Source organism: Sinocyclocheilus grahami, unplaced genomic scaffold (genome assembly GCF_001515645.1).
Source record: "Sinocyclocheilus grahami isolate Dianchi unplaced genomic scaffold, SAMN03320097.WGS_v1.1 scaffold718.1, whole genome shotgun sequence".
Taxonomy (NCBI): domain Eukaryota; kingdom Metazoa; phylum Chordata; class Actinopteri; order Cypriniformes; family Cyprinidae; genus Sinocyclocheilus; species Sinocyclocheilus grahami.
Window position 1 is genome coordinate 55,080 of NW_015505897.1, and position 144,179 is coordinate 199,258.

General features: G+C 37.6%; 3 protein-coding genes and 1 pseudogene across 3 annotated transcripts in view; all 4 read right to left on the minus strand.

The window, feature by feature from the left end:
• Positions 1–28, minus strand: part of LOC107560284 (claudin-7-A-like) — an 8,206-nt gene extending 8,178 nt beyond the window's left edge. The window contains exon 1 of the mRNA XM_016244424.1: positions 1–28. This exon is cut by the window's left edge and continues 438 nt beyond it. The gene's annotated coding sequence lies outside the window, so the exon portion shown is untranslated.
• A 3,246-nt stretch (positions 29–3,274) lies between these two features.
• Positions 3,275–14,026, minus strand: chrnb1l (cholinergic receptor, nicotinic, beta 1 (muscle) like). The gene is made up of 12 exons (XM_016244416.1): positions 13,975–14,026; positions 12,706–12,839; positions 12,259–12,303; positions 11,134–11,243; positions 10,823–10,931; positions 10,439–10,586; positions 10,001–10,186; positions 9,130–9,353; positions 8,853–9,011; positions 6,686–6,717; positions 3,694–3,835; positions 3,275–3,465 (listed from the first exon to the last, which is right to left on the minus strand). The coding sequence occupies exons 1-12, from the start codon at positions 14,024–14,026 to the stop codon at positions 3,325–3,327; spliced, it is 1,482 nt and encodes a 493-aa protein (XP_016099902.1). The 3' UTR covers positions 3,275–3,324.
• Positions 14,027–17,177: 3,151 nt separating this feature from the next.
• On the minus strand, positions 17,178–34,840 carry LOC107560285 (acetylcholine receptor subunit beta-like; annotated as a pseudogene).
• Positions 34,841–46,454: 11,614 nt separating this feature from the next.
• Positions 46,455–110,473, minus strand: fgf11a (fibroblast growth factor 11a). The gene is made up of 5 exons (XM_016244427.1): positions 108,707–110,473; positions 74,704–74,814; positions 64,559–64,662; positions 47,765–47,963; positions 46,455–47,003 (listed from the first exon to the last, which is right to left on the minus strand). Exons 1-5 carry the CDS (start codon positions 108,897–108,899, stop codon positions 46,867–46,869), a joined length of 744 nt encoding a protein of 247 aa, XP_016099913.1. The 5' UTR covers positions 108,900–110,473; the 3' UTR covers positions 46,455–46,866.
• Positions 110,474–144,179: the final 33,706 nt, after the last annotated feature.

The window sequence follows — 144,179 nt, forward strand, 5'->3', positions numbered from 1 at the left end:
AGCGAATGCGAGGGTAACGGCAGGCTGGCGCGCGATGCCCGTTGTGCCATGCCCGGTGTCGTGACGTCACGCCACCGTGCCACTCGCATCATCTTTGCTTAAGCTTTAAACTTTTGCTATCCTACAGAAAATATCGGGTATCAAGCTAGATAAAGTTGATGTTTTCTCTATAACATATTCTTCTAGCCAAGTGTCTTTAATAAGGAAACCACCAAAAACATGGTGTGGTAAAATCACAAGTAGGCTATGACATGAAAGTCTCAAATATGAAATAATAAAAAAATGAATTATGATTTCCTTTTGTATGTTGGCGGAAACGGGCTTCCATAAGATAAAACACTAGGCTATTGTTGTTTTTGTAGTTATTATTATAGAAATTATTATTAGTATTATTTTGCCTGCTTTAATTTACATTGATACATTTGAAAGCCTTCCATTTTCCTCCGTTTACTTGGGGCTTAAAACGTTTCACATACTATTGCCTATTCAGTCTCAGAACCTCCACTTACATCTTGTCCATTCTATGAGGACACGTTTGTCACGTCTAACCACTCCATCAGGTGACCTCTGCACTTCCAGTGAAGGGGGAAACAAGTCTGGGAAACACTTTACTTGAAGGGGTGTGCATAAGACTGACACGACTAAAATATAGTTTTATGAGGAGGTTTTATGCATGTTTATGACAACTGTTTCTTTGGGAATTCGCTCAGTTATGTCATTTTTTAATGCAAATATGACATTATTTGACCTAACCCTACCCCTACCCTTACCCCTAACCATAGCCCATAACAAAGACATCTCAAACAATGTCATCTTTGCATTAAAAATGACATAACTGAGTGAATGACACTTAATGACAGTTGTCATAAACATGCATAAAACTCCTGTCATGATTATGAAGGTGTCATGTCAGTCTTATGCACACCCCTTCAAGTAAAGTGTAATCAAAGTCTGGAACACTATCAACTATTGTCTGCGGTGCAGAGTTGGCGCCAATGTTACAATGATCTATAGTGTTCCAGACTTTGGTTACACTTTACTCGAAGGGGTGTGCATAAGACTTTCATGATAGAAATATCTATAACCTGAGAAAAATAGGGCGGAAGCAATAATGCTATTCGAAGAGGAAATTATTTTCACTCCAGAAGGTGTCTATGTCTGACACCCATGTTTTCGGTTGATAGTTTCTTTTAAAGGTAACAAACAGGATTTAAACGAATAGATAACCGAAAAGTCACAGTTTTGTTCTCAGAATTCTCAGAGAATGTGTAGGAGAGGTGGAATAACAGTTGGCAGATACAGTAGAAGGAACTTCTTTGCTTCAGTAACATCTTGAAATTAGCACACACCACCCTGGTCGCCCCTGGTAACGAGATTTATCTGTCACCCTAACATTGGCCGGTTCCTGAGCACTGGGCCAAGTAGCCTTGACACACAAAAGAAACTTTGACATTTTTTTTCAAAGCTTCTGTCCCCACCTAGTTCCAGTAAACAGACAACACTCAGTAAAGGGAGAGCAGCAGTGCTAAATCACCCCCAAGAAGAACAGAAACTCCCTTCATGGCTTTTCTTCTGGCTGGCTCCAGGGCTTTTTTTGAAGTTTACAGACAGTGAAAAAAAACAGTGATTAAACTGGTGTAAGCCTTCTTAGAAGCCCACTGAACCGTTAGCAATAAAACACACAGGCCTCTGGTTTCCCCTGAAAAGCAGTGACTCGGTTAATGCTTTTCTTATTTCATTATTTCTTACCTCTTTCTTTTACTTCTTATGCAACTAGGTGCCTTCACAGAAATGGAGGCACACAGGCCAAACTGATGTAATCTAGGAATTCCAAGGTCTCTTTTCTATTGATGACAACTCCACCCCCCCTCAAAAAAAACATTAATTTGTCATGTTTTTAAAATAGGTATTTTATGCTTACTAAGACTGCATTTATTAGATCAAAAATACTTAGTAATTTGTTTTGAGAATAATGTGCGCCAAGACCAGAAATGTACACTATGAAAAAAATATTAATTTTCATGTTGTTTTCATGCTGACTTTAAAGACTTGTAACATCCATGACTCAATAAAAGAAAATTATGACTTTGATTTCATGCTACAGAAATTGATCCAACACAAAATATTAGAAAACTAGCATAAAATTGGTCATGTAAGTCCAAATAATTTAATGTTAACCCAATAAAAGCTTCTGTAAGGTAATCATGAACAATATCATGTTGCTTTAGGAACTTAATATTCATTATTTCTTACCTCTTTCTTTTACTTCTTATGCAACTAGGTGCCTTCACAGAAATGGAGGCACACAGGCCAAACTGATGTAATCTAGGAATTCCAAGGTCTCTTTTCTATTGATGACAACTCCACCCCCCCCTCAAAAAAAACATTAATTTGTCATGTTTTTAAAATAGGTATTTTATGCTTACTAAGACTGCATTTATTAGATCAAAAATACTTAGTAATTTGTTTTGAGAATAATGTGCGCCAAGACCAGAAATGTACACTATGAAAAAAATATTAATTTTCATGTTGTTTTCATGCTGACTTTAAAGACTTGTAACATCCATGACTCAATAAAAGAAAATTATGACTTTGATTTCATGCTACAGAAATTGATCCAACACAAAATATTAGAAAACTAGCATAAAATTGGTCATGTAAGTCCAAATAATTTAATGTTAACCCAATAAAAGCTTCTGTAAGGTAATCATGAACAATATCATGTTGCTTTAGGAACTTAATCTAAACATGAGCCATGAGTTTGGCTCTGCCAGTATATTCAGATTTTAAAGTTTTAAATCTCAAATTATTTGAGAATTAGCCAAGAGTAAGTGGTTCATCACAATAATAATAAATGGACAACATAATGCAAGTTAACATTCAAATTACTGGCTGAAAAAGAGGTGTGTCAGCCAGAAAACCATCAGCTAATGTTATTTAGTATTGACTGCACATCAGTTCATTAACTTTACCGTAGCTAGATTGGCAAAGCATGGAGTTGTGGCATGCTTGTCAGACTTTATATCCTAGTGGTTTAGTGACGAGTCAGATCCAGGAAGGATTTAATAAACCACTGCTGACAGACAGAAAAGAGCTGCACACAAGGATATAAATACTGTATGACTGTTTAGATTATGCTGAATGCATGTGATTATAATTTTTATGATATATTCTCTAGGGCATTAGAGATCCCCAATTTCTCAAAGAAAGAAAGAAAGGCAAATAAATATGATTTTTGATGCCCCCTAGAGTCAGTCCACACCAACTACAGTTTTACTATGTTTTGTGTTCAGGAGCTGTGTGCCTGTCATTTAAGGGATGTGCTCATGGAAAAGGCTGGTCAGGAGTGCAGTTGAAACTGGCATCCAGAAACATGGCCGATGTGCCCAGGGTAGTAATGATGACAAAGAGCCAAAGGAAGAGCCGATCCAAAACCACAGCAATGTACTGCCAGTCATCTGTCATCTACACGGGCACACATCAAACACAGAAACAATGGGATATGTTGATCTCACTGACACAGGAGGATGTGTATTGTCAATTTATGAATAATCATGAGGATCAGGGACAGACCGAGAGGAAGAGCCTTAGATAAAGGTTTCTTTGTGTATCTGTGAGTTTGTGTGGAAAAACAGAGACGGAAAGTGAATGAGAATGTGTGTGGTTTGTGAGCATGTGTGTTCATAGACTCACGGTATCGTCCACATCCTGTTTCTTCAATTGTTCAGCCACGTACGTGACGGCGGCGATTGCAGATTTGAGATTCGGAGGCAGAATCAGACAAAAGTTGTCACTGTTTGAAAACCTCTGCAACTTCACAGTGCTCTCGTTATGACTGAAAAGCACAAATACACAAAAATAAAAGAATGATTAACCCTAAACAAAGGCTCATAAGTGTACTAACAAAACACAAATAGTTATGCTGCAGTGTTTCCATGTCCACTCACTGTAAGTTGATTATTAACATTATATAAAATTCTAACAATTATCATTAAACGAATAGTTCACCCTAAAATGCTAAAAATGCTAAAAATGTACTCACCCTCGGCCATCTCCTGCTAACCAATGGATTATCTGCAGTGAATGGGTGCCACCAAAATGAGAGTTCAAACAGCTGTCAAAATCACAATAATCCACATGTAATCCACACTACTCCAGTCCACCAAAACTGTGTGTAAAACAAATCCACCATTAATGCATTTGAACTTTAAACTTCTGTCATATAGTCCATAATCGATACCGATGTTCCTCCAGTGAAAAAGTCCATGCCCTGTTTTCCCTTTCTCATCAAAATCCACAGAAATATTTGTTTAGAACTGTTTTTTTTGTGCATGTAAACGATGCATGATCTGTGCATATTTCTCTCCTGATTCAGACAAGATAACCTTTTCACCGGAGAAAGCAATATTATGGATAAGGACTTTTGCTTCACAAGAGGTTAATTGATGGACTGGAGTTGTGTCAGTTACTTATGGATTATTGTGATGTTTTTTGTCAGCTGTTTGGACCTTGACGGCACCCATTCACTGCAGAGGATCCTTTGGTGAGCAAGTGATATAGTGCTACACTTCTCTAAATCTGTTCAGATGAACAAACAAACTCATCTACATCTTGGATGACCTGAGGGGTGAGTACATTTTCAACAAATTTTCATTTTTCATTCCTTTGAAAATTGCTTATAAGTATGAGCAGCAATTTTGGCCCTTTGATATTAATTAAGATATGGTGTTATATTGCTCACACTTTTTAAGCACTCAGCTTTCAATTTAGTCAATACTGAGAACAGAAAAAAAAAAGGAATATTGGAGACTAGGTGGTACTTGGCCTAAACGTTTGATACTGTATCGTATTGCATATTGGTTTAATGTGCTGCCTGCCCTTGTCTTCCTCTTTTATCCTGAAAAATATGACTTATCCCATGACCTGACTGGTCTGCAAGTGACAGCCGCACACTTTGAAACGTCAGGGCAACATTTAGACAACATGCACTTACACATTTTTAGAACAGCACTGCGTTATTCATGCATAGCTCACCATCGTCATACTAGGAGAAAATCATCTATTTCATCTACTACAAGTAACAGCATACTTCTCTGCAACAAGCCAGACAATATTGTGTTGCTCTGTGCTATAGTGGGAATGAGTCTGTCATACAGTGTAGAATGAATGAGAGCAGTGCTGTGTCTGGGACTGACCTCCCTCACATTCCCATTCTTTCAAGGGTGAGTTTTTTCCAACAGGGATTATACAGAGAGCACCACACGTCCAGCACATGATATGCACGGTCAATGAGATGCATACAGGTATAGACAACTCATACAAATGTTTGTTTCCAGATACTGTATGTGTGATGTATGCATTCACTTTCCTATGCACATGTTGCATACACACACTTAATATAAAAACCCATCCTCAAATGATTATCTGCACAGACACAACTCATGCACACAGACCTCTGCACAACATAAACAAACAATGCACATAAATACAACACAGATTCAAATCATGTTGCGCTTCATACTCTTTCACTTGTCTTTTCAGCCAGTTAAATAAACATATGCAGGACATCAGAGTAACATGCTGACTACAACTTTTACTAAGCATTGTAGGCTGTTTTCATTTTATTTCATTGCATTTTCTGTGGAATCAATGTTGAAACACTCTAAAATGGCTAGAAATTGAACATAATGTCTGAGAGTGTTTTCATGTGCAAAAGTTGTAATTTTATCAGCATGCTATTTAAACCACAACCACCACCAAAACAACAACAACAACAACAACAACAACAACAACAACAACAACAACAACAAACTAAACAACAACAACAACAACAACAAACTACAGCAACTACTAGCTGACCATTGTTACCCAACCCATGTTACAGGTTTCTTTTCACATCTTACTCTGGACCACAGTATATTTGCATTATTGACACAAGTACTACCTCGATTACCAGTGGCAGCTGTGTGGCACTTTTATTGTTATTGTTAAGTAAAATGAACTAAATTAATTACGTTTTCAATAATTAAAATAAAGCTGAAAAATTTAATTGAAACTTAAATTACTAAATAAAACTAAATTAAACTAATTAAGCTAAATAGAAATATAAAAAACAAAAAACAAAGTATATAAACAATACAAAAAGAACACTTTTAAGGACTTTTAAGGAGAAAAGGGAGTGTCAAATATCCAAAACTGTAAAATTTCTACTGACATTTCTGACAAGAATCAATGACAAATTAATCAATGACACTCTGCTTGCAAATTACCACAACAAAAACTCAAATTATGTAATTGTAATAATTAACTTCTAAAATGAGGCTTATTGCTTTCATACCAATTGTTTATTGGGTATCCAGACACCTGTTTTCAAGCAAGACCTGAGTTCATTACACGTTTCACACCAGCCAAACTCTGACATCAAACACATTTGGGACCACTCATCTGCTGTCAAACCACCATTAGATTTAGCAAGAAATTTAGGATATTTAGGCCTTTGGGTTGTTCCAAAGTTTGGATAGCAAGTACCACCTGCTAATAAAAATGGATCACATTCAACAAAATTAACTTTCCCTGAAATCACTTCTCTCATCCTGTAGCCCTCAAGACCGGCGCCATGTCTTGAAGGACTTGTGAGCTTAGCACTTTAATAAAGCTCTATAGCGGCATGCAGCCATCTTAAGACCACCTGTTAGACTGGCTAAAGACTGGCACACTCTGCGGCACCAGATTACAGGAGCAAGAATGACAGGCCACAGGTCACGAGCCAACAGATGAAGAGGAGGAAAATAGGCACCCCAGGCCCACCAAACAGTTCATTACTACTATTAAGGACAGATGGAGACCACACACTGTAGAATAAAGCAGAGTCATGTGCATGTTTTCAGAAAAAAACCCATCCATCTGTCCATCAAAATGTCCATTCATCCATTTATGTGCATCCTCCACCTTCGGCCCTCTCCTGCTGTTCTTGTGTGCATTACACGCTAATGCCTCAGCTCAACAAGGGCTCAGATTCTGGCAACTTTGGAGGGGTGACTGGGCTTAACTTGGCTGAGATCAAATGCGCTTAGATTGAGAGGAGGAACAGCCAGCACAGTGACTTTCATCATCCACTCACACTGATCCGAGTTTATGAGAGTTGTTTAAAAGCGAGCAATATTGTCAACACCAGCAGATTATGGTACAAGCTAGGGCTGCACGATAAATCGAAATCGCGATTCGAGAGAAGCTGCGATTGTCATGCGTATCTTTCAGTGAAGCACGGTTCTGTGATCAGCAGTGTGATCGCTGCAGCTGAATAAACAGAAGATTCAACTGCTTTCATTGATTCAATGTGACTAATAAACACACGACTCTGGTAATATACAGTTTATCTGAGTTCTTATTATTATAATTTTCATTAAAATAAAGTATATTTATAATGCAATGCCTTTATCACTGCTTAAATACTATGAAATATGTTGCGTGCCTTATTCTGTGTAAGAAGCCACATCATCTCACAGAAGGATTTATTTCAAACACTCGACCGACGTTATGAAGAGAGTTTGGAGTAAAAATATGTTATTAAATGTGGTATTTTCACATGCTTTCAGATGGAGCAGCATTTACTTCACAGAGCCGTAGTTCACTGAGAAGCTGTGCAAACAGCTGTCATTATCGCCAACGATTTCTGCGATTTCAGAATCGTGTAATAAAATCGTCTGCGATTTTTTTGCGTAACTTGTCAGTGAACTACGGCTATGTGTAGTAAATGCTGCTCCATCTGAAAGCACGTGATGATGATATACTGCTGATTACAGAACCGGCTTTTTTAACAAAATGCGCATGACAATCGCATTCGATTAACCGTGCAGCCCTAGCCAGCAAAGCGACTTTCATCATCTGCTCACCCTGATCCACGTTTATGAGTTGTTTAAAAGCGAGCAATATTGCCAACACCAGCAGATTATGGTACAAGCACATTAAAGTGCTGCATATTGATTTGGCATCTATGTGTGTTTTTGTCTGAGTGAGTGTTCATTAATTGTGTCTAACAAGAGTTGTACTTCGCATTTGCATTCAAACAGATTTGACAAGACCAATAAGCAAAAAGACATAACAAAACAGGCAAACTATTGTAAACTTCACTTTGTTGTTATAAACTTTAACCACAACCAAATCAGATGTTATTCTATACAACTCTATAGAACATGCATATAGTTCTATCATGACAACTCTTGGAAGATGTTAGCATGGTAATGGATATGACTGTATATTACTGTACTGCCAGTCTTGGCGGAATAGATCTTCTACGCTACTGTTGGTTATTGCTGTTTTTGTAGATTATTGCTGCTGCTGCAAAGCAAGAACAGTAACTTGCTACTGCCAATACATGAGCAGATACAGCTCGCTGAGTATTTAAGACATACTGCTGCTGCACAAATAGCATATGTAATAACCCGTAGCAGATCTATACAGGTGGAGCTGGGGAAGGTGGATGATTTCAGAGGAGCTCTGAAGGCGTGCTACGAAATGCTCTAGTGGATGCTAATCAGCCATTTAAATGTAAAGCAGAAAGCTCATTGGCTGTGTATGCAACATGAACCAATCAGTGCCAAGTCGTGTAATGTTGTGAATATCATTAGTTTGCATTAACAACCCATCAGCTTGCGCCATCTTAAAAGTTTCATGACAGAACTTTTATACGCTATTATCTCATATGCATGCAATTTATATCACATTTAATCTTAAAACGTTTTGGAAGACACACAAATTGTTATAAACAAAAGCACGGTTATTTTGTGATTGACTGAGACTGAGTAACTGATTTTTATTGCACACAATACCTACCTTCCTCTCCAAGGCAATACCAGATCTGGGTTGATCTTTCGGATAAAATATTCACCTCCAGGTTTAAGACCTTTGTCCAGAAAACTAAATGGGATGCTTTCTTTTGGCTCGTCCTCCACTGGTTCCTCAATTTGGGGCCTCAGCACACCCAAGTAACGCGGCAGTAAGTTGATGAAAACCTGTAGATTGTTAGATGACAGGAAATGCTTTCAGGTTTAAGTAAGTTTACTGAATAACATGAATAAACTGCTTTTTATATTAAGATTTTTTCTGAATGTGAATCTTTCTAAGGGTCACCTTGCGCACCCATAAGGGCATGTGGTGTGTGCTGGGAGTCCTGTGGTGAAGGTTCAGGACCACCACACTAAGGATTACTGAGAACATCACCAGGATCATGGTGAACATTACATAGTTAACGATGATAGGAATGCCAAGTGATGTTTCTGGGACTTTGCCAGCCAACAACAGCACAAAAACAGTGAGAGCAATGAGGACTGAGATGGACAGAGTCATCTTCTCACCTGAAGGAGATATCGGAAAACATGTCTTACATACAGACACATTGTGTTCCATTTCTCTTTCAGTATAAATAAAATGACAAGTGATTAGATAAATTAAAAATCGATCAAGACAAAGTTAAACAATGTCATCCACAGTTTGCATACAGCCAAATATAAATAATAAAAAAAACAAAGAACTACTGTTCATAAGTTTGGGGTCAACAAGATTTTTTTTAAAGAACTTTCTATTCATCAAATAATCCAGAAAAAAACATGTTTCCACAAAAATATTAAGCGGCACAACTGTTTTCAACACTGATAACAATAAGAAATGTTTCTTGTGCAGTAAATCACATCATGTGACATTGAAGACAGAAGTAATGGCTGCTGACAATTTAACTTTGCCATCACAGAAATAAATTACATTTTAAAATATATATACAATAGAAAACAGTTATTATAAATTGTAATAATATTTCACAATATTACTGTTTTTCTGCATTTTTGATCAAATAAATGCAGCCTTGGTAGGCATAAGGGACTCGACTTCAAACTTTTGAATGGTAGTGTATATTTAATTAGTCAGGATGTTTCATAAAACATCAAAGTTGAACATAACCTGCACAATTTACAGTCAACATATTGATTTTCTAATTAAAGATGGCCACCTGCACCAGGTGGTAGATAGAAGACAAATATGGCCAGCACACTGGTGAGGATGCAGGGCACGATGATGTTAATGATGTAAAACAGAGGCTTCCTCTCAATGATCAGGTAGAAGGTGCTGTCCTCATACAAGTCATCGTGGATGTTCTTTCTGCTGGGCTTGTGACAAATCTGCCACTCACCGTTCTCTTAGGGAAGAGAGAGGACTGATGAGAGAAAGAGCGATAGAAGGAAGAAGAGAGTGTGCCATGTGCCAAGTTGCTACATTGCTTGGCAACCATAAACAGACTACAGGTAATTTAACTATATTACTATGCTGAATATAATAACTTTGTACAAATATTATTTTCATAAATAAATACAAATAATCCCTATTGTAATATTCCACGGTTCCTGACCTTGGAGAGGAAGCTGCCACTTTTAGGATGAAGTACACTAACCAGTGAACGCATTCTCATCAATCACTATCTCATGGAGCTCGTTGCCATCTTCATCTAGACCGTACTGAAGGTCCACTTCTGAGGAATCATATGTGTAGGAACGAAACACCATTGTGCAGTTCTGCCAGTCAAATGGAAAGTACGCCACCTATAGGGATGGAGAACACAGATTTGAACATAATACAGTACAACACAATAATAGTAAGCAACTTTAAATCAGTAATATGGTTCAAATGATTTGTGGTTTAAGGTTCAACACAAATTAAACTCCAACAATAGTTTCTGTGATTCTGACAAAGGAATTTAATTTACTATAGAAGTCTATTTACTATGATCCAAGAATATTACTTTAACATGTAAGCATACTAACAAGTTCACATGTACCTCTATGGAACAGGAGCTGCGGTAGATGGCTGGTGGATACCAGGAGACGGTTCCATCGCTTCTCACTAGCACATTTACATACAGGGCAACATCAAACTGACCATCATTACTATGAAACAGAAAGAGAACATCTTATTCAAGTCCTAAATTCAGTGTCAATTTTTACAGTGTAAAGAGATCAAAAGGTTTTTAATTCAAGTATGATACTGTGGCAGGTGCCCTGCTGCTGCGGAGCAGTGCCGATCATGCACTTCTTAAAACAACATCTTTCAAATGCTTGTCAGTGTGGCATTGTTGGAGGATGATCTCACTTGTTGATTAGGTAGATGTCTGGACGCCACACTTTTAAGGGAGGAATTCGCACAGCATCAATATTGTCATAGTCCTCAGGATTCCAGGATAACCTGTAATCTGTCCATTCCTTGAAATGAGAGAGACAGAAAGAGAGAGTGTAGGGGGGAATGGAATTTCCATCAGATTCTACTGTTTTATTATACTGACACTTTATTAAAGGGGTCATATGATGCGATTTCAAGTTTTCCTTTTTCTTTGGAGTGTTACAAGCTGATTGTGCATAGATAAGATCCCTGAAGTTGCAAAGACTAAAGTCTCAAAACCAAAGAGATATTCTTTATCAAAGTTAAGACTCTGCTACGCCCCCCTAAAACGGCTCGTTCTAACACGCCCCCACATATCTACCTCACTATGTGGAAATATTTACACCAAATACACAAAATAATGATCTTTAAAAAAGCATCATATGACCCCTTTAAGCCATTTTGAACCTTTGGCTGGTCGTCATAATTTGACAGAAAACTTGACACTAACCCAGTCACTTACTGAGGTTAGAAATTATGTCTTTAAAGAACATTACATATATACACCAATGCTGCATGGTGTACTTAAAAAATACAGTAAAAACAGTAATATTGTGATACATTAGTACAATTTAAATGAACTGTTTAAAAGGTACTTTTAAAAATGATTTTAAAATGTACTTTTTTCCTGTCATGGCAAAGCTGAACTTTCAGCAATTACTACAGACTTCAGTGTCACATGATCCTTCAGACATTATTCTACTATGGCGATTTAGTGCTCAAGAAACATTTCTTTAAAACATTATTTAACAGTTTATCCAGATCAGGATATCATTAAGGAGACATTTTGACAAATCTATTGAGATCAAATTCATCCCCAATATTTATCCACAATTCCCTTAGTTAAGCAATCCAATTCTTTCTCTGCCACACACAGCATTATCCTACTGAGCACCATGAGCACACTTATTTGCTCTACATCTAAAGAAAGCCCACACGACAGTAAAAAAAAAAAAAAAGAAAAGCCAAAAATGACTTGCAGTTATAAAAAGTGACAGTCAATTTAAGCGGAGAATAAACAGCGGTTAGGAAGGATGAGATAAATGATCAGCCTCTCACCATATTCATGAACATGTTTGTTGTCATCTCTCCATTCTTCTCATTCTGTGAGAGAAGAGAGATAGTGACATTAGCGCGGCACTAACGCGTGTCGAGTGTGGCATGCTGTCACAGTCAGTCCTTCCGTATGAAAGCTAATGTTCTATGCATGGCTTGATGCTTCGTGGCTGGAAATGGCTTGCTGATAGGGGACTAAATGCTAATGTTTCTCTAATGTTAGGGAAATGTTGCTGAAGCGTTGGCCGCATGGCCCAGTGGGTACGAGAGAGGCAGCTGGGCCACTGATCTCCAACAGCCTGCTGGGAATGTCACGGAACACAAACTGTGTGAGTGATCACAAAGAGAGAAACGCTTTGGAAATAAACAATGAATAAAGAGAGGATCAGTAATTCCGCATAGGAAAATGTGTGTGGACGTGTTTATGCATGAGTGTTATGTGTATCATACCAAGCTGATGAGCTGTACTAAAGTCATTCCCACTCGGATCATCACTCGCTCAGTCCAGGTACGCGCTGGACGCACCTTCAGGTTGTAATCCAGAAACAAATCCTCCAGTAGCATGCGTTCAGCCTCGGATGCCACTGAAAACACACATGCAGACACACAAATGCTTGTTTTATTTCAGCAGGTCATTAACTTCTTCCCTCTCCTTGTTTCGTAATCAAAATAAGACTTGTCTATCTCGCTCTCAGTGTTTCTTCTGACTTGTAGTCATAAAAAGGGTTTTCTAAGAATGGGCTGACTCAGATCAACATTCAGAGGAGTTAATGGCCTCAGCACTGCTTTCTTTGTCTCCTTATTACAAGGTCAAATATGCTGTAGCATTCTAAACATTATATGGATTGTGTGTCAGACAGATGCAGTCCGTCACATGCAGTTTATGAAAGCACATAACTGACACACTGGTGACATATACACCTGTTACTATCTGTGATCACGTCTGTTCAGATATACAGACCATCTACTGATTCCGAATTTCAAACTAATTAATTAATAAGTTTCTTATTAATTAATATAGTAATTTATATATTACATGTATATATTTATATGCAATTTATATACACACACACACACACTCAATTAAATTATTCATGATGAATATATTTTAATATAAATATTATTGTACATACTGTAAATTATGCAGTACATTCACAAAATGTATTAACATAACATTTTATATAATAATGCATAAACTCTTAGAAACAAAAATATACATGCATACACACACATATATACATACATTTGGGGTAAGTTTTTTTTTTTTTAAGAAATGTATCTTTATTTAGCAAGAATGCATTACATTGATAAGAAGTGACAGTAAATAATTTAAATTGTCCTTTCGAACTTTTTATTCATCAAAAAATTCTGAAAATAAAAATGATCATGTTTTTCCACAGTAATATTAAGCAGCACAACATTGATAATGATAAGAAATGTTTATTGAGCACCAAATCAGAATATTAAAAAGATTCCCGAAGGATCATGTGGAGTAATGGCTGTTGAAAATTTATCTTTGACATTACAGGAATAAATTATATTTTAAAACATTAAAAATGGAAAAGTTTTACATTTTAAATAATATTTCACACTAATATTGTTTTTTTCTACTGTATTTGAGATGCAATAAACCTTTACAACCCCAAATGTTTTGAATGCTAGTGCAAATACGTCAATGCAAACACTCTTCCCACATCTAAACTGCCAGATCTGTATTACCTGTGAGAGTTAGAAGCCAGCAGCACCACAGGACCCCAAGCAGAGCCTTCATTTGAAGTACAATCTGTATATCCACAGTTTGGCACCTGCCGTCACCACTGGCACCACGTACAGACACACCTTAACAAGCTCTCACATGCACTCACACTAACTCGCATATCCCACAGACTCTGTCCTCTCTCTAACCAACAGCCCAGTGTGATTGTGCCAAACCTTCCCTACCGAACCCTGACGTGGTCAACTCATCACTTTTCTCCTCCCTGCAACCTGACTTTTGAAAAGCAGGTCTGTGATTGGTTGGGAGGAAAGAGAATTATGGGAGGGAGAAAGGAATGCGTGGACTCTGTGGCAGCCCTGGCAGGTGCCTGTTGATGGTTTGTGTAAGTGTGTGTGTGTGTGTGTGTGGATAATTTTGTGAGAGAACAAAGGGAAGAGGTGGGCACGACTGTTCCTTTCCGGAGGGTGAGAAAGGACAGGAGTGAACATACTCACATACACACACAATCACACTGCTCACATACTTGTGTGGGGACTTCCCTTCCTACTTGTTCTTAATATAACCCAATTATAATGACTGAAGACCAACTCGAAATGCTAATTTTACCATTATTAGATATGAATTCAAGTGTTTAGGACTTTTTTGCCTTGTGGTATTCATCTGATGCATCTGAATTGGCTTAGTACCATTCATCTGAGGACAACACGTGCATGCAACAAAGTGGCCAGCATGAAGGCATGAAGATTTCACCCCCTCAACATACCCATCTCTCTGTCTCTGTTCAATTTGTTCTGTCTGTCTTGTGGTAAAGGCATTTGCTATTGCTGCAAGGCGACAGCAGATATACAGTCTCTCAAATAAACACACACACACACACACACACACACACACACACACAGGTTTGTTTTTATGGTTTATGGGGACTCTCCATAGGCGTAATGGATTTTATACTGTACAAACCGTATTTTCTATTGCCCTACACCAACCCTACACCTAAACCTACCCCTCACAGGAAACTTTCTGCATTTTTAGATTTTCAAAAAAACTCATTCTGAATTATTTATAAGCCTTTTGAATTACGGGGACACTGAAAATGTCCTCATAAATCACCTTCTCGTTGTAATACCTATGTCATACCCATGTTATTATACAAATTTGTGTCCTCAAACCACATAAACATGCACACACACACACACACACACTTAGCATCTCACATTCTAGCTCAGAAATTATCAACCATGACAACTGAATATTACTTGCTGACAGTAAGCACAAACAGGCTGTAAATAAGCTTCAGACAAGCGTAATACAAGCCCCACAAAACTGGTCTTCTCAGGTCAATATCACAAAGCTCCACAGAGTTAGTGGGCAGAGTAACTACTGTGCTAGCTGAGTTTATTCAGCTTGTTCACTGTGTAATTTATTCACAGTTAGTCTTAAAGTGGGTTGATAAATCTCAAGGTTGTTACTTGTTACACTCTAAAAAATGCTAGGTTAAATACAACCCAGTGCTGGGTAAAATAGGGACAAACGCAGCGATTGGGTTGTTTTGACCCAGCAGTTGGGTTAAATGTTTAACCCAACCTTCTGGGTAGTAACCCAACCGCTGGGTCAAAACAGCCCAATTGCTGGATTTGTCCCTATTTTACCCAGCACTGGGCTGTATTTAACCCAGCATTTTTTAGAGTGTAGAGATACTTTTGTAAATCTTTTAAGCCTTATGTAAGTCATTCTGAATCTTCTGAAATCTCTTTTGTGAAAGGCACAGTTCACATTAGGCAATTGTCAACAGCAAACTCAAAGTGTTTTTATTTTTAAGGGCAGGGTGGCTTTGCCCACTGATCAGACTTCAGGTTGGATAGTTTCTAATTCCAGTTTCTAATTCTAATTCCAGGAATAAGCCATGCCTCTCTGATAGAGTCTACATAGGCAAGAGGACAGTAGCGTCCCGTGAAGATATCTGGAGTAATGAGAGGAAAGTGCAGCAGGTAAGCTGGTCTCTCAAAAGTGACCCGAATATGTATCTGATTTCCACCTGCCTCTCTCACTCTCCAAACCACCAGGTGCCTTTACACTCTGTTCACTCAAATTATGTTGATCATATCATTGGTAATTAAAATGGTGTATCAAATTAGCAAATAATATATACAAGCATATACTAGTTACAATAGTGATATATTGTACATAACTTCAGGCGAGCAGGCTCAAAAGTTGGGAATACGTGGAAAGTCACCACTCCTGAATGAGTTCGCGCGAGAGAAAGTAATCTTTTAGTTTTAAGTCGGTTTGAACAACCCGGATAAGCGCAAGTAAGTACCATTTTGATTAGCCGCCGTACCTACAATGACTGTGCACTGTGTAAACAATGAGTGACGTATACGCGTGAGAGATCACTTCCGGCGCTTTCGTAAACTACGCCAGAGCGCGTACACACCTCACGCACCGGATGCCTCCGCGCACTCAAAGCAGTTGGACATAGTGGTGTATTAGAGGTAAAATATGATATAAATACTGTTCGGTTTCTGGCACAAACCGATCGTTTCGTGTCTTAGGACAACAATGTGTCGTCACGAGCCGCAGAGTTTAATTTGGATTTGTCTGTGCATGTTTTTTTTACTCTCATAGATTTTGTTACCATTGCCATGCATTATACGACTGACAGACTGCAACGGCTGGAGTTAAAAATCTCCGTTTGTGTTCTACTGAAGAAACAAAGTCACCTACATCTTGGATGCCCTGGGGGTAAGCAGATAAACATCACATTTTCATTTTTGGGTGAACTATCCCTTTAAGTGATGTGTCCATACACACAGCAATCTTGTAGGCAAAAAAAACCATCCCAAGTCCATTTCCATTCCTTATATGGCAAACAGATTTAAAACTCAATCACTAATGAGTAAAACACAAAGTTAATGAGAAAGCCACTGTTGGACTGCTAATGGAAACATTTCCTTCTTTAAAATAGGAACTGCATAATTTCAAAATGGCAAAAGCAAATTTCAGCAAATTAAAAATGTATTATAATAACAAATCCCACTGAACTCTGTGATAGTAAAGCTGTTTTTATGCATCTGTCCATTGCATTAACAACAGAAATATTGTATGAATGAATTGCTGTGCTCTTTGTGTTGCAGTAAAAGAACATAGTTGTGCATTAAATACGCAGCAGTGTCTAACACATCTCATGCCAGTGTTTTTGAGGTGAAAAGTTCAGGGCTAGAGAGAACAACCGTCAGATTTAGGGAAAGGGGTCAGTAGGTGTGGCATTGAAGCTGGCATCAGCAAAAATGCCCAGTGTCCCAAGGGAGGTAAAAATCACAAAGATCCAGAGGAAGAGTCGATCAACCACCATGGCAACATACTGCCAGTCCTCCTTTAACTGAGGCAGATAGGAAGAGGAAAAGATAGTAGAGAAAGAAAAAAAAAGGGAAAATGAAAAGATGAAAGTGATGACAAACAATGAAAACTAGGGAAAATAAAGATTTAAAGAGCTCTGACACACAGACAGAAGCAGGAAAAGTAACTTATAATTCTGGCACAATTGGCTATTGTTATCTTTATAAATCACTTACAGCCTCGTAATCTTTCTCTGCCTGCAGCTGATCTGCGATGTAAGTGATGGCCTCCACAGGTGCCTTGAGATCTGGAGGAAGGGTGAGGTAATGACTGGGGCCGTCAATGAACTTCCTCAGGTCTGTGCATGGACCATCAGGCTGATACCTGCACCACAGGGAATGGAGGAGGAATATCACTGTACATTACAACACCTTTATTAAATTCAGAACAAGCATTATTTTGTATGTGCACTGCCCAGAAACATTCTCTATATAAACATGCAAATGCTTATGAGAATGCTTAGCCAATGCATTGCAAGCTGAAGTTGCCACTGAACATTCTTACGGTACATACTTAAAGGAATAGTTCACCTTCACTTGCTGGTCCCCATTGTCATCCATAGTATTAAATCAAAAAATGAATGATCAAATGATACTTGAATCCGTGTATCATTTGATCATTCATTTTTTGATTTAATATTGAAAGTAGAAAAATTAGAAAATGGCTCCTTTTGGCTGAAACGAGAATTCAGCTTAAGTTTAAATTTTTCGTTCATGGGTGGAAAAATCAATGAATAGCTTGACACAACTCACACTGGGGCAGAGTCTAGATAGGGCTTTCTTCTGTGTAGAAATAAATTATATTCTTTGCATCAGCTGGGCATAGCAGGTGTCATAGCCTACCCTGCTCACCCAGTAAGTCTGTTTGTTTGTTTAATTAAGAAATTAATTAATTAATTCGTTTCAAAATAAATATTTTAAACACGAAGACAAAAAGGAAAGAATAATAAATTGGCTTGGGTATATATAGGCAAGAACTGTCATTCTGACTGACAACCGGAGAACAACAGATATTAAATAGCCTACTGTTAGAGTTATATAATGTAGTCTTGTGTTTTATTAAAATTGATATCTCAAAAGGATATGCAGTTGTGTGCAGCATGAGCTGCAACGCAAGATTTTCATAAAATATAATAGCTTGCCATTTCGGTTTGTTTCTCACCAAACCCTCAGTATACATTCAGAATGCTTGGAATATATGCCACGAGATGGATAGGATTATTTTACGACAGATATGCATCCGCTTCAAAAAAAAAAAACTAAAGTCACCATTCTCTGACATTTGTGTTATTAAGTAACTCTAGTTCACAGTTCCAATAAATTGCGATGGGTTAAATAAACTCAATAAGCAGACAGACGTGACTACAGTCAAGCACAGACCAGTATTGAAGTGCACAAGAAATAAGCAGAAGTCATATTTAAAGCAGTTTAAATTAATATTGAGTACTGATTGATGTTCACTTGGATTTTTTTCCCCATTGAGGGGAAATAACTTAATACTCTGTCATTTATAGTCATATGGTAAAATGTATATTTTTAATTGTGTAACGTTGCATTCAAAATAACTACAAAATGTCATGCCTTTGAAAAATAAAGAGAACAACAGAATGCGCTGCTCATCTCAGTGTCCTTGAGCATCTTTCTGGCGCATGCCACAAACATCAACCACAGCGAATACTTGTCTTTTAAAAGGCTTCATTTAGATTATTTTACATTAAATGCATCATATAAGTCACTTTGGAATAAATTCTAGTAGGCCTATGTATCATGATAAAAAAAAAGCGACTTTACAGTCTGGAAATGCTTTAGGCTATAGCAAATTATTTCTCTGACCCCCTATCACTTTAAGAACCGCTGGTCTACACAGAAGAAGTTGTGTCGAGCTATTCAGTCTGTTTGATGAGAAAAATATGAAATTGATAAAATGGGTTATTAATCCGTACAACTGCAGCAGTGGAGGACTATTATTCTGCTGTGTGATACTGCAGAAGAACTGTTGACGGCACGGTTTGATCTTCAGCTGACCAATCAGCAGAAAGGGGCGTTTAATTCCCGCCCACTGTTCCCGCTGTTTATTCATTTTTCCACCCATGAACGAAAAATGAAAATTTAAGCTGAATTCTCGTTTTTCGTTTTTTTGTAGAAAAAGGAGGCGTTTTCTCATTTTTCTACTTTCAATATTAAATCAAAAATTGTAATTTTGGGGTGGACTATACCTTTAAATATCCTTTTTTCCCCCGAAGTTCAAAGTTATTGTGATGTATAGCTGAGTGAAACAGTTTATTGAATAAGAAAAAATTCAGGGCGGGATTTAATTTGGTCCACTGGGAATTAGCAAGATTGCTGGATCGTTGTCGTTTGCTATTGCTACATACCCATACATGAATGGATTTATTATTTTGCACTCCTGCCATAAATGAATACATTTCTGTCACTCTATCAGTTTTGTCAAAATAATGGTCAAATATCAAAGCTAGAGCCTTTAATCTTTCTAATGATGCACAGTTTGTTCATTTCAAGTAAGAGTGTGATGTTTTAACGTGCTGTGAAAGTGAAACAGTAATTTGAGGCCGCCAGCGATTTTTGCATTTTAAGAGGATAAAGATTATGAGGGCTCATTAATTAAAGGTGTGCACACCACAAACAATTTCTTTATGATAAACACTGCAATAATTCATAAAAACACTTTAAGAGTTAACCTCAGTAGATTTCTTGGACTGATCAGAAAGTTATGAACACAGGCTAAAACCTCAAACAGCAAGTCTAAATCCGTGGAGGATCACATTACTTTGTCCTTGAGAAAAGGGTGCAAGCGTTTAAAGCCTTAGAATGCATTGGGCTGTGTGCCTTTCCTGCTGTGCGTGCGCACCCACATAATCCCAAATCAGAAAAAAAAGCTTTCCAAAACTCCTGTGTCAAGGTGACCCACGCTAATGTATACCACAGACCATATTCACTCTCACTTATTTTAGAATTCACTCTTTCTTTAACTAACTCACTCAATCATTCAGTCACCCACTCACAGTCATTCTCTCTTTCTTTTCATTTCTCTTTTTTTTCCCCAAATCCCTGCTTTATGCTGATGGTGTCACCACCCACCCATGAAATCCTTTCAATGTGCTGATGAAATGCTTATCACCGCTGATGTGTTGCATTCCTCTTTTGTGAATCTGTTCGCTAACATCTGTTTCATTATGAATCCCCTCTCTTTCTTGCTCTCCCACTGCCACAGCTCGCTGAGAGAGAAATTCCCTGGTTAAGGTGATTTAAAGTGTATAAGAGAGAGAGTAAGGATTAATCAAACCCAAAGGCGTTTAACTGTGCTCACACACATACAGTGGGGTCCACGAGTGTGAGACCAGCAGTGAAAATGCCTCTATTTAGCATTTTTCTAATTAAACAGGCTACAGTATTTCATTACAAAATATATTATCAGCAAAACAATTCCAGTTAAATTTTTAATTAAAAAATTAACATGAATTTCAGAATATCTTAGCATTTGGTTTGTCCCCCTTTTGCTTTAAAGCAGCAGAACTTGCATGAACTCCACAAAAACCTAATCAAAACAAGACATTTTACCCTTTGTAAAAAAAAAATCGTATGTCACATGAACGATGCCACATAATTAGTTATGTGATTAGCAACCTAGAAACAGTGCGGAACCTAAAAGAGTTCATTTTTACACCCAACCATTCGTTTTTCCAAAGTCCTAAAACTTTGTCCAGATTTAGATTTTGAATTCCAGATTTTCAGTGTGGCCTTTGACATGACTGGGGTCTGTAAATGTGTCTCCAAAGTTCTCATGATAACATTACTGAATACTTATTATTGTGTACCTGTGCTCATGTGGCAACACTATTATCTTAAGAAATCAGTTCTCTTCTCCCTTCTGTTCGAATTGACCCCTATGACCCTACTGATCTGTGACCTTCAGATAACCTCAGGAGCTCACCTGTGGGGTTTGGGGAAGAGGAAGTTGGTGTTGTTGGGCTTGCGGATGAAGTACTCATCAGCCACTCTGCTGATGGCTTGGGTGTTCTCCTTTTTGGCAGGTTTCTCAAGAAAAAGAGGGGTCTCCTGTTTCGGTCGCAGCATCCCCAGGTATGGAGGCAACATGTGGATGAAGATCTAGAAGAAATGTAAATTTATACTGTATATAACAGATGTTGATTTACTCAGAATGAGTGTTGAGAAACGGTGTATGATTTTTCGAACTGTGCATGTTTGTTATTTGTCCATCCTCTATTCACAGCAAAATAATACTTATGTAAGCAAAACGATCATTTCTAGAACACTTTATTAATAGCATTACAGTGCTTCATAGTGTTGTGGAACAACAGTCGCCTAGAGATGGCTGAGTCCTCGCTTCATCTGCATGACTTCACAAAGGCTCTAAAAGAAAGAGACAGATTGCACTTGGCCAGCAAATAATCTTTCAGCCTTGCATCAGACGTCTGTTTTCACATGGCCTTGCTGTCATGAGTGAATGTACTGCGAAACTGTACTGAATGTGAATAAAGAAATGCTGCTTTTTTAAATTATAATCTTTAGAAATGTTGTCCACTTGTGATTGGGTAGCTTGAAACGGGTGTTAATAGAAGGTATAAATGGGTCACTGTGGTGTGATGAAGAGGCCACAGCTTTAATAAGTTTAAATAATGTAGAGCTCAAAGCCATTGATAAAGGTTAATAGGCTGCTTTTTTGAGAAATACTGTTATTTTGCTGTACACTCTCTTTGCTAAACTGAATTGTTGTCCATTTTGAACCATTATGTATTTTTTTGTCTATTTTTCATTTTTATCCTTTTTTCATAAGTTTGTAATCGGCAGATGGGGGTGTTTTGGAGTGTCCGGGAATAAAAGAAAATGCTAAATGGAAACATTTTCTGCATTGGTCATTTTAACAATGTAGCCGTCAATTTGTTGAAAGCAGCTGACTCCACATAATTTCCACAAAAGGACGTGTATCTCCTTACAAAAGCAGAGTGACTGTGTTTTGCTAATGCTAATTTATTCTCAACCCAAAAATAAAAAAAATATTCCATCCCACAATAAAGACTTACTGTAACTTCATCAAGCATAATTACAGTTTGTAGAAAGCAAGTTCATATGCTATATGAGATCTTCTGTACTGACCTTGCGCACACAGAGGGGCATTTGGTGTGTGTTGGAGGAGCGATGGTGAAGGTTGAGCACCACAACACTGAGGATGACAGAAAAGGTGACCAGGATCATGGTGAACATCAAGTAGTTGACAATAATGGGAACACCCAGAGATGTGTAGCGTCTGGACCACTCAAACACACAATATATATTTTGTTAGCTAGATTTCACAAATACTCTGTAACACCACAGGACGCCGAAGAGCTGGTTCGTTACAGATGTTTCTGGGACTTTGTTGGCAAGCAGAAGCAGGAAGACAGTTAAAGTCAACAGTATGTTGATGGAAAGACCCATCTTCTCCCCTGAAAAGAAAAGCGAGCTCCTCTTGATCTATTCATGCATACACTTACACAGATTCTTAATGTGTTTTTTGTGATTAGGTTAATTGTACAGTATATAATGGAATTAATAGACCAGACTGTATAAGCTGTGGAATTAGCTTGTACTGATGATCCCTTCATGATTTGTTGCTCTTTTAACTGGTAGAACTGCAAGACTGCAAGACTGTTTAACTGTGCAGGTATAAACTCTATTTATAATGGACAATAATAGGACATTCATAAATTCAAGGTCAATAAAACCCGAATATAATAAAATGGCCATTTGCATTGATGTTCTGATACTGATACGTCTTTAAAGTGGATTTGATTGATTTAACCATTTGTAATACATCCTGGCATCAGTTTTTACCTGCATCAGGTGGCAAGTAGAAGTTAAAAATGGCAATGATGGTGATGAGGATACAGGGCAGGATGATGTTAAACATGTAATACATGAGCTTCCTCTCGATGATCAGGTAGAAGGTGATGTCCTCATACAGGTCCTCTCACACATTCTTCCTAGAATCCTTGTGACGAATATGCCATTCTCCACTCTCTGGGATGAGAGACCAGAAAAGCAAAATCTTTTTTGTTTTCGTCTATAGTTGGATACGTGGTAGAGCATTACTATGACATAATACATCATTATCATTTTGAGGGAATTTAAGCAGGGTAAGCCAGTGGGCAATTTTTTGAAATGTAACAGTTTAATGTAAAATATCGCATTAAAAGTACTGCATTCCTTTAAAAAAATGTTTTAAAAAAAATGGAAAATCACAAAGGTTGAAATAATGTACAAAGGCTTTACAAAACTTTGTCTGAACATTTAAAAGATTGCTCAGCATTGCTAGAGGGTGTCTATGGTGTTGCTAGGTTGTTCTAGGTCAGGGGTGTCCAATACTTCTCCCAGAGGGCCAATGTCATGCACAAATTAGCTTGCCTGGAAGCTTTTAGTGAGTCTGAAGACTTTGATTAGCTGATTTAGGTGTGTTTAATTAGACCTCTGCAGGACAGTGGCCCTCCAGGAACAGGCTTGGACACCCCTGTTCTAGGTGGTTTCTTAACAGTTGCTAGAATGTTTTTTAGTGGTTGTTAGGGTGTTTAGGATGGCTGCTAGAGTATTTTTAAGCTGTTGTTTAGGTGTCATGGAAGGTTAATAGGGCATTTCTAGGTGTTTGATGTTGTAGTCTTAGATGCATTCTTTGAATGATCTTAATGCTCATGAATGTCAAGGGGTAGTGTTAGCGTGACATTACCACTAAAGCCTGTGTCGTAGACTATCTCTTGGATTTAATTTCCTCTTTTATCAAGGCCATGCTGCAGATCCACTTCTGAGGAATCATACATATATGAGCGGAAAACCATGGTGCAATTTTGCCAGTCGAAAGGAAAGTATGTCACCTGCAGATGGAGAAAAAGGTACCGAAACAGAGTTTGTGCATGTTGGTGTGTGCGCTTGTCTGATGAGCATCTTTCCTCTCAGATCTTCCTTTAATCATCTCTCTTTCTACTTTTCACACATGCAAAGATCAGATGGAACATCAAACACAGCCAAACTAGAGCGAGGCCAAACAAAAGCAGCAATACAAATGAGGAGGAGAAAAAGTGCACAAAACAAGTACAAAAGAATCAGACAGAACGAAAGAGATCCTCATTTATATGAGGTGAAGCAGACTTTTTCAACAAGAAATTCTCCCCAGCAGTGTCCTACAGTAATATATTCAGTGCAGTTGTGCGGAGTATAAACACTAGTGATTTAATGCGTCATTGAATCTCTTATGATTTTCCACTTCAATACAGTATTTAAAGGTCTCATCCATAACTTACTCTTATTACTACAGTATTTGCCGAAAGGTGCTGAACATTCATCAACAAGAACAATACCGAAAAAATGAGTGCTCAAAAGAAAACGTTAAAAGGGTCATATGATGCGATTTCAATTGTTCCTTTCTCTTTGGAGTGTTACAAGCTCTTGGTGCATAAAGAAGATCTGTAAAGTTGCAAAGACTAAAGTCTCAAATCCAAAGAGATATTCTTGATAAAAGTTAAGAGTCAACCACGCCTACCAAAAACGGCTCGTTCTAACACGCCCCCACATGTCTACGTCACAATGTGGGAAGATTTTCATTAACGCCGCCCAAATGTTCATGCAAAGAACATAACTTTTATTCTCGCTGTAGTATTGTTGTTGCCGCAGTCGCCATGTCGTGAAGGCACTGTGTTTCGTTGTGAAAGCGAAACTACTTTGTTTGACGATATCTGCTTCATCATGCCTAGAGCTGATCCGTGCTGGTCACTGAGGAAATACATCAACTTTACACTGTGGAGCGCTCCTTCGTTGAATCTGCTGGCTGCGCCGTTCTCAAGCCCGCCGGCCGTTCCTCACTCTAGTCCGCCGGCCGCCGCTCACTTTAGCTCACGATGCAACGCGTAAAAAGACAGTATAAGTCATTATAATCCGTAATTATGTCCCCACTGGATGCAACAAATGCCTCGTTTGTAATGGGTTTTAATGTTTTTATCTCGTCGCTCCGGCCGGACAGGGCATCACAGTATGGTGAGGGGCATAACATTTCCGTCACGCGCTTGAGGTATTCGGCCAATCACAACGCAGTGGATAGCTGGCCAATCAGAGCACACCTCGCTTTTCAGACCGATGAGCTTTGTAAAAATTGACAAGTTTCAGAAAGGCGGGGCATAGAGGAGCATTATTTAAAAAATAAGTTTTTTTAACCTTAAACCACATAAACACATTTCATTACACCAAATACACAAAATAATGTTCTTTTTAGCAACATCATATGACCCCTTTAAAGCACTGATGATAGTGGAACCTATTAGGTTTATACACATCTAGATTTTTTATGGCATATTGTTAATGTTTCGCAGCACTGATTTAAGAAATTAGAATATTATAGAGAACTTGATTTTTATTACTGCATCATGATCTAAACATTTCCTAACGTAATATTGAGTAATTCGCAATACAAAATGTCTGTTGCATTGCAGAATTTACCTTCACCCCACAGGAACTCTTGTAAAGTGCTGGTGGCGTCCACGTCACACGGCCGTTACTGTAGGCATGCATATGGACCTGTAGAGCTACACCAAACACGCCATCATTGCTGCACACACACAAAAAAAAGAGTTTTAATGCAGATAAACTTGTATATCATTACCAAAAATGTAAACATTAAAATTAAGGCAATTTAGATGGTTACACTATTGCTTTTTCCCCTGAAAGTCCAAAAGTGTCCACAATGACAGTATCAGATTCAGAATGAAAGTGAGGAGTTTGAATATATAAAAAAACAGACTTTATATGCATATGTGCTTTATAAGTACTAATAAACAGCCAATATGTTAATAGGCATGCTAATAAGCAACTACACTCTTAAAAATAAAGGTGCTTCACGATGCCGTAGAAGAACCTTTTTGTCTAAATGGTTCCATAAAGAACCTTTAACATCTGAAGAACCTTTCTGTTTCACAAAAGTTTCTTTGGGGCGAAAGAAGGTTCTTCAGATTATAAAAAGGTAAGAAAGAGGTGGTTCTTTGTGGAACCAAAAATGGTTCTTCTATGGCATCGCTTGAAGAACCTTTTGAAGCACCTTTATTTTTAAGAGTGTAGTTAAATAGTGAGAATTGGTCACTATACTAAAGTGTTACCATCATTTATAATGTAAAGATTTGTATTAAATTAAAAACATGCGTCATATTCCACTAGTACTCTGACTTTTGGACCCCACTCCATACTTTTCAAATGTTCATGCTCAAATGGAGTATGCTAGTGTAACAAGAATCAGTTCAGAGTTTGTAACTAAACTAAACATAAATTGCACATTCAACAATATTGCCATATTTTCTATCAGTATGAACAGTACAGACCGATTGGAATCACATAAAAAATAAATAAATAAATATTGAAACAGACTGCAGATTATAGCTGCATCATCACTGCTGAACCATTATTATTAGATATTGAACACTCATCATCACTGATTATTTGGCTCTAGTTAAATACACTCAGTAATGCTAAGACACATGGACTCTGCATTATGTCTCTGAGAACAGTATGAGCTTCTTAAGAAGCCTGTGAGGTGCTGAATGCATTGGAGGTTTCTCTGTGTGCTGATACTAGCCTGCAATTTTAAAGAACATTTCAGAGTAGACCAGAGTACTTAAAGGGATAGCTTGCCAAAAATTTTAAAATAAAGTCATTGTACTTGCACATATTCAAATTTGGTGTCTCAGTATGCTTTGTGCCAGGTGCTGGGAAATGCCATTGGCTCTTTATCATCTTGTAAAGTGTGTATGATTTACAATGAATAATGGTTTAAATTTCCAACCGTTCCTGACACAAAGCTATAATATGACTCGGGACACAGTGTACAAAGTGTATGGACTACTACTTTATTCTGTCCTTTCAGAAGCTTGACAGCCTCTGATCATTGTTAACTTGGAGTTACTGACATGACACTGTCAAATTGTTATTTTATGTTTGTTTCATAATAGGTAATACCTACAATTCAAATAGATCGACCATTTGAGCCCTAAACCATAGAGCACTGGTATATAATCCTCATAGGACACAAACCAGGCCTTTAAAACGTCCCATCTATTACGGTAATGGTGCTGTGGGACTTGAAGATGTCCCTCATTGAACAGTGTGTGGGATGCAGTTTGTGTGTTTGTGTGTTTGTGTGTGTGTGTGTGTGTGTGTGTGTGTGTGTGTGTGTCTGTGTAGGAGTGAATGCAGGACCAGCAAGGCTGCTAGCGGACAGCGGTGTTGTTTAATTGGCTATAAAGCAGAGATGAATGAAGGAGGGAGGATATTTACACCAGCAGTGATGGGGGTCTACCTGGACATTACAGTGAGAGTGTGTGAGAAAGGAACAGATAGAGAAAGTACACTTCTCTTGACAAGCTTCACAAAAGCTTTGATCATTTCTGTTATTTCTGCTGTTCTAGCAGAAACTCAGCAAAGGCTCTCTAAGATAATGTGCCCCACACTCATAGGTTCTTTGAGATAATATGCGAAGCAACACACACAGACACATACACAGCTCACTTATTGATGAGAACAATATCAGGAAGCCACACTTTTCCAGACGGGATACGCAACACATCAATCCCCCCATAATCCTTTGGGTTCCAGGAGAGGCGATAATCGTTCCACTCCTGCAAGAACACAAAAAGATGGGTGTGTGTGTGTGTTCATGTGCAGATAAATGAGGGTCATCGTAGAAATTATAAGTACAACCAGTTCATCATTTAATCAAATGATTTCAAGTGATCTGGCTTGTGTCATTAATTATGCCAAATGCAATATCTCTGCACATATGTCCATACGTATTATCAACAGCATTTGCATAATTTTTCATTTTGCATTCAAAGTTACTGTATATTGATCCTAGTTCTTATTGTTAGAGTTTGTCTTGTGTGGTAATTTTAGCACAGGAAATTATGATGATAGATGACAGATAACTTTTCCTCAATGCAAATAAAGCTTTATAAATTTGAATTGCGCTCAAGACGTTATTTCTCAAAATGACACACAGGAGCCAGAAGAAATTGTGCTGACTTACCAAGTTCATAATAACAATAGTGTTCATCTCCTCATCTTTCATGTTCGAGAACACAAAAAGCATGAAACAAAACAAAGTAAAAATAATTCATTAACTTAATTAGTGGATGCACATGTGTTTAGACATCAATCAGTGGTTTTACTATTAATCAATATTACACATTTAAGAGTGCATGTCTGTGATTTGGCCACCGGTACGAACAACAGCATGATTGCAAGTGTGATGTTGCTTTTCTACAACAGTTCAATAAATAAGAAGTTATATATTGAGTAACTCACATTTTAGACAGTATGGACAAATATTTAGTTTATATTTACTCCACCACTAAGAACAGTTTCAAAACATATCAGCAATCTGGAACTTACAGTACTATAAAATGAACTTCAGGATGCAATATCTTAAAGCAATTTCAGCACTATGCTATTTTGGGTAAGTTATATCATATTCAATATTTTAGAGGAATCTGCGAAATATTTAGGTTGAAAATGAAATTGCTCCACCTCCATAGCAGGAGCCATAATGAATCTAAACAACACAGTAAACACCAAACGCTATATTATACTAGGATTGTATCGTGTTATTTCTAAAACTGCCATTTTTCTTGACGGTTGATGAAAAAATGGGGGATTAGGAAGAAAAACAAGAGCATATCTATAAAGAAGGATCCCCAAATTCTCTGCCTCTGATGTTTGTTTAGAGTCAAGACAAATAATGGCTGCAATGGGAAAAGGGGGTGAAGGGATATGATTAGAAGACAAGGGAAAGACCTGGTAAGATCAGTACACAGTCCTGAATGCTATTTAAAACTAGTGTAGGAACGTCAGCTGTCCCAGTCTCAGTACAGAGCACAAACAGTTGGGGGACGGGTCAACACACACCGTACCGCTCATATAGACATTGTATATACACTTTATATTATTAATATACATGTAATGATTTCAGTGTGTGGATAGCTCCAGGCTGAATACAGTTATATGATACATTTCATATGTTATATGAATACAGTTGGGACGATACATTAATGCTATCTCAATATGCATCTTGTTTTGGACACACATTTGGCTGCTCAAGCAAAATTCATGTGGAATCACTTTTCATAAAGCCTGTAGAGAAGGTCATGTTCCTTTCTATTCAGAGCAATGAAAATACCTTGATTATAAACTTTAACTCTGAGACATTTGCGAAAATACAAATCTGCGTGTGCACTGTTACCCGAGACCTGGTTATTAAACCCGTTTTAGGAAGTGAAGGATACCATGACCTGATTCACATACCAAATTAACACACTGAACAGCTGAACCAATGTCAGACTTGGTTCAATCTAGCTTTTATTATGGGCTTACAAAGAACTGAAGCTTCTGCAAATTTACCCTAAATAATTAATAGCATTTCATAAAGGGTCATACTATAGTTTTTATGATTTCCTCCTCATCTTTCATGTTCGAGAACACAAAAAGCATGAAACAAGTAAAAATAAAAATAATTCATCAGTAACATTAGTGGATGCACATGTGTTTAGACATCAATCAGTGGTTTTACTATTAATCAATATTACACATTTAAGAGTGCATGTCTGTGATTTGGCCACCGGTACGAACAACAGCATGATTGCAAGTGTGATGTTGCTTTTCTACAACAGTTCAATAAATAAGAAGTTATATATTGAGTAACTCACATTTTAGACACAGTATGGACAAATATTTAGTTTATATTTACTCCACCAATAAGAACAGTTTCAAAACATATCAGCAATCTGGAACTTACAGTACTATAAAATGAACTTCAGGATGCAATATCTTAAAGCAATTTCAGCACTATGCTATTTTGGGTAAGTTATATCATATTCAATATTTTAGAGGAATCTGCGAAATATTTAGATTGAAAATGAAATTGCTCCACCTCCATAGCAGGAGCCATAATGAATCTAAACAACACAGTAAACACCAAACGCTATATTATACTAGGATTGTATCGTGTTATTTCTAAAACTGCCGTTTTTCTTGACGGTTGATGAAAAAATGGGGGATTAGGAAGAAAAACAAGAGCATATCTATAAAGAAGGATCCCCAAATTCTCTGCCTCTGATGTTTGTTTAGAGTCAAGACAAATAATGGCTGCAATGGGAAAAGGGGGTGAAGGGATATGATTAGAAGACAAGGGAAAGACCTGGTAAGATCAGTACACAGTCCTGAATGCTATTTAAAACTAGTGTAGGAACGTCAGCTGTCCCAGTCTCAGTACAGAGCACAAACAGTTGGGGGACGGGTCAACACACACCGTACCGCTCATATAGACATTGTATATACACTTTATATTATTAATATACATGTAATGATTTCAGTGTGTGGATAGCTCCAGGCTGAATACAGTTATATGATACATTTCATATGTTATATGAATACAGTTGGGACGATACATTAATGCTATCTCAATATGCATCTTGTTTTGGACACACATTTGGCTGCTCAAGCAAAATTCATGTGGAATCACTTTTCATAAAGCCTGTAGAGAAGGTCATGTTCCTTTCTATTCAGAGCAATGAAAATACCTTGATTATAAACTTTAACTCTGAGACATTTGCGAAAATACAAATCTGCGTGTGCACTGTTACCCGAGACCTGGTTATTAAACCCGTTTTAGGAAGTGAAGGATACCATGACCTGATTCACATACCAAATTAACACACTGAACAGCTGAACCAATGTCAGACTTGGTTCAATCTAGCTTTTATTATGGGCTTACAAAGAACTGAAGCTTCTGCAAATTTACCCTAAATAATTAATAGCATTTCATAAAGGGTCATACTATAGTTTTTATGATTTCATTTTTACAAGTCTAGACTTTTTTCCCATACTCCATGGCCCTTAGATATAAACAGTCTGTTTTTTATTTTTCTGATGTGCCTTTAAGAAGTAAATGTGACATGAGCAAAAACTCTTGAGGTACACCAAGGAAAATTAAATAAAATTCATCATAAAATGATGACTCCCAAGTTTTTTGACTCCCTCTTTAAGAATCACAGCATTACACACTGTGACACAATGGGTAACAATGTACAACACACTATTTGTTTAAATAAACAAGTAACTAACCACATCTTCTAATAAATCTAATAAATGATCAGCTTTTTGCAGTCAGGCAATCATAACGTTTTTGACCCTAATTCACTTAATAATAATAATAATAATAATAATAATAATAATATTCTTTTAAAATAATTAATTAATAAAAAATACCATAACTAAATGTAACATACAAGTCAAGTCAAACTTATTTTATAGCACTTTTCACAATACACATCACTCCAAAGCATAAAGCTGTATTGTTAAAGATGAAATACACTTTAATAAAATAAAAAATTAAATAATAATTTAATATTAATGGCATGTGCCTATTAAACTACATAACTATGTGTGTTTGTATGTTCATACCAGGCTGACAAATGATGAGAGGGTCATGCCTATCCTCACGACGACCCTTTCCTCTGGGCTCCTTGCAGGACGCACTTTAACATAGTATGAAGAAAGCCGTTTCTTCATCAGGCAATTTTCTGCTTCTGATGCACCTAGAAAAGATGTTGTTGTGTTTCTGAGAAAGCAGATAAATACAGAAGCACAACTCTCTCCTACCCCTCTTTAATCTTAAGAGTCTGAGTATTAAAGGTTTTGTGGGTTAAAGCACAGAATGTCTTGTGTATGGGAAAGTTTACTGCCTAATCGTTGAATACAGCTCTGTGTAATGATGAATGGATGGATCTAAAAATCTGAACATAAAGCTGAACAAAAAAGCACACAGCCTTGGGTGTTCTTAGACCTGCATCATGCACAGTTTTGCGGGTGACTGTTTACTCCACTCGCCCAGCCATCGCTGATGTTTTTATGCATCACGTCTGCCATTTTTTTCCGCAGCTTTCGAAGGTTAGCCGCATCTATAAGCGGGCCTTCTAGGGGCGCCACATTCATCAAGTCTCGCCAGCTCGAGCCCTCCAGAATACAAACTGACAGTTACAAACGACATGCGTCACCCCATGTGCCACCTTCATTACCAACCGTCACTACCAACGACTGCTGCTTTGAGCATATGTACACATTTACAGCAGTTTTACTGTTTTGACCGACTTTTCTTGTGAGTAATAACTTTAAGTGGCTTTAAAGGGGTCATATGATGTTGCTAAAAAGTACATTATTTTGTGTATTTGGTGTAATGCAATGTGTTTATGCGGTTTAAGGTAAAAAAACCCACATTATTTTCCACGTACTGTACTTTATTGTTTCTCCTCTATGCCCCGCCTTTCTGAAACGCGTCGATTTTTACAAAGCTCATCGGTCTGAAAAGCGAGGTGTGCTCTGATTGGCCAGCTATCCAGTGCGTTGTGATTGGCCGAATACCTCAAGCGTGTGACGGAAATGTTACGCCCCTCACCATACTGTGATGCCCTGTCCGGCCGAAGCGATGAGACAAAAATATTAAAACCCATTATGAACGAGACATTTGTTGCATCCAGTGGGGACATAATTACAGATTATAATGACTTATACTGTCTTTTTACGCGTTGCATCGCGCCGCGTAAACATAAAACCATGTCTGCATTTGGGATCGGAGAAATGACAAACAACAAGCCCTACTCTACACTGCCCAAAACTCACGTTTGAATCGTCAGTGGCAAATTCTTTAAATGAAAACGTACTTACAGGCTGTGAGTCAGAACAGCCGGCATTGTAGTCTACTCTCCCAGGATCAGGAAACAGTCCTCCATAAAATGTACTGCACACATCTGAATATTTGGGTTGAAGTGTTCTGGAACAGTGTTGTGAATACAACTTAACCACTGATTTCTAGTCGTGTGCTCTTTTGGAAGGCCAAACAAAGTAAACACACAGCGTCTTCACAACATGGCGGCAGCAACAATAAAGTTACGCCTTCTTTCTTTGTGTGAACATTTGGGCGGTGTTATGCAAATCTTCCCACACAGTGACATAGACATGAGGGGGAGAGTTTAAACGAGGCGTTTTAGGTAGGCGTGGACCAGTCTTAACTTTTATAAAGAATATCTCTTTGGGTTTGAGACTTTAGTCTTTGCAACTTATCTATTCACGAACAGCTTGTAACACTCTAAAGAGAAAGGAAAACTTGATATCGCATCATATGACCCCTTTAATTGAGAAAAGAAACACCAATCCTGTATTCCAATTTTAAAAGACAGTATCATGGGAGAAACTTTACAGAAATGAGAGTTATTTTTTTCTGTATGAGCATTTAAACTGTGAAATAAATGAGGCCTTACAGAGAATATGCCATCTGCTGCTCAACAGTCCCACTGAAAGCTTCCCTAAAATGATTACCACAATTAACCTCTCTGAAACAGCTTTAAATCAACTTTTAATATAAAGAGTTCCTGATGACAGTCTGACTTCAGGTTAATTTACAGTTTTCCCATGGGTACTTGTAAAAACTATTCTTTAGAAAATGTCCCTTTTATGTTAAATCACTTTGGTACCATTTTTACAGGTGGCCAATTCTTTTGACCGACTCATTCTATCATACTTTCTGTTTTATGCTTCATTTCACACAGTCATTGTTTTAAAACACACCATTAATGTGACATACCATGGTAACATTTGGTTTACACACCAAAACATGAATTTATGTATCAGTCAACCAAATAATAAACAATGGCAGATACATGTTTCAAATCACTCTTAGGGTTTTTGAATTTAAAATATCACATGCTACAGACATCATATAAGAAGTAGGGCTTTACATTAATGACTGTAATATCTATCCAAAGGTGTGATCAATAAATATATGGCACTGCCATGAGGTTTTCTGCCAATTCGTAAAGTAGAATTGTGAAAGACTTAATACTTGCACAGTAATGCCACTTACTGTTCACTACAGCCCTCATTCCCGACAAAATATTCTCAAAGTATGACTGGCATGATACTGCAATTGACCCTTTCACACTGTGGTGAGTTACAGTAATTTAGCCTCTGTTATGGTAAGACCTCTGTTTATCATACAGCATGGCATACTGTAAAATAACGCCCTGGGATTATGCATTAAAATGAATGAAAAGATATGCAAATTACAGGCTTTATGTATTTTACTTTAAAGGTAAACTATTTATCAAAAGCTTACTAGCAGTGAGAAAGCTAGACTGCGATTTTGTGAATTGAGTAAAAATGTTGTGGAATAATGTTTAAATAAAAATTTTCGATGCACTGTTTGGAGAGCTATACAAAAATTCACAACTTACATGTAAAAACAGTACCAGTTCCAATTTAAACATAGGCGACTACAACAACGCAACGCACAGATTCACTTTGGAAACTTAAACTTACCTGCCATTGCGCTCAGGCCACAGAGGCAGCAGGTGACAATAAACCAGACCTGGGCCTTCATGGCGATTCATCAAATGAAATCACGGTGATATCCTCATAGAAAGTTAACGTGCGGGTCCATCCGTGTTTGTTCCAGCACACACAGTTGGCGAGAAGTCAGACCATGCACTGTCACTGAGCTCGGGTTACAGACACTGTGCTGTGCTGTGTGCATTACCTAAACATTACCTAACAAACTAGTAGCCTATTTCATAGAAGAAAAAGGTCTAATATCTGTTTAAGAACTAAAAAAGGGAATGACGATAATTATTCCCTCACATATCTTAAAAAATGGTTTGTTTCATATTTTTGAAATAATTACGGCCGCATTTATTTAATAAAAATGCTGTAAAACAGTAGTACTGTGAAATGTTATTACAATTTAAAATAACTAAGCACCAAATCAGCATATTAGAATGATTTCTGAAGGGAAGCTGAAAATTCAGCTTTGCCACCACAGTAATAAATTACATTTTTAAAAGATATTACAATAGAAAAAACAGTTGTCTAAAATGCTTTAATACTTCACAGTATTACTGTTTATCAAATAAATGCAGCCTTGGTGAGCACAAGAGACTTGTTTCATAAACATTATAAAGAGTTAGCTATACTTGCAGTAGGGCTATATACAGTATCTCACAGACGTGAGTACATCCCTCACATTTTTGTCATGCCATGTTGGCATTCATGGTTCCCTCAGTTAACTGTAGCTCCCCAGTGCCGGCAGCACTCATGCAGCCCCAGACCATGACACTCCCACCACCATGCTTGACTGTAGGCAAGACACACTTGTCTTTGTACTCCTCACCTGGTTGCCGCCACACACGCTTGACACCATCTGAACCAAATAAGTTTATCTTGGTCTCATCAGACCACAGGACATGGTTCCAGTAATCCATGTCCTTAGTCTGCTTGTCTTCAGCAAACTGTTTGCGGGCTTTCTTGTGCATCATCTTTAGAAGAGGCTTCCTTCTGGGACGACAGCCATGCAGACCAATTTGATGTGTGGCGTATGGTCTGAGCACTGACAGGCTGACCCCCCACCCCTTCAACCTCTGCAGCAATGCTGGCAGCACTCATACGTCTATTTCCCAAACACAACCTCTGGATATGACGCTGAGCACGTGCACTCAACTTCTTTGGTCAACCATGGCGAGGCCTGTTCTGAGTGGAACCTGTCATGTTAAACTGCTGTATGGTCTTGGCCACCGTGCTGCAGCACAGTTTCAGGGTCTTGGCAATCTTCTTATAGCCTACGCCATCTTTATCTAGAGCAACAATTCTCTTTTTCAGATCCTCAGAGAGTTCTTTGCCATGAGGTGCCATGTTGAAATTCCAGTGACCAGTATGAGAGAGTGAGAGCGATAACACCAAATTTAACACACCTGCTCCCCATTCACACCTAAGACCTTGTAACACTAATGAGTCACATGACACCGGGGAGAGAAAATGGCTAATTGGGACCAATTTGGACATTTTCACTTAGGGGTGTACTCACTTTTGTGGCCAGCGGTTTAGACATTAATGGCTGTGTGTTGAGTTATTTTGAGGGGACAGCAAATTTACACTGTTATACAAGCTGTACACTCACTACTTTACACTGTAGCAAAGTGCCATTTCTTCAGTGTTGTCACATGAAAAGATATAATAAAGTATTTACAAAAATGTGAGGGGTGTACTCACTTCTGTGAGATACTGTATACCTATACATTTGAATTCATAATTTAATTTGTAACTTAATATTTTTTCATCCATGCCATACTTTTTGTCAAAAACATTATCAAGTCTCTACAACTTAACATTATTTCTGCAGCTGCATGGAATTTCAGAAAATGTAAATGAATTTATGCAGAATCGGTGTAATTACAGACTTTAAACATATCTTTTTAGTATAATAACCACTTAAAATGCAGCTACTGTGCTGTTTTTGCAGTGTAAAGATGACATAAGTTAACAAAGGGCCTGGATTCACGAATGGAGTATGTTTTTCTAACACAAATCCCTTTCCAGAGATTAAAAGAGCACATGCATGGTACATTTAAATGTAAATTTGATCCCATATGACATTTGGCTTTCTAAAAGCACCCACTGACACATTAAAAATCATGAACATTTCAAACTATTTCCTGCATCCCACAAAAGAGGCAGAGCGCTCGTGTCGACCCACATTGAGCTCGTCACTGAGAGTCTTCCCCCAATCTGCTTTTTAAATAAGGCAAAGTGTTTTGATGTGTTTGAATCCACGCCAGCATATTTATACAGTTCTGGGGTGCTTTTGGCTCAAGAAGAGTAGTATTAATGTGCTGTACTTTTATGTAATTCATCAGAGCTGTTAAAATGAATTATGCAGCTTTATCCCACCAATTAGATTAAAGGATGAGATTTATTCTGCTGCTCTAGAGTGTTGACACTTTGATGGGCCTTTTGAAATCAGAGGTCAGGGGATTGCTGAAGTTTTTTCTACACAGTTAGGGGGATAAAAGATGGAAATCGCTCTTTAGCGAAGCCTGCTTTTGCGTGAGACCAGTTCAAAAGACACTTGGAACACATGCCACCTGTCTCCTGTTCATCCTCACTTGAGCACTCCTGTCGAGCCGTGCTGTACTTAAGTAATGGCGCTGGCCCACCACATTCACTGTTTGGTCCTCTGCCAATTTAATCATTATAGAAGTCAACTTAACAACCCATAACTAATGTTGACTCGCCTGTAAAATTCTATTGAGACGGCAAACTCTGGCACTTACCTGAGCGCCAATTAAAATGCTTTACTTTAAATAATACTTTGAATGATACATGTAAATGGATTTTGTCACAGGCTTACCAGCAGAAAATAAAACAAATCACACTTTGGTTTTACAATCATACAAATATATTAGTTTTATTCAATAATGTTCAATAATACGTCTCCCATAGACTTATAGAAATAGATATAGATTCTATTGCAAATGCAGGGCTGAGAGTGTATGCAGAATAGAGTATTAAGAGTAACAGTGAGTTAATAAGTACTAAACAGGAATCATCCTCCTCATAATTTTTTTTTCATTTAAATTTTTAATGTGTCCAGTAAATATTGGTTCATGCATGACTGTATTGGGTTGTTCCTTCCAATGTTGCAAAACATTTCTGTCCAAGTTTTACGTCTTTTCGTCCTGTGACATGGGGAAGCCAAAGTATGAGCGATTCTGTTGAGACTGTCCAAGTGGTTATTGGTTTCTGTAGCTATAAAAATTAAAAATAGTGTCATCGTGGCTTTGACTGGAAGACCTTTGCTTTGTCTTGGATTGGAAGACAAGAAAAAAGTAATATGGTTTAGTTTCCTTTCTTTTGGAAGACTCAATTACAATAACTTGGATAATCCATGCAGAACTTACAAAAATGATGGGATTCCTCTGATATAAAGCAGACTCTCATTGTCCATAAGCAAATCGCCCACTTGTACTGATATAAGATGTCGGCGTTTCAGTATCCACACAGTTTTGTGTGTTGCGTCGACAGCGACAAACCAGCAGTCAGTTTTGCTGCAGTAGATTCCAACCAGTGTCCATTCAGGATAAAAGATCATGACCTCTGTCATCTGGTAGAGCAGGGATCAATGTTCATGATGCAGGCCAAGAGTTCTGGCTTATCGCTCTTGGTCACTAGTTGTGTTTTTGATCTTCCCAAAGTAAGCTAAACTGTGTCTGTTTGCCCCACAAAGTTAAATGGCAACTCATATCCACACTGTTTCACCATTTTATACCAAGAAAAGCAAATAAATGAACAACAACAAACATATGACCTTTTTTAAGGGACACAAAAACTGAACCCACAAACATTTTAGACAGTAAAAACAGTTACATTGGTTCATGTTTAAAAGTGTCACATGATTATGACCGCAAACATCTGAAGAGATGGAACAAAGAGAGACTCACTTCTATATAAACTCTGGCCATTCAGTTTTAGAAAAAAAAGGTTATATGGTCTTATATCCTGTGAGATGGGAAAGCCAAAGTTTGAGTGATTCTGTTGAGTTTTACAGTTTAAAGTTAAAATTAGTTTATGTTTTATATGATAAAAGTGTTACATCTGAAGAGACAGAACAAGGTGGGACTGGAGCCATTTCTATTTAAACTGGCCATTCACAGATTAAAAAATAATAATAATAATAATAATAAGTATTATTATGGAAATATTTACTATCCAATTGAAAATAATAACTAATAATACTCTTTTTTTATTTTTTATTATGTCTTCATTCTGTGAGATTGGGAAGCCAAAGTTTGAGTTCTATTGAGTTTTACAGTAAAAATCGTTAAAATTGCTTCATGTTACATTGTCATGTCTATTTAAACTTTGGCCATACAAAAGAATAACTTTTATAAATTACATTTTTATCATTATAATTTTATTCAAATATGTAATATTCAATTTAAAATAATAAAATAAGTAAATACACTAAGTAATAACACTACGTTTATTTAAAAACAAACAAACAAACAAAACAAAAACTGCATTTGTGACTGCATTTCAGATCATTTCACATCAAATTGACCCAGGGGAGACACATTCTCCACAAACATCATCTCTACACAGCCACATAAACAGCGGTTAAACTCTAAACTAAAGGTTACCTCCTAGGGACCAGGGGAGAACACTGTGATTATCCTAAAGCTGGGATGGAGCTGAGGAACTCAGATTTTTAAAGGTCACCCTCTCAACACACATCTGCTGAGAGACTAATACCCCACTGCTGTGTATGCAATGCAGATGTGGTGTGAGTCTGTGCGTTTAAAATGCAGCAGAGTTTCTCTCTCTCTCGTGGTCACACACACATACAGAGGCAATGACATTCAGCTGAGGGGAAGCGTGGTACATTTGCACAGTGCTGTTGTGAGGGCTAAGAGATCCATCCTGGGGGACGAGACTTTGGTCGAAACATGGGAGGAGGGTTTAGTTTTTGTCTTTTCTGCTGCATTGCAGATACCGGGTTGGGGCTACTCCTCAAAGTCACGCACACATGAACACACACACACACACACACACACACACAGAGAGAGAGAGAGAAAGCAATTACAGACACTGACGATCAGTAAATACAAGGTCCCTGCAGCTTAACAATTCTCTTATGTAAAATAATCACACCACTGATCTTGAAAATATTTCTGCTCTCAATTTACTGTGATTGACCCTTCAGAATCCACTTAATACGAGCAGGAAATTACACTAAACAGGTATGTATGTAATTTCAATGTCTGGAAAAATTGGTGTTGTTTACTTGCACTGATGGTGCTAATGCTGTTGAGCTAAAGTCTGATTGTCTTTTAAAAGCCCAGATAGCAACATATCATAACATAGAATATGTGTATATGACACAAACCACAGAAAACCACTTTACTCTGAAAAACAAACAAGCCAATACACATTTTTTTCATGTGCTGCATTATAGACTGTATGGAAGCCCATTTCCACCACTGAATAAAAATAAAAAAGGTTAATCGTGACTTTTCATCTCCGAATTCGGACTTTTTTCCTCGCAATTGCCAGGTTACATCTAGCAATTTTGACTTTTCTCAGAATTGCGTGATATTTATTCACAGTTGCAAGCTACAAAATCAGAACTGAGAGATACAAACTTGCAATTGTGGAATTCAGAATTGGAAGTCGGGTCAGTGTCGGACAGGAAGTCTGACTTTTTTTCGCAATTCTGACTTTATTTCTCGCAATTTTTACTTTTTTTCCTCACAATTGTAACTTTATATCATGCAATTCTCACATTATAACTCGCAATTACAAGTTTATATCTCGCAATTGTGAGAAAAATAATTGTGAAATGTAAACTCGCAATTGCAAGAAAAAAGTCGGAACTGTCAGACCTTATTTATTTTTATTCAGTGGTGGAAACAATTTAAGATTATTAATTTGAAAATGATGAAGTCTGATTCATTTGTTCAGACAGTGTGGTGACTATCCAGTGAATTTACGTTATTTGTTATAGTGACGATGGAAGTGTCAGCATGATGCTAAGAGAATTAACAACAACCGAGCCAGTCATTGTGGAAGGAGGATGCAAACTGGGAATTTAGACCAGCTCACGTTTATCGTGACATTACACCACAGCGCTCAACTCATGAGGCACGTGAGAGAACATAAGCAGCATTTTATGCATATAGTGTGTCAAAAAATGCTGACTCACTCAATATTCAATACAAAGTGAATGTCACAAGATTTGCTATAAGTGGACAGAGTGAGTGAAAATAATTCTAAACACAAAGCTCCAGACATACGTCTGATTTCAAACCACATGGTTTTAAGGTTTGTTTAGGTTTTTGCAATTCGGACTAAATTTGATACAGAAATGGCAAAAACTAATAAACAACTACAAAAACAACAGAACAAAGCAGATTTTTGCTGCTTGTCTGAACAAAACCAATAAGTCTGTATTGTTTAATCAATTTGAAATAAACCAGAGGGAAAAGTAACATCTGTTTTTAAAGCATTTATCGACAATGGGTCAATAAAAGGGAGTGAAGATGGAACATGGATGACTCACTTTTATTGGAGGTGGGGGGACCTCACAGTGTTGATGTTACATTAAATTATTTAATTAAGCACTAATACCGATGAGCAGTGCATACTATCATTTGCAGAAAGCTTTCTAATTGCACATTGTTAATACTACTGCTTTAGTAATACATGTTATGTGTAATACGTGTAACATAAACACTGTAAGTTGCCAGTCAATATACCAGTGTAAAGAAAGATCAGTCTGTTAATTGTCTGTTAAAAGCTGATTATAATTGCACAGACTAACCCTATCCCATAACTCAACATAACAACATTATTTAACGTCTTTATGACCTTGCGCCCCAAATACTCTTCAGCTGACTATATGATTCTAGAGAGACTAGTAAATATGCAAATTACAATAAACAAATAGATTCACAAATGCAACGCAATGAGAGACATATGCACGAGTGATGGCCAACACAAACACTGACCAGGACATTTAAAGGAAAAAGAAACATAAAAATGAGATGCACAAAAATATCAGTTTAGCAAATTTAGAATACTGCAGTTTACAAGGTCATCTCTATCTACGTAGACACATACAGTGTTTTAATGCCTTGGCTCTTCTGAAAAGCATTAGCCCTTAGCTTTCATCTTCTGGCCTCTGTGTTTATCGCTGAAAAATAGCAGTGAACTTGAGAGAGAAGCACTTAGCTGTGCACAGAGAGTGGTTTCATTAAAATAATTGTTAAACCACCCGATCTGGCCCTTATGTGCATGCCAAATACATCAAAGCAAAGAAAGTGACCAATTTTCTTTTCTTTTCTCTAACATTATGCTGTACACATGTTCACAATCATCTCAAACTGATCTAAAGCAAACCATTATGATGTTATTATAATAAGTTAAGTGTCAGTTAGACACATTTGAAGTAATGAGCAGTAGAAATATCTCTTTTATATTGGATTAGAAAGCCCTTACAAACACAAGAGCCTTTTTATTGAGCAAGTTACCACAAGTCCTTCCGTGACATTTAGAAGTGTGAAAGGCTAGAAGTGAGACATTTAAAAGTAACTATCAATTTCATGGTCTAATTGTGATTAAACTGAATGAATTAACCATGGGATGCTAATCAAAGCACAGTTGTGGCTTCATACGACATTGCCTTTATCATTTATTTAACCTTTGCGGTCTGACCTGCTGGATTTTGTTTCAGCGTGGCATTGCTAATTCAGAAGTCTTTTGTCTTATAGCGCCTCTGTTGACTTTTTCTTGTCTGTGATTACAGCATTATAGACCTGCAAAACTTTATGTAAATAGCCCTTCAGATAATATAGAAGCTCAAATTTAAATGATGTGGACAATGCAAGACTTAAAGGGGTCCTATTATGCTTTTTCACTTTTTCAACTTTAGTTAGTCTGTAATGTTGCTGTTTGAGCATAAAAAAAGATCTGCAAAGTTACAAAGTTCAAAGTCCACTTCAAAAGGAGATTTTTTATTGAACAGAAATCACTTTTCAAAAACTACAATGAACGACTCGTTTGGACTACAACGCATATTTTCTGGGATTTGTGATATCACAAATATCGACGAATGGGACGAGACCTGGTTGAGCTGCACTAGAGAAGGCAATGAGTGTTATCACTATGTCGGAGACACGCTAGCTTTCCCAAGGCAGACGAACTTAGAGTGGTTACAATCATCCGGGTTTAAATCACGCTCAAATTTAATTGATATTGATGCAATATTTACACTGAATCTCGCAGGTGGCTATGGTAAGGGGCATGACATTTCCAGACCAGGTGCCGAGTGCTGCCAATCACAACACACACTGACCCAGCTAACCGATCACAGCACACACGGACCCAGCTAACCGATCACAGCACACACGGACCCAGCTAACCGATCACAGCACACACGGACCCAGCTAACCGATCACAGCACACACGGACCCAGCTAACCGATCACAGCACACACGGACCCAGCTAACCGATCACAGCACACACGGACCCAGCTAACCGATCACAGCACACACGGACCCAGCTAACCGATCACAGCACACACGGACCCAGCTAACCGATCACAGCACACACGGACCCAGCTAACCGATCACAGCACACACGGACCCAGCTAACCGATCACAGCACACACGGACCCAGCTAACCGATCACAGCACACACGGACCCAGCTAACCGATCACAGCACACACGGACCCAGCTAACCGATCACAGCACACACGGACCCAGCTAACCGATCACAGCACACACGGACCCAGCTAACCGATCACAGCACACACGGACCCAGCTAACCGATCACAGCACACACGGACCCAGCTAACCGATCACAGCACACACGGACCCAGCTAACCGATCACAGCACACACGGACCCAGCTAACCGATCACAGCACACACGGACCCAGCTAACCGATCACAGCACACACGGACCCAGCTAACCGATCACAGCACACACGGACCCAGCTAACCGATCACAGCACACACGGACCCAGCTAACCGATCACAGCACACACGGACCCAGCTAACCGATCACAGCACACACGGACCCAGCTAACCGATCACAGCACACACGGACCCAGCTAACCGATCACAGCACACACGGACCCAGCTAACCGATCACAGCACACACTGACCCAGCTAACCAATCACAGCACACACTGGCCCAGCTAACCAATTACAACACATATCGTATTTCAGAACGCGGGGCTTCATTTGATACAGGAACTATTTGAGCCGTTCATGCCAGACTGAGGAGAGAGGTGTTGTAATAATGTAAAATATGTGAAAAATAATGTGTTTTTCGAACAACCTGAGAGCCTGTCCTAGTACACCCCTAAAACAAAATCAAGACTTTGTAAAAGAGCATAATAGGACCCCTTTAAGAAAAGCTAGAGTCTGAGATGAGCATTGCTACTTGCAAAACAAATTATAGTTTATGAAGAAAATCAAGATGTACCCAGAAGCTACAGTATGAGATGCAGAGCATTTTGATTCAGCCCCTCTGAAAAACAATCTGCTCGGGACGTTAACCGCAAGCACCAACTTCTGTAATGGGGGATTGTGAATTACCTGCGGGGTGCTGCTGTGATTTGCAGTAAGGAAACTGTAATCTGGGAAAGATTGACATCCCGATCTAGTAAATATTCACAAAGTCTAAAATGTATTTAGCTATTTCCACTTTGGTCTTAATAACTTTGTTTCTCCTAATAAAGCATTGTTGCAGGGGACTGAATCTAGAATGATCACACATATAATTTCCTCAACACCAGGTGCACGGTATGAGAAATGATTCCACTCAGCAGGAGAAAAGTTTGATTTTTTGCACTTAGTTTAAGCTTTGCACTTGATATCACAGTGAATATATAACCAGCAAGGGAATGTACTCTGATATAACTATACTGGAACCAAAAAAACATTAGACTAAAAATCAAAAGCCAGCTAAAATACTCCCTGCAAGGCACCCTAATAATTATGTATTTAAATAGGGAACATTTTCTACCTCCAAAATTATATTATACACTACCATTTAAAAGTTTGGGGTCAGTAAAAGCCTGCATAGCACTGCATCTTTTATAACATTGGATTTTGACCAAATATATTCAGTCTTGATTTTTGTAAAATGTTGCAACAAGGTGTTATTTTTTTTTATTTATCTATTTTTTATTGCGAAAAAATACAGTTTTGGACATATAAGATAATAAAAAAATACAAAAAAAAACAACAACCTAAAAGTAACTACAAGTGAGCATGTAAAGCAAATACCTTTAAAAGAACTTCTGTGTGGAGCATGCCCCCGATCCGTGCAATGTTCTCACCTGTTTTCCCTCTTACCTGTTTGCATCTCTGTATAATGTAACAATATACACTACCGTTCTATATATATATATATATATATATATATATAAAGAAATTAATACTTTTATTCAGCAAGGGTGCATAAAATTAATCAAAAGTGAAAGAAGAGGAAAGAAGACTGTTACAAAAAAAAACCTATTCTTTAGAATTTTCAAAGATTCCTGAAATGTAGCATTATATTAAGCAGCAAAATATTAAGCAGTACTGTATATTTCATCAAATAAATGCATTGGTGAGCATAAGAGACTTTCAAAAACATTTAAAAAAAAACTTACCAACCCCAAACTTTTGAACGGTAGTGTATTATTAAATCATATTTCCATAATGTAGGTGTTATGCATGAAAACATTATTAGAAATATTACTGCAAAGGCAGAAGTGCGATGTGTCATCAGGTTCCTCATAGCACTTAGAACACATTTTCATTTACATACTGATATTCTCAACACCTCTGGAGGTGAGAAGTTACAGGTCTGTTTGGACTCTCTGTGCAAGGTTTCCCAAAATGACTCCCTTTGAGCTCCTCCGGGGTCCATTCCCCAATTTTTTCAGAAGAAAATGAAGCAGAATTGGACCTTTTTCAGCACTTGTGTTGTTTCATTTGGCTGGGTGAAGTGCCTTTGCTCTCAGGCAAATGTAATAGAATTAAATTGAATGTAGGGACATGAACTTTGGGAAACTTGCAGCCACAGTAGTCAGCATATCTACTTTGAGAAACCCTGCTCGAAAGCAACACACATGCTAAAAAGAGAGGAGAAAGAGTGCAGCTGTACCGATATTGCTCTCTGGGCATATTGCAATGAGATAAACAACGACTTCTCACAACAAAAAGAAACAATAATGCCGCCCTACTGCCTCTGTTATGAGTCATCTTACAAATTATATTGTATTACTGTTCACCGCACACACACACACACACACACACTCACACGTCCAGCCTCCACAGACTCATCAGCGCAGGAGCCGATGAGCAGAGAAAGGTTTGCACTGCCTAAGGTACAATGACTCTAAACATCCTCATCCAAAGAGAAGGGGAAGTTTTATTTATTTAGTTATTTGGTGTGTGTGTGTGTGTGTGTGTGAGTATGTGGTGGCATCCTTAATGGTCCCCGGGAGAGTGTGCGGGGCTTTTCCTGTGTTGTGAAGTGAAAAATAGCCTCTGTGTCTCAAGCTAATCAAAGTGCAGAAGAGGTAGAGAAGCGAGAGGAGATTACAAACAAGGCTTAGAGATGACGGGGGATCTCTGTAAAAAAAAAGAAAGAAAAGAAAACAGATTTCGGGGAATCTATGAATGCTTGAACAAAGGAAACGGAGGGTTTAAATGTCAAGCACGAATTGCTTCACAAGAGGAAGTGTTTCTTCTTGAAATACTAAAAAAGGAGAGGAAGACAAAGATCCTTTCTTTTAGGAGTTGCTGTTCTCACAAAAGCGATGCCGTCACATTCTGACCCCAGACCAGTGCGGTTATTATTGCTCGGTATTCCCTTGATTAAGGAGCAGGGGAGACCAAAAGGAAGTGCGGTGGGCATTAGACTTGTCGGCAAGGGTCTTTTGAGCCCTGATTCATTGTTGGAAATATCAAAGTTCTGAGGGCCGGTGGAGGGCCAACAAACATTGTTTGTACCAAACCTCCTGTGCCACTGTTGGCGTTCATGGCGTGTCCGTGCAAACGAAGAGTGTCTTCTAGTGCCGCTAGGAGGCTGTGGAGGCGGGAAGCACTTGGTCTTTCTTGCTGTTTTTATGGACGGGGAAGTCTGATGTTTTGGCCGTTTTCCTAGGTGGGCTTTGCTCAGCAACGTCATGTAGCGATGGTTCCCTGTACATGGCAACTGGAAAAAGAAAGACACTTAAAGGCACAGTACACCCCCAAAAAGACAATTCTGTCACATTAACTCACCCTCATTCAAAACTATAAATATCTGAAAATATCTCTGCATTCTTTTGTCCATACAATCAATCCAAGTTTTTTGACCTGGACATAGCTAATGTCTTCTTAACTAATATCTTCATGCTCCAAAGAAGAAAGTAAGTCATACAGGTTTGGCACAACATGATCAATGATGATTCATGCATTTTTGGGTCAGTGAAAGTTTTTGAAAGAAATTAATAATTTTATTCAGAAAGGATGCACTAAATTATTCAAAAGTGACAGTAATGACATTTATAATGCTACAAAATACTTAAATATCATATATATCCTATTATTTTAAACTTTATATTCATCCTAAAGATTCTTTGATGAATTGAAAGTTTAAAATAATATGTAAATAAAAAGTATCATGGATTCCACAAAATATAATTGTGTGACTCTGAAGACTTGCTTCAGCTTTGCCATCACAGGAATACATTAAATTTTAAAATATATTAAAATAGAAAACAGTTATATAAAATGGTAATACTATTTCACAATATTACTGTTTTTACTGTATTTAAAGAAAATATAAAATATATTTATATGCAGATTTGGTGTGCATAAGATACTTATTTCAAAAATCTTTCAAAAAAAAAATCTCACAGATCCCAAACTTTTGCATTGCACTGTCCACATACAACAAATAAATTATTATTATTATTATGAATAAAAACATACCCTCTATGAGCTTGGGCAGGAAGTGGGCTGCTCCTTTAGTCTTTTTGACCCGATTTCCTTTCATGACCTGTCCGTCCCGGTTAATGCCAATGTACCAGGCCCGACCCGACTGCGTTTGACGGTACAAGATCGAGGAGTATGTGACATAATAGTTCTCAAACACACACTCCTTAAACTTGCACTCCGGCGTGAAATGTTCCTGTAACAGAGATACACACATATACCCCGACAATGAGTTAACCAAAATAACAGACTGCATCCGCTGACTGTTATTGTATGTTTATATGTAGCCTGTATACTGAGTTCAGCTGGGACAGGAGGAAAATGGGCCTCACATTGACATTTCAGGATAGTGTACTGAGGAACAGTAAATGAGGAAAGCCAAATCCCATTACACTACACTTTCTTATTACATATTTATGAAACACATGCGTTCTGTTCAGGTGAACATAAGTGTTGCAGTGTAATCGCTGCCACAAGCCCAAACACAGCCAAACTCCCTGCTGGAGGTAGCAGCCTGTCAGTAAGCAAACACCAACATCTCTCTTTTATTCTCTCTCTCTCTCTTTCTCTCTCTCTCTCTACCACCCTGTCATTTCGTAACCTTGTCAGGGAACAAACCAATTTCCAGGATTGATTGGGATCCTTGGTGTGACTGGTGAGCAGAGCAGCTGAATAAGGGGTTTACTCCTCTTCCTCTCTCTCTTGCTCTAATGTGTTTGTTTTGAAACACTCCTCTCAGTCACCAAAGAAAAATTAAGCCTTCTTCATAAAGCAGAATCATAATTTACCTGGTTTAATTGCATATCTGTAATTAAACTGTGGCCATTTGGGCATTTGATCTTTCCTGATGCATTTGATAATCTTGCTCCTGTCTTAAAAGTGTGCTATTAAAGATAGGCATGTCATGAATAATAATAATAATGATATAAATAACAATAACACATTAAATATTTAAAGTGATTTAAAATTATAAATGAACGCGTTAATATAATAAATTATTTTTCAGTGTCCGTGAACACCTTAAAAATAGCTCAGTATAGCTTTTAGCTTTCAAATAGCTTTTTTTTTCAGGTTTAATTGCATCTCAAATTACATCACTGTCATTTATGCTTTTGATCTTCCTGATGCTTTTGATATTTTCTCCTGTCTTAAAGCATGCAATGAAATAAAGCATTTCATTAATAATAATAATCGTTCATTTTAATAATTATGTAAATATGAATATAATACAGGAAGTATTTTAAATTCTAACTTAAAATAATGAATACAATTCATTAATATAATACATTTAATTATGAATAATGAAATGTAATTGCATTTATAGGAGGCGTATAATACTTTTTAGTAGACATATTTTTTTCCAACGTTCATCTACACTCTTAAAAATAAAGGTGCTTCACGATGCCATAGAAGAACCTTTTTGTCTAAATGGTTCCATAAAGAACCTTTAACATCTGAAGAACCTTTCTGTTTGACAAAAGGTTCTTTGGGGCGAAAGAAGGTTCTTCAGATTATAAAAAGGTAAGAAAGAGATGGTTCTTTAAAGAACCTTTGACTGAATGGTTCTTTGTCGAACCAAAAATGGTTCTTCTATGGCATCGCTTTAAGAATCTTTTGAAGCACCTTTATTTTTAAGAGTGTAGGCTTGAACTGGACATTAAACACCATTCAGTGTAAAGAGCTCTGCCAACTTTAATTAATTAATTGTCAAATTTAATTGAATTGGAGTTTCCAGTTGACAGAAGATGATGGAGTATGAGTGTGTGTCTGTGCAATAAAATTAGATGCGGGGAAATTCTAAAACACTTGAGAAACAGTCATGTATAATACCTGCTGACTTCTTCTCAATTTGACAATAATTAGGAGCCCCTGCATAGGCAGAGCCGTCATCAGGACGGGACAATGTTATCCTGGGCCCTTTGGAGGCAAACTAAGGTCGTCTACTTAATCAGGTGGCATTAAACCATAAAAATAGCTATTTCTTATGCAACATGAAGAGAAATCTGTTCTCCATAAAGGAGAAGAGGGATTAGGTTGACCTCTAGCAGTCTCTATTCCACCTCTGTTGTGTTTTTGGTTCCCATCCTGCAGTGCTCTGAAACTCCAGCAGGTGTCAGAGCAGCACACAAGGCTCAGTGAGTGTACCCATAACTTGTCTTCACTGCTCAGCCACTTTCACTGGCTTAAAAAACACAAGTTTTACACACCATAGCACAGTTTCTCTCACTTTCTTTTTTCCTCTCTCCCCTGCCTTTTTAATCTAGGATTGTGCGATTTAGGGAAATCTGATTATTACAGAAGGATTTTTGACATGTTGTATGTTGCATGAACTAATGAAGATGCCGGATGCTTGAGAGTCTGCTGAATAATCTGAATCCCCTAGCAATCAGGAGGGAGGACTGGCATTTTGACAGGAGAGCTGCCTCATCAGCCTCTTAGACAGGCACAACATTTCCACCAACATTTAAAGGGACAGCTCACTCACAAATATATATCTCCTCATTATTTACTTAGTCATATCATTACAAAGCTGCACACCTTTGCTTTTTTTAGTGGAACACAAAGAATGCTTTTTCAGACTTTGAAAACAGTGACATATGGACTGCTCTTTTTGTTGTCCCTTTTGGAGCATGACAGATGAGAACACTATGAACTCTAGTTGAATAGAACCCATCTACATAAAGATACTTCAAAAAATCCTGCTCTTGTGTTTCATAACAGCATATGGGTTTAAAACAACAAAGGGGTGAGTAAATATTGACAGAATACTGAAGATTTCAGAAAATTCGGTAATACTTTAAGCAGGGCTGGACTGGGACAAAAAAATCATCCCTGGCATTTTTTGGTCCAGGCGGCCCACCACCACTTCTATATATATATTATAAGATATACACTCCCAGTCAAAAGTTTTTGAACAGTAAGATCTTTAATGTTTTTTAAAGAAGTCTCTTCTGCTCACCAAGCCTGCATTTATTTGATACAAAGTACAGCAAGAGCAGTAATATTGTGAAATATTTTTACTATTTAAAATAACTGTTTTCTATTTGAATATATTTTAAAATGTAATGTATTCCTGTGATTTCAAAGCTGACTTTTCAGCATCATTACTCCAGTCTTCAGTGTCACATGATGTTTCAGAAATCATTCTAATATGCTGATTTGCTGCTCAATTTATTATTGTTATGTTGAAAACAGCCGAGTAGAAATTTTTCAGATTTCTTTGATGAATAGAAAGTTCAGCAGAACAGCATTTATCTGAAATAGAAATATTTTGTAACATTATAAATGTCTTTATCATCATTTTTGATCAATTTAAAGCATCCTTGCTAAAAGTATAAATTTCTATAATTTCTTAAAAACTGACTCAAAGCTTTTGAATGGAATAGTGTATAATGTTACAAAAGCTTTTTATTTCAGATAAATGCCGATCTTTGGATCTTTCTATTCATCAAAGAATACTGAAAGAAATGTACTCAACTATTTTAAATATTGATAATAATAATAATAATAATCAGAAATGTTTCTTGAGCAGCAAATCAGCATATTAGAATGATCTCTGAAGGATCATGTGACACTGAAGACTGGAGGAATGATGCTGAAAATTTAGCTTTGATCACAGAAATAAATTACATTTTATAATATATTTAAATAGAAAGCAGTTATTTTAAATTGTAAATATATTTCACAATATTACTGCTCTTGCTGTACTTTGGATCAAATAAATGCAGGTTTGGTGAGCAGAAGAGAATTCTTTAAAAAAAACATAAAAAGTCTTACTGTTCAATTTGTTTTTTAACTGGTAGTGTAGATAGGTATCATTGCATAGTTGTTTTGGATAAGAATAAAATGTCAGGTCCGACAATATCGTGTCTTTTTTAATTTAAATCTAGATTTATTCGCATTGGCCCATGGAAACCTCTATGAACACACTTGACTTGGCCAAAAAAATCGCGGGGGACAAATTTACATTTTATTAAAAAGTGTTTTCGTATTCTACACTCATGGCGCGCACACACATTAGGATTGGTTAGATGCCTGCCTCTGCTGCGAGTCTCTATCAAGCACTTTACAGATTCAACTACTCTCCTCTCCTCCTGCCTGGCTCTTTGGCCCGCATCACTCACCGAAGAGCAAGCCTGTTCTTGATAATGCTGCTGTGAAAACGTGGGAAAAGCTGACGAGGAAGAAATTGGGGTGAAGCGATCTTTATATAGGCGGAGCAAAATACTTCATCGCTTCATCTATAGCGCATTGTGATTGGTTTACGCTGTCAATACAGGAGACAAACCAATGGGCCACTGGCTGCTCGCTGTCCGTGCATGATGGTCCTTAGCAAAAAAAAACACCTTCTGTAGGCCCCTTAACTGCGTCGGCCCACCGGGAAAATGCCCGGTATGCCCGATTACCAGTCCAGCCCTGTTAAGACACTGATTGAGAACATTTAAAATCAAATTTAAATAATTGAATGAATGAATGAACAGACGAATTAACAAACAAACAAATAAATGTAATAGACAAATATTGGTCTTATAATTTTTGAATAAAATTCATGCAAAATATAGAATTTATGTTCCTATTTATTTTTAGCTTTCATCAGTAAAGTACAGACTATTTTTCTTACATTTAATTCATACTATTGATTATGAATGACCATCTATCTATCTATCTATCCATCTATCTATCTATCTATCTATCTATCTATCTATCTATCTATCTATCTATCTATCTATCTATCTATCTATCTATCTATCTATCTATCTATCTATCTATTATTTAGTTGGCATCATTAAGGGCCAGACTATTATTCTCACAATTCAAATAAAACAATTTATGACAAAGTATTATGTTGCAGATCATAAGTGGTGACCGTTTATTAACATTTATTCACTATAGCCAATATTTACTCACTAATTTGGCATTTATTGAGTGTTCATTTTGGAACCTGAGTGTAAAGAAAGATGGAAAAGAAGAAAGTAAAAAAATGGATGACAGAAGAAACAATAGAGGGATAAGAAGAAAGACTGAGACTATGGCAATCATGTCAGAACCATAAAATCTTCTTCAGAGCACCACACATACACACTCAGACACACATACAGTGAAAAGTGCTTGCTTTCACATTAACTTAATTTATGTTTCTATTTATTTATTGATTTCAAGAGTAAATTACTGACTTTTATTCTATCATTTTAATCATACATTTGATTATGTATGTCTATCTATCTATCTATCTATCTATCTATCTATCTATCTATCTATCTATCTATTATTTAGTTGGCATCATTAAGGGCCAGACTATTATTCTCACAATTCAAATAAAACAATTTATGACAAAGTATTATGTTGCAGATCATAAGTGGTGACCGTTTATTAACATTTATTCACTATAGCCAATATTTACTCACTAATTTGGCATTTATTGAGTGTTCATTTTGGAACCTGAGTGTAAAGAAAGATGGAAAAGAAGAAAGTAAAAAAATGGATGACAGAAGAAACAATAGAGGGATAAGAAGAAAGACTGAGACTATGGCAATCATGTCAGAACCATAAAATCTTCTTCAGAGCACCACACATACACACTCAGACACACATACAGTGAAAAGTGCTTGCTTTCACATTAACTTTTCACTGCTGCGGCTGTAAAATCTGTAACTAGTAGGGGTGAATTGATTTCATGTAAGTCTGCAGCAAAACGTCAATGAGAATTTCCTCTAAAAAAGCCAGTATAAGACTTTGATGTAGCTGGATAGATGTGTGCACAGGTATGAAGCAATCAAAAAACTGCTTACTAAGAGTGGGTTTAACACACCAGTGAGCATTGACAAGCTTGCAGAATGACGGGGGCATGAGGAAGACATCCGATGAACTTCAAGATGGGAGAAAATTAAATGAATGATTTGTTAGCTAATAAATAGGGGATAAATAAACAGAAGGTTTTCTTGCAGTATATTTCACTGCATAATGATTAGTCAAATTAATTGCAATGCATTTCAAAGAGCAAAAACATGCTGTTGTGTTGTAATGAGATCTAATGAGATTGTAATTGCAGAGGCCAGCAATAACACCTTGTATTTGACAGCCCTAAAAATAAAGCAAGCAGCCGTGTTTTCTTCCTTTAACCACTTGAGATACTTTACGAAACTTCCTCAAGCACAGGTCTGAGAACAGCCCAGCACACTGCTGTACTCACGGAGGCCATTACAAGACTGACAGCAGACTGACCCCAGGTCAGCACGAGAGGCGGGTTTCCTTGGCAGAACACCTGCTCGTCCCTGCACTGCTGACATCACAACAGCTGTAGCGGCGCGCTCGTCCTCTGCCTCTCTCCTTGGCTAGACCCAGCTGAGCGTTTGGGGAATTTCCAAGACAAAATAACACAACAAGCCCCTTCAAGACAACTCCCTTGCTCTTTTCTCCTTCAGCACATAATTAGTGGTCGCTTACACAAAGGGACAGTTATAGGGACAGTTCACCCTATAAGGAAAAATCTGCTGAGAGTTTACTTACCCTCAGTCCATCCAAGATGTAGATGAGTTTGTTTCTTCCTTAGAACTGATATAGATACATTTTGTATTACAATGGATTCTCTGCAGTGAATTGGTGCTGTCAGACGTTTTTAAATTCAAATCGTTGCTTCTGGCCAACATCTGAGTCTATAATCCATAATAACACATCCTCTAGTGAAAATGTCCATCTTCTGTTGTCCTCTCTGTAACGAATCAGCTCATGACAGGAAATATGAATAATTAACCATAACTAGTTATAATTAACTATTCATATTTTAGATCTGCTGTAGATATTTAGCTGACCTCTCAGGGTCAACTGTCTTGTCAATTCTAAGAACGTTAATTTCCTGGTTAAGGGAAATAACTTTCTTACTGTACAATTCTACAAAAGCTTGTAGCGTAAATCTGCATGATTAGTGACTCCGGTTATGAGCAAACAATGAACACGTCAAGTGTGATACACTTAAACTAGTCTAACATACTACATAAACACATAAACTGGTCTAACATCCTACATACACACATGAACTGGTCTAACATACACATACATACACACACACACACACACATACATACAGTTGGTATAGGAAAGGGTTAAAGTTTAACTCAATACAGAAAGAGGCATAAAGAATGCATTTTATGGACACTTTGCAATATTCAGCAGATCTAAAACCTGTAACTAAAATAAGGTAAAAGTAAAACACAACAACCAAAAGTAAAATAAAATAAAAAAGGGGTCCTAAGAGCTGTAGGAAATTAACAGGGAAAGAAAATCAATAAATAAATAAAATAAAAAATAAAAAAATAAATATATATATATTTTTTTGATTTAATTAAATCTCAAATTTAATACAAATCCATGTAGCTGAATTGGTACATTTGTGCTAAACAAATGTAAATAAATGCAATAAAAAAAATAATAAAAAAAGGTAGAATAAAGTCAAAAAATAAATAAACAATAACACAAGTAAAACTACAGTATGTGGGTAGGGACCACAGGGACCTGTGATGGCATCAACAGGAAGTGACACCAGGAGTGACGGAGAGAGAGGGAGAGAGAGAGGGAGAGAGAGGTGTGGTTAGAAAGTTACACTTTACACGCCTATCTAAGCGTTAGTCAGATGCTAACAGCTAGCAGTTGAGGTAAAGGGCTTAGCTTAAGAGTTAGCGTTAGTTACACGCAATTCTTTGTTTACACACAGGTCTGTGAAGTGGGTGCTGTTGTCAGATTAACCGGAAGAGTCTGCTCACACTTCCGGGGTCACGGGTTCCTTTTGAGGTTCAGAGAGAACATCAAAACAAAAGGGGGATAACATGTAAAAAAAAAAGTTACATTCGCTGAGACGAATTGAAGATTGAGAAACATAGAAAAAGAAGAAAAAGAAGGAAGAGAAATGGAAAAATCAGAAACCAGGGATTAGGTTAAATTCAAATTACTTCACACTGCATACACACATGCTGTATTTAAAAGCTTCAATTAAAGAGTGTTAACCCCTAATTGTTAAAGCTATTTGGTAGCTTAGCCTAAGATGAAACTATGCTAAGTCGTGTTAGCTTAGCTGCTTCAGGTGGTTTGTTTACAACATGGCGTGTTGTGCTATGTGAAGTTAGCGCTTCCTGTGACAAGTTGTTGTCACGGTAACCAATGCATGCCAGTGTAATTAACGCAGTTTAATGTCTGTCTATTTTAAAAAGTTGTCCACAGTTTTAGAACGTGGTGCTTTCAGCCTTCAAGACTTGTTGCATTACATACGAGTTACGAGTTTTGCACTTGTTTAAAGAATTACAAAACGGGTTTACTGTAAGTTAGCCCACATTCTCTCCACCAATCTGTAACGAATCAGCTCATGACAGAAATATGAATAATTAACCATAACTAGTTATAATTAACTATTCATATTTTAGATCCGCTGTAGATATTTAGCTGACCTCTCAGGGTCAACTGTCTTGTCAATTCTAAGAACGTTAATTTCCTGGTTAAGGGAAATAACTTTCTTACTGTACAATTCTATAAGTTTGTAACGTAAATCTGCATGTTAAATATAACAAAAAGTTGTGTGTCTGATTGGTCCAAATGCTACATCTCACATTAAAATGCACCAACATATTTGTTTAGAACTATTTTGGACTGTTTTCGTTTGCAAACAGTGCTGAATCTGTGCATATTTCTCTCCTGATTTAAATGAGACGACTTGGAGAAAGCAATATTATGGACAGCTGGAAGCAACTGTTTGAAGATAAAAACATTTTAATGATGGATTTGTTTATTACAAACACTCAGCATTTCACTTCACAAGCCATTAATTGATGGACTGGAGTGGTGTGGATTATTGTGATGTTTCTATCAGCTGTTTGGACTCTCATTCTGACGACACCCATTCACTGCAGAGCATCCATTGGTGAGGAAGTGATGTTATACTTCATGCAATTTCTTCAAATCTGTTCTTATGAAAAGACAAACTCGTTTACATCTAGGATGGCCGAGAGTAAATTTTCAGCAAATTTTCATTTTTGGGTGAACTATTCCTTTCAGTTTTTTGACTTGAAGAAGAGGGAAAATACTTCTGACTCAATGAGGACCAATCAAGTCCATTTTAAACAGGAAGGGCAAGGTCACAAGTGTTTGTGTGTGTGTGTGTGTGTGTGTGTGTGTGAGGAGACGGAGAGAGTGCAGGTGTGTACAAAAAGGAAAAAGAAAAGGAAGTGTGTGTGTGTGTGTGTGTGGACATGTTCGTGTGGACTAGGTGGTTTAAGGTCAGCTAGAATCATTCGGGATCAGCAGTTAGACTAATTATTTCATCAGTGTGGGTGTGTGGTGACCTGGGGCTCGGATCAAGGTGTGTGAGTGTCAATGCCAGGGTGCTGAGGGCCAGAAGCAGAAACACCCTCTACTTGAAATGAGTAATAATCCTGCCAGAACTACAGGGCACAGCAAAACACACATTGCACACACACACACACACGCACACACACGCACACACACAAGCACAAGCACGCACGCATGCACGCACAGACCCTGACATATGCTCCCTCGAGTTTGCAGCTCATCCACTCCAAGTCTTTGGCTTATTATTGGTGTCCAGTCATGCTTACCAAAACCATTTCCAACTGCATGCATGTGACGCAGCAGACTATGCATCAAAGATCCACACAATTATACAGAAGACAACACTATTATCATTATACAGAGCTTGTCAGAACAGTGTGCAAGTAACAGCACCAACACACTGTGGAACTTGAAACCATTATTGAAGATTATGTATGTACAGCTTATTTGAATTCAGCAGAAAATGTTACACATTAAAGGGATAGTTCACACAAAAATCAAATATTGCTACAAATATTTTTTTTTCTTTGGAACATAAAAAAGATATTTTGAGAATATCAGTGTTTTTTCTCTCTCCATACAATAGAAGTCAATGGTAATCAAAATGGTTTGAGTACCAACATCTTATTATGTTAAGAGAAAGAAGCCATACAGATTTGGAATGACAGGAGGGTGAGTAAATAATGAGAGAGGTTTCATTTTTGGGTAAACTATTCCTTTAGAAATACATTGTGTTTTTGTGAAGAGTCATCTGAATGGTGTACTTTCACATGGGATGAAGACTGTATTCATAATAGCTTTCTATAAAAAGTGTTTTTATTAAAGGGATAGTTCACCCAAAAATGAAAATTCTGTCATTAATTACTCACCCTCCTGTCATTCCAAACCCGTAAGAAACTTTGTTCATCCTCGGAAAACAAATTAAGTTATTTTTGATGGAATCTGAGAGCTCTCTTAATGACAGAATTTTCCTTTTTGGGTGAACTAACCCTTTAAAGTACAGGAATAACAGCCATGATAAAACTAGCTGAACTCTGAACTCATCTTGATTTGAAATGTTTTACATCTGGGCTGGATAAAGAATACTTGGGTTGCACTGGAAAAATATTTCTAGAATTTGTCTACATCTCTCTCCATCCTTTGTCTGGGATTTTCATGTGACCTAAAGTGACCTGTCCTGATTGCAGTGCAATGGGAAGAGGAAGTACAGGAAACAAAATGTGAAAAAGCCAAAAGGAAAATAGGAAATGAAAAGAGGAAAAGGAATGGAGAAACAGAAAGAGAAAGGGAAGGAACAGAAAAGGAAGGGAAACTGAAAAGAGAATGTATGGCTCGAATGTGTGATATGTCATGGCCACTGTATTAAATGGCTTAAACCAAGTACCTTTTAAAACTTTGTCATGAAAAAGCTGGTCAGTTCAACAAAATCTGCCCCAATTCTGTCAGGTCACCTCTATCAGTGCAAATATGCATCTGTGTGTGTGTGTGTGTGTGGACACACACTGTTTTATTCCCACCTTCTCTCTCACTCTCTTTTTGTGTTCCTGGCCCAGGAGGGCTTCCACTGAGTGTTGAGTTTAAAAAATGGGTCAGGTTATAGAGACAAAGCACTATTTTTATAGGAAAACAATTTCCAGTAGTCCCCTACAGGTAACACAGCACACAGCAATGACACAGAGTTTTCCAAATACCTTAATCTTTACATACAACTCTCACCAGATCTAACCTCAGACAGGAATGAACAATGAGAGAAAGGTAAACAGGGAATCACACGACAACGACAGAACAGATATGAGACAATAGCAGAAAAAGAGAAACAAATGACTGTGATAAATGCTAAAATGAATTGAAAATTAAATCGAATGATGAACGCAGCCCCATGGGCTGTGCTTTGCATGCCTTCACTTGTCAATCCATCTCTCACTATATTCCTTCCTATGGAGTATAGAGCCCTTTTTCCTGCTGTGAAACACCCTGCTGGCCTGCACGTACTCTTCCATCCCTATCCCTCATTAACCATTCAGCTTTTTCGTATTCCTCTTAAACGTCATCAATCTGTCAGATGAGGAAGATGACGGCCAGATTACTACAGTACATCATCATGCTTCACCAAAAAGCACACTCACGAGACAGCTGAGCAGAGGATCATGGGAAAGACCTCTGAGGGGCACATTAATTAGATTTAAACATGTAAGGTTAGAAATTTCATTCTGAGGCTTTATCAGGGGTTGAAAAGTGAACATGGTGAACCATATGCAAAAAACGCTAAGAGTGAACACCCTTACGCCAAGAGCACGGACATGAAGATAATAAAATATAGACTTTTAATAAGATCTCCAGATGATTAAGGTTAATCCAAGACAGAAGGGAATGTACGCATTCACAACAATAGTTCATATCTGTGACATCACGCCCTCAACCTCGCACCGTAGGAGGTGGAGGGAGGGCGGGGGTTCAGGAGGAGGGCGAGGGGCTGGAGAAAGGCAGGCAGGGAGGCACGCAGATGACCAGGGTGGCTCTGATGGTGGGAGGGGCCATGGAGGAGGAAGGGCTGATGACTCCAGGGGGCCGACCAACGGCGGTGGAGCAAGTGGACCGAGCCGGAGGGACGAGGTGAAACCGGATGAGTGCAGTCCCGAGGCGGCGGAAACAGGACAGACAGATAGTTCAGGGCAGACTGACAGTTCATAAGATGGTGAGAGAAGAATGGGCATGTCCGCATATAAATCCAAATCAGATTAAATTAAGTCCACAGAGTCCAGCAGCAGCTCACCCTCAGCGGTGGTGCAGTGGGCGGGGCTTTCTTCTAAGCCCTCGTGCTTCCTTGCATCATCCACCGGCGAGTGCACAGTTGCCAGCTCTCGCACCTGGTCTGACGTCTCAAACTCTAGCAGAGGATCATGGGAAAGGTTAGAACAATGAGAGAAAGGTAAGGGTGATCCTAAGCTCTGTCGCTCTTTCAGGCGATGGCTTGTCGGTCGCGGCGGGCTCTGGCTCTCCATCAGCGGTGGGCTCAGGCAATTGCTCCGCACAGTGGGGTGATGGTGGGCTGGGCTCTGGGCGGGAGTGGGGCTGGAGATATCCTCCTCAACGGGGCAGACGGAGAAATGTAGTCTATTACTCTCCAGCACCCACTCCACAAAAGCGGCGAAACTCCCCCGAGGACCATACCCAGACAACTTGGCCTGTGTTGCGGTGTTGAGGCTTGCCTTGTAGAAGGTACACAGGCAGTTGTCCGGGTAGTGTGTGAAGTTAGAGAGTTCCACGAACATCCATGTGTGGTCCTCGAGGGTGAGCTCCCCCTGCTCCAGCAGGAGAAGGACGACAGCGGGGGAATCCATAAAAAAAAAAGGAAACACAGGGAACTCGCCGCTTACACTTTTTTGTTGGCCGGTTATTCTGTCACGCTTACGTCAAGAAGATAATACAATTTAGACTTTTATTAAGATCTCCAGACGATGAAGCTTAATCCAAGACAGAAGGGAACATAAGCATTCACAACAATAGTTCATATCTGTGACACATACTATACTATATATATTGGCTTTGAAGATCCAGGTTTCGAAATGTACCACATTCTCGAACAATCTGGTTAATTTAATGTAAATTAATAACATCTTAAAATTCAATGGGCAATTTCAGTATGGATATAGATTTCTAGTTATGCCAAGTTTTAAAACATTTTATCAGGCAGAAATTGCGAATAAAACCCAGTAAATTATGAACAGCTGGAAAAGTTATGGGGCCTTCCAATATTGTTGCGGACAATGGGGGGAATGAAAAAGGAGAGGAACCACTAGTTTAACAACCACATAGCAACAGTAAAACACAACACTCAGAACACTCTAGCATCTGCATAGTAACAATCTTAAAATCATCTTGGCAACAACATAGTTGTGTGACAGTAAATAAAGACGGTAAGAGGAGAACGAGAGACCTGCAAGAATACAGGGTGAGAGCATGTCTGAGGTAGCAGAAGTTGAACGAGCATGAAGAAGAGAGAGAGAAGAGGCTGTAGGTGTGTGTGAATGATTTAGTCCCCGTGGAGGGCCGTGTCCGAGTGTGTCAGCCACTGGAAAACATGAATTATTGATAGGCTCAGAGTTTAGGGCAGGTATGTATGACAGAGAGAGGCCATGTGTTCAGGGACATCTGATCTTAATACACATGCACACAGAGGTATATTTGTGGCAGAGTGTGAACGAATCCCGTTATGCAACACACACACAAACACTTGCACCTTCTTATTCCAGCTCTGGAAAATATTGGTGGAAGTTTTGTGGAAAATAAGTTAACACTCACTTACTCACTTAAGTGTCTACAAGACTCCACCTACTGTAGCACATTCATTAACCAATAACTGGTGTGTGTGAGAGAAGAATCTGAGAGATCTGACAAATCATACACATCAAAACTCACTTTCAAAGCATTAGTTCACCCAAAAGAAACTTCTGTTGCCATAATTTCAACTTGCAAAAACATGTAAGATTTCACTTCCATAAAGTCATACAGATTTGAAACAACACACAGGAGTAAATAATGGCAGAATTTTCACTTTTAGTTGAACTAGCCCTTTAAGTAATTGCTAACACATTTGCTTTCTAAAAATATATGGCCAGCAGATTTTAACCATGTAAAAGGTGCAAAATATTGCTTGCTGGTAATTGCAGTTTGCATTGATTGTGGTAAATTTTTGCACAGAACTGTGGCTAATGTCCCTTGAGAAAATTAACCATGGTTTTACTAAAAATACAAAAATACATGGTTACTATAGTTAAACCATGGTAACCACATATTAACCATGGTTTATAGTTTAACCATGGTATTTGTAGTAAAACTGTGGTTCTACTATAATAAAACTATGGTTAATTTTCACAAGGGGTCTTAACTGTCTTAAAGTTAAAATGTTTAGAGATTTGCCACCAAACCTGAATTCTTGAAGTGATTATTAAGACTAACCCTGTGTTCAAATACGTTTGCTTCCCTACTACATACAGGCTAAAACAGTAGGGTACAGTGGGGGAAAACATTCCTCACATAACATTTCAAAAGTCAACAATATGTGTTTTGATTCTATTATGTCAGAATATTTTAAAGTTCAGGAGCAAGCTGTCTCCTGTTTTGTGTTTGCACTGTGTCTTGTGGCATGCTTCACTGGCTTCACACTAGTCTCTTTGGTTTAAAAAATCATGCTAAAAAAAGATAGAAGTTAGGAATGAAAGTTAGGACACAGGTAGAGCGGTTTCAACGCTTCAGACTAAGGCAGAGAAGAGAGAAAAGAAAGAAAAGAGGTCGCTCTGCATGAGGTTTTCTAGGATAGGGATTTTCTCTCTTTTTTCAGGTATGGTCATTTCCCTCTGTGGAAAATGGGTCGACTTTCTTCCCATGAGGAGAACACATTCTCTACAGATGCTCTCCTTACAGGAGTAGAGAAAAAAAGAGATAGAAAGTGCATTTGTGCTCCTTTGTGTGAGAGGGGGATACATGATAGAGAAGTAAATGAGTTGCTTATTGAGTTCACAACTTAGGGACAGTTGTAATTTGTGTAATAACTGATATAAATATATATTTTTTTGTTTATCTCACAATTGTTTTAGTTTACCATAGCTTTTAAAACATAAAAATGTTTATATGATTCATTTTATTTTATACATATTTATGCATGAATGTGAACAAATAAATTGCATCACACACACACACACACACACACACAGGTTTGTTTTTATGGTTTATGGGGACTCCATAGGCGTAATGATTTTTATACTGTACAAACCGTATTTTCTATTGCCCTACACCAACCCTACCCCTAAACGTACCCCTCACAGGAAACTTTCTGCATTTTTAGATTTTCAAAAAAACTCATTCTGAATTATTTATAACCCTTTTGAATTACGGGGACACTGAAAATGTCCTCATAAAGCACCTTCTCGTTGTAATACCTATGTCATACCCATGTTATTACACAAATTTGTGTCCTCATAAACCACAAACATGCACACACACACACACACACACACACATACACACACTCATACGTAGTGTAAAAGTAGTGTTTATTTAAAGAAAACACAAGCACACTTTTACAAACGTGACAAAAATGCTATTGGATTTAAAGTACAAAAGAACAGATATGCAGTTCAGAATTTAAACATGAAAAATATTTGAGCACTTTCTGGTTGTCAGACTTAGTTGATCTTAAAAAAATAACTATGAGACCAGTAGTTTAGAAGACGCATAGCTAAGAGAAGTGGAGATCTTTTTGAAATCTAACACCACTGTATTTGTGTGCAGATAGAATTTGGTTTGATATTCTGATATCCATGCAATGTAATAATTCATAAATTTTAAGTGCACTTTATGGGGGCACAGTACATCATGTAGGCCTATACACCACTCTTAGACTAATCATCTTACTTTAGTGTTATGAATTTCAAAGATGAAAAGAATACTCTTTTCTTCTCCAAATAAGAGCGAGTGGATCAGACAACAGAGAGAAGAGAGAAGAAAGGCTGCTCTGCTGTACACTGCAAAGCAATGCATCTCTTAGCAGAAGCATGTCTTTCGCACAAGAGTTTAACTGGTAGAGAGAAATAGGCCAGATTAATGGAGTGTGTCACAGAGAACTGAGGCCAACAGTACTCACACTCACTGTCTGAGGACAAACGCACACAACAGTTAACTTCATTAGTAGCACCTGATACATAATCAAAGAGCATGTTGTACTGTGTAAGGTTTCCTTGAGCATATAATGCAGTGGAGACCCAAAGTCTGAGACATCATTAAAATCTGGGATTTCAAATCTTCAGTTTTAGGATTTTAAAAACTTTTATACAAAGGGACATTATAAAATAAAATGAATAAGAAATATTTACGATTCTAATAATTAAGGCTATTTTCAAATCATTAAAATAGAATAAGATTTATAATTTTTATATACACTACCGATCAAACGTGGAATAAATGAGAATGATTTCTGAGGGATCATGTGACACTGAAAACTGGAGTAATGCATGCTAAATAAAGAAACTGAAACTATGCCATCACAGGAAAAAACTACATGGTAAAATATTTTGAATTAAAATTTTGTAATAATATTACACTATTATTTTTTTTGTATTGTATTTTTGATCAAATAAATGCAGCATTTGTGAGCATAATGGAAACAAAAACACAACAAAAAGCATTCATTCCAAACTTTTGACTGGTAGCATGTTTATAATAAATAAAAAGTAAATATGAGAAAATGTAATATTGCTGTACATTTGATTCTGCTGTCATTAAAACAATTTTCAATTCAACAGTATTTGGTATAGAAATCTGCAGAATAAACACTTTTTCACTGGTGGATTCAGACATTTGGCCTCTACTGCATGGTGCTGACATCTTTAACATGATAAGATGTGTTAGGATGGGTCTGGAAAGATTTGTAACTTATTGATAATTATGCTGTAGACTTACTGATGTGTAGAGGTAGCCCTCGCTGTTCATGCCTATGTAGAGTCCTGTCTTGGTGCTCTGGATGGCCACTATCCTCAGACCCACAGGAATCAAGTTGAACAGCACTGCAATTCAGAGAGAGAGAGATTTTAATCATCAGTGTGGACGGTCTGAAATTTAGCTCGATATGAAATAAATGATCAACGATTCTCAATACTTCTTTTTTCAGCGTGTTATGAAGGATGACAATTTCTCTCCAGTGCACCTAAGGTGACACACACCCCCAAAACTGACAGTTTCAGCAGAAACCTCCTGAAATTACAGACCCCAGTGAAATGAGCTTTCAGATTCGGTGAGGCACATTAAAGAGAAACGGAGAAATCTCCTTACACCTCGCTCTTTGTTCTGCCATCGCTCTGCCAGCCGTAGCCAACAGGATTTCCACTGTTTCCAAAACTGGGATGTTAGCTTGAGGCGTGTGCATTCTGTGTGGCACCGGGACGGTTGCGCGTGCTCATTCATAAGCCTTTAGACCTGCAGATGAGCGTGTGTCTATTTTGGTGTGGAGTGTTGACCGACGGGACCATTGGTGAGAAACGTCTTGAGCGACATGTTGACTTTATCAGTATTGACAAATGCCTCGTGGCAAAGTGTCTCCACGGGAGCGATGCAGATTTGAGTTGCACCCTCCTAGTCTCGTGACAACCGCGGGCATGACAATGCAGACCTCATCTGAACCCCAATCCTTACATCCTTAAAATAAAATAAAATCAAATACATATATTGTACATACCATACAATATACTGTGGGTACGGAAAGTATTCAGACCCCCTTAAATTTTTCACTGTCTTGCAGCAAGTCAGACAAGACAATATAATATTTATAATATTTAGCAAAATAACAAAGCAATAACCCAGCGCTTCCCAGCATTTTTTAGAGTGTATTAATAATAACATAAAATAAAAATGAGACAAATAATAAAATAAATAAAATAAAATATAAAATAAAATAAATATTTTACTGTCTTCTCTGCTAGCAATGCTGGCATCAAATTACGATTCAGATAACAAGCTATAAGCAATATTCATAATACAAGTAGTAAAACTGGTTTTGATTAGATGGGATCTTTCAAATTAGTCTGTGTGTTTACATGTTGTGTCTTGTCTGCCTGAAGCATCACTACAAAGACTGACTGTCAATCTTTATTTATTGCCTTGGTGACTTTTGGAGACACAAAGAAATGGATGACAACCTTAGGTCTGCCTCTGTCAAAGTCCATCTGTGCTTGGCATTATGGGATAAGGGTCAGGGCATAAAACTTGCCTGTCGTTCATCCTCTCTCTCTATTATGGAGAATTTTTTCTTTCTTTTATCAATAAGCCTCAGCACAATGTGTTAGTACACTGTCAACAGCTCTGACATCTCGCTGTCTGTTAAAGACCTTCAGAGTTTCTCCCTCTTCCTTTTTTTTCTTTTCCCTACTCCATTCTTCTCCTTCCCTCCTGGGCGGGTTGATGGGAAGTCATTAAATGTTAGTATGACATTAGTAAAACTTTCTGAGAGTTTAAGTGTTCTTGAGGGGGCTGTGCTGAGGAAATTATATCTGCTGTATGTTTTATCTCTAGTTGACCATTTCTGCAAGATGCTTCTGAAAAATGTCTATGACCAGATGGACATTTACAGGATAAAACTAATTCCACAGTTGCATTACCTCACTAACAGGTTTGTCTTTTGCCTTTGTTTAACTTTCAGTTATGTTTTTTTTTCTGTCTAGACACTGGCCTCACACCATCTTTTCTTTCTCACTGCTGTCTTGTTCTCTTTGGTTAACCTTTTCTGTGTGCCAAAAAATATGCCAGAATCTTGCTCTTTTAGAATCACTCTCTCTCTTTATCTCCCTCTGGCCATATACACACTGCAGTTGTCACTCCTCTTCTGAGATCTATATGCTCCATATAAATATAATACTAAATAGTATAGTATATATATATATAATTTAAATAAAATATATAATAGTACATATAATTTCAATATATTTGTACATTTATTTGGTCAAAAGCAGTAAAATTGGGAAACATTATTACAAATTAAATATACAATAGTGTTTTTTATTTGTGATCTTACAGAAATCATTCTAATGATTGCTGCTGATATCATGCTCAAGAAACATTTAATTATTATTATTATTATTAATGTTTAAACAGTTGTGCTGCTTAATATTTTTTTGTGAAAACTGTTATCATTTTTAATCTTTCTTCTGTTATATATTTTTTTGTAATTTGTTTTGTCAAGGTATTCTTTTTTTCTTTCAAAAACAAACAAACTAAAATATGCAAATTAGTGTATACGTATATGTCAGGATTATGGACCTGTTTTGGTGTGTTGTCTCTCCCCATGTGCTCCGAGACCCAGTTTCTTCCTTGTTTGATTGGTTTCATGTGATTCAGGTGTGTCTTATCAATTGTCCTCATTACCCCATGTATTTAAGTCCTAGTCTGTGTGTTCTGTCTTTGTCGGGTCTAACAGTGTGAGCCATCGGCGCATGGAGCAACAGAGCTGAGGATCGCTGCTCCGGAGTCGGAGCTGCTGATGACGTCAGACCAGGTGCAAGAGCTGGCTACATCACCTGCCACGAGGGAGAATGCCGTGGACAGCGAGAGCACGGAGGGGAGCTCCGCCCCCTGCACTATGGCTGAGGGTGAGCTTAATGTGGATCTGGGACTGCTGGACTTAGAAGGAGAGGTTTTGGATGTATATGCTGACCTGCCCCCTCTCCTCCCTCCTTCGTCGGAGCCCTCTGTCAGTCCTGTCCCCACATCAAGCCCAGAGAGGGCTGCTATTCCCAAGTCTGGCCCACCGGCCGAATCACTCCCAAGCCCTATGATGACAGCAGCTATCTCCTTCACCTCACCCCAAAAGAGGAGAATGAGGAGGAAAGGACTGTTGGCTCTAGTCCCTGACCAGAGTCGAGAGATGGCTCTAGACCCTGACCAGAGTCAAGTGATGGCTCCAGCCCCTGACCAGAGTCGAGAGAGGGCTTCTGTTCCTGAGTTCAGCCCAGAGAGGGCTCCTGTTTCCATGTCCAGCCCAGGGAGGGCTCCTGTTTCCATGTCCAGCCCAAAGAGGGCTGCGGTTCCCAAGTATGACCCAGGGAGAGCCTCAGTTCCCGAGTTTAGCCCAGAGAGGGCTCCTGTTCCTGAATTAGGCCCAGAGAGAGCTCCTGTCCCTGAGTCCAACACAGAGAGGGCTTCCGTTCCCAATATCGGCCCAGGGAGCGATTACAGCCCTGAGAGCCCGGAGGCTCAGAAATGCCCACCCACCTGCATGGCTGGAGGATCCCTTGCCGCTGCCTCCAGCCTCTGAGTCCCAGACTCCGCCTCTGCCCATCGACCCAGCGGCACCACAATGGCTCCTAGCTCCCTCCTCTCCACCATGGCCCGGCAGTCCACTGGTTCCGCCCAGGCTCCCTCGTCCCTCCAGCTCTGTCTTGGTCTGTTGTCGACCATCCGTCGCCTCGGGACTCCACTCCTCTGACTGTGCCTCGTTCCTCCAGCTCTGTCAGGCTCCTCCTTCCCGTCGGCTCCTTCTCGGTCCTCTGTCGCTCTGGCTCCACCGCAGCATTCCGGATCCCCCGCCTCTGCCTCGGTCGCCTGAGCCATCTGCTCCGCCTTGGCCCTTTGGATCCTCCCCATCGCCCTGGCTCATCGGCTCTCCGTCTCTGCCTCGGGCTCCTCCACCACCTGCTCTGCCGCTGTCGGTCAGCCCCCTGGAGTCGTCAGCCCTTCCTCCACCATGGCTCCTCCCTCCGTCGGCTCCACCGTGGGTTGCCGTTATGGCTGCGGCCTGGGTCCTGCTTGGCATCCTCCTGCTCCAAGCCCCTCCTGTCTCCTCCCTCCATCGTCTCCACCTAGAACTCTTGTCTGCTGGCCCCCTCCTGGGTGCCCATCCTCCTCCCAAGCCTCCTCCCAAGTTTCCACTGTCCCTCTCTCTGTTGTATCTATGGCGCGAGGACGCGCCTTCCGGGAGGGGGTGGTATGTCAGGATTATGGACCTGTTTTGGTGTGTTTTCCCTCCCCATGTGCTCCGTGACCCAGTTTCTTCCTTGATTGATTGGTTTCATGAGATTCAGGTGTGTCTTGTCAATTGTTCTCATTACCCCATGTATTTAAGTTCCAGTCCGTGCGTTCTGTCTTTGTTGGGTCTAACAGTGTGATGCACGTGTGTCTTCTCCCGTTCCTGGTTTGGATTGCCCCTTTTGTGGATTCATTAAAGACTGTTTATTCTTATCTATGTCTCCGTCGTTCACTCCGACACAGTGCGTGACAATATAAATAGCACCATTCACACACTACCTTCATCAAAATTGATATTTAGATGCCATTCATATATTTCTTGTTTCCAAACTGGCTCAGGGATCAGTTTCCACCTCAGAGTAAACAAAAAAGTATTTGTGAGAAAAATAAAGATATATATATATATATATATGAGATATAAAGTCACAATTACTAGAAATAAAGTTGCAACTATAAGAAATCAAGAAGAAGATAAGTCACATTGTGAGATATAAATTAACATTTTGAGATGAAAAAAATAGCTGTTGCAATGTTACTATTGCAAGAAATAAAGTTGCATATGTAGATATACAGTTTTTCATAGCATTCCACCCACACAAAGAACAATAATGAAGAGGAATCACTCCTATATTTACATGCTGTTATTCCTCCCAAAACTTTGCAGTGTCTATGTGGCCTCTGAGGCCAGTAGAAGGTGAGGCAAAAAGTAGAAAAATGCTGTAATAAGGAATCAAATTTAGTTGCAAAGAAACCAACTCCACCTGACTCTCTCTCTCTCGTATCTTTTCAAGTGCAAGTACTTGAGCAAGGGTGAAATGCATGATCAGCTCAAGATGTTCACTGGCTGAAGGTGAGGAGAGCACACACACACATATACAGCAAGCGCCTCACCATTCCTCTCCCGTTTTGCTCATTAAGACATTAAATAATCAACTTGTGGTTCAAGTGAAGATGAAAATGAAAGCAGGAGTGCCAGTCCGTCAGGCTGCATACCTTTCCCTCCAAGGGGGCACAAGCTCTGTGATGGAACACCTATCACTGCCATAGCAGCTGTTCTTTTGGCTTTGCTAGGAACTGCCGGGACAAGCACTGTGCCATCTGGGGACCTGGTGCTAATCTGTGTAGAACTACAAAGTTTGCTTGAAAAAATTAAAGAAAAATGTTGTTCTGTATCTTAAAGCAGGTGAATTGGAGAACATGAACATGAACCCCCATTCTGAAGAGAGAAAGGATCACAGAGATTACTAACTTTGTTCACAATTACTGAGCATGTTTGCTGGAGCTTATGCATGCAAACTGAGTTTTTACGAAGGCTTTCAGTCAGGTCAGGCCTGGTTCTGAGGCCAGTGTAAAGATCAAAGTGGTGCATGATGGGAATGTGTGGGACACAAACTAGAGATTTTCTCCATTGTGATCTTGAGCTGGACTGTCTCGTCACTTAGTAAACTGTTGCTTTACATGCTAACCAACTATGGAAGTTTCCATAGGAGTCTATCAGGATGGATCAAGTTGTTTGTCTGTTTAATGATGGAGTTGTATATCATTATAACAGAGGGGTTCCAGATATGAATCAGAGCATGTTAATTATTTATTCTCTCTCCGTGCTGATTTGGCAGTTTTTGGGACTAATTAGCATACGCCGCAGTGTGGTGCATAAAGAGCAGCTTCACCAAGACCCCCTCACTGCTAATGAGAGGGCACACCTCTAACATCTGACCTCAGTCAAAGAGACTGACAGAGAGAGAAAGAGACAGAGAGAGATGGATGTGTGTAGCAGAGGACTGTCAATTCTCTACTCTTTCTTGATCCTGTTCACAGCAAATGTGAACACCCACTGCAAAATAGAGGAATGAGCATGCACAATTAAATGTTAACTTTTAAAAATAAGCAGTTTTAACATGGAACCTTTCAAGTGCAAAAAATGTTCTTTAGATTATTCAAATGTTCTTCACACTAAGAAAAAAAATTTCTTTTAAGAATTGTTCACTAAAAGGTTCTTTGGAGAACCCACATTTTTTCTTCTATGACACTGCTGCTAAAATCCACTGTTGGAACCTTTATTCATGTCTGTTCAATATTGGCTGATCCAATCAAAAATAAAAAAAACATTAATAACAACCGATAACCAAGATGGTACTGATATTCTTTGAAGAAATTGTGTCATTGTTTACTCACACTCATGTTGTTCTAAACCTTTATGACCTTCTTTCTTCTGTGGAAAATTAAAGAAGATATTCTGAAGAATGTTTTGGTGTTTTTTTTAATACAATGAAAATCAATGGGGTCAAATGCTAAATGCAATATAAAACCTTAAAATAATATATTTTTTAAACAGTCACTTTTTCAAACCTCTTCTTGGTTGGAAATTTCACATCCAAAAGTCTACTAAAACACTTCTACATGTCTCAAATCAAGTAATTCCTCCATAACACAAACGTCAAAAAAGTGACCTAAGTTTTGAGAAATGTGTCCTAGCAATTATATAAACGGTAAAGAATGTTTCATTTTTTTTCCATTCAATGATAACCATTAAGGTCAAATGGTAATTTGCACCCACTGACTTTTACTCAATGGACCAAAAAATTCTGAATCATTCGTCAAAACACACCTTCTTTTATGTTCCATAGAAGAAAGTTATACAGGTAACGATGTGAGGATGAGTAAATGTTGACAGAAATTTCATTTGTGAACCTTTAGGTATGAGTTTAAAATGCAGGGATGTAGCCTCTCTAAATAAGGTCTAGCGATGGCTATGTCTTAATGTAGACAAATCCTGACCCCCACACAGCCTTTCTCCAGAACGGGTTCAGTCCTAATTTCAGGAAGCAAAGCAAACTGTACGTCAGTTAACATAGCAATTTCACCTTTCTCTCACCTCAGTGCACAATCCGTATATAACAACCATAAAGTCTAGACAGCAATCATACAGCTCTGCCGCTTGATTTCTTTTTCTTTCACCTTTTAAGCAGCTCTATAAAAAAGTTATTTAACTTTCGCACTGTCTCCAACACAAACCACACAGCTGTTCTCAGATGGTCCCCTTCTGTCAAACCCACTACAGCGAACACACACTTACACAATATCTGACACACACCTCACCTGTACCGAATTAACCGACAAGGCACTGTTAAATGACTTTAATGCAAGATTTATGGATGGAAACACTTACGAAAATCCTTTTATCGACTGACATAACAGTTTTGCCTCTGGAAGGATTTCAAGACGTCTGCAGTAAAAAGTGGAAAAACCTTGTGGGATTTGATTGTTTTGTTTTGTTTATTACATTCCCATATTAAAAAGACATTACAGGGCATCTGTTTGGCTGTGCTCAGAAAGGCGTCTCACGAGGGGAACATGCAATTTATGAGGAGAGTGCTGCATATTTTAGGAGAGCCCATACTGTACATTAGGACCGGAACATTAGGTACATTAGGAAATGAAAAGCAGCAGATGAGATATCATTAATATATTATTCTCTTCTGCAGCAATGAAATTAAACAAAGAGCAAACTGAGACCTTTTGCTGATGCCTCTCACTTCACACGTTTTCTTATGAGAAAAAGAGCAGAGTCATCTCACATGTGCTTCTTCTGGAGTTTTAGAAGAGATCTCAAAAATATCTTTAACTGTGCTCAGATTTTCCAAGATGTCAAAACTGCAATCAAATTTGAATTCAGACCTTCAATTCAAATTTCAAAGTAAGGTAGAACAGAAATAACTGAAATTCTAAGAAACATTTTTGTCAAGACAGTGTTAAATATTTGCTTAAAAATGCCTTTGAAAGTTTTGAAAAAAAGCCATATACACTCTTAAAAATAAAGGTGCTTCACGATGCCATAGAAGAACCTTTGTGTTTAAATGGTTCTATAAAAAACTTTTACCATCTGAAGAACCTTTCTGTTTCACAAATGGTTCTTTGGGGTGAAAGAAGGTTCTTCAGATTATAAAAAGGTAAGAAAGAGATGGTTCTTTAAAGAACCTTTGACTGAATGGTTCTTTGTGGAACCAAAAATGGTTCTTCTATGGCATCGCTTGAAGAACCTTTTGAAGCACCTTTATTTTTAAGAGTGTAGATAGATAGACAGACAGACAGACAGACAGACAGACAGAAAAATGATAGACTGATATAAAGATATAATGATAGCACGATATAATGATAGATATAATAGATAGAACGATAGAACGATAGATATATACTATCTATCTATCTATCTATAGACAGACAGACAGACAGACAGACAGAGAGACAGACAGATAGATAGATAGATAGATAGATAGATAGATAGATAGATAGATAGATAGATAGATAGATAGATAGATAGATAGATAGATAGATAGATAGATAGATAGATAGATAGATAGATAGATAGATAGATAGATAGATAGATAGATAGATAGATAGATAGATAGATAGATAGATAGATAGATAGATAGATAGATAGATAGATAGATAGATAGATAGATAGATAGATAGATAGATAGATAGATAGATAGATAGATAGATAGATAGATAGATAGATAGATAGATAGATAGATAGATAGATAGATAGATAGATAGATAGATAGATAGATAGATAGATAGATAGATAGATAGATAGATAGATAGATAGATAGATAGATAGATAGATAGATAGATAGATAGATAGATAGATAGATAGATAGATAGATAGATAGATAGATAGATAGAATGACAGACTGATAGAAAAATGATAGACTGATATAAAGATATAATGATAGCACGATATAATGATAGATATAATAGATAGAACGATAGAACGATATATATATACTGTCTATCTATCTATAGACAGACATACAGACAGACAGAGAGACAGACAGATAGATAGATAAATAGATAGATAGATAGATAGATAGATAGATAGATAGATAGATAGATAGACAGACATATGGACAGACAGACAGATGATGATGAAGGCGAGCGCAACCCCGATGGATGAAGCGATCAGAGTGGTCACCAGAAAGTAAGACACGGCGATTCCTCCGAGCTTTCCCAGCGACCGCGTGTCCAGACTCGCAGCGCCAGAAATCAAACTGCAAACCACTAAAGGAAGGATGATCATCTTGAGCATCCTCAGCAGCATCTCTCCGGGGAAGGCGAAGTAAGTCATCTGCGCTCGGGATAGGTTCATGTTCCGGACCATCATCCCGAGCCCGACGCCCACCAGAACCCCGGACACCGTCAAGAGCACTAGGAGATTTCTTTTGAGGAAGACCATGAACCGGTCTTTAAAGCTGTTCTTTTCTGATTTTGTTGAGACTGCTGGTAACGGGTTTTTGTGCCCGGCGTGTCCATTGATTTCGCTCTTCTTTTCCTCCATGATTTTCCTACACGCTCAGTCTTTCCACACGTTTAAAAGAGTAGGCTACCAGGCTTTTCTCATCAGCAGCGTGCGTGCGCTTGGAATGGAGCGGACTGGAGAGCGCTTGTAAAAACCAGCCGGCACTTATAGACATGTGCTGCATCTACCAATGACGAGGGGTCTTTTAAAGATGAAGAACCAGGGCATGCGCACTCCTGGACCACTATGAAATGATGCAACAAGGCAAAGGGTTGCTGATATCCGTGCATATTATAATTATCATTATTATTTTCTATTTTGTGTTAATAAATGTCATTGTGCCATCTAGAGACAGACAGATATCTATCTATCTATCTATCTATACAGAGACAGACAGACAGACAGACAGACAGACAGACAGACAGACAGACAGACAGATAGATAGAACGATATAATGATTGCCCAAGCCTGGTCTCCATTAGGTCTCCTGGGCTATGATAGAGCAACCTCTGAACAAAAAAATCTCTTGAACATGCTGTGAAAAGGACATTGCACATATCTGGCTGATGCGGATGCTGGTTTATACTGCTGTGAGGAGGGCAAGGCATTATACACCACAGGAACAGACACACACTTTGATGTTTGTTTCCCATTATAATCTGTGGGCTGTAATGTGATAGTGAGTTCAGGTAAGGTTAACAGGATTTTTTAAAGCTCTTAAAACATGTGTTCGAAAAAGAGTTGAGCACACGCACAGACGCACACACCCACATATATCTGAGCACGCACTTACAGAAGGAGCTGTTTTCGTCCTTTGTGCCGTCCAAGGTGCCATCGGGTAACATTTGCAGGTAGAAGCCATGCCGACAATACAGACGTGTGACGATACCTTTCAGCTGAGGCTCTGAGAAAAAGAGAGATAACATTTCATTAGACATGTTGTGCCTATGCTAGAAAAGGAAATCTCAATGCATCAAGAATACATGCTGGTGCTACAACAGTGAAGGTTATATCAGGATGCCTGAATTAAGAAAGACACACACACACACACACACACACTAACAAGCACAAACCAGTCCATACATCTTTAATTTTACAGCTTACCTCAAAAGACTTGAACTGTGTCAGCCATAACAAACTCAAATACAAGCATCCATGTTTACAAAGCACATTAGGACGATAAGAAGTTGTTTCTGTCCGTACTGGACAATGGACTGTGGTGTAATAACAGGAACAAATCAATCAGGGCGTCTCTGTCTTTTATCTCCTTTTCTTGGAGTTTACAGCACCAACAAAACAAACTACATAAAAGAGTTCAGTGAACTGCTATAACATAATCTAAACTCATTCTAGAAAGAGATGCAAAACAGAGGAATTGTTCAAATGTATTGCATAAAACTGACAAATAAGTACCTTAAAGTGATAGTCCACCCCAAAATAAATTCTGTCATTGTTTACTCACCCTCATATCGTTTCAAACCTGTGTGATTTTTTTCTTCTTCTGTGGAACACAATTTACAAAAGAAGATATTTTGAAGAAAAACAGTTTAGATTCCCATTGACTTCCATTATATTTTTTGACCATACAAATCAAAGTCAGCGGAATTCAAAATAACTTCTGTTGTGTTCTGCAGAAGCAGGAAAGCCATACAAATTTGGAACGACATGGGTGAGTAAATTATTTGTGTGTGTTTGTGTGAACTATCCCTTTAAATATTATATTACAATATGGTAATAATCATTCAGTATCATTGTACCACGGTGCCTGATACCACTGTACCATGGTACTTTCATAGTAATTTTTAAGGGACATTTTGGGCTATCTGCTAAGAGAGGGCTCTCTGCTCTGCTTAAGAAAGGTTACTAAAAATAAAATAAAAAACAAATAAAATATATTCTGGTTTTATGGGGTTTTGAAGGAGAAGGGAGGTGATAGATAATCAAATAACCGCTGCAGGGATGTGCCTAGCAGTCTGCTGGAGATCTGTGTAAAACAACACAAGTGGGACACTGGTAATAGAACAGGAATATTGTGAGATGTCACTGTGCTAAAGCATGTATATTAAAATCACATGCTTTACTATGTAGGAAACCAACAGCTTTGGGTGTGCATACAGTTGCTTAATGACTAATAGCAACTAAACAGGCACATTTATAAAAATCATATTTTTAACATTATTAATAATATTAACTTTAAAGTGCACTGTGTCGGAAAATCTGAAGTGAATAAAGTAAAAGCAAAGGCATATTAAATGTGGGCAAATGGTGTTATCTAACTACCCTCAACAAAACTTACTACAAAAATAACACAGCTTTTTTTTAGATGGATTTTAAGTGTAAACACAGGCTGCTTTTTAAATATTAAGCGATCCCATTAAAAGCACAGATGACAGGTAAAATGTCTATTGTTGCAGCAGCCGTCCAGAGCCTAGAGTCTAGAGAAAGAAAAATTGCAAATAATATATACTAAATAATACTATATTAGAAAAATATTTTCTAATTTGTTTAATTTTCTACTTTGCCATCACGAGTAAATTACATTTTAGAATGTATTAAAATAGAAAACAGTTATTATAAATTGTAACAATATTTCACAATATTACAGTTTTTACTGTATTTTTGATCAAATAAATGCAGCCTTGGTGAGCGTAAGAAAAATCTTACCGACCCCAAACTCTTTTTTCACTCTTTTTTCCCAAATGCTCACTTTGTGTGCCTCTCCCATTTCCTCTCAGCACTCCCTCTATGTAAAACACTGCAGAAATAGTTTGGTCTTTCTCTCTGCAGGCTTCTATTTGCTAGTGTCCATTGATCAGTTTTGAAGGTGAGGCCCTGAGGGGCCAAACTACAGTTTTAACATTCAGCTACATGGCACAGTGTCTGGCTGCCACCGCCACAGTCCACAGACAAATCACCGCTCACAGAAGCTGGGAAAGAAATATGTGTGCGCCTTCGCAATAAAGGCTCCACACAAAGCAAAGAGGCGGCCAATAACGATATTCACAGATTAAACCCACATATTCTGCCGTGTTAAGGCACATTTCCTTCATCTCCTCCGACTCGGTTGATTCAGGTTGTGAAGGAAATTCCCCGCAGATCAGTCTTTGTCAGCCTCTTTAGTAGCGCTGCCGTGACACGCTTTGAAAGCCACACACAGAGCGGTGCTGATGCACAAGCCCTCTCTGTCTTCAGTCTGCACTGCATAACCATAAAACCCATCTCCGGGGACAGAGGGTGTGAAGGGCACTCCTGATGGGTGATATTGATGTGCGTTTGAGTGCGTGCGCTCAGGGATGCCAGTCTGCCAAGAGCCCAGGCTTCAACAAAAGTTACACAGACACATTGACCCACCGGGGACATCATCTGGTTAGAGATCTCCTTTCCCTCTCTATGCCTCGCTATCTCTCCTATAAGCCCCGTCATGGTGAGTTATGTGGTTTTGCATCTCTCTGAATAACACCATACATCAACCAATCAGCTGGAGATGGAGTCGTCGCCTTCCCAAGGGGGAGAGAAAAGTGAACGAGTGTTACTGAGGGAGAACAAGAGAGGGGGCAGAAGTTATGACACAGTTATTTTATTGGAAGACATTCACACGCTAAATAAAAGAGGAAGACTCTCATACTTCACGCAAAGCATCGATAAAGCTTTCAGGCACAACAGATCCTAACAAAAGTCTGGCTCCTGCACTGCCATATTTCATTTGGAGCAAGAAAGGGAGAGGGGAGGCGAGAGACGAAGAGAGATACAAACAAAAATAAGACTGCATTTATTATCCAGCATGTGAGCACATTTAAGGGGTCATATCATGGGTTTAAAAAAAAAATTCTTGAAATCCACCTACAATCCTACTTACGTTTGTGCCAAAAACAGATATATTTTACAGTTTTGGATGATCATTTCGTTTCTCTGACCCTTAGAAATAAAAACCTGTTTTTTGTGCTGACTTTAAGAAATGCCATTTCATCAGTACTTACAGTTTCCGTAATTTTTGTAAGAAATGAATACGTATATTTAGTAAGAATGCATTAAATTGACCAAAGTTCCAATATAGGCTTTTACATTGTTATAAAAGTAAAAACAGTATAAATGCTTTTTTTTTTTACTTTCTATTCATCTAAGAATCCTGAAATATATGTTCTTCTGAAAACTGTTTCCACAAAAATTCTAAAACACTGATAAAAATAAGAAATGTTTCTTGAGCACCAAATAAGCATATTTGAATGATTTCTGAAGGATCATGTGACACTGAAGTCTGGAATTATTCACGGGAATATTAATAATATTATTAATATTAATCACAGGAATAAATTACATTTTAGCCTTGGTGAGCATGAGACTTATATATATAAAATCTTACAGACCCCAAACCTTGTGGTAGTTATTGCACATTTCAATGCTAGACGCAAAAGAACTTTGTAAGAAATCCTATTAAGAGTTAAAATCTCCACTGCACAAATGTGTAATGCTGAACTACTAATAGATGAATAACTCTATAATGGTCAGAAGCTATTTAAATGTACAACAAATACAGTTCAAATTCAACGAAACAGTCCCACTCAGCAAAACTAAAAGCATATGAATCAGATCATCTTATAAACATAATTCTGATTCCTCTCAACTGCCTCTCCATATTAAAAACCTGCAGACTACTTGTTTTGCATAAAATTGCAAAAACATACTTGTCAAGCACAATATTGTCTGTGCCGTCCAACAGGAGTGGAAGTGTACAAGTGCATGCTTCATATTCAGAGGACGTATTGGGCTAAAGTGCATAAAATTACAGTGGACGCTCCCTGGCCTAATGTGACTGTGAGTAATGAAGGGGGGCGGGGCAGAGCTAGCCAAGGCTATAATGATAATATTTAGCTGGACACTCAATCACTTGCCCTGGGAACAACTCTTACATTTCTCACCAAACAACTGACCCAAACTCAGATCCATCCATCCATCCATCTATCTATCTATCTATCTATCTATCTATCTATCTATCTATCTATCTATCTATCTATCTATCTATCTATCTATCTATCTATCTATCTATCTATCTATCGTTAGATCATTGTATCATTCTATCCATCCATTCAAATCTATCTATCAACTGTTGATCAACTATCCATCCATCCATCCATCCATCTCTATCTCTCTATCATGGTTAGATCATATTATCGTTCTATCCATCCATTCAAATCTACCACATCTATTCATCCATTTAAATCTATCTCCATCCATCCATCCATCGTTAGATGGATTGTATTATTCCATCCATCATTAGATCTTTGTACTGTTTTTCCCACCATCCATCTCTATCCATCATTCCCCCATATCTATCTCCATCCATACATCCATCGTTAGATCATTGTACCATTCTATTCATCCATTCAAATCTATCTATCTACTTTCGATCAGCTATCCATCCATTCCTCCCTATCTATCATGGTGAGATCACTGCATCATTCTATCCATTCATTCAAATCATCAAATCGTCAAAAATTCATCCATCCATCTATCGTTAGATCACCGTATAATTTTCTACATCCATGTAAATCCATCCATTGTTAGATCATTGTACTGTTTTTTTCCAGCCATCCATCTCTATCCATCATTCATCCATATATATCTCTATCTATCCATCCATTGTGAGATTTCATTGTTCATTCATTCTATTTATCAGTCTTTCTGTCAATGGATGTCAATGCAGGGAAATGTCAAGAAAAACATGCATACACAGAGGTCACAACAGACAGGAATGTGCAGTTTGGGATTAATTAAAGTCAGACTAATGGGCCTTTTTTCTTCTGTAAAGCTTAATGATTTGTGTCTAAACGAGCTGGGACATGTCTGAGGCCTGCCGATAGCGGGATGAGAGAATGCAGGGAAGGGGAGAGATGGAGAAGAAGAGCAGCTGCCACCAGAGAACAAAGTGAGAATAACACAAGAAAGAGATGAGAGGAAAAGATAAGACATCACTGAAAAAGACAGAAAGAAAGAAAGAAAGAAAGAAAGAAAGAAAGAAAGAAAGAAAGAAAGAATGAAAGAAGGAAGAGAAGGTGCTCATTATGCAAGGAATTAGACTATAAACAAATCACATATAAAAAGCTACACTAAATGTAACAGGTGACAGGAAAAGAACAGACCACAACAAAGAGAACAAATACATAAATAAATAAGTTATTAAATAAATATTATAAAGAGGTGTCAGAGCTGTGGTTTAGTAGTAGAGTAACAATGTCCCACAAAAGGCAAATAATAAAAAAAAAGTTTAAAAAAAACTGACAAGAAATATATATATGTAAAACTATATAAATATAAAATTAAAAACAAATATTGAGAGATGATGAATGATACTGTTAATATTTTAAGCAGAAAAGCAAATGTTACTTTTCAAGTAACATTTACTCTACAATTTCATTCTTAATGATTTGCCTCTGTCTACATGGAGCAGTAGATTAAAAAAATGTGTGGAAAACTATGTCAGAGATTGTTGATATTGTAGTTACATTCATGCATTATGCATTTCTGTTTTTATATATGCCTCTATTGCAATTTTAGCAATTACAAAATACAACCTTATCCTCCTCCTTCTTTGCCATCAAATTCTCAACATTTTCGTTACACAGCCCACCAATCATGTTTGGGCATCCATCCAACTCCACAAAAACAAACTAGTGACCAACAGCGACTTGGCGACCTCCAGTGATAAAATCTCTGCCAGTGTGAACAGGGACAGGGCTTAACAAAACTAATCCAGGCATCGTTTCGTCTCTCTTTCGATTCATTCAGAGGTAAAAGGCTCACTGAACATTCATCTCAGGACACAACAACCCAGATATCTCCATCTGTCCTTGCACCACTTGTGCTTTATACATTACTGTAGATGCTACAGAAGGTTTACACACCAGCACTCCGTTGCTTGTGTAACTGCAATGGCTTTTCGTGTATGTGTGTGTGGTCATGCTGGCACGCAGCGTGACAGAGACAGATGATGTGATGATAGAGGGCTGGTCTGGTGTGAGTATTTGCGTCAGTGCCTTCTGACCCAAAGCTCTCTTTGCCTTACACACTCCCACCATGCATTAGTTAATGACCATTACCACTGCATACATACACATCTCATGTCTGAGACAGTCTGCTGTGTGTGTGCATTACTTTCCACTTTTTCCTCTAATGTTAGATAATTGTGTGTGTGTGACTCCAAAAGCTTAAAGCCATTTTAAATGCCCTCTGTTTTTTGAGCTTGAATTAAACTTTAATAATTATTTTGCACCATTATTTTTGGCAAAAAAAAAAAGTGGTTGCCTAAAATAATGAAAGTACGTTTATCTTTACACACACAACTATTCAAAAGTTTAGGTTTTGATGAGATGCTCACCGAGACTGCATTTATTTGATCAAAAGTACAGTAAAAACTGTACTATTGTGAAATATTATTGCAATTTAAAATAACAATTTTCCGTTTCAACATATATATGCAGAATTTTCAGTGTGTGTATATATATATATATATATATATATAAATAACTTCGATTAATTAGATTTGATTAATTACAAAGATTAATTGAACAGCATTTCTTTTTTAATCTTTGTAACATTTCCACTTTTCCAATGTGCTTGCTAATTAAAATGATAACTGATCCCTAACTTTTGAACACTACTACAGTTTATGAACATTATTTTACAATTATGTAATGCATTATCTAAAATAATGACCTATATTAAAATTCCACAATTTGTCTAAATAATGGATATTAAACACAAAAATTTTAATATATTGTTTTAAATGCCACTGTACAAATTAATTTTATTACTGTTTTATTGTAATTTATAGTATGAAAACTGGATTTTTTTTGTGTGTGTGTGTATATATATATATATATACAAACTATAAAAATATATACGCCTATTTTACCTTTAAAAAAAAAAAATATAGGTCTATGATGCCCAGTGGGTGTGTTGTAAGGAGTCTTGCTCTAATCTGTCGTGAGGTATTGTTCTATTGTTAACCTCCGAGACACAGACATAGAGACTGAGACAGAGTTTACCTATAGAACAACAGTTGTTCTTGACACTGCCATCCTGCTGTATTAACCTCACCCAAAGAATCGGCAAATACAGAGAGAGATGAAAAGAGAGGGATGCAATTAACCTGTGAGAAGTGTGTGTGTGTGTGTGTGTGTGTGTGTGTGTGTGCGTGTGTCCCTGTGTCTGCTTTCTTTCTCTTCCCAGGTCCACCAGCCTCTCTTCTTTCCTCTGCCCTGGCCTCTTGAAAGTGCTGAGCTGGCTCTTTCCATCGCACTGTCCTTCTCCTCCCTTCTCGCCCATGTTCTTTTGCTCTCTCGCAGCCCTTCAGAGTCACGGCAGTGGGACATGAACACAATGCTAATCAGGTGTTCTTCTTCGTCTCTGCCACTCCCGCTCTCTATCTCTCTCTCTCTCTCTCGCTGGTGGTGATGTCAGAAGTCATAAAAGCAAGAAAACAGCCGGCCTGCGTATTTGTTCCTCCCTTCACTTTCATTTACTCAGTCCTTCATTCACATGCAGCAATACTATTTCAGGTTGACTAACATGTCTTGCCTCTAACCCAGGGATAAACACTTACAAATGTCAGTTTTAAGACTAGATTTAACATTTTCTGAATGCGTGCACCCAGCCAACAAAATAATGTTTTAATAATGTTTTGCTAATGTTCATATTTCTAAATGTACCCTGAACATTCAAAACGTCAATTATTTAAGCAATAATGTATGTTAAGGGAACGTTAGCCATAGTTCCGAGAACATTCCCACACTGTCTACACTGGATGCGTGCAGTGGGATGCGACGCGATAAAAGGCAATAGAACCCATTATAATGATGCTGTCTACACTGGATGGGGGCACAACGTGATTCGACAAATCCCCGACAGTAAACTGATGCCTCGGTCTACACTAGTCAACATTTGAAGTGAATCAAAACCTTTCATCAAAGTTGTCCTAAAACCAAAATGCATTCTTGTCTTAGGACAACTTTGATGAACTTTTTTGATCCACTTCAAATGCTGACTACTGGTACCTGCCTGTGCAAAATGTCCCGCCATGATGTGGTGATTTTTTGTTTTGTGCAAGATCTTGGAGCTCTGGGGGAGTTTCTAGGTGGTTGTTTCCTGAACCATAGTAAAGCAAGGGATAGCACATCTCGAACCCTCCAGCTACAATTTAAGTTAAACAGATTATTTTTAATAAGTGGCACAATTTAAGGTATTCTTTACATAGGTGTGCTGAGCAAGAAATGTGCTTTAGAGTTGTAGCTTTAGAGTTTAGTTGTGCAAAATGTTCCGCTCTAATGATTGTGTGTATGGATTCATTCTGACGTTCTAAATTAGGACTTGCTCACGACATGCTGGGCAGGCAGCCGGAGATGTCAGAATGCGACGACATCATCCCAAGCAGCCGACATCACCACGGCGACAGGAGACCCAAAGCGTTCTGGCCCCCTCCTGCCACTTCACCTGCACTGGACAACCATCACTGCAGAAGAACCACAGCACTTACACTTTAAATCGCCTTTAAAGTTGTCCAAATGAAGTCCTTAACAATGCATAGTACTAATCAAAAATGAAGTTTTGATATATTCACGGTAGGAAATTTACAAAATATCTTCATGGAACATGATCTCTGCTTAATATCCTAATGATTTTTGGCATAAAAGAAAAATCTATAATTTTGACCCATACAATGTATTTTTGGATATTGCTACAAATATACACGTGCTACGTACGACTGGTTTTGTGGTCCAGGGTCACATATGATCTTGACTTGATAAAGCTCGACTTGAAATTTTGATATATCCTTACAAAAAAAAAATATATATATATATTTATAACATTATTTATTCTGCAGTACAGACTACCATTCAAAGGTTTAGGGTCAATATATTTTAATACTTGCATTAATGCATTAAATTGTTGAAAAGTGAAAATTACAGTGATGCATTAAACTGATGAAAAGTGAAAGTAAAGACTTTTAAATGACATTAAAGTTAAATAACATTTTAAAATGTATTAATATAGAAAAGTTGGTAACACTTCACAATAAGGTTCACTAGTTAACTACATTAGTTAACATGAACTAATAATGAACTGCACTTATACAGCGTTTATTAATCTTTGTTAACGTTAATTTCAACATTTACTAATACATTATTAAAATCTTGTTAACATTAGTTAATGCACTGTGAACTAACATGAACTAACAATGAACATCTGTATTTTTATTAACTAACGTGAGCGTAGATTAGTAAATACAGTAACAAATGTATTGCTCATGGTTAGTTCATGTTAGTTAATACATGAACTAATGTTTAACTAATGAACCTTACTGTAAAGTGTTACCGAAAAGTTATTGTAATATAACTGTATAATTGTAATGTTTCACAATAGTACAATAGTTTCACAGTTTTTATCGTATTTCTGATTAAATAAATGAAACTTTTGTGAGCATAAAAACATCCAGGAGCCCGTCTGAGTGTGTCTATGTGTGTGCACTCAGCATCTGCTAACACCACTTCAATTTCATATGGTTTCTGCATGGATGAATATGCAAGAGTACATTCTCCAACGCTATTACAGCTTGCTTCATTCCTTCATTTATTTCAAAAACTTAAAAAAATAAAAAAAAAACTCTCACCAAAATATTTATATGCATGCATGCGCATGTGTGCGTGTGTATGATTTGATTTTAAAATGTCATCTACTCTCAAATTAGACCAGTCTAATGCTTTTCTTTTCAAAATCCAACATCATTTTTTGAATGGTATTGTATAGAATATAGAAAGTCTCTTTTTCCAAAAAAATGTTGTAGTAAATTTATATATTTTTTAAAAGGATGTTTAGAAATTTGTACCGGAAAACACAAAAACCTTTCTAAAAAAATCTCTCTCAAAAATTGTAACAATGTTTCACAATAGTCCATAAGTTTCACTATTCTTATTGTCTCTGTGATCAATTAAATGCAGCCTTGGTGTGCATAAGAGACTGCTTTCAAAATATTGAAAAATCTCACTTGAGCATCTGGACCACTCAAACACACAATATATATTTTGTTAGCTAGATTTAACTAATACTCTGTAACACCCCAGGAAGCCGAACAGGCCCCTGGTTCCATGGCAACCCTGACACCCGATACATTTACGACCTCCTGGAATTTAGATTTTACTCTTACATAAGCAAATTTATATACTTTAAAGGATGTTAAGAAAATTGTACCGGAAAACACAACAAAAACCTCTCTCCTGACCTCTAATATATTTTACCTTTTACTTTCACTCTCCTTGCCTTTTTCCCCTGAGGTCATCTGCTCATCTTGACCTTTTCCTTTCTCACTGTAGGTCAGTCTGTAATCATATCTTACACACCATACGCCCTCAGCCTAATCTCATGAGTCAATACTCCTTAATTAATCTAATCTGTTCCTTATTCTTCTCTTTGGTCCCATTAGCAGCCTGAAAACAAGACACCTTATCCCTCTTTTCACTCGTTTGTTCAGCCACAATGAGTTCATTTATAGCAATTATCACAAACTTTGACATCAGAAACACAATTGTGATGTACTACAATGCATTTGAACTAGTGGGCTGAAGCAATCAAGTCATTGATATGATATTTAATACAAAAAAATGTAGACTAAATTAGCAATTATTTCTTATAAAAACGAACATGCTGATGCAATAGAGGGAAATCAACAAAAACTGACATGTGCACACACTCAGATCTACAGTATCTCTGAATAAAATCAATCTTCAGGACAAGCTGCAATGCTATAGATGACATACAGTAATCTATGTGTGTGTGATATGTGAGAAGGTAAGGACATCATTGCTTAATTGGATCACTCTAGATGAATCTGTTATCACATGAAGACGTGAATCATGTTCAACATTGTGATGCGTTGGCATTGCTTCTATGTACACTACTTGTTCTCATTTATACATGATGAGACACACACACACACACACACACACACACACACACACACTTGCGGAGTTTTCCCCCTGTGACCACCATCCTCTATCTCTCTCGCTCTCATTCACACTCTCCTCAAAGGTGATTCATTCATTGCTGCCACATTTGCATTGATTCACTGCGGTAATGCGGAATCTGGGTTGCCAGGTACTCCACACACAAATCTCTCCAGACTACACGGGGGAAGGGCTTTCCTTAAGTGTATCCTTGAGGGGATCTGGAAACCCCTTTAGAAAATGCCTGGCAGCTTCTTAAAGGCTGGCTCCTGACTGTATGTAATGATAATGAGGCTCATCAATGAAATAATTACAGTCTTGAAATTCTGGACAAAACACAGCTAATTGCCTGACTTTAACCCAGAGGATTTAGTTAGTGTGGGTAAAAAAGTGCTTTTTCAGTGAAAGAAGAAAAAAGGGAGAAAGGTAGATTTCCAATAATATTAACAACATGAACCTGTTCTTCATGTTAATTTAGAAGTGAAGATTTTTATTTTGCTTTACTTTGTAAAGTATTTTTCAGCTGGTTGCATAGGAATAAACAGACCCTCTTGTTGTTCCCTAAAAATCTGATTTATTCACTCTAAATCCACCTCTGGCTCTAACCAGTGATTAAAATACATTCAAATGGGTTATATTAAGAATTATGTTTCTTTCTAATCAATATCCTGTACAGAGTGGTGTCCTGCACAGCTGTCACACATTTTTCTATAACCCCGAATGCTCCCCAGTCCAATGAAATAATACAATAAAATCCAAAATATTATGCCACCATTAGTGATATAGAGACAATATTACAATATTCCTCAAATAAGAATTAAACAGAAACAGTGTGATTTTTTTTTTTACAATTTTATTTTATTTTATTTAGCAAGGATGCATTAAACTGATCAAAAGTGACATTAAAGATGTTTATAATTTTACAAAAGTTTTCTATTTCATATAAAACTATTTGCCAAAGGGATAATACAAAAAAATCTAATTCAAGATAGAATCTCAATTAAATTTTCTTATCAATTTAACCAAATACAATTAAGTGGTTTAAAAATCTAAGAATGTAAGGGACACCCTTTCTCTCCCCCATCACCATTTATTTGAGCCAAAGCTTCATTCATATTTTTCCACTTGATTGCCAACGCCAAAATTGTTGCCCTACACAGGGCAGTGACACGTTGTGCTAACCCTTCCATAAGCACACACAAATACATCTTCCACTTCCTCCCTTGACTGCCATTTAACATTTATACGGCAAATCAAAGCTTAAGAACATATTAGGAACAATGGCAGTGTGACCTGCAGTAAAAAAGTCATTCATATTTCAGACGCTGTGTTATATAGCATGAATATTACTAGCATATTGGCTCTTTATTAGAACTTATAAACCACATATTAATGGCTTATTCTGCGTGACTATATTTTAGATCCTGTAATCCTACCCATACCTAAACATAACAACTAACTAATTAGGAGTTTATTGAGGCAAAGGGTGTAGTCAATAGTGAGAATTGGTTCTAAAACAAAAGGTTGACCAGTGTTTCATTAATAACATAATTCTTCCGTCTGAATTAGAATGAACAGAAAATTTACATAAACCTCTGAAACAATATTGCTTACCACAACACTCCATAACTTCTCCAAGAAAAACTGTAAGATAAAACCAAACAGATGTGAAAAAGGGTGACTCGAGATTTTTAAACTCCCACAAAGCTTCACAAATCATGTTCCTGAATAGTGAGGCGTGCTATGCGTTAATTGGATTTTAACTGTTAGCGTAAGGCAAAAATTAAGGAAGCTGTAATAGCGTTGGAGAATGTACTCTTGCGTATTCATCCATGCAGAAACCATATGAAATTGAAGTGGTGTTAGCAGATGCTGAGTGCACACACATAGACACACTCAGACGGGCTCCTGGATGTTTCATTCATTAATAGATCCATTAAGAGTCTTTTAATTACACATTGTTCTCCCACAGAGACACTTCGGTCCCGACTGCACCACGCCTCCCCCTCCCTTCCCGTCGTACCGCCCATCACTTTTTCTGCTGATGAGGGAGTCCCTGAAAGCACAGAGCGGCCCTGCCCATCCGCAGAACCGTCGCAGGGGGCCCCACAATGCAATTAGATGAAATCCCAACCTCTGCGAATCAGTCTCTGACAGGAGTCTGAATTATAAGTGAATGTGTGTTGAGTCAGCACAAACAGAACTCAGGGGGTCCACGCATACTTTCTCAGTCCTCCATCAAACCAAATATGAAGATGCGAAAACGGATTAATGACAAGCGAGCATGGATAGACGAAATCTGGAAGAGGATGGAGAGAAATAGAGAGAGAGAGAGATTCAAGTTAATGGAGCTGCAATCTGCTAGCTAACACCTCGAGACATTGAGATGAATTGATGGGAATAATACAGGCAGGGACAGAGGATAAGCTGAATCACAGAACGTTAATGACCATGTTAACTTTTGGCAGAATGTGAATCAAAATGAGGATGAATTATTCAAGAGAGGGTTTGAAGAGAGAATAGCCATTAATGCAGCCTTTTATAAACACATAGACACTACTCTCTCTTTCTTATAAACATACAAACTTGCATCCATTGCGCTCTCTCGACCTTCTTGCCAAGAACGGACTACATACTCTTCTCGCTCTGTATCTGTCTATCTCTAGAGAGGTTATGTCTGTCGACATAAAACATCTACAAATTCTATTTTAGCTTGTGCAAGAGAATGTTATACCACTCATTAGACACACACATAAAACGATTTACTTGACTGCTTTAAGGAAATTATAATTAAACTACATACACACTGTTCAAAAGTTTAGGTTGGTTAAGATTTTTGAATATCAACACCTGAACAATAAAACTATAAAGAATGTACAACCATTCTTTTGTTAAAATCACTGAGACAGGTAAAGTGGCGTCACTTAAACTTTTAATGGAGCCTAACATACGTACATCCAGTGAATGCATAACAATGCTAAATGCATGTAATCAGTCACCTTTACCTTCCAGAACACCCTCCTTCTTCAACTCTACCATTTCTCTACATAGTGTCCAGGGGGAGCTCATGCTTGAGCCCCTCTATTAGGGACAGAAACATGTACTTGTCGACCCTATAGATTTACCCAAAGGGTAAACTAGTGTTTAGATCAACCCTGAATTGAATTTTCAGACATCATTTGGAGCTCCTGAATTAATTAAGACTAGCCGTAATGAACTGGAACTACATCTACCCTGCCTCTAAGGCTAAGCTGTGCTCACTTATTACATGTGTGCATGTGTTCGGTCAAATATCATTAAAAGGAGCATATCATGAAAAATCTTTTTAAATAAATGAGTTTGATGTACTACTCTATGTAAAGACACTGTGATTTTAAACTGAAAACTTATTTGCAGTTTTATAATGAAACATTTGTACACTCTAAAAAAATGATGGGTTGTTTCAACCCAACTTTGGGTCAAATATGGACTAACCCAACTTTTGGGTTAAAAATTGAATGTAAAAATGTAACCCAATGGTTGTGTTAGTCCATATTTGACCCAAAGTTGGGTTGAAACAACCCAGCATTTTTTAGAGTGTAGATTGCTTCCAAATGATGTGCTGTTTCTCGAAGTGGGGATGCTAATTTTTAACGATGTCCCTGGTCACGTCAGGCCAACCTTGAAAGACTCCATGGCACATTTCAGCACAGATTCCTTTGTGATCCCGCCAGGCTCTGACAAAGAAGCTGTTATTGAAAAATAGTGACAACTGGATACTGGACATGACAACATTGTTTATCATTTCACAAGTGAAGTGGACATACATAGAAATCATAAAGGAGCAACAGCAAAATGGCCCATTTAATTCTAAATGTCGGGAAAATGGTCCACAAATTTGAAACCTTACAAAATGAAACCATTAAACAAACAAACAAGTACAGCAAGTCTCAAATTTAAGTCTTCAACAAATATCGTTTTCGTTTTTAGCAATTTGTAATCTCAGTAAAATCTCACTGTCACTTGTCTTAATATGTAATATATCAGTCTGAATCCATAAAATCTAAAAGCTGTTTACCGCACACTCTCTACAGTTATGCCAAGAGCTGCTCATTTCCTTGCGATCAATACACACATTTTTATTTCTTTCTGTGCATGGATGGGCAGTTCACATTTTTGCCATTCTCCACTCACCCCTTATTTTTTCAGGATAGATATCGATAAATGTTTTCCTGCAGAAAGAATGGAAACCCCATGGGCCGTAATGATAAATAATAAAGTATAAATACGTTCAACTGTGACAGTTTTATGTGCATGAAGGGAACCTGTTTGTGCATGAGAGCTTGTAGGGTGTTTAAATATTTCTTATTAATTTCATATCACCATAAAGAAAAAAGACTTCTGTATATTTTAAATGTGTTGTCTTATACTTTCAGACTCCACAGAATGCATCCATGCAAACAACAAACATACAACACCCAGAATCTACATGCAACTGTACTCATCGCTTTACACGCACATACATCACCCATGAGATACACACATGAATGCTCAAGCACACACACGTGTCTGAGTTAGTCCACACAGCGGGCATAACTACCATACTGATGTACAGAAAGTCCCATGCTTTCCTCTTAGGGTCTCTGTAACTCCAGTGTACTCTAAAAATATAAACACTCTCAACAGAATATGTTTTAACAAGACAGCAATCAAATAGAGTACAGTCATAATACTCGTTTCTCCTTTCTTTCACATCTAATTGATTCTATAGTTAGAAGTTTTAAATATTGTTTAGGACAAACTATTACAGAGTTAATAATTCAAAATTAAACAAAAAAATGTATCCCATAACACGACAGCTAAATCATATGAAGAACTATACTTGAATAGACATTTAAATAACACCAGCTGATTTTAAAGGGAGAGTTCACCTAAAAATGAAAGTTCTGTCATTAATTACTCACCCTCATGTCCTAAAACCTTCGTTCATCTTTGGAACACAAATGAAGATATTTTTGATGAAACCTGAGAGGTTTCTGACCCTGCATAGACCATGTTCAAGACGTGCTAATTTTATGAAGCTACAAGAATACTTTTTGTGCACAAATAGTGACCAACGCTTACTACAACAAACATTTCAACTAAAATAGTGCCAATAGCGTCAGTGCTATCAAATTGATTATATAACTAAATATTAAGTGTCTACTTCGGCCATCAGCGTTTTGCAACGGTCCACAAACTGCCTGCGTGACGTAATTTTCATAATCAACAGAGTCAACCAGTTGAGTTGTGCACGAGATGGAGTGGAAAAAGTAGTATATGCCCGGGCCTTAACACACCATAAAGGATAATAGAAAGCCAACGTTATGGTGATCTGCTTATTTATTTTTGATCTGAGAGACACACGAGTACACTGGGGTCACAGTGAAGAGCAAAGACCTTGGCAAAGTCACGGACTGTTGAGCACACACGTATGCTAGCTATGAACGTGTTAAAAGCAGTGTATGTGCGTTACATAAGATCAAGAGTATTCTTTCCCCCTCTCCGACTCACCTGTTATCAAACCTGCCTTGTAAACTTGAGATGTGTGCAGAGGTAAACACACACATGCACATAAACGCTCACACACACACACAAGAGACGGAGGGATTAATCGCCCCAGCAGGTGTGAACTTCTAGGAAATGTATGACATGCAAGTTTCCTTGTATGAGGTGCTGTGAGTGTTTGTATGCGCGTGTGCGTGACTTTCTGTCTACGCTTGTATATCTGATCCACAGAGGGGTTTAACCTGAGACTCAAATCCAAACAACCTAACACCTCTCTGGAACACAATGACATTTCTGTTTTAGGACACCATGCTCTAAATGCATCAAGTGTGTCTGTGTGTGTTAAAGGGGAATGAGGGCTCATAGGTGCTAAACAGAATATTTGAGTTAAAGCCAGTCAATACAACAACCAATTACAAGAGACTACTCTATATTATGTGCGTTGAAGTGTTAGTCTAGATATACTGTACAGAGTTCATTTAGTTCAAATCCAACCTAAATGCTTTTTCTTGGTAAACCAAGCAAACCTACAACTGAACTTGACATATGCACATAAATGGCCTTTTTACAGAAAAGAGCAGCTTTGACATTTTCTCAATAACCCCTTTCTGTTCAACGGAAGAAATCACATGATTTTTGAGAGTCATAAGGAGCATATATGATGACAGAATTTTCTATTTAAGGTAGAAATTCGAATTTGGCAATTACACTCTACTCTCCTTCAAAAAACACCTCGGTTACCCAACACTTACTAAACTAAAATGCCAGCTGAAAGCCATCAGCAGAGGAAATTTATAGTTGCTTAGTGAGACTTCAGCGGAATAACAGTGGATAAACATAAGCATGCACACAGTGCCACTGACAGCAGGTGCGGCATATATTACATACCTTGGTATGCCTGTATATTCAATTGGAATATCAAAAAGATGAGTTTACTGCGATCCAGAAAATATATTTTATTACATTTATTAAAGATATTAAATATGAGGAAATATATAAATTAAAATGAACTTGTGTGGCATTCCAAATCTATTTATCCATTCTTCTGAAGGCTTTATCAAAACGAGTTGGCCTGAACAACCCATTTCAAATTTTCATTTAACTTAAATTCAAGTTTGGATTTAAGAATGTTGCATCCTGCTTGTTATATTGTAAAAGCCAAAGAGTTAAGGAAACTCAACCCATTTGAGGAAACTGATTGCCTTAAACCATTTAAGTTTAAAAACGAATATTTACTGTATGTGAACTTCTTATTCAATTTGAGCCCACAAAAAGATAATTTTTCTTAATATCAAATTAAACTATAAATCTAGTCAAATAATTGGTGTAGCTGAGACTTAAATAAATTGCATACAACCATTGGCACACTTTATTTTAAGGTCCAATTCTGGCTATTAACAAACCATTAACTGTGACTTTTGCCTCAATAAATAGAATATGTGTTTTATAAGTACTAATAAACAGCCAATAGATTAATAATAGGCATGCTAATAAGCAACTAGTTAGTGAGTATTGATCCCTAAAGTGTTGCCAAACCATTAAAAAACTTTAATTCTCTTGCAATGAATTGACAGTAGCTAGCAATAGCAAGCACACATGCATGTACTAACCCAATTAATGCAGCTGATTATCATTATGCTATAATGTGCATAGTCATTGTTTTTTTAAATATGGCATCTTATAGTCTAATGTTCTGTGGCCCATCCTCGACCTAACCACAGGCTCTACTCTTCACGACAATGGTAACCCACAAAAACAAACCCTTTGAAATCCCAACATAACAGATCATTAAACACTAACAGGTCTCCTCCCCCTGTATAAATCTTGTGCAAAAACACACAAAATAACACTTAATTTCAACATTTACTCTCCTTTAACAGACCGAAGCAAAGCATGCTGGGAAAATGGAATCTGCCGTAACTCATTAAGTTTGAGTTATGCTTAATATAATCAGTTATTGAGGTCACTTTTCTCTATTAAGTACAATTAACTTTTAGTAGAATTAGAGTAAAATGAACATGACTGTTAGGCTTCGTATTGAACCTTAATTAAAATTCAATTCTGAATTGAATTCGAATTGAAATGGTGCAAAACCCTAAATCAGAAGATCTGTAGCATATAACATGTTATACATTAATGTGTCTGTCTACATTATATATGGCAGAGACAGGTTCCACGTTATTATGATACTAGGAGTAATGCAGAGATATCATTCAACATTTAATTCTACTACAACAGTTTTTCAAAGTCTTACGCCTTGTGTTGTGTGCTTTAAATTGTTCTGTGCATCTGTTTCCTCTTATGTTGGGTTAAGGTTACACCTCACCTTAAAAGGAAGATGCTCTCAATGCGTTTACATTGTTGATGCCTGTTCTCTTGTTAAGTTGGTCATCTTGTGTTGGGTTACACTACCAAAAAAAGAAGCAGCTCTCAGTGTGTTTCTGTTTCTGCGCGTATAACCTCTGCTAAGGTCCCCTCTGCGAGTTTGGCAGGAAAGCGTCGAGGTCACATTAAGAGTGGAAGAACCGATCCAAATAAAACACACATACGTAACAACAGCAGTATTCTATCAGCATGGCTCTGTCCCAGCAACAAAGGACGGAACATTGGATCATGTTTACAACCACATCCGGGGGGGGGTTGGCAGACGAGCCACAAGCACTTTTTAATATGTTCTACATGTCATGTATTTATGTAACAGATATTCTACATTACAAATACATTTAGAATGAACAATAACTGCTGTACAAAGAGTAAAAACAAAACAAAATCATAGCCTACCTTATGCAGAAAAGCCGCCTCTTTTTCCGAATTGCGTAGATGACCACTATCTTTCTTTCATCTCTTCTGATAAATTTTCAGTCAAATCATTTTATGTGTGCTAGATCAGATCCCTGCATTTCAGCCCTGGCCCGATGGGCCCCGACTTTTTTACGCCCCTCGGGACGGGCTTTGGGACAATATTCAAGGATTCAAGGATTCAAAGCGTTTATTGTCATATGCCCAGTGAGGAAAACAAGTTTCTCTGAGCAATGAAATTCTTACTTTGCCATAGCCTACCTAATGCAGAAAAGCCGCCTCTTTTTCCGAATTGCGTAGATGACCACTATCTTTCTTTCATCTCTTCTGATAAATTTTCAGTCAAATCATTTTATGTGTGCTAGATCAGATCCCTGCATTTCAGCCCTGGCCCGATGGGCCCCGACTTTTTTACGCCCCTCGGGACGGGCTTTGGGACAATATTCAAGGATTCAAGGATTCAAAGCGTTTATTGTCATATGCCCAGTGAGGAAAACAAGTTTCCCTGAGCAATGAAATTCTTACTTTGCGGTCCACAATGAATGCCAAGACAGTGCAAAACTATACACACTCATACACAAACTATACACACATACATACACAATGTAAAAAACATAATAATAAAAACTATGCTGCAGTAGTAGGAATATAGACTATGAAAAAATAGAAATATAGACTATGTGTATCTATATATGCAAGTATAGAGTAGAAATATAGAATGTGAAAATAGAAATATAGACTATGTATATGGTATCTACATATGCGAATGTACAGTATTAACTTATGTGCAAAAAAAAAACAATAGTGCAGTAACATGTGCAAACTGAGTGCAACTACATGATAACAATAGGAGCAGTAACAGTAACAGATGTGCAAATTGAGATGAGGCTACATGAGTAATATTAATAAATATACAATGGTAGTAATAACAGCAATAACATTACAAATGTTCAAATGAGATTAAACTATTTGGTCCGACTGTTCTCTGAGATAGATAAGTCCACTAGCTATCTACCTGTTTTAAGAGTCTAATAGCTGAGGGGAAGAAGGAGTTCCTTAATCTGGAAGTCCTGCAATTTACACTCCTGTACCTCCGTCCTGAGGGTAGGAGTGTGAACAGTCTGTGTTGGGGGTGGGGGGGGTCTTAAAGAGCATCCTGATATAAGTGTCCTTATCTTCCAGGTGAGAAAGGGAAATATGGAGGGCAGCAGCAATGGCCTCTGAGGTGGACCTGTTGGGCCGATATGCATACTGCAGTGGGTCCAATATGTCCGGCATACTGCTCTGAATGTGAGTCAGCACCACTCTCTCAAAACACTTCATGATGATTGGAGTGAGTGCTACAGGCCTGTAGTCATTCAGGCAGGTCGGGGGCTCTTCTTGGGAAGGGGGATGATGGTTGTGGTCTTGAAGCAGGTTGGGACGATGCTCTGACTGAGGGAGAGGTTGAAGATGGAAGTGAGTACATCAGTCAGCTCCGTAGCACAAGCTCTGAGGGCCCGTCCAGGGATGTTGTCTGGCCCTTCTGCTTTGCGGGGGTTGATTTTCCTCAGCGCTTTGTGTACCACAGCTGATGAAACAGCTGCAGTACACACGTCATAGTTCAAACGGAGTTTATTACATAGTTTATTTCACGTCATAGTTCAGACACGGGCCTGTTTTAGGCTTCTCCTTATTTTTATATTTTAGACATCTATCAATTAGAGATGAAAAAAAATTGCCGCGCTGGTGGAAACAACACAGGACCGTGCTACAGCGACTGTCAAGAGTGGCTTGACGGTGTTTAGTGTCCCGCAGCAGCACCAGCAGCAGAATAAAAATAGTTAATAGGCTATTTTTGTACAACCTACATTTTTATTTTTATTTTCTCTCTGCGACACTTTTTCCCGTTGTGTTGTAAATGTTAAACGAATTGTATCCTGAGTGACAAGATGAATAAAAATAAGAAATACAATTTTTGTACATTTTTATTTTCTCTGTGACACTTTTTTCCAACTGTGTTGCATAAAATATTAAATGGATTTCGTGTCTTAAGATAATTCATATAAATTCAAGTCAAAGCCAATAAATTCAAGACTCTTGACAAGACAAATTTTGTGCAGACTACACTTTTATTTGTCTGCCTATCTCTCTTTCTTTCAGTAGCGGAAATTTTTTAAACGTGAGATTCTGGAAACGAGATCTAAATTTAGCGGGAACAGTCGGGTCGGGAAGAAAATAATTCTAAGCGGACAGCGGGTAAACAAAAAGTGAATATATAGCGGGAGTGGGTGGGTGCGGAATATAACCTTGTGGGAGTTAAAAAAAATAGTCCCGCGCAGACCTCTACTGTGAGGCATGTATTCGCTGAGTTTCGGTTCATTTTTGTGAAGTGCTCCTGTTGAAGACGAGACGGCAGAAAGCGCATCATGTTTGTTTTCTTTATTTTATAAAAATACAACGTTTTGTTGATATTGTGAGTGCACACAAATAATAGTAGACCCATTACAGTTACAAATTATGTATTACTCTTACCTTTATGAGTAAAAATGACAGCGTATCCACTGAAAAAAATGCAAGTGATTGCGCTGGCGCCTCTATGTCCTGAAAAGCACACTTTAGCTTCGACTCTCCGCACAAACTATTGGATATAGCGCACATTTATCTAGGTTTAACGTTTAAAAATTGTTATATGAACTGTTTTATATCTATAGATTCTATTTTAGTCAAGTCGTGATGATTTGAGAAGGCTAAATTGATCAAACACAGGCTCACTGTCTGCCGCTGGCCGCTTGGTTGTTACTTTAAAAACAAAAACTTATATTTAAGAACAAAAAATGGCTCCAAACGTTTTTTCTAAATTAACGTAATAAAAAACTAAACGAAATATAATCCCTTTGCCACTACATACAAAACTGAATTACTATTTTAATAGCTGAAACAGTAGTGTAGGCTGTTTTGGGAGAAGCTGTCGGACACGGGCCGGGCTATTTGAGGCCCGTGCAGCTGGCGCAGGGCTCTAATCAGAGCAAGTTTCTTATTCTCCTCATAACTGAGAAACTTATTTTTGATGTAGCCGAACCAACGGGCAGCGTGAGTGCAGGCTGCAGTAGTCTGAAAAAGTTTGGATATTTGTCTTTCCGTAGCCTCCTTCATTAAGTTTCTCAAGAGTGATCGGCGATGCGATCGCACATTTCACAAGATCCATTTCAGCTGTCACAAGCTGAGGGTGAAGCTTAAGATTTTTTTAAGGCATAAACGCTTAGTAGAGGACTGGTGCCGTTTTTCTGAATACTGCGTGCACACGCCACACTCGAAGCCAACGCTTCATGTGAAAATCGCTAGTTAGTATCAATATGTTAGTCTTAAGGTTATCTATGAGGCAGTGTGCTCCAAAACAGTGACACAATTCGCATTTAGAAGATATAAGCATTCAAAGCTTGCAGTTCGTCACTTCCGCCAAAACGGCTCAACGATTTTTTTGATGTCACATCGTACTTCAGCTTCTCATCAAATTTTCTGTCCAATCAAACGTTCTCTAGAATCCGAAGCGCCCGTCCCCTGCACTATAAAATAAACGCTAAAGGCTGAAATCGGTCACTTGTCCACAGAATTAGTATTTTCTGTACAGTGAATGGCACGTAGTGCACTATATAGGGGACAGAGAACGATTCAAACAGTGTAAATATGCTTTCCATTGAGGAAAAAAACAAGTCTGGTTTGGCGCTGTGTCACGCTAACCACACTCTGCTCCGGTCCAGAGACACGATAGCATGGATCGGATCACATGCGCGAGTCGGCGCAGACCACAAAATGTATCGGAGCTATTTGAATTCTACACAGAATGCTATATTTTATAGCAATATGGATGAGATTGTGGCTGGCATACCCTGTCAAATGCGGCTCTACGGATCTCAATGGCTCTAGCCCAAGCTGTGATATAAACGAACGCTATTGGCTATTTTAAAAAGGGGCGGGGCTGCTTGATATGTCCCGCCCTGTCTTCCTGTTTCAGTTCAAATGACGTCAACACAGAGTAACACTGCGTGTTTCTAAGCATTTCAGGGGACCTTTAAGAATCGTGATGAGTCACGGCTCGCGAGGATGGGGCTTAGAAATTCATTTAGCCCCCCCCAGCCCCCCTAAACTCTTGCATAGGCCTTTCATGCTCCCACCTCAGCCATTCAGATCACTCTTCTGTGTTGTTAATCTCTGCGTATCTACTGCTTCTAAAAAACATAAAAAACTGACACAAATGCCAACATAATTCAGCCAGAGGGGCTGTTCCAGTATTAAAAGACTGTTTCGATTGTACCCACAGGAATATATATATAAAGCTTGTGGTACATGAGAGGCTGTCTCAGAGCTACAGGAATTCACATCTCTCATTGGCTGCATAGATTATGTGGTTATCGCCAGCACAATAATGCTTTTAACCAGCCAGAGATCTCAAGGCATACATTCAACCCACTCTCATAACAGCTATAAGAACCACCATAATCTTGACCCTCCCTTACATGGAAAATAGAAACATTTGCATCAGAATGTTATTCATGTGTTTTGTAGTAGGCTATATTATACTATCAACCTGCAACTGGTAAACGGTAAACTCACCATTTTGCAATTGAATTCTAGATTAACTGACAAAACACTACATCACAGGTACATTGGCTGTCCAGCATAAATTTACCAAAACATCAATTCATCAATTGAATCTGCTAATATAATTGGCGGTGATATTTGTGTGCAAAATTGAACTGCCCAATCAATAATAGTGTCAAAAAGAAAATTGCCTTTAATAATTGATCTAAAATATTTAGTTTGATCCCTATTTTCAATAAATTCAAAAAATTGTGATATACAGTATAAAGAAATTATACTCACCATATGGTGCAAAGCTGCTATGCTGACTTTAGTGGTTGCACATTGTAATATTTCCAGCATTTGTCACTTTTTAATTGATGAGGCTCTTGGTTGCTGTCGTTGACCAGTTTGTAAGTGTCTAGCTAGCTAATCTATGTCCAAAAATAATTTCATTTACTCTCATTTAGTTCCAAACCTCTATGACTTTCTTTCTTCTGCAGAACATGAAATACTATAAGATATAATGAGAACTATCACTCTCTCTTTGTTCTATACATAATGAAAGTCAGTGAGTGGAGTGCAATGATTTTTGTACCTTGTTGACACTCACTGTACAAGTTAAACAGTTTAAACATTTTTCAAAATACAAGGAACAACACAAGGGCGAGTAAATTATGACATAATTTGTTTGAACTCTTTGAATCATTTTTGGGTGGACTCTCCTTTTAAAACCACAATTGTCTAATAAGAAAAGGACATTTTTATAGACAGAAACTTATGGATATAATGGATAAATGTCAAATAAGCACACCAGCCTTAACTTTTTTAAAGATTACATTTCAGAGGCTCTTTCTTGCAACCTAATTTGATTTGTAGTAAACTAAATTTACAACAACAAATAACCACAACACACATTTAAACAACTACAACACACACACATTTTTTATGAGAAGCTCTCCAAAGATAGGAGGTCACCCAGACTCTGATTTTATAATTTACATGTGCCTGATAAAAAAAACATCTAGCACTCAATCAATATAAAACAAAGTGTGAGGCAGTGACCTACCACTATCCTGGGATGGAGAAAACAGTGACAGAAAGAAATAAAGAGGAAGAGGAAACACGATCTATCAAACAGCAGAGCTTATGATGGATGCTGTAGAGTTTCAGGCCAGCATTAACATTTATACATGCTCCAATAACAGATTTAACAGCACTATTCAATAAAACACCACCAAATCCCATAAACGTACGCTATAGGCTATACATTATGGCATATTAGAGTCCTTTTATGAAGGACTGTCATCTAATATTCTTCTATCACATACCTCATGGGAGATTTTAGATGTGTGACGCTTGTAAATTCACAGAGGTCACTGTATTATTCATATAAATCAGGTAAAAATATGATGACCAAAGACCCGTTCACACTAAGGATGATAACTATAACATTAAAGATGAAGATATGGTTTTTCAAAATCATTACAGTCCACATTACAACAATATTGGTACAGAGGAACGATATCCTTGGAATCACTTTCAGAGCTGATGAATGTTAAAAACAATCACATTTGAAGCTACAGACGACAAAACTGCAGCACGCACTTAAACAGAACATTGTTGTACTGCGTTGTGTGGATGTTAATATAGTTATCGTTATAGTTATCCTACACGCTAAAAAATGCTGGGTTAAATGCAACCCAGTGCTGGGTTAAATAGGGACAAACCCAGCAATTGGGTTGTTTTGACCCAGCGGTTGGGTTACTACCCAGAAGGTTGTGTTAAACATTTAACCCAACCGCTGGCTCAAAACAACCCAATTGCTGGGTTTGTCCCTATTTTACCCAGCACTGGGTTGCATTTAACCCAGCATTTTTTAGAGTGTATAATTCTTGGTGTGAACATGCCTTAAGTGCTTCTTTAGCCAAACACAGTTAAACAAAACACTTCATTATAGTAAAGCTGTTAATCTGCGTGCACACAATTGAGTACAGAAATGAAAAAGACAGAAGGTGAATACATGTTGTCACCTGGGCTGCTAACAGCCAAGGAGAAAGAATTATATCCACATACAAACACAGTTTAATGAGCTTGAAGGCAGTAGTCTACAGTTGCCCCATAACAGCAGGACAATAGCTCAGAAACAGTGCAGGCAACTTCCCCATTATACACTCACAATGACTGTCCGTGCCACTGTCAACATGAGACAAACGGCCCTACCCAGCCGACATCATTACAACTTCAGACTTAAAGAAAGAAAGCAGAGAGAGAAAACACAGGAGAGCATGAACAAGAGGACAGGCTCACACAATAAGAAGAGATGCTAGGCTCTAAGATAATGAGACAGAGGGAGAGTGTGGCAACGGTTCTGGGTAGGAGAGTGTTGGAAAAGAGATGAATGAAAAGAGGGGAGCAGGACAGGAGAGTGTTATTGATGAATCAGAGGGTGTTAATAAGAGGCAGACTGTGCGGACGAATGAATCACCCAGTAACAATGAAGTGCTCCAACGATCTGCAAACATCGCAACGCATACAAATATCCGTTATCAATTGCTAGTTGTCCTCCTGTCACCTAACACACACATACACACACATTCTTGAGCTGAAAGGATAACCTTTGCACAAACATCATATTTAGCTTGTCCGGATGAAGAATGTATGTGTGTGTGTTCAGTCTCTGATTAGGACACTTTGCATCATTACAGTTTGCTTCAAGTTTCCTGATTAAAATCTCATTCACTATTTAAAAAAGACAAATGAACTCATATCTCAGGCTATGTGTGTGTGTGTGTGCGTGTGTTTTGGTGCAGTGTTGTGCTGGGGGGATGCGGATGACCTTGTTAAATGCTGAGTGGGCTTTTGTGATTGGTGATCGGTGGTCATTAATGTCTGTTAATCTCACCTGACACAACACTTCAGGAACACTGATGCTGATTTAATCTGTCATATAGTAAATATCATGCGACTTTAAAGTCTATCTAGATGTGCATCTCTTTATATATTTATATATAAATATATATAATTAAATAAAAAATATAATATAGTATAATACAATATAATATACTATAATAAATATGGTTTTACCGCCTTCATTCCAAATTAAAAACCTCTTTGCAAGCCTGCATTACTTTGTGACTGGATCACAATACAATCCAGGTTGAAATGTGCCACTCAAACTGATAAGGTCTAAGTGAAAAGATCAGGAAGTGTGCTAAAACTTAGCCACTTTTCTGTGTTGATGGCATTTTAAAAATATATATTCAGAGTGGCAGATCCCACAAAGAGCTACACAGAAAAAAAAAACATTCAGCTGCAACATAAATTTTATTTTAACCATATTAAATACTAGTACTTTAGATTTAATACTCAGTACTAATATTATGTTATTATATTAGTGCTATTATTTATAATTTAATTATTACTAAGTATTATATTATATAATATTAGGTTACACTTTATTTTAAGGTGTCCTTGTTACGGTGTAATTGTACATTTAAGTCCTGAATAATATTAATTAACAACATGTATTTACAATAGGGTTAGGTTTAGGATTAGGGGTTGGTTTAGGATTATTGCATGTAATTATGCTAAATTTTGTGCTAATACTACAGTAATTACATGTAACGTGCAACAAGGACACCTTAAAATAAAGTGTTATATTATTATATTATATAAGCTAAAATATATCTATAATATCTATACTTATATACACTATATTACCCCAGGACCAAAAATAAAACGTGGACCAAATCAAAATGTGCCACATTTTCAGATATACATTTCTGATATGATGTAAAAATGTCAATTTCACCCCTTGCATTGAAAACAAGAATCATTCCTCTAAGCCACAACATCTTACCCCAAACAGCTAATTATTTAATCAAGGTAAACTTTATTTAACAGTCAACCCAAAACTGTAGCATGAGAGATATAAGACAGAATAGGACAGAATTAGACAGTAGAAATAAAATGTAAGATGATTTGAAGTTTGTGTAAGATACTCTCATTCAGAATCAGAGAAGGAAAGGGAACTACAGAAGCAGACAGCTCTCCATGAAGTACGTACTAAGCAGCTCTCTCTCTAGTTTTGTGCTGACAGGCAAAAGTGTGCTTTTGAGGAGCCACCACTATATAAGTGCTCTCTCTCTCTGATCCTCTCCATCAAAAGGCAGGCAAAATCATCCAGTCACCTTTAATATAACAAAAGCACAGGATGTGAGCTTTACTGCAGCAGCCCAAGCTATACATACACCCCAAACTGACAGAAAACATTTCTTACTTTACTGCGCCAAATACCACCAACCGCCACCATTTTTCATAGATGTAATTATCACTTGGCGTGAGGCACTTATGTCTGTTAATCTCACCTGACACAACACTTCAGGAACACTGATGCTGATTTAATCTGTCATATAGTAAATATCATGCGACTTTAAAGTCTATCTAGATGTGCATCTCTTTATATATTTATATATAAATATATATAATTAAATAAAAAATATAATATAGTATAATACAATATAATATACTATAATAAATATGGTTTTACCGCCTTCATTCCAAATTAAAAACCTCTTTGCAAGCCTGCATTACTTTGTGACTGGATCACAATACAATCCAGGTTGAAATGTGCCACTCAAACTGATAAGGTCTAAGTGAAAAGATCAGGAAGTGTGCTAAAACTTAGCCACTTTTCTGTGTTGATGGCATTTTAAAAATATATATTCAGAGTGGCAGATCCCACAAAGAGCTACACAGAAAAAAAAAACATTCAGCTGCAACATAAATTTTATTTTAACCATATTAAATACTAGTACTTTAGATTTAATACTCAGTACTAATATTATGTTATTATATTAGTGCTATTATTTATAATTTAATTATTACTAAGTATTATATTATATAATATTAGGTTACACTTTATTTTAAGGTGTCCTTGTTACGGTGTAATTGTACATTTAAGTCCTGAATAATATTAATTAACAACATGTATTTACAATAGGGTTAGGTTTAGGATTAGGGGTTGGTTTAGGATTATTGCATGTAATTATGCTAAATTTTGTGCTAATACTACAGTAATTACATGTAACGTGCAACAAGGACACCTTAAAATAAAGTGTTATATTATTATATTATATAAGCTAAAATATATCTATAATATCTATACTTATATACACTATATTACCCCAGGACCAAAAATAAAACGTGGACCAAATCAAAATGTGCCACATTTTCAGATATACATTTCTGATATGATGTAAAAATGTCAATTTCACCCCTTGCATTGAAAACAAGAATCATTCCTCTAAGCCACAACATCTTACCCCAAACAGCTAATTATTTAATCAAGGTAAACTTTATTTAACAGTCAACCCAAAACTGTAGCATGAGAGATATAAGACAGAATAGGACAGAATTAGACAGTAGAAATAAAATGTAAGATGATTTGAAGTTTGTGTAAGATACTCTCATTCAGAATCAGAGAAGGAAAGGGAACTACAGAAGCAGACAGCACTCCATGAAGTACGTACTAAGCAGCTCTCTCTCTAGTTTTGTGCTGACAGGCAAAAGTGTGCTTTTGAGGAGCCACCACTATATAAGTGCTCTCTCTCTCTGATCCTCTCCATCAAAAGGCAGGCAAAATCATCCAGTCACCTTTAATATAACAAAAGCACAGGATGTGAGCTTTACTGCAGCAGCCCAAGCTATACATACACCCCAAACTGACAGAAAACATTTCTTACTTTACTGCGCCAAATACCACCAACCGCCACCATTTTTCATAGATGTAATTATCACTTGGCGTGAGGCACTTTGCGGCAGCAGATGCCGTGTTACGGGACTATGGTTTCCATGGTGATTACTGTGATTTACTTGGGATACATTTGTCATAAATATCCCACCCTAGTGGCGTGCACAGCTGGGCCCTAAGAAAGGATGGGACCCTCAGGAGAGTGGATTTGTGAATTACTGGATCTAGTTCAGTATTTCCCAACCTTTCTTGTCTTAGGTATCCCAAAGTACCATCAGAAAGGCTCAACCACCCCTTCATCAGGATTATCATTAAAATTACTAAAAATCACCATTATAAAATGCACTTTGCTATTTAATTTTATTTTCAGCATATTTTGTAATGATTCTAACAAGCAAAATAGAAATCCCACTATATCCCAAGTATTTCCCACAACCCGCTTAAGTATCTAAAATAACTCTTGTATATGGCACTCAGTGCTGGTCCAAAATCAGCCCTAGTGAGAAAAACCCAGGTCTCACCTGTATTTCTACATAAGCAACATAAGCACAAATGCAAATATTCACAGGCAGTTCTTCAGACCGTTATTATCTCTGTTTGAAATGTGCCATGGGGAGCTCACTGTTCTATTTAAAAAATCTGCATTTAATGTTCCTTCAGGCCATGCAAAGTATTGTACTTTGCATTAAAAAATAAAGTTTATTTTTTTAATTTTTTATTACCCATTTACTGGGTAATCCCTTCCCATCTTCTAACCAGAAAGCCAGAGGGGTCATGAAGTCAAATTCATACTGCAAAATCACATTTATTCAACCATAAACAAAAGTACTTCCTATACCTCATATTTAAAATTATATAATAAATATAATAAATTTAATTAAATATATTAATGATATTTCATAAAATAAATAAATAGTTCACTCTTTCTCCTCTGCATTTTCAGAGTGTATTTCACTTCTGCCTTATAATGTATACTAATGTAGCTTATACTTAATATTGTGCCTCTAAAGATAAAATGCTTTGGATAGTCACTTTGGATAAATGTAAATTTCAGTTAGCAATTATCCACTTTATCAAACTCTACAGGTAACGTGCAACAAGGACACCTTAAAATAAAGTGTTATATTATTATATTATATAAGCTAAAATATATCTATAATATCTATACTTATATACACTATATTACCCCAGGACCAAAAATAAAACGTGGACCAAATCAAAATGTGCCACATTTTCAGATATACATTTCTGATATGATGTAAAAATGTCAATTTCACCCCTTGCATTGAAAACAAGAATCATTCCTCTAAGCCACAACATCTTACCCCAAACAGCTAATTATTTAATCAAGGTAAACTTTATTTAACAGTCAACCCAAAACTGTAGCATGAGAGATATAAGACAGAATTGGACAGAATTAGACAGTAGAAATAAAATGTAAGATGATTTGAAGTTTGTGTAAGATACTCTCATTCAGAATCAGAGAAGGAAAGGGAACTACAGAAGCAGACAGCTCTCCATGAAGTACGTACTAAGCAGCTCTCTCTCTAGTTTTGTGCTGACAGGCAAAAGTGTGCTTTTGAGGAGCCACCACTATATAAGTGCTCTCTCTCTGATCCTCTCCATCAAAAGGCAGGCAAAATGATCCAGTCACCTTTAATATAACAAAAGCACAGGATGTGAGCTTTACTGCAGCAGCCCAAGCTATACATACACCCCAAACTGACAGAAAACATTTCTTACTTTACTGCGCCAAATACCACCAACCGCCACCATTTTTCATAGATGTAATTATCACTTGGCGTGAGGCACTTTGCGGCAGCAGATGCCGTGTTACGGGACTATGGTTTCCATGGTGATTACTGTGATTTACTTGGGATACATTTGTCATAAATATCCCACCCTAGTGGCGTGCACAGCTGGGCCCTAAGAAAGGATGGGACCCTCAGGAGAGTGGATTTGTGAATTACTGGATCTAGTTCAGTATTTCCCAACCTTTCTTGTCTTAGGTATCCCAAAGTACCATCAGAAAGGCTCAACCACCCCTTCATCAGGATTATCATTAAAATTACTAAAAATCACCATTATAAAATGCACTTTGCTATTTAATTTTATTTTCAGCATATTTTGTAATGATTCTAACAAGCAAAATAGAAATCCCACTATATCCCAAGTATTTCCCACAACCCGCTTAAGTATCTAAAATAACTCTTGTATATGGCACTCAGTGCTGGTCCAAAATCAGCCCTAGTGAGAAAAACCCAGGTCTCACCTGTATTTCTACATAAGCAACATAAGCACAAATGCAAATATTCACAGGCAGTTCTTCAGACCGTTATTATCTCTGTTTGAAATGTGCCATGGGGAGCTCACTGTTCTATTTAAAAAATCTGCATTTAATGTTCCTTCAGGCCATGCAAAGTATTGTACTTTGCATTAAAAAATAAAGTTTTTTTTTTTTTTTTTTACTACCCATTTACTGGGTAATCCCTTCCCATCTTTTAACCAGAAAGCCAGAGGGGTCTCGAAGTCAAGTACATGCAGCGAAATCACATTTATTCAACCACAAACAAAAGCACTTTCTATACCTCATGTTTAAAATCATAAATATCATAATGATGTTTAATATCATAATTATAAATAAATAAACTTAACTTTTTCTCTTTTCTGGATTTCACTTCTAATTTAGATTGCATACTCCTGTAGCTTATACATAATATTGTGACTCGTAAAGTTAAAATGCTTTGGTTAGTCAAAAGCATCAGATAAATGAAAAATGTAAACATAAATTTAGCAGTTGCCTCCTTTATCAAACTCTACAATCCTCCGTGCTGTCAAGGGCAAAAACAGTTAATGTGCAAAATTTCCAAATGTTAATAAAAATATGCAGGGGGCAAAATTTTGTTTTATGCATAAAAACATATTTACATGAAATGCAGCTTTAGAAAGCTAACTTGACTCTACTCAATAAAGGAAAAAAGACTTTGCAAAATGCATAATGATCCCTCAGGAAAGATTAAGACACACAAAAACAGTTTGATGCAAGTCAGATTTTGTTATCCCATGATATGTTAAGCCACAATTCCTACATGTTACCAGCCTCTTCAATTGAATGATTTATTCAGGCAGGGTAAATGTCTCATTGGGGTTAATTATGTAAACATATGACCCCCGCACAAACACACACAGAGACACTCACAAACACATGGCTTCTAGTGGTGGGTGGGGGGACAGAAGGGAGGGAAAGACTGGAACCGCTCATCGTAAATGAGACTGTGACGTTTTTATGTGCGTGTGAAGGATTGCGGTATGTATCATGTTCGTCGGTGATCGTAAATTAACAGGTGTTGTCAAAAGCAGTACAGAGACATGCAGCGAAATGATCAGGACGATTACAAAGCGACGTGCAGCTCTGGGTCCCAGACAACATAAACTCACTATATCGACACACACTCTCTTCAGTAGAGACTAGACAATAGTCAACCTACAAAGTCTCAAAGATCACATTCACTCATACACACTGTGATATACAGTGGACATATCTATTCTTAAAGGGACAGTTCACCCAAAAAATTCATCATTTACTCACTCTCATGTCATTTTGAACAATGTTTCAACTGTTTTTATCCATACAGTGAAAGTCAGTTGGGTTCAAAACAACATTGAACCCCACTGACCTTTCACGTATGGACGAAAAAAGGAAGAATATTGTCCAACTACCTTCTTTTGTTTTCCACAGAAGAAAGAAAGCCATACAGAATTTGAAATTACATAAGGGTGAGTAAATGATTTGTTTTGTTTGTTGAATGTCATACCAGCAGCAACGAGAACCCAGATCGGGTTTGTTTCGATCAGTTTATACTTTCTGAACAGTCAACAATGACATTTAACTGACACTATATTTTATATGCCACCTAAACAGCCTCATTTTTGAACTCCCATGATCCCAGAGGTCTTTCAAAACCAATCATTCATCAGCAAACATGTCATAACTCAAAGAGATTACTTCTTATGTCCATGTCAATCCTATTTGCTAATGCCACCCTCACTATTTGAACTCAACGGAGGTCGACAGACTTAGATTATAGCAGAACTCTGTGTATTTGAAGCAAGAGAGAAGGTTTGAAGATTGGTTTTTTTAGAAGTTGTTTTGGGCAACTCACCGGGTCTTTTTTCTAGTTTTCTTCCTCGACTGCCACAAAGCCGGACTTTGGAGATGAGGATGAGGATCTGTTTCTGGCAGAGCGACTTGTTGCTCTTGGGGCAAGGCTTGCGTTTGGTGGAGATCTGGCGGTTGGCCTGGGGGTCCTTGACTTCCCTGCGCTGCCGGATCAGTGAGCTGGCGAGGGCAGCCATTTTGCTGTGCCCGGCTCACCCGTAGGGCGCAGAGGATGTCAGTGGGCCGCCCACCTGTCCGATCACCCAGGGCCACGGAGGACAGGAGCAGGAGACAGCAGATGTTTGGAGAACAGCGGGGTCTCCCACAATAACCAAGGGGAGAATGCGTCACAACTTGGTAGGGAACAAAAAGGGGCTTGGTTTAAGAGGGGTAAGGGGGTGGGTCAAAACAGTTGTGAAGTTCACAATAAACTTTATTTGTTTCTTTGGCTATCAAAACAGTCACTGGAATGCAGAATTCCTGGTGTTGTGATTCTGATGAACGGCAGCTGTCGTTGTTGGGATTGTTTGTTGTATTTCAGGTCTCGTTGCACAGCATACGGACTGGAAAACTGGCAGCTGATGATCCATGGAAACGTACTAGAATTCTGGAAGATAAGTGAGCCATCACAGCACCACCATACCCTCCATCCGACTCTATCCCTGAAGCTCTGAGCCCCCAGAAGCCCTGGTCTCTCACTTCCCTTCCACCTTTTAGTGTGGGTAAATCTTCAGAAATCACCCGGATCAGAAATCATTCTGCGAGTTCAGAAAAAAGGCATAAATTGTCCAATCGCTTTACCCGCACGGCTCCACATATCAGTGAGATCCTCGTAAAACAGAGAAGATCGAGGGATGCATAAAACGAACTAAAATACAGATCCTACTGAGAAAAGGAACAATACCCTGAGACAGTCTTAGAGAAACTCCATTACCTGATTCCGACTGCAAAAACACCAAAAACAAAGACAGACACACTGAGTAAAAGTCAAGAACTGCTGTCGTCAACCCTGGACTTCATGTCTGTGGATGATCAGATGGATAAGGATGAAAGGAATCGTAAGTTCTCTCCCTTCTCAGCCCTTCTGACATCCCCCTTTGCTCTCTCTCCCCAAGCTCCCGAGAGAGTGTTTGTAAATTCCAAGGGCTTCCGCAGATAGAGGTGACATTCATGAACGAGTGAGAGCGCAGGAGAGCACCAAGCCTCCCCCAGACTCCCGTAAGGCAACCAGGCAGAGCACTAAGGAACTCGTAGCTCCGTGTCCTTCACACCACTTGAGAGGAGAGGTAGGAGGGAGGCACGGATGGAGGGATGAAACGAAGGAATGTTAAGGATGGATGGTGCACATATCTGTTCGTCCGGCTTCACATGCTGTGAATGTCCCGTTTGAAGAAGGTCCTCATGAGCTGTGGGGTCTGTTCCAGCGCTCCTGTCTTCAGTTTTAGCCCAGTTTTCACTGCTTAAAGTATTCTCACCCCTGCAAGCATGTGTAACAAGGTCTCTTCAGCAAGGCACCTCTGAATATGTGCGAGAATGTGAGAGTTTATGTGTGTGTGTGTGTGCGTATGAGAGTGATTGAGAGAGTGTGTGAATGTGTGACTCTCCGTCTCTCTTTTTTGCTCTCCCTCCTGTCCCCACTCACAGTGAGTTACGGAGCCAACACTGGCAACATGCTTTGCTTTACTCCCTCGTTCTCTCTTTCCATCTCTTTGTAAACCCTCCCCTTACCTTTTTTCTGCCCTCCCTCTCTGTCACTCAGAACCCTCCTTCTTTTCCGATCACTCAAAATCCCTCCTTCTCTTCATGTCCTCACACACACACCCCTCTCATTCCTCTATTCCCTCCCCCTCTTCTGTTCTCTCTCTCTCTTTTTGTCGCTGGCTGCTGTTGTGGTCTGGAGCGTTAAAAAATTAAACCTGCCCCATGCTTCCTTAAAGCGACAGATGAGACAGAGAGAGAGCGAGAGAGAGAGAGAGAGAGAGAGAGAGCGAAAGAGAGAGAGAGAGAAAGAGACAGAGAGAGAAAGAGGGAGGGAGGGAGGGTGAGAGAGTCCTTATTTACACTCTGTACCACAAACATAAACACACATGCCACTTAAAGTAACAGATATGAACACAATAAAATACTGATGACAGTATTGTGAACTTACATAAATGCTACAAACACACACTAAGAGACAACTAAAAGTATCACAGCTCTAAATAAGGCATTGAAAGACAATATTAATCTATTTGGTCTACAACAGGGGTTGGTGCCAAATTTTCATTGAAAATGCCTTTTTAAATTCCAATTCGGTTCCTGAATTTGAATTTGAATTGAACAAGCAAACAAGATGCAGAACTGCATTTTAAATGTTAACTGTAAAGTAGCAGAATTAAAATGCAACATTCACTATTATCACTTTTTTTAACTAGAAAAGCAAAACAGAAAGATACAACGATAGATAGATAGATAGATAGATAGATGTTTTTCTTAACACTGATGCATAGCATTAAGAAAGGAAAATGTATATTAAAAAGAAATTCTGCTTGCCACCATCAGTCTTAAATGTCTGTCTCTCAAATGTTACCTGGAATACAAAATAAATTACTCACTTTATTTTTATGCCCCACCTCTATTACTCTCCTTTTTTCACACTCAATTTATCACATTCCCCTCATATTCATGTCTGAGCTGATAAAAACAAAATTCATTCAACTTAGACAGAAAACCAGGAAATTGACTTGCGTCAGCAGCTTTTTACCGCTTTTAAAGGACAGGAATGCACTAAAAACACCCTTTAAAACACACACTTTGAATACTGATTTTAATACCTCTCTCTTCCTTTTCTCCTTCTGTGCCTCAGTTCAGTGGGGAAACATTTAGCTGGCTGAGCAGCAGCAGTATGCACACAGGTTGAATGGGGCTCTGATCCCTTCACCAGCAGCCTAATTCAAATGAGTGTTATAATAAGGTTTTATAACCCACAGCAAGTTTGAATTAGTCATGGCCTGTGACGCCTCTATTTGCGTGTTGCTCTGCCGCCAGCGCACTTATTGATGCAGTGGAGGATTTTCTTTCTAGGCACAGAGTCAAAGCCATTTTAATCAGCAGAGTTATGACTATGACATCCAGTGGTGATGTTGAACAGAGACGAGTCGACTAAGACAAGCAAAACATCTGGGAAAGGACAAAGATACACAAAGGACTGAGATATGACCATGATGTGAACAGTAACACGTAGCCATTTCTTTATTGTCAAAACCACTAACATGATATTGCCAGGTTGTCCAGTCTGACAGAGATGATTATACTCAACTGAAACCCCAGAGAACCTGAGGTGAGCGTGTGTTTGTCAGGTTTTTGCTTTGTATCATCATCATAATCGCAAATATTAGCCAGATTTGTCAACATTTCTATAATATCCTTAAAATAATAAAATAAAATAAAAATTTCGCTTAAAAAAAGGGATTAAGTTTATGGAGAGATAAATATCAACAAATATCATTAGTTCAGTACAAAAACAACAGAAATCAATAGAAATTTACCACTGTTATTGAACAAAACAAACGTGTTTGTGTGTATGTCTTACTCAAGGGTAGGGCATAACCGAATGTATTTCTTTTTTTGGCAAATGTGAATGCTTTAATTTTAATAGTGCATGTCCAGTGAAGGATGGAGACTGCACTGGCAGAGAGGACAGACCTCTTCCATTTTAATCAGGCTGTTAAAACACAGCACTAAACTCCTGCTGTTATATGGACTTCACTTCATGATTACAGTACATACTGTAGATTGCAAAAAGCATTATAAAGCAGTAACACACAAACATTCATACACATTTTTTCAAGCCTCTAATTAATCAATAGAAATTTACCACTGTTATTGAACAAAACAAACGTGTTTGTGTGTATGTCTTACTCAAGGGTAGGGCATAACCGAACGTATTACTTTTTTTGGCAAATGTGAATGCTTTAATTTTAATAGTGCATGTCCAGTGAAGGATGGAGACTGCACTGGCAGAGAGGACAGACCTCTTCCATTTTAATCAGGCTGTTAAAACACAGCACTAAACTCCTGCTGTTATATGGACTTCACTTCATGATTACAGTACATACTGTAGATTGCAAAAAGCATTATAAAGCAGTAACACACAAACATTCATACACATTTTTTCAAGCCTCTAATTCAGTCCGATAATTTACCAACAGACAGATATGCTCTGTCAAAACCTTGGGATATTCCTACTTAAGACAGCAATTTTAGACATCATATGCATGAAACTGCAGTGAGGCAGCTTTGCATGTATCTTTCATAGAGCACTGTGACAAGTTTGACAAATAATTCCCCATCAAGATGGCAAACCGAGCCGCTAGAAATACTGCATTTAAATACATATTTTTTTATTCAGCTTTGAATAGTGCTGGTACGAAATATTTCCAGCTAATAAAAAATTTAGACTGATCTAATTAGTATTTATATGTATAATGTTTATGCATTTTGGCATATTGACAGAATCTGAAACGTGAAGGTATTCATGTACACAAAGCTTTAGAAACAAAATAATCTTTATTTATCATTATATGAGCTCCTAACCCATTCCATTCTTTTCTCATGAAATATACCAATACATTTTAAAGAAATAGTTTAGCCAAAAATGAAAATTTGCTGAAAATTCGCTTACTCTTAGATGACCTGCATCCAAGATGTAAATTATGTCTCTTTGTTGGAACAGATTTGGAGAAATGTAGCATTACATCACTGGCTCATCAATGGATGCTCTGCAGTGAATGGGTGCCGTCAGAATGAGAGTCCAAACAGCTGATAAAAACATCACAATAATCAATGAGTCATTCACATAACTCCAGTCCATCAATTAATGTCCTGAAAAGTGAAAAGCTGTGTGTTTGTAATAAACAAATTGATTGTGAGAGGCTTTTTAAACTTTAAACTGTTGCTTCTAGTAAGTTGTTCATATATGTCAAATTCTTATGTTGTAGATTCTGTCAATAATGAATTTTCAAAAATGTATGTGTGCTAGAACCACAATTTACATATGAATATCCAAGATTACTTGGAAAAATTGCATTTCCCCTAATACACATTGTTTAACAAAATTAATTAAATGTGCAATATCTATGATTACTAAAAATACACAGGAATAAAATAAAATGTAAATTGAACAAAATCAATTCAAAAAGTCTATGCTATTATGAAGAAAGTCTCTCCTCTCTCGTCATCTCTCTTGCTTGCTCAAACACACTAAAAGTCATCTGTATTTCTTGTAATGACTGGAACAGCTTTAAAGGTTTAAAGATCTACTTTAGACGCAGACTGTGTCTGTCAGAGAGATTAGGGAGTGAATACTTCTCTGGGAAGTCTCAGTGGAACATGCCAAAGACCGCATCCAGGTTAATTTCTCCTCAAATGTGTTCACTGAGCAAACACTCCCTTGAGACGGTGATCACTGTGCCTAAGGAGAGACTCTCCTGATTAAGACTTTATAAGTGTGTCCTTAGCTCAGAGACACTTCCGAACAGGTCACAAACTACACACACACATCATGTACAGTAAATAAACATACTTTCCAGAAGGCCAACAATTCACTAAAAATTTTTTTTACATTGGTCTTATGAAGTATTCTAATTTGTTGAGATAGTGAATTGGTGGGGTTTTGTTAAATGTGAGCCAAAATTATCACAATTAAAAGAACCAAAGACTTAAACTACTTCAGTCTGTGTGCATTGAATTTATTTAATACACGAGTTTCACAATTTGAGTTGAATTACTGAAATAAATTAACTTTTCCACGACATTCTAATTTATTGAGATGCACCTGTATATTTCTGTATAAGTGTAATTGTAATACCACTTTACAATTATCACTGTTTACTGCATTTTTTAACAAATAAATTCAGGCGTTAAGAGACTTCTTTAAAAAAAAGGCAGTGTAGATATTGAAGTCAAAAGAACTTCCTTTGTAACACTTAAGAGTGTTTGTTTTGCACGAATTGCATATATGCAGTTCTAAATGAATGTCTGAAAGAGACATGTTCATCTAAACCACAACCTCACTCTAGTCACAATCCTTCCGGTATAAGGAGGAGATACAGCAAATTGTAGATAATGGTATAACTCAGTGGGAACACTGCTCTGATTGTTCTGTAGGAGGAAGGAGCCCTGGTGAGTTATATTTCAGATGGAGTGATGGCTCAGCAGCAGCTTCTGAAAAAGAAAAACCCATAAAACGCAATACGTTTTCCTAGCAATGAGCTACAGGCAAAAGACACTAAACTATACAGTAGGCACTCAGACAGCAGTGTTGGGAAGTAGCTACCCAGCAGGGAACGTTCTCAGAACTTTGACCAATGTTCTGGCAAGGTTCTCTCAAATTTACAAACAAATGGTTTTGCACTAATATTAACAGAATGTTTGTGCAAAGTTATCTGGTCTTTATGAGTCTTAGCACAAAAAACATTTATACATACGGAACCTTTTTTTGAATGTTAAACTTTTTTTAACAACTTGTTTTAGAATGTTCATAGATCAGTCAAAAGTACTATTTTCCATTGTTTTTCTATACAATCATTCAATAGATGGATCACGTCTCTTGCAGCATCTCTGGCATAACAAGTTACATAACAGACGTCAGGCTTTACAGGGTTATGAACTAAATCTAGCACATTTACTGAATTTGATATTATTACTGTTTATTTTTATTGTCTTTCATAAAGGAGATTGCAATTATTTATTCTTTGTATTCTCTCTCTCTCTCTTCAGTATATATATATATATATATAGTGGGTACGGAAAGTATTTTTTTCCTCATTAATGTACACACAGCACCCCATATTGACAGAAAAACACAGAATTGTTGACATTTTTGCAGATTTATTAAAAAAGAAAAACTGAAATATCACATGGTCCTAAGTATTCAGACCCTTTGCTCAGTATTTAGTAGAAGCACCCTTTTGATCTAATAAAGCCATGAGTCTTTTTGGGAAAGATACAACAAGTTTTTCACACCTGGATTTAACCCCCCCCCCAACTTGTTTTAGAATGTTCATAGATCAGTCAAAAGTAAGATTCCCATGATGCTTGCAAAATGCTCATGCATGTCAGTACAGCAGTGACTAACTAGAGGAAGGGCTATGCTCGCTGCCACGTGCTTGCATCCTTTTGCTTTCAGCTCTCTGCCTGCTACTCACAGTTCTGCTCAGATCAATTCACTGGCTGCTGGTCCCAGCTGGAAATCAGTTTAACACCTGCAAACGGCCTCATCCACATTACAGTCTTTCATCAAGCCATACACGCCAGCCACTCATGATTACTTCTAAAAGTTATACTTAAAGAGTTGCTGCTTCTAAATAGAGTTAATTAGTGAGTTTTAAACTTGGGTCTTAAAGCAAGAAGGTGGAAAATCGAGGGAGGAAAGAAATTGGAAGGTGGAGAGGAGAGATACTGTATTATATTTGCTACACAAATTTCCAAGGTCTCTAAATACACGATCAAAATTTTGCTTAAAATCCTGTTGTGCACAATCTGCTACATGCCTTCTGAGGTTGGATTGATAGTTTATACTTTTAAGCAAGTAACCAACTTAGGTTTACTTGATTATCCATACATCATTTTTAGAAAAATCATGTTGAAATGTGAGTATCAAATATCGTACATCAGGCTTTTGAGGAATGTTTATTTGTACATATCTCAATTATCATTGTATTGCATTGCATTACATGTTTTTCAATACAATGTACAACTACAGGGCTTTGATAATAACAATAAGCATTAAAAGATTCTAAAACATATTATTGGGAGAAGTAGAGAGACAACTAATATTTGTATTCACTTTATGCAAACTGTCTGCTATACTGTTATAAAATCTCACATTACAACCTATTAGAATGCTGTTTTTTAATCCTCCTTGAATGTGAGCTTGTCATATTCCCCTACATCACACTATATGAGCCATTAAAGTCTGTATAAAATACTGTATAACTCAACAAAAACACACATTCAAACTTCTTTTTTTAGCATTCATATTTTGTCTAAAGGTGCAAAAAAAAGTGTTCCATTTAAAAGAAAATATTTTTCTTCTATTATTTCAGATGTCAGGCTTTACAGGGTTATGAACAAAATCTAGCACATTTACTGAATTTTATATTACTGTTTATTTTGATTGTCTTTCATAAAGGAGATTGCAATTATTTATTCTTTTTATTCTCTCTCTCTCTTCAGTATATATACACACACACACACACACACACAGTATATACTATTATATTGCTATTTATATTTTTAATATATTTTTGCATGTCTCAAATTGTACTCAGTTGACACTAAAAAATAAAACAAAATAAATAAATGTAGAAGTCGTTGAATGTGACCTTGAGCAAGAGTGTAATTTTATTATTTTGTGTGTGTCCAGTCTGTCTAGCTTGCGGCTAGTTATTAGCTGGCAGATAGCAGCACTGCTACATAATATAACATCTCAGTGTCTGTTCACCCAGTAAATGAACTGATGAGAGTCATTGTGCAATGTATTACAGCTCTGTGAGCAGTACATCGCTCAATCCGGCACTCAGCCGTGGGGTGGAAAGAAGAGAAACGCCCGCCTTGGCAGCCTCATGGCAAACGGCAGGGGGATCGTAAGAGCGCCGTCCTCTGCCAGTGTCCAGCTGCGTGTGTGTTTGTGTGTTTTAAAGAGATGACTCCAGCTGTTTCAGTATCTACTTAATGGGATAATACAGGTCCCATCTGTTGAGCTGTCAATCAAAAGAACACTGATTTAAGTGTAAGGGCTAAACAGAGCTCAGTTAAGACAGACAGAGAGAAGATATGGGTGATCAAAAAGAGGAGAAGAGACGAGAGGATGCTGATGGAAATGTTCAGTAGATAAGAAAATAAAGGGGAAAAAATGAGGATGGCATAAAAGTGTTTTGAAACACTCTTCATAATTTACCCCACAATCTTGCAGTAAGAGTGTTGAGAGTGGATTAAAAATATGAAAAACTATATTATATAAATTCAGTATTAAAAAAACTTGAATACATTCATGCTGATATTGAAAATATTAATATTTAAAATAAATGGTGCAAATGTTTATATACATGCATTCTGGTTTGTTTTTTGAGAGAGAGAAATTAATATTTTTATTTAGCTTGGATGCATTAGATTCAAAGTGACAATAAAGAAATTATAATATAATGTTACAAAAGAACATTTCAAATAAATTCTGTTCTTTTGAACTTTCCATTCATCAAAGAATCCTGGAAAAACAGATGGTATCATATATAAGCAGCACAACCATGTTCAACTGCATTAATACAAGAAATGTTTACTGAGCCCCATATATCACAGGAATAAGTAATTTTTCAATTATAATACAATTTCACAACATTACCATTTTTATTGTATTTTTGATCAAATAAATGCAACAGTTTGCACAAGCTAAAAAACACAGAAAAAAAACGTACCAACCTGAACTTTTGTATTACTCCTAACATATGCGTAATCTAACTACTTAGCCACAGTATACGTGTGTGTGTGTGTGTGTGTGTGTGTGTGTGTGTGTGTGTGTGTGTGTGTGTGTGTGTGTGTGTGTGTGTGTGTAATCAACACAGAGTGAGGTTCAGATGGGGTTTTCTCCCTCATCTGTTTGTGTACAAGATTTGTGCCACTAGTAGATCAAAGCGCTTATGAAAGACATTCTTCTGCGAGACTCTACAATGTGAATGAGGGACACGAGAGAGAGAGGGATTGTTTTTCTCTCACTTGTTCTCTTTGAGCGTTTTTCATCCCGTTGCCAAATTTCCAGCCTCAATAAGAGCCGTTTAAAATTGTGATTTATTTCTTTATTTTTAATTGAAGTGTTCGAGAGTGTTACATAAATGCTTAATTTGGTCAGAGGATTAACAGGCAGAGGGTATTTTTGGTATGATTAAAAAGGCCTGCCGTTATAGAAACATTTTCTAACCATGAGATGAAAGAGTCATGATGAGGAGTGCAGACATAAATAGATTACATGGAAAGAGACAGAAATGTTGGGGAGGGAGGTGGGAGAGATGGATAATTCAATAGAAATGGAGATCATGGTGACCCAAGGATAACCCTAGTTCAACTTTGCCAATTGAACAAGCTAATTTGTGTATCTATGCGCATCTATGGAGCTTTAGTCATGGCTGACCAGAAGTTTCTTGCAGTCCATCACTGTAACAGGAAGGTCAAGTCTCATAAAAGTACATGCTGAGGGAGTCGACCATCCCATTATCACGATTTGGATTAAAGGCTTAGCAGAAGTGTTATTCAGGCGATTTCTAAACTCCATCTAAGGTCTGATAATGTAATTGCCTCTTCCAGTCCACTGAGGAGCAAATCATGTCTTGTTATTGCCTAAAAAAGCAGCCAGCTCAGCTGTGTGTGCATGTGTGGCTCAGGTTTTGTGGGGACCAAATGTCCTCGCATGGATAGTAAAACCTGAAATCACCTACATTGTGGGAAGCAGCCAATAGTCCACAAGGAAAATGGCTTAAGAAGCATACTAAATGTCTTAAAGGAATATAACACAAGACAATGACAATTCTATTTACTCACTCTCATATAGTTCCAAATCTTTCTTCTCTAAAGCAAAAGAAGATACTTATTTTTTTCAGTGATGTCCAATGTTATTTTAGACCCAACTGACAAAAATGAATTGTATGGTTCTTCAAAATAGCTTATTTGGTGTTCTTCAGGGAAAATAAAGACATACATGTTTGGAAAGACATTAAGGTGAGTAAATGATGACAGACAATTCATATTTTATTTGGTTTGGTTTGGTACCCCCTTATATACAGTATCTAACAGAAGTGAGTACACCCCTCACATTTTTGGAAAATATGGACATTTTCACTTAGGGGTGTACTCACTTTTGTGGCCAGCGGTTTAGACATTAATGGCTGTGTGTTGAGTTATTTTGAGGGGACAGCAAATTTACACTGTTATACAAGCTGTACACTCACTACTTTACACTGTAGCAAAGTGTCATTTCTTCAGTGTTGTCACATGATTATTGTATGGTTCTTCAAAATAGCTTATTTGGTGTTCTTCAGGGAAAATAAAGACATACATGTTTGGAAAGACATAAAGGTGAGTAAATGATGACAGACAATTCATATTTTATTTGGTTTGGTTTGGTACCCCCTTATATACAGTATCTAACAGAAGTGAGTACACCCCTCACATTTTTGGAAAATATGGACATTTTCACTTAGGGGTGTACTCACTTTTGTGGCCAGCGGTTTAGACATTAATGGCTGTGTGTTGAGTTATTTTGAGGGGACAGCAAATTTACACTGTTATACAAGCTGTACACTCACTACTTTACACTGTAGCAAAGTGTCATTTCTTCAGTGTTGTCACATGAAAAGATATAATAAAATATTTACAAAAATGTGAGGGGTGTACTCACTTCTGTGAGATACTGTATATATATGATACCATCTGTTTTTCCAGGATTCTTTGATGAATGGAAAGTTCAAAAGGACAGAATTTATTTGAAATGGAAATCTTTTGTAACATTATTATTTCTTTAATGTCACTTTTGACTTTCATGCATCCAAGCAGAATAAAAATATTACTACCCCCTTTAATGGAAAATGTAAAAATGTAGAAAGGTATGAGGTTTTGGTATAGAATTAGGGGGAAATATATTATTAGCTATTAGAAATACAATAGAAGTATCTGTCAGTACAGCATTTCACACTTCACACTGATTTCTGAGGCGAAAAGAAAAACGCCTCTTGGTTCATGAAGTGAGAAGAGAAAAGCTGGAGAGATTGAGAGGGAGATGAGTGAGGGGATAAGAAACGGAGAGATGCAGAGAATGGGAACGTGGGCAGGAAACAGAAAGCTGAACAGAAAGCAGATCAGAGTCAAACTGAGGGAAAGCTCCTAAAGCAATTAAGAGACCCAGGACATGGAGACATGCTGAATGAGACATAGCTGCTCAGCCAATCAGATGGCTTTACAGCGACAATAGCTCGCTTGTCATATCACAGCGAAACAGATAGAGATTAGTTGCTTATGCTCCAGAAAGTGAGGCAAGAGGAGAGAGACAGGGAGAAAGAGAGGCATCCTGCCAAGGTTTTTTTTTTTAAAGAAGGATTTACCATTGGTACAGACTTCAATGAAGACGGAGAGCCTGGTCCCACTGAAAGCTGTTCACAGATATGGTGCCAGCGACTCTTTCCCAGACCTCATCCGAGTCTTTCTCTCTAATATTCTTTTTCCACTCGATCAGGCCGACAGCAGCCTATAGCACTGAAAACAGACCCAGAAGCTTCTTTTCTGTCAGTCACAAAAGTGAAACAGTATTTTTGCAGTTTAGGGTAACACTTTAACTTCAGTTGAAAATGTATAGTGTACCAATGTGATGCACAATTACAAGATAAAACATTATATAAAACAAACAGCATATCAAGTATTAACTAAAAATTAAATATAATTAAGGAGAGTTCATCCAAAAATGAAAATTACCCCATGATTTACTCACCCTCGAGCCAAACAATTAGCAGAAGGTTATGGTTTATAAAGTTTTAAATATGGATATCTTTCTTACACAGATAGCATCGATTCGCTTCAGTAGGCCTTTATTAAACCCCCGGTGTCATGTGGAGTACTTTTTATGATGGATGGATGCAGTTTACTGGACCTTAAAATCTCAACACCCATTCACTGCCATTATAAATATAACTCCGATTGGATTCTTCGGAAAGAAGAAAGTCATATACAGCTAGGATGGCTTGATAGTGAGTAAATCACGGGGTAATTTTCACTTTTGGGTGAACTATCCCTTTAATTAATAAACTAAATAAAATATTAACTAATTTTAACTACAGGCGCTTTGCAGTCCATTTTTGCACAAATGTAAAAATGTGGATTTCCGTAATTTATTTCACTGAATAATGTACTGGTGAAAAAAATTGACTACTTTCTTTGTGATTTGATATTATATTTAAAACTAGAAAGAATAAAATATGTAAAAAAGGGATCCATTCAAAAATTTTATAACATTTGGAAACCTATGATTACATATTTTGAAAGGATGAAGGCCCTACCTTCTAACTAATTAATAGGACTAAAGTTTTAGAAAGGCCATCTGACTTTAAAATACTTGGTTATGTCATGGTTGCTTATATATCTACACAGAAAGACCATTTGAGTGATTGTATATATATTTTTTTATTCTTTTTATTTTTTTTTGTGAACACTTATTTACTTTTGTTAACAAAATTGACTTTGATATCTGCTGATAACAAAGTATTGAAATGTATCTTGCTATTTTGTATAGTAAGCACTCACTTTATTCATATAATTATTTGGTTGTTTGGTTATTTATCTATTATTTTTCTACTTTGCTAATTCAGGGTTGTGGAACGGGGTGGGGAAAGAAAAGACATAATTATGTAATTGTTTGACTTTTTTTTGTTTAAACATGTTTGAAAAGGGATCCATTCAAAAATTTTATAACATTTGGAAACCTATGATTACATATTTTGAAAGGATGAAGGCCCTACCTTCTAACTAATTAATAGGACTAAAGTTTTAGAAAGGCCATATGACTTTAAAATACTTGGTTATGTCATGGTTGCTTATATATCTACACAGAAAGACCATTTGAGTGATTGTATATATATTTTTTTATTCTTTTAATTTTTTTTTGTGAACACTTATTTACTTTTGTTAACAAAATTGACTTTGATATCTGCTGATAACAAAGTATTGAAATGTATCTTGCTATTTTGTATAGTAAGCACTCACTTTATTCATATAATTATTTGGTTGTTTGGTTATTTATCTATTATTTTTCTACTTTGCTAATTCAGGGTTGTGGAACGGGGTGGGGAAAGAAAATACATAATTATGTAATTGTTTGAATTTTTCTTTTGTTTAAACATGTTTGAAAAATTAATAAATAAAGTGCAAAAAAATAAAAAAAAGTACTTTCTGCATAAAATCACTTCTCGCCACTGGTGCTTTTGCAGCCAATTATAGACTAATAAAAATTTTATATTAAAAATACACAAAAGTATCTAAATCAAAAAGAGTTCTTGTGTATCCTCAGGTTTCATGGCACTACCATATTTATGAGCTAGTTCTTTAAATGAATCATTCAAAATGACTCATGAAATCACGTTACCTGTTTTAATCAGTCTGGAGAATCTGATTGAACTGAGAATTACAATACAGTCCATGATACAAAAGTATCATATGGAATTATTTCAAACACACATACAGTCAGCAGCTGTTTGTTATGCAAGCTAGTAAATAGTGTGTGTTTACTCATGGTTGAGACAAGACTATATCATAACAGATGGTGTGACTTGACAAGTTTTGACAGAGCTAGCCAACATGCTCATTATGCACACTCATGTTCACTGTCAATGATCACTTCAGCAAACATCGGAAATGGTTTAATGACCAACTACTGCAATCACTCTGAAAGCAAAGCCTCAATACTCTCCTAATGGAAGGCCCAACAAAATCAGCCTGATGATAAGAAAATCAAGCCTACAGACAATGTTGAATGCATACAGAAAAGTTTTACTATTGTGTTTGCAGACAGTAGCCCTTCTCATGTGTCACGTTAAGTCACAGAATTAAAATAATCATGACATGGGTTGATGCTGAGAGGATTTAAGTGGAACTGATTTGTTTGAAGGTCACAGAGTTTGTGTTGTCAGGTGTAATATTGACAAGGCCCTGCACTTGAGTTTACCATCGGTGCATCAGAGCACGCTGGCTTTCATGTGAAAAGTAATCGGCAGATCTTAGACTGACGGGGACTGATCAGAGAGGTCAGACTTATATCTTCCATCATCCAATCCCTGTTGTCATCTCTGGACGAGTGTGTGTTTGAGTGTGGGCGGGTATGTTTAGCATAAACAGATGTATGAAAGCACACAGGGTCTCTCTTGAGTGCTTTTGTCATCAATGTCACTGCTGATAGGTTTGTGTAGTTATCCATCTGTTTTGAATAATATAACATGACACAAGGAGCCTGATTCACTTACACTCTATGTAAAGGCAAATGTCACCGATGCTCAGACTCTACGAGTTTCTGATTGGCTAAAGTATTGCACATTTTGTACTTTAATGCAACTTAAATTGCATTAGGTGTGCAAAAGTTCAAAACCAATAAACAGTAAAGTTACAATTGATTGTCTGAAGGTGGAAAACTAAAATCAAAGATTCACAAAATAAAGCAAAATGTCAGTTATCGGTGAAACTTCTCAAAGTTGCTATACAATTGAAGCAGCAAGAGATCTTTTCTTCCATACTGTCACGCTGGTTCTATAATAACTTTCTCCATGGAGATTTCCAAGTGTCTCAATAAGGAATTCTAATTCATGACCAAACCAGTTATGAGATGAGCATGATTATAAACCTTGAACTGAATGAAAAGTACAATGGTGGCCAAAATTATTAGAACACTTGGCATATTTAAGAGGTTTCAGTTGTTTTTGTTGAATTGGCCATTACAATACCCATAAAACAAATTATTCCCGGAACTACCTGCGATGGAAGGAATCTGCTGTCAACATTGATAATGATGGACTGGCCCCCTCAAAGTCCAGACCTCAACCCCATCGAGCAAATTCAGGGCAAGTTGGAAAATAAACTGGACAGATCAATTGTATATTCAAATGAAAGCATTTGGCTTGAGTTGCAGAAAGCATGGGATAACATTAGTGTTGAAGTTCTCAGAAAATATACTGACACTATGCCAGAAAGATGCGCTGCTGTAATTGCTGCAAAAGGTGGACATACCAAATATTAAAGTTAAAAGGGAATAAAAACAGCATGACTCACTTCATCTGATATTTGTTGTGCTCAGAGCAACCATCTGCATGTTTCATAAACATTATGAAATGAAATCATGTTTTGGAGGGGGAGCTCCGCCCGGTGAAATCATGTTTATAAAAATCAGGGGAAAAAAAGAGAGACAAAAGAAGGTACAAGGCTTTCATGAGGGAATGAATGTCTCATCTCATGATGATTCGTCTCACTGTCTCACTGATTTGTAGTCATGTGTAGTACAAAAACAACATATTTTAAATGTACTGAAAGATATTTATATATACTGCATTGCATACAAATACACAGTAGTTTGACTCCCACGGAGGTGTCCAATCTGGCCCGCAGGATGATTTAAACAATATTATAAAATAATAAATAAAACATAATTTTGAAAATTAAATAAAGTGTATTCGCTACAATATTTTACTTTGAATTTAAAGCGGAACAAATGGCTCATTTATTTACGTTGATATTACGCCTCTGGATTCGGGACAACTAACATGCGCGTTTTAAAGCGGCGCCAGAATCTCAAGCAGCACGAGGATAATATGATGATAGCTGGGTTGTAACTGATGCTTGTGTGGCAATTTTCTGGTGATTTTAAACATGTCCAAAAGAAAAAATTTGACCTGGAAGGGCGGACAGGCTATTTAAGGAGAAATGGAAAGAAAGTAATCTCAATGCCGACAGGTATGTTTAATAACAACTCGTGGCTGTGGTAAATGTGTGCAATATTAAAAGACACTGTGACGCACTGGACAGCTTCACATGGAGAAAGTAAATGAGCGAGGAGTGTGCGATATTTATTGTATACTAATATCCTAACTGTTGTTTTAATGATGTGCGAGCTGACATTTTGTAACTTTGCAAAAAAACAAACAAACACATCATGAGAGTTTTTCAGTGCCGGATGAAGGATATTGTCACGAATTCGGTCCATGGACTTCCGTTTATTCACCACCAGAGGTCACCCTTTCCTTTACACTGACTCTCGCACAACTCAAACTGTTGCATAGCACCCCGGACTACATATCCCATCATTCTTTGCACGATTTGCACACTGCACTGATTTGCACTCGTTGCACACAGCTGTTTCTAATCACCTCACTCACTATATAACACCCACTCTAACCAGCTTTCTCGGCTGAGTATTGTTTAGCCTGTACCCCTTTCCGAGTCTCCGTGTTTTCCTTTGTCTTGATTCTGTCTGCCGATCGGTGACCTACGCTAGCCCTAGGACTATTCTTGTGTTTTGCCCGCCATATAACCTGTTTGCCATTGTTTGACCCTGCCTGTTTACCACGTCTCTTTAATAAAAGCTTGCAGATGGATCCTCATGTCTCGTCAGCCCCGTTACAGATATCAGTTTACAATATAATTCAATATATGGGGCAAAAATAAAATGCCCAGTAAGAAATTTAGTTTTTAATATTTATGTCGTGATAGTTAAGTAATGTCTAACTATATCAAGAGTGTTGCTTTCCCGAATGTCAGCGCGATCGCAAATTAATTGATTTTATATAACAGCTCAACAAACAAGATGCTAGTATTACGTGTGTTATTAGTCACAATGCTGTCTGTTTATCTCTGTTTTGGCAAGAAAACGTTTTTAACAAAGCCGAAGTAAGACCACATTTGTGTCTCCGAGGCAGCACTGTGTATTTTGTTACTGAATTAATCTGTGTTTTTGAACAAATTATTTGAGTCAATGATTCAGTGGCCCATTCATAAAGACAATCACTAGCTTAGTTTCTAAACGAATCAGCCGTTTGGAATGAATGAGTCAATGGATCACTCATTAAGACGGAGACTTGCTGCCACCTACTGGCGGCTTTAGTGTCATATTTATTTATCCATGACAGGCTTAAACCAACCAAGGTGCTATCTCAAAAACACACTCTGCAAAATATGGTAATTATCACTATTAAAAAAAAATTATAATTTTGTGTCAATATTGCACACCCCTAAAATAACCAAGCATCATCTTTAAAAAAAAGTTGTCCTAGATTTTTAAAAAAATTATATTGTAGTTTGTATGGTTAATATTAATGTAATTGTGAGCAAACTAGGGTTTAACAAAAGGTAATTCGGCCCGCACAATAGGACATTTTCTCCGATCCGGCCCTCAACCTTAAATGAGTTTGACACCCCTGCTCTAGTGATTAATTTCACTTTGGAAATGCTCATTGTAGCAGCCTGGGAACTTATAACCAGGACTTCGTATCACAGCAGATCGATCAAAACGGTGCACCCTGACTCGTGGAATTACATAAAGACAGTAAATAAGAATGAAACATGCCTTTTGGGAAAGCTTTTGAATGCAATATGCATCAGACTATTGGTAAATGGTCCATGGGCATGCCAAGTGGAGCTGAGACTACAGATCATGTACCAACACATGCTTCAGACACACACACACACACAAGCCAGTGTAGGTGCCTTTTTGTGCTGACTGATTATATGAATATTCATATAACTCTGTGATTGCAGAGATGTAAATAAGTCGACAGACTTGAAATTGCAAGCATCTGGCCACTGGGGAGTATGTGTGTGTTGTGTAGGGGAGAAAGGGAAGCCTTGATAGTGAAAAATGATTCTCATTATTTTCCACTAACGATAATACTCAGGGGTAACCCCTCCTTCTCTGAGGTTAGAACTAATACAAATGATCAACACATACATGTACAGCGAGCATGCAAGAGAATACGATAAGCATGCAAGAGTATGCGATATTCCACGTGAACAGTAGCAATTCTGTACTGGTTTCGAGTGATATATGTTGTTTGTTTTGTTTAAGTGTAAGTGTGTGTTCTGAAGTGATTTATGTAGCTTTAGTAGAGGATAGTGTTCAACTGACCTTTACAGAGACTCTCCTCTCTGTCTAGGTTTCTTCTTAGGTGATTCATGTGTGTGTACAGTATATCACACTCAGTTTGTTTGTACACGTACAAAAAAAGACAAATGTCAACAGCTTACAATGCACTTTCTTTTCAGATTAATAAATATTCTATATTAAATAGAGAATTCATATATTCTCTGAAATATTCAATATTCACTACCCTGCCTCCACCCGCAAATATGTTTGATTTTCTATTACTGCGTTCTATAATTTTCATAATGGCATTTTCTATCACCTGCCCCCAAATAAAACCCCTCACAAATTGTTTTGCCATTTTATAAAGTAAGCATTTTGTATGTTCCCTTAAGCTTGTTACCACAACATGGGTAACTTGAGGTTTTGATATCCTTGTGAGGATATATTGTCCTCACAATGTAGGTAAAACCTGACCCACATATACACACCACATCTCAAGGTCACCCTAGTGGCATTACAGCAGCAGATAACTCCATAAGTTGTGATTCTGACATCTGCCACCCCCACACCCCAATTCACACTCACTTACACACACACACACACACACACACACACCCACACACACACTGCTGTATAGCTGTTAAATCTTCATTAGTTCAACTAGCTTCACCATGAGGTCAAACTACCTGGACACAGAAAAAGAAGCATTTACAAAGCAGAGCAAGATACATAGAGTATGTGCCTATTGCTATATTATAATTACTACAGCACTAAACTGAACCCTACCCCTAAAAGAAATTGGAATGATAGACAATCTATTCTATCAGTCTTGACACTACCGGCAAAACAAGATGCCCCAAACGTGTAGTTAGATTTTATATTGGATTTTACCATGGAACAAATGCATACCACTCTGTGAGTGGCAAACCGTACTTTTCAATTTTGTATAGAGAATCATTACATCTCTTACACATACAATAGAAGAAAAGATGGAGGAACAAATGACAGAACATCAGGTGGATCAAATAAACAGGCAATTGACAGACAGAACGATTGATACAAGACAGATAGATAGAAAGACAGACACATAGAATGATAGAAAGAACAAACGGATGATAGAACACACAATAAACAGAAGGAAGGATAGGTAGAACAAAAGATAGATAATGATAGAAACGTATATAGAATGACAGAATGATAGACAGATAGAACGACAGAACGATAGATAGGACAATAGATACCATAGAATGATAGAACAATAGATAGATAGAATGATAGAAAGGTAGATATAATGATAGATAGAATTACAATGATTGATAGAATGACAGACAGATAGAGTATAGAATGATAGACAGATGATAGACAGATAGAATGACAGGTAGAACAAAAGATGGATTGAGCGATAGAACGATAGATAGATAGATAGCATACACACACACACTGCTGTATAGCTGTTAAATCTTCATTAGTTCAACTAGCTTCACCATGAGGTCAAACTACCTGGACACAGAAAAAGAAGCATTTACAAAGCAGAGCAAGATACATAGAGTATGTGCCTATTGCTATATTATAATTACTACAGCACTAAACTGAACCCTACCCCTAAAAGAAATTGGAATGATAGACAATCTATTCTATCAGTCTTGACACTACCGGCAAAACAAGATGCCCCAAACGTGTAGTTAGATTTTATATTGGATTTTACCATGGAACAAATGCATACCACTCTGTGAGTGGCAAACCGTACTTTTCAATTTTGTATAGAGAATCATTACATCTCTTACACATACAATAGAAGAAAAGATGGAGGAACAAATGACAGAACATCAGGTGGATCAAATAAACAGGCAATTGACAGACAGAACGATTGATACAAGACAGATAGATAGAAAGACAGACACATAGAATGATAGAAAGAACAAACGGATGATAGAACACACAATAAACAGAAGGAAGGATAGGTAGAACAAAAGATAGATAATGATAGAAACGTATATAGAATGACAGAATGATAGACAGATAGAACGACAGAACGATAGATAGGACAATAGATACCATAGAATGATAGAACAATAGATAGATAGAATGATAGAAAGGTAGATATAATGATAGATAGAATTACAATGATTGATAGAATGACAGACAGATAGAGTATAGAATGATAGACAGATGATAGACAGATAGAATGACAGGTAGAACAAAAGATGGATTGAGCGATAGAACGATAGATAGATAGATAGCATGATAGATGGATATAACGATAGATAGAAAGATAGATAATTATACGCATATATGTTATTTTGTTGTGTCCTTAAATCACCTTAACAGGGGTATTTATGGACACTTCTGTTTGAAGGACCTATTGAGTGTTTGAACGCTTGAGTGCTAAAGTGATTTTAGCCACTGTGCTCTACAGAGCATGTGTATGTGTGTGCGTAACTGTGTTCTTTTCGATATATTAGCATGGCATGTCCAGGAAGGGCGGGGGTGCGGTTTCTGCCTCTGTGGCATTTGAGGTGCGACTGCGCTCTGTAGAGCCTGTGTGTGTGTGTGTGTGTGTGTGTGTGTGTTTGAAGTGCTTGCTCCAGGGGTGTTTGAAGTGCCTGCTCTGGTCTTGAATACAGTGTGAGATGTATGTATATCAGAATGGGGGATGACAGGCAGATCTGGTGCGCTCTCTCTCCTGCTGGTGCCCACACACACATACTCTATAACTTTAACTACTGTTTCAAGCAGCTAAAGCTCCCTGGTTTCACAGACCTGTCCCTGGGCTCCCCGACCAACCACTCTCTTTGTAGTAATGAGTAAGATGAGTCATTGTACCGTGCAAAATATGAGAAATGCAACAAACAGCAGCTTGTACATCCCCTCCTCCCTCACCTTCTGCCTCTTGCAAACCAGCATGCAGCCTGCAATACCTGCTCTGGTATGATGTTAAATGAGCATGATCTTTGACTGACTTGTGCCTGTCAGTCATGTGTGTTTTCTATTACTTTTAGCTGACATGTTAACATCTTAAAATATTTGTGCACTCATGTGTGTCGAAGTGCAAGTTTATGTACTGTTTTCACAAACACTGTATGTAAACCACACATACACCGAAAAAAAACAGCATCTGTCTCTCTGCTGTGATTACATGTAATGCACTAGTGGGCACAGAGAAGCAGAAACAATGTCCTTTTTTCTCTTTCGCTCTATTTTTACAATCAGATTTTTCTTTCATTTATTTCACACACACACACACACACACACACACACACACACACACACACACACACACACACACACACACACATACATACATACATACATACATACATACATACACAAAAAAAGGAAATTGTGTCATTAGTTACCCACCCTCATGTCATTCTAAACCCGTAAGACCTTTCCATTCATCTTTGGAACACAAATTAAAATCTTTTTGATGAAATCCGAGAGCTCTCTGACCCTCCATAAACAGCAACACAACTGACATGTTCAAGGCCCAGAAAGGTAGCAAGGACATCATTAAAATAGTCCATGTGAAATCAGTGGTTCAGTTGTAATGCTATAAAGCTACAAGAATACCTTTTGTGCGCAAAGAAAACACAAATAATGACTTTATTCAACAATTTCTTCTCTTCCCTGCCAGTCTTCGACTTGCATTCACAACAGTACCACGACACTTGTGTGTGCATTCTTCTGCTTGTAAGAGAAAAAACATGGAAGAGAAGAAACTGTTAAATAAAGTCGTTATTTTTGTTTTCTTTGCGCACAAAAAGCATTCTCGTGACTTCATAACATTACGGTTAAACCACTGACTCCATGTCACATGTACATAATAAAACTATTAATAGAACGATATAATGAACAATAGAAGAAAAACAACATATAACAATGGAATGTTAGAACAAACCATTTAACAGTCGAATGAATTATGTAACAATAAAACAAACAACAGAACAAACAATAGAATGATATGACAGAACATTTGATTTAACAAACAATAGAACAAACACTAAATATAACAATAAAACAAACAATATAATAGAAAGAATGACAGAGCAAACTGTAGAATGATATAAAAACAGAATGTTAGAACAAACTATTTAATGATAGAATGAATCATAACAATAGAATGATATGATAGAACAAATGATTTAACAAAGGATACAGTATAACAAACAATAGAAAAACACTACATATAATGATAGAACAATAGTAAATTTTAAAAATAGAAGACAGACAGACAGACAGACAGATAGACAGATAGATGGATAGATGGATAGATAGATAGTCTATCACACATTTATCAAAGAATTAGCTAAATGCAGTTTCTGTGTTTTGTGTCTGTTTGTCTTGGGTCTTTTTTTCCTGAGTGTCTTTAAAGTCCAATAGATGCTGCTCTACCACATCACTGCTCCAGCCAATCTCTCTGTCCATTCCTCCTTCCTTCCTTATTTCTATCCCTCTCTCCTTGTCCTCTTTCCCCTGTTCAATGTCAGTGACGGCAGGGCCACCGGTGATGGCTCTGTCGTCCGTAACATGGCCCAGGGTTTTGGCCGCCTCGTTACAGAATCTCATTTCAATTTCAGTGTGCACGTTTGTTTTCGTGTGCATGTGAGTGCGTATGGTGGTTTTTGTGTGCCTTAATGAACCGTCGTGTGTGTTTTTGTGCACAACTGTGCGACACAAAACAATGCGTATCCATTTTGTGTGCATGTGTATGCATGCACATAAATTTAGTGCCATTTCATTTCTTCTCAATGACTTTCCCTCTGCAGGATCAATTCTTCTGCTGGGAGTGAGGTGGCAGGGAAAGCAATGCGATTGGTGGGCGGAGCATGCTCACCCATTCAGACAAGAGGGATTGAAAATAGGAAGGAGGGTTGGACAAAAATACGTAATATCCCATCATCTCTCTCACTTTCTTTCTCTGGCTCTGAAACACAGCCCCATTATCCTAAGTGCAATAATAAATACCACAATGATCCAGAATTAGTCATGTTCCCCTCCATGCACACAGAGAGAGAACAAAGAGAGGGCAGAAAAAATGAAGGACAGAATAAAAGAGGAAGAGTGAAAGCACAAACAATGACCGTGGAGTCCAAAAATACAGAAAACTGCATGTTACATCAATAAAAAAAAACATAAAAGTTGTGTGAATGTGTCTAATTCCTCTTCACTCAGTGTCTAAAAACATTTGTCAGTCAATAAATACAGAAAACATCTCAAACTTCAACGTTTAAGAGCTGTTTTAATGTGGGCTAATATTTGATTTAATACTTGATTTGAATGTTTGACTTGTTATTATCAAAAAAGTGTATCAAAATTGCTGATCAGTCTTTAATGAAATGTAAAAACCATGTTTACTTCTCAATTATGCTCATGTAACACGCAATAAGAAAAACAAATTTACTATACAGTAATTCAAAGTATTAGTAAAGTTGAGGATATTGGTCTGGATTCAACAGTTGAGAATTACAAACCAAAGGCAAATTCATTCCCTGTGGTGTAAAATTGCCATATTCTTTGTTTGTTATGTCTTATTTTGCTGTCAAATGAAATGTCTATGGTTTGAAATGTGAATATGCCTTACAATGCAGACACAGAAGCAGCAACTAAATTGTAAAAAAGGCTGGATTGTAGTGGTGGGGTTATTTATAACATTGTGGCTAGACTGAGCATGCCTGTACTAAACACAGAACTACATCACTAGAGCAAAATAAAATAAAAAAATATTTTTACACCAATACATCACACATAGAACAGTTTTATACTTTTGAAAAACATGCTTCCATTCACAGATCATCTAAAGCATACTGCAAATAAAAATGCCACTCCAAAATAAAAATGTCCAATCTAATTGTAAGGCAAATTTTTGGGATTATGAAGACCTGTCAATTAAAATTATTGAAATAATTAAATTAAGTTATAGTAATAATAATAAAAAACATAATAGATAGACTGTGTATAATAGCTAGGATATGGTATTATAAATGCTGATCAACAAACTGGTCGATCACTCTGTCAGCCAAACAGCTCCTTCGTCTATAATTGCACTTATTGCAGATAAGTATTTTTCACATTTGAAAGGTCTGAAGATTGTAAAACTGCCTGTAAGCCTGCAGGCTAATCATTACAATCAGTAATGGCATCCATGATAATTACTCTGCACTAGGGCTGTCAAAATGGCTGAAAAACTAAATTCAATTTTTTTTTACTTAAATATGATCAAAATTCGAATTATATTCTAATTTAAAATGCATAATTTCAGTTAGGGTGAAGAAAAGCTTTTGGATTCTCTTCTGAGGCCACAAGAGCGTGCATGAAGCAAAATATTACTAATGCACGTTTATTCAAAGCATCAGGTAACACGACTATCTGTGAAAAAAGGGCATGTTTAAAATAATGTTTATAAACCAATTATAATTAAGTTGCTTAAACAACTATAAACAAAACAGCATCATGTATGTGTGCATAGTTTAATACAAAGGGCCTGAACACCAATCACACAGAGTACATTTTTCATTTAAATACACGAGTTGCAGTGGGATGGGGAAAAAAACCTGCCATAAAGTCTCAAGATTTTTTCAAAGTTGAACTTGCATTCATTTTACATGGCTTTCTAAACATGCGGCTCTTTTGTGCGAGATGCAAGTGCAACGGTGATAGATGTCCCTCTAGAAAATGCGCGAAATATGCGTTCTGTGTGAACGGCTTGGTTTCAGTTTTGACGTATACAAGATCTTCTCCGCATTGACGTTCTCTTTTCCCGCAATATTTTAAATGAACAACGCAGCAGTTAACAAAAACGTTAACAAAAACAGCTAAAATTCAAATGCAAAGAATGTGTTTTTTTTTGACAGCCCTACTCTGTACCAATAACAGTGAATAAACAGACGACCGATGAATAAACAGCATGTTGACCAGTTTACTGACAGATATCTGGGACATAGTCGTAAATAAATATACCATTATGTTATTAAAAGTGTTGAACTATATGTCTTCTATGAACAACCAACTGGTGCTTATCTGTATAGGCTGATTAGAGAGTAGAGAAATTCAGTAAAACATTGAGTCATATGAATCAAAGCAGTCGAAGCAACTGAATATTTTGTGTTTAAGTGAATATTAAGTAAAAATTAATTTAGATACCAGTGTCTGTTACTCTGCACAGTCAACCAACACGGTCTGAGGTCTCTAACAATCTCAGATTGAATGTTGGGAAAACGCAGCGCTGTGGTTTACCAGCTAATGCAGCATGAAGCTCTTATTTGTAAACACAGCAAGTGTATTTGATGCCCGTAGGGAGCTAGTGTGGTTAGCATTAACGTAAGTGTATTGATTGTAACATTATCACATTTAGTCCATTAGCCACTGCTGGTGCGGCTGGACTTGCCTGGTCTCACAGGGCATTAACCAGTGTGCACGAGTGCTCAGAAAGATTGGCCTGTTGAGGTAAAGTCATCAGCCCATGAGCATGTATACAGCATGCACAAGCTCACAGGGCCATAGCTAATCAAATGAATAGTGGGAACGATTCTATAGAGACCCACAGCAATTCCAGTAGGATTAATGCAGGATCCAGTATAATTAAGTGTATGTATTTTATGTCACAAATTAACCACAAATACCATGATCATGCTTGTAATGAAAGTGGGCTTTTCATTTTACCTAAAAAAAAACAACAACAACCTGATCCTCTGCTCCGCTGTGCATTCTGAAACTGAAAACACAAGAGTTCACACGGAGAGCAAGTCATGTTGACAGGAAAGAAATGAAAATCTGCTCACCCTACAAAAAATGAAAGGAAGGAAAAGGGGGCCAGAAAGCGTGTAAGGGTTTATCAAACAAGTATTTTTTAACAGTAACAGACATGTTGTGTTCCCACACAGGTCAGGAAAGATGACTGGGTTTACCTCTCTGACAATTGCTTGTTTATTTCTCATGCCTTCATCTAAAAAAAAAAAAATTGATAGAAAAAGACTTATGATTGGCAGTGGTAACAGGTTCAATTTGTTAACATTAGTAAACACATTTAGTATTATGAACTATAATGATCAATATTTTTACAGCATTTATTAATCTACCTTAATGCTAATTTTGGCACGAATCCTGTCCATGGACTTCCGTTCAGTCACCACCAGAGGTCACCCTTTCATTACATTGACTCTCGCACAACACAGACTGTTGCATATCACCCCTGACTACATATCCCATCATTCATTGCACTGATTGCACACAGCACTGATTGCACAGCTGTCTCATATCACTCACTCACTATATAACACTCACTCAAACTACCATTCTCTGCTGAGTATTGTTTAGCCTGTACCCTGTTCCGAGTCTCTGTGTTTCCTTGTTTTGCCTTGCCTTGCCTTGCCTGTTTTCTCAGTTTCTGATCCTTGCCTGTTTCCCTGGATTTATCCCTCTCGTCTCGCCCCTGTGATTCTGTCTGCCGATCGTTGACCTACGCTAGCCCTAGGACTATTCTTGTGTTTTGCCTGCCACATACCTGTTTGCCATTGTTCGACCCTGCCTTTTATGACCACGTCTCTGAAATAAAAGCTTGCAGATGGATCCACACGTCTCATGTCTCGTCAGCCCCATTACAAATTTCTACATACAGTACACATTGTTTACAATTCATGTTGTATAAATTAACATGAATGTAGTATGAATGAAATAAAAGAATGGCACATTACCAATCTTTTTTTTTTAAATTAAAGGTAGGGTAGGCGATTTCAGTAAGGCTAACGATAGCAAGCTATAGCTCTGAAAGCAAGTTCCCCACCCTCCCTGCGTAATCACTTTGCAAAGCCACGCCTCCCCCAAAACACACAAACGCACTCAGGCAGACCAGAGACTAACCTATGACACGATGAGAAACGGCACTGGTGGAGGATTGAATGCAATGCTGTCAGATTACCTCATGTCTCATTCACCGGTGAGAAAACATTACAGTACAAAGCGCATGATATTACAATAATAGCGCCTTTCAATTCTCTCTGGAATGCGCCGATGACCTGCCTTTAATGTTTATTCAGCAGGGATGCATTAGCAACAGTAAATACTTTAATAATTTTTAACCAAAAAAAAAAAAGTTTTAAAGCTTCTGAAAAAATACATCACTGTTAAATATTGATCAGCACAACTGTTTTTAAAGTTGATAATAACAAGAAATGTTTCTTGAGCACCAAATCAGCATATTACAATGATTTCTGAAGGATCATGTGACACTGAAGGCTGAAGAACATTACAAATTGTATTATTTCACACTATTAGTGTTGTTGCTGTTTTTTTGATCAAATAAATGCAGCCTGTGTTAGTTCTAAGTGGCTTCTTTCCCCCCCCAAAAAACATAAATAAAAATAACAAAGATCAACAAATGCTGTGAAAAAAAGTTGTTAATCATTATTAGTACAATACCTAATGCCTTAGCTAATCTGAACAGGTTTTTTCTTTTGGCAAAAAACTGCTTTTGATGTTAATGGACAAATACAACTACCAAAAAATTTAAAAATAAAAACATCTACAAATAGGATGAACCTGAGAATTTGGTTAACCATGGCTATATGAACACATCAGTGCATGATACCTAATGCATTAACTAATCTGAACAGATTTGACCAAATTTAAAATTGACACCACTTTTATTGGTAAAAATTGCTTTTGATGTTAAAGGGGTCATATGATACGATTTAAATTTTTTCCTTTCTCTTTGGAGTGTTACAAGCTCTTGGTGCATAAAGAAGATCTGTAAAGTTGCAAAGACTAAAGTCTCAAATCCAAAGAGATATTTTAAAGTTAAGAGTGAACCAAGCCTACCTAAAACAGCTCGTTCTAACACGCCCCCACATGTCTACGTCACGATGTGGGAAGATTTGCATAACGTCACCCAAATGTTCACGCAAAGAAAGAAGGCGTAACTTTTATTCTCGCTGTAGTATTGTTGCTGCCGCCGCCATGTCTTGAAGGCGCTGTGTGCTTCGTTGTGAAAGCGAAACTACTTTGTTTGGTCTTCCAAAAGAGGACGATATCCGCTTCGTCATGCCTGGAGCTGATCCGTGCTGGTCGCTAAGGAAATACATCAACTTTGCGCTGTGGATCATCGGATCGTCTTTCACCGTGGACAAAGTGGAGTCCAGCCCGGGGTGTCACATGTGGTTGCTGCAAGCCCTCCGGACGCTTCTTCATCGAATCCGCTGGCCGCGCCGTTCTCAAGCCCGCCGGCTCTGCTCACTCTAGCCCCCGGCCTCTACTCACTCTAGGCCGCCGTGTGTGACGCTGTGTTTCGTTGTGAAAGCAAAATTACTTTGTTTGGCCTTCCAAAAATGGACACGACTAGAAATCAGTGGTTAAGTTGTATTTACAACACTGTTCCAGAACACTTCAACCCAAATATTCAGATGTGTGCAGCACATTTTATGAAGGACTGTTTCCTGATCCTGGTAGAGTAGACTACAATGCCGGCTGTTCTAACTCACGTAAGTACGTTTTTTATATTTAAAGAGTTTTTATATTTTTTATATTTAAAGCGAGTTTTTTTGAGCAGTGTAGAGTAGGGCTTGTTGTTTGTAATTTCTCCGATCACGAATGCAGACATGGTTTTATGTTTACGCGGCGCGATGCAACACAACACGTAAAAAGACAGTATAAGTCATTATAATCCATAATTATGTCCCCACTGGATGCAATAAATGCCTCGTTTATAATGGGTTTTCATGTTTTTGAATCATCGCTCCGGCCGGACAGGGCATCATCACAGTATGGTAGGGGCGTACAATTTCCATCACACGCTTGAGGTATTTGGCCAATCATAATGCACTGGATAGCTGGCCAATCACAGCACACCTTGCTTTTCAGAGCGATGAGCTTTGCAAAAATGTATGTTTCAGAAAGGCGGGTATAGAGGAGAAACAATAATGTACAGTATGTGGAAAATTTTGTTTTTTTTTACCTTAAACCGCATAAACACATTTCATTACACCAAATACTCAAAATAATGTTCTTTTTAGCAACATTTTATGACCCCTTTAATGGACAAATACAAATACAAAGTTCTGGCATGAAACTCTAGATGGCGCAGTCCGATAGACCTAACTCAGTATGACATGACATCATTATCACATGTCACAGCTGATTGGTTATCTCCTGTATTGGTAGCCAATGAGCTCACTGCTCGACATTCAAATATTTAGCTAATGTTTGTGGTAGCAGTTTGCAGCGCACTCTAGAAACCCTCCACCTTCCCCAGCTCCACCTGTATAGATCTGCTATGGGGTGATCATGTATGCTATGGGGGTTATTCATATATATGTGCAGCAGCAGCATTTCTTACATGCTCACAGCAGCATGTTGTGGATGTATTGGCAGTAGCAAGTCTCTGTACTTTCTCTGCCGCAGCAGCAGCAGCAGATCTATTCTGCCAAGACCAAATACATTACCATTGTCATGTACATTACCATATCCCTCCGAGAGTTGTCATGACAGAACTACAAAACAAGCAAGCAAGCAAACAAAATCTACAAATTGGATGAACCTGAGCATTTGATTAGCCATGGCTATATGAACACATCAGTGTATGTAATTATGAAAATAGATAAGAAATTAGATTTAATATAAAGGAATATAAATTAAAGATTAAAGTAACACTGAAAAACAGAAATTCTCGAGGTTATCAATGAACACACATACTGACACAGCACAGACTCAACCCTGTCACCCGCTTGAGTGTCGCAGCTCAATCAGTCCAGAGCTCATATGCTTCACAAGCAATTTTGCATTAAACATCTTGTAGTCTCAGAATCAGTAATTAAAACTTCAACTTAATTAACCCCAATAGAGACAAGATGAGACCGTAATCACTGAAGTGTCTGTCAGAATATTCACTGGAGTTTCTCAGAACTTAATAGAAGTAAAAGGTGTGAATGTGTATGCGTTTAAGCTGGACGAGTAGTATTCCCTTGCCTTCATCTCGACAGCAGAAGGCAAATGGTGCGTGCGCGTGGTGCGTGAGTATTCTCTGTGGTATGTCTAATGTGACTCTGGCGATGGGAGCAACAGAAGGCAGAGGCTGACGCTTCATGTCTCAGCACCCTCTCCTCGGGAGGATAATGAAGTCTTAAACTCACACTCAAGCAAGCAGGAACTAATAAGCAGTACAGACACACTGCCCTCCTCAGCCTCAACTTTACATTCATACCACACTACCCAAATCTCGCCTGAACATCTGTAAATAAATGAGAAGATCCTTGGATGCTCAGCGGTCTTGGTTAAACTCGTTTTGTGCACAAAATATCTTAATAAAACCCTGCAATTCATCATTTTAATAGCATAAATTCATGTTATGTTGACTAAAAACAGCTATTTTCTATCACATTATTTTTATTTTTCCATTTCTGAAGAAAATGTTAGAGATGCTTGCCCATGCCACTATGCTAGGGTGTTCTGCTAGGGCAGGCTTTGCTATATGTAATATCTTTATCAGTTGATAATGGTTGCGCTGCTATATATTTTTGTGGAAACTGTGATTTTCTTTTTCAGAATTATTTGACTAACAGAAAGTTCAAATGGACAGTATTTATTTGCAAATAAAATGTTATCATTTTTAAGTCTTTACTGTCACTTGATGTTTTTGCTTTAAAAAGTACTCGTTTTAATAAAAACAAATTGTAATGGTAGAGTAGCATACATTTTAATAGGGATGCACCGATATGAAAATTTTGGCCGATACCGATAACCGATTATTCTTTATTTTTGAAAGCCGATAACCGATATGTTGGCCGATAAATCTATACTATGTTATATACTTTTTGAGAGCCTGAATACAAAAAAGGTCTCATCATTAAAAGCCACATCCCAAACACTTCAACATAAGCAGCCTAGTTTGAACGGTGTACGTTTTAAAAATATTTTTACTCTCCCATTACCAAATTTAGTCATAAAAAAGTCTTACAAATAAATAAAATTATGCATAAATAATGCAAACAAGTCACTGGACATCATTACATGTGTAAAGAATCAAAATGAATGCGCCACAGATCAATAAAACAGAATAGCCTCTGCACGGACAATAATTAAATTATTTTAATTACTAAACCATATTGTTGATGAAAATAATAAGAGAAAAATACAAGTGGTTGTTGTTATTAATAATGTATCAATGATTTTGAAAAAGTAACAAATTAATACCACTGTTTTAAATAGCAGCCGTTTGAGCTGCGCGTGCTGAAGCTGAAGAGCTGAATGAACACGGTAAACTGAAGCGTTTTGCTGGCAGCTTATTTAACTCAAGGAAATGCATCCTGAGATTAATATTAATACAACATAAACATAATATTACAACTTATATATGTACAAAATGATGCAGTTATTGCGTGCTATAGTCAGAATGTGTGATCCTGTTGTGGATGCGCTCTTCCCATATCAACGCGCTGAAACACAGTGTAAACCTAGCTTAAACCAAAATAACTCAGTATACATTTAATTATTATATGGATAGCCTGAATAAATGAAGCCCTATGAAATGACAAAGCTATATTAATGGTGACTCGCACATGGACTATAAAGTCCTGGAGGAAACGCTGGAGAGTTGCATCAGTCAGTGCTGGCGAGATACAGATAAGACAAGGTATGAGTTTATCCAGCAACTGAGTAAATTAACTTAGTAACTACAGATGGGCTGACAGTGGGCCAGGCAGTAGAAAAACAGAGGAAATGTAATTCAAATAAGTCCCATTTTGTCCCCTAGGAAAACAATGGGAAGAGATGAGACTGCCAAAAGCAAGCAATCACAAGGAGAGAGAGAGAGACTGCGTGAGAGTAACCTACAGAATAACATCCCAGGACAGGGAGAGATGGGCAACATCTCGATCAATAAACTTTAATTGCATTCAGTGGAAGAAATTATCCATGTCACTATGCTCATCACTAATGCCTTCCACCCTTTTCTTATCTTATCTCCATCACATGACCCCTGACCACCAATCAGGGCCCACAGCAGCTAGGTATAATGTAATTGGATAAAACAAGATAGGCACGTGTTTTTCAGATTGTAAACACGAACACACAAAAGAGGTTCTGCTGTTTTTTTTGTAATTGTTATAAATTACAATTTTATAAATGAGTAATGTGAAACATTCAACATAGGCTGCCACTCCATGTATCCTCACAATAAATATATTCTTATACACTCTAAAAAATGCTGGGTTAAAAAGGGACAAACCCAGCTATTGGGTTTTTTTGACCCAGCGGTTGGATTCAAAACAACCCAATAGCTGAGTTTGTCAATTTTTAACCCAGCGCTGGGTTATATTTAACCCAGCATTTTTTAGAGTGTAAACATAAATATACATAGTATAGATTACTATTGCGCTAAAAAATTTATTTTTGTCTTTACTTGTCTTCATCTTTTTTTTTTAAAAAGTCTTTAATTATAATTTTAACACAAACACACACTTTATATATATACACACATATATATATATATATATATATGCATTCTTGCATCAGTTTAATGCAAGAATGCATTAAACTGATCATCATAGGTGACAGTAAAGATTTTGCATTCTTACATACTATATGGATGCTAAAAATTGTATATTGTATTTTTTTTTCAGCTTTCCCATCACAGGAATAAATGTTATTTTAAAATATATTAAAACACAAAACAGTTGTTTTTGCAATAATATATTATAATATATTACAATATTACAGTTTGTACTGTATTATTGCTCAAATAAATGCAGTCTTGGTGAGCATGACCATTTTTAAACATTTCTCTGACTTTGATGGGAAAAAAGCTGGCAATCTCATCACACTGCATTATGGGATTGTCTCCTCCATAAAGGATACATGTGACAAAGCCTTAGATTTTGGCTGAGTTTTAGAAGGCAGTGTAATTAAGATGCCTACCTTCTGGAGCAGTGCCTATGATAGCTTAAATATTCACTAGGTCAGCTTTCCCATCACAGGAATAAATGTTATTTTAAAATATATTAAAACACAAAACAGTTGTTTTTGCAATAATATATTATAATATATTACAATATTACAGTTTGTACTGTATTATTGCTCAAATAAATGCAGTCTTGGTGAGCATGACCATTTTTAAACATTTCTCTGACTTTGATGGGAAAAAAACTGGCAATCTCATCACACTGCATTATGGGATTGTCTCCTCCATAAAGGATACATGTGACAAAGCCTTAGATTTTGGCTGAGTTTTAGAAGGCAGTGTAATTAAGATGCCTACCTTCTGGAGCAGTGCCTATGATAGCTTAAATATTCACTAGGTGTTGGAACAGAGCAAAAGTCTGACTGAAAGAAATGTAAAGATCTATAAACAAGACACACGCATGCATTAAATGTAATACCAGCACAATATTCCTCAGGGGAGGCTGAAGGACAGTGATTCATAACACCTTCAAACTTCCTTGATAGGAAAATTCCACAAAATCTAATGAAAACTGTGAAATAATGATAACAAAACTAAAGTGGAGAACCACTGAGTACGAGAGGCGAGACAGAGCTAAATAAGGTTACAAGGGGAAAATAAGAAAGGATTACAGTATAAGTTTAAGTCTCATGTAAGAAAGCCTCCATGCCTTGTTGTGTCTTTTTGTTTTCATAGTAAACAGAGAGAAAGTAAAAGAAAGCGATGAACGATTTTCTCTTCCTCTCAGACCCTCACTATTATTACATGTGCATCTCTAATGGAGATAAATGTAGAGCAGTAAAAGAGCAGGGGGGTAAAACAGAGAGAGAGAGAGAGAGAGAGAGAGGGAAAAGAGACGGATGAAGGGGGGCTTGGGTGGAAATAGAGAAGGATGAAAGATGGATGGAGCGAATTAGTTGTTGAGGGAGTGAAAGAGAGAAACATTGCTGTGGAGGTGGAAAAACACAAGTATCTCCATCTACCATGGTGAAAGAAAAATGACAAAACAGTATGTGAAATAGATGTGCTCTATAGATTATGGGTAAATAATAGACTAGATATTATAAATGACAACATTATTAAAATTGTATTTAAATGTAACATTTAATTACATCCCTAGGTAAACATTTGTTTCATTATCATTATCAATAAATAACAGTCCTTAAGCTTAGAAGAGTTAAAGAAGTAGAGGCAAACTATTCAAATACATATAGAGCACAGGAAAATGAACTACACTAATATTGGTCAAGTAATTTGATCTCTATGAGTGGAGTTCAAGTTACACAGTAGCCTAATTACTCAGAATGCCCAGGGCTCAGTTCTGGCCCAGTCCCCGAACAGGTAACAAAGCTGACACTCTGTGGCTAGACATAGAAGGGAAAAAAAACAGATAGTGCTAATGGCCTGTTGTCAGCATAAAGAGCTAAGGCAGGCCTAGAGCATGCATCTATATTGCAAGATTGGAAATTTGCTATAAGGTGAGTAGTGTAGTCCAAGAAATCTGTTTAGGATGAGGATGGCAAGAAACTTTTGCACTGTGTTACAAGAAAACATCGCTAATTGCAAGAAGAAATGCCTTTTATTTGTGAGTAGCATGGCACGAGACAAAAATGTTTTAGTTACAAATAACCTTACCCACTGTATGAAAAACAATTAAATGCAAGAGACATCTCTTTTAATGAATTTGCTGAATTGATGCATTTCCATCAGCTGCCACATAACATTATTTTAGCCAATCACAGGTGTTGAGCTGACAAATAGAAATTCATAATGTCACAAGCTCTGTACTTTTATCCGAGCTGTTGGAATGCTAACAATTTTGAAACACAAGTTTTGAAGTTGTTTAGATGGGTTCTGCAACACCTATAACTACACTCTAAAAAATACTGGGTTAAATACAACCCAGTGCTAGGTAAAATA

What these genes read in the sequence shown, in the direction of transcription:
- chrnb1l (XM_016244416.1), bottom strand. Translation starts at nt 14,026, where the DNA reads ATGAAGGCTCTGCTTGGGGTCCTGTGGTGCTGCTGGCTTCTAACTCTC. An exon ending in CAAACATGTTCATGAATATG is followed by an intron (nt 11,244 to 12,258) that starts GTGAGAGGCTGA and finishes TCTCATTTCAAG; the next exon opens with GAATGGACAGATTACAGGTT. An exon ending in TGATGAGAATGCGTTCACTG is followed by an intron (nt 10,187 to 10,438) that starts GTTAGTGTACTT and finishes CTCTTCCCTAAG; the next exon opens with AGAACGGTGAGTGGCAGATT.
- fgf11a (XM_016244427.1), bottom strand. Translation starts at nt 108,899, where the DNA reads ATGGCTGCCCTCGCCAGCTCACTGATCCGGCAGCGCAGGGAAGTCAAG. An exon ending in GGACGAAAACAGCTCCTTCT is followed by an intron (nt 64,663 to 74,703) that starts GTAAGTGCGTGC and finishes TCTGAATTGCAG; the next exon opens with TGCTGTTCAACTTGATTCCT. An exon ending in CCTGCCCAAGCTCATAGAGG is followed by an intron (nt 47,004 to 47,764) that starts GTATGTTTTTAT and finishes TTCTTTTTCCAG; the next exon opens with TTGCCATGTACAGGGAACCA.